General features: G+C 34.3%; 1 long non-coding RNA gene and 3 pseudogenes across 1 annotated transcript; 2 read left to right on the top strand and 2 right to left on the bottom strand.

The window, feature by feature from the left end:
• Window positions 1-18,556: 18,556 nt before the first annotated feature.
• On the bottom strand, window positions 18,557-20,552 carry LOC116584049 (annotated as a pseudogene).
• Window positions 20,553-37,511: 16,959 nt separating this feature from the next.
• LOC116584050 lies at window positions 37,512-90,549 on the top strand. Its single transcript, XR_004283038.1, has 3 exons — window positions 37,512-37,622; window positions 72,926-73,025; window positions 90,215-90,549. It is a non-coding gene; the product is annotated as an uncharacterized LOC116584050 (long non-coding RNA).
• A 15,216-nt stretch (window positions 90,550-105,765) lies between these two features.
• On the bottom strand, window positions 105,766-106,765 carry LOC116582692 (annotated as a pseudogene).
• A 7,419-nt stretch (window positions 106,766-114,184) lies between these two features.
• On the top strand, window positions 114,185-114,892 carry LOC116582699 (annotated as a pseudogene).
• Window positions 114,893-144,179: the final 29,287 nt, after the last annotated feature.

Below are 144,179 nucleotides of genomic sequence, written 5' to 3' on the forward strand. Positions count from 1 at the left end.
ATTCAGGGTAACTATTGAAAGATATGATTTTGGTTCCATTATATTGCCTATAAGGTAACTGTTACTGTATATTGTTTCTGTTCCTTTATGGTCTGTTACTTTTAGTCTCTCTCTTTGCTTAGAGGACCGCTTTCAATATTTCCTGTAGGGCTGGTTTGTTGTTTGCAAATTCCTTTAAATTTTGTTTGTCCTGGAAGTTTTTTATCTCTACATTTTCAATGACAGCCTAGCTGGATATGTATTCCTCGCTGCATATTATTCTCACTTAGTGCTTTGAATATATCTTGCCAGTCCTTGCTGGCCTGCCAGGTCTCTGTGGATGGGTATGCTGCCAGTGTAATATTTCTACCATTGTATGTTATATACCTCTTTCCCAAGCTGCTTTCAGGATTTTTTCTTTGTCGCTGAGACTTGTAAGTTTTACTATTAGATGACAGGGTGTAGACCTACTTTTATTGATTTTGAGGGTGGTTCTCTGTGTGGAAGCTATTGTTCTTCATTAAAAATAATCTCCAAGTAGAGCGCATTGAGAGTGAGAGAGCAGAAACCAGTGTAGAATCTCAGAACCCATGTAGAATATAATTTCTAATTCCCTGTTCAAATTGTTAATCACATCTTTTAGTTCTATGAATATATTTCACATATTTTAAAAGAATACTGTCTAATAAATTCATTATCTGAGTCATCTGTGGGACTGTTTTTATTGTCTGTTTTATCATTTTATGTGTTTGAAAGTTTGATTAATTAAAAACCAGTCATTATATATAAAAATTGGAGATATACTTGAGACAAAAATAATTACATTCTTCTACTGAAGATTTATGCTCACATCTGAGAAGTAAGTAGCCGGGGAAATATAATCGCTATTTTCTAATTTCAATGACTGGGATCATTTGAAGCTTGTCTCTTATTTCTAGATTAGTCTCTAGAAGGAACTATATCCATTTTTTTCTCACTCTTTTGTGTCTATACCTATTGAGGATGTGTATGTGGTGGGTAATTAGAAACCCCTGCAGATCATTAAGTCCCAAGTCAAATTTACTGCCAGCTTAATTATCCCATCCAAATAGCTACTCTAACTCTTGAAGATATCCTTTCTATAATTCAAATAAGCTCCTAGGGGGTAAATGGTGAAAAATGCTAGGTTGTCCTGTGCATTTCATTATTCTTCTGAATCTTAACCCTATAATTTTTCACTTAAAAAAAATACTCGTTAAAACTTTCAAGAAAAGAAATTTTCTTTTGTTCATATTTTCCAATTGTCTCATTAAGAGTGTTGTACAACTTACCTAGTCTGCCTTACTGAAGTAAAATCTTATTGTTTTAATCTGACTTTATCAATGGCTCACAATGTTTTATGAGTGCAATTCATACCAAATACCAGTATTACACTGGTAAATATTCATCTGAAATACTATTTTGAGCACTAATGCATTATAGCTTTTGGTTACAGAAACAATACAATTTTAAAAGGATTTTATTTATTTATTTGACAGAGAGTGAGGGAGAGAGTACAAGCAAGGGGAGCAGCAGGCAGAGGGAGAGGGAGAGGCAGCCTTCCCCAATGAATAGAAAGTCTGATGTAGGATTTGATCTCAGGGCTCTGGGATCATGACCTCAGCCAAATGCAGATTTTTAACCAACTGGGCTACCCAGCACTCTAAAAACAATAGAATTTGATGACAGATTGCGTGTATTTGTAGGACTTTGGTAAAGGTGATAAAAATGTATTATGGGACAATGGACAATTAACATGTACCTTTGGTTGACTACATTGTTTCCTATATCAAGAATAGCCTCGGGGCACCTGGGCGGCTCAGTGGGTTGGGCCTCTGCCTTCGGCTCAGGTATGATCTCAGTGTCCTGGCATCAAGCCCCGTATCGGGCTCTCTGCTCAGCAGGGAGCCTGCTTCCCCCTCTCTCTTTGTCTACTTGTGGTCTCTGTCAAATAAATAAATAAAATCTTAAAAAAAAAAAAGAATAGCCTCCACCTTTTGTGTCTTATGAACATCAAATTTTATCTCACCTAATACTTACTTAAATAAGAGTCCTCAAACATATTGTGCAGAAATTGTCACTTCATTATTTATTTCACAATACTTTGTTTTAAACTCTTCTTTTATTTTGAAGCATTTATCTCACTCTATTATAATTAGATAACAAATTATCTTAAAACAAGGAAATATATCTTATTCATCTTTATGTTCAAATCATTGCTTACCAAAGCTCTGTTCTTAAGTTTGCTAAATGAAAAAAAGGAGTGATGAATTGATATATATATAAGAAGACAGAGATGGTGTGCTGGTTGCTTTAATCTCCTAATCAGACTTCTAAAATAAAAATAATACATACATTCTGCTCTGAATGTCTATGGGTTTTTTTGTTTGTTTAACAAAAATAGCTGTCATCTTCTTTTGGTTACACATACAAATAATAAACGTTTTGTTCAATAGTTTTATGAGAGGGGCTTTGTTCTCAATTATTTCTCACATTAGAAGTGGTTTTTTTTCAGCATCTCACAGAGTAATCAGAGATTTGTAATTCTTGCTCTTGTTTTGATAAGAAATCCTAGTAATAAAAGCAAAGTCTCACACAAGAAAAATGATAAATCAAACAATAACATATACACATGCTAATATATATTTTTGTGTAGTTGATAAATTGCATTTTGACATCAGACAGATATGGGTTCATATTTTAGCTTTGCAAATTTGTTTTTAAAATTTTTACATTTGAGTGTATTTGGCATAAAATGTTATATTAATTTCAGACATGCATTATAGGATATTACTTTCTATACTCACTACAAGTATAGCTACCATCTGTCACCATAGAATGCTACTACAATACTCTCAAGTTTATTTCTTATGCTGTGTCTTTTAGTCCCATGACCTATTCATTCCATAACTGGAAGCCTGTATCTCTGACTCCCCTTCACCCATTTTACTCATCCCCCTAGCCCTTTTCCCTCTGGCAACCACCAGCTTGTTCTCTGTATTTGTAGGTCTGATTCTGCTTTCTGAATGTTTGTTTGTTTTGTCTTTAGGTTCTTTTTATAAGTGGAATCATATAGTATTTGTCTCTCTTAGTTTGACTTGCTTCACTTAGTGTAATAAGCTCTAGATCTGTCCAAGTCATCAAAGAAAGCAAGATCTCATCTTTTTTTATGGCTATGTAACATTACATTTTATATATATATATATATATATATATATATATATATATATATATATGGAAGATGTGTTTTATATATATAAAACACATCTTCCTTATCGATCCACCTGTCAGTAGTCACTTAGCATTATTGCATATAACACTGCAATAAACATAGAAATGTTTGTACCTTTTTTTTTTCCCATTGGGTATATATTTAGTAGAACTATTGGATCATGTGGTATTTATATTTTTATTTTTTGGGGAATACTTCATACTGTTTTTTACAGTGGCTTTACAAATTTACATTCCCATCAAAACATCGTGAATTCCTTTGATGAAGTTGTATAACTGTGTGTATCTACTTTTTCTTAGCTGCAAAAAAAACATTAATAATAGTTCCTATCACATATGGGTGCTGTAAGAAATAAAGTCAATACATGGGTAACATTCTTAGTAGAGGTCCTGACATGATGTACATGTTAGTAGTTAAAAATTTAGCTTGCTTGATTTCCAAGTCTATTTCTTCTCAATAAACTCCCAGCTTGAGGTGCCTGGGTGGCTCAGTGGGTTAAGTCCTCTGCCTTCAGCTCAGGTCATGATCCCAGGGTCCTGGGATCAAGCCCCACATCGGGCTCTCTGATCAGTCCAGAGCCTGCTTCCCCCACTTTCTGTGCCTGCCTCTCTGCCTACTTGGGATCTCTGTCAAATAAATAAATAAAATCTTAAAAAAAAATAAACTCCCAGCCTGTGATTCAGTGAAATAAGTGAAAGGCTCAGACTGCTGTCTTGTCTTTATTATACTCTGAATTTACACTGATAATGAGCCAAGATCATGACATTCTTCAGTCTACTACAGTGAAATACTATGGTTAGAAAGTGTGTATCAAATTATATCAGCTCCCTATTAACACAAGATTATCAAAAGTTCTTCCAAGTTTGCAGTTTGAAAGCTCTTATGGGTTCAGAATAAATGCAAAAGTCTTATAAAGTATCAGATTTCAACTCAAGTGTTATAAAATGAAATATTACTTTATTCTTCCTTTCATGTATTTTTAAATAATTTTTTACAGATTTTTATTTAAGTTTTGTAATAAGCATTATTCCCACAAATATAAAGCAGCACCCTTGTATTCAATGGACTCCATTTTTTAAATGTATATTATGAATATATTGATAAACTTTTAGAAAAAAAGTGTATCCATATGCTATTACTAGCATGAACATGACATTATCTCATTCTGTATTAAAAATATGTTTTTTAATATCCTAAATCTGTGGTTTTTGAAATATCACTCGATCTTTTTAACTAGTACCAGAAAGTGCAGTTTGATGGCAACTATTGAAAAAAAGAAAACTTATTTAATTTGGAAGATGGCATCCAATTTTAAATGGAGAACAATAGAAGCCACCCCTTTGGTCAATTTACTAAATTAACTGTTGACACATTTTATGGCTGACTCACCCTAGCAATAACATTCAAAGGCACTACTATTCAAAATCATATATTTGATAGAAAAAGTCAGAGTGGACAATAGACAACATCTGCTCTAAAAATATTACTGGTTAAATCTTATCTTCCATGCTTTGTGGTGCAGAAAGCCAGAAATTCAATTATGTATTGGACATTTAAATAGGCCTAAATATTTTCCTATCTTTAGGGGGGAAAAAAGTAAACAAAACAAAACAAAACAAACAAAAAACCTCCCTACCTTGTCAGTGGGTAACCTTAGAGATAGATTGGTCCCTATTTTGGGAAAGAATGTAAGTTATATTTTTCAATTGTATAGCAAATTTTGCCTTGACCTGGTATGCAAATTATATTGATCTTTTTCAGTTGATTGTACATAATATATACATTCTCAAAGCTTCCCAAATAGTGTAATGTGAGTTGTCATTCATCTTCTCTCAAAACCTAACATTGTAATTGATGCTCATGAATAGATATGTGTAACAAGAACTGTAAAAAGAAATAGGATTGCAAGATAGAGTTTATTAAAAAATAAGATAAAAACTTTACAAGCACAAATGTGTAATTAAAACAAATGGAGCTATCTATGTATGGAAAGAAAGAGGAAAACCATAGAAACATATTTAATATGTCTTAATATAGATATATTTAAATGTTTAAATTAAAACTTTTAATGGCAAAAAATGATTTATAAGAAACAGAACGCAAAGTTATGACTAATAAAATCACTGTGTAAATATAATGGGAATTTATTCTAATGATGAGAAATAAATTGACCTAAGAGGAAAATAGATAATTGATAAAGATATAATTCACAATAAGTGAAATACATTTTACCAGTAAAATATATAGCATTTTGTTCAACCTCCCAAAATGTCAAGGAAATGAAAATTAAATTAATAATGTAATATAGTTTTAACCAATAAAGCTAGGGGATAAAAGAGTAATATCCATGGCTGATGATGCTGTGTGAAGGGTTAAGTATGTTAGTTAGTTACAGTCCTATTCCCTGGCTTTGGTCCTTGAGCTCTGTCATGAAAGAATTCAGTCAAAACTTGAAGCAAGCAAGCATCGAATAGTGGTCCCAGAGAAAGCATACTCTCTAAATGGGAAAGTAGGCAGGCCCAGAGGCTATAACTGAGGGCTTGGGTTGGAAGTAGGGTGTCAGTGTTGTCTTGTTTCTTATACTTGCATGGGTTATGGGTCATAGCTAGGTGGTCTCTGACTGAGGTTGCCTCCAACCATTTAAGACTACTCCTACCATTAAGAGAGTGAGTTTTGTCTCTATACGGTCCTTCTTGGAAATGTCATGGCAACCATCCCTCCCATGCCACTTCAAAGGAGAGTCAAAACCTCAGAGTACATGTATTATAATAAAGCTATAGGTTACTGCAGCACCAGGTTTTTAGGGAAGGCCCAAGAGTGTTCTCCTGGATTTTCCCGGGCTGTTTGCCTTGGGGAGGTAGTTGGAGATTTCCATCTTTTTTAACAGTTGGGCAGTCTCATTGCCTGCTCATCTTTAGCTAACTGCCTACTCTATCACGTACTTCCATACACCTCCACTGGGAGAGTAAATTGCTATAAACTTTCTGGAAAACAGTTTTCCAGGATTAAGATTCTAGATCTGATGACAAGATTTTGTCATTCCTCCCATAACCCCAGTGGTAAAGGTAGGCAGATTAAAAGTCTTTATATAGTTATTTATTTGTGCCATAGACTCTGGAATTTTTAGCAGCTTTACCCAATTTCAGCAGTGTATGCTATAAGTATTGTTTTAAAGATTTTATTTATGTATTTAACAGAGGGAACACAGTGTGAGAGGGAACACAAGCAGGGAGAGTGGGAGATGGAGAAGCGGCCTTCCCGCTGAGCAGGGAGCCAAATGCAGGGCTTGACTGGAGGACCCTGAGATCATGACCTGAGCTGAAAGCAGACACTTAATGACTGAGCCACCCAGGTGCCCCTCCTATAAATATTTTTTTTAATTCTAAATATATAACCACTTTTACCAGGAAATTTTTCCTGGTGGATGCAATTTCTAAAAATACTCATTAATTTTAAGGATGCATGATATATATCTATGTTTATAAATTCATATTCTAACACACATATATACAAAAATACTTTTTGCAAATTGTTTATGGAAGCAAAAATAAGAAAATGTGTATGTTATGTGATGTCTGTCAATTGAGAATTTATGTGTGTGTATATATATGTGTATATTTATAAATAATACAACACTTGTAGGAATGTCACAGATCAATTAAAAATATTGGATTTCTCTGTATTTAATTTATATACAGATTATGCTAACATCCACATTAAATTATGTATGTATACATATGCATGTTAGTAAATAAACATTATCTGATATCTCTCTTTTTATCAGGTGGATATACCTTTAAATATACCTTTTATGTCTTGCATATCATTTTTAAGTATTACATGCATTTATAACTTTAAATTATATATTTATATAACTTATAGGAAAAATATGTAGTGTAACTAGAAAGAATTAGATTTTTATTAGATACACACACATCTGAGATTGACAGTGACTTTTGGGAATGGACTGAAGTTGTTTCAGGAAAAATATTATTAATCTTTACTGTATGTCTATAACCAGTACTTTAAACAATAAAAATGTATTGTTGTATAGTTTTAAAGAAGTAAAGACAAAAAAAGGGAAATGAAAATTAAATCTTTAAATTTTTAATAGGTGTTTCAGTCGATGAGTTCGACCATAGATTTATCTCAGGTCCTACATTAAGGTCCGCAGAGTTCAAAGGCTTCTATAGTCATTACATAGATTTTCAATTATATCTAGAGACATAAGAGATGCTGAACATGAACAAATTTATTTGCATGCTTTGACCAGGACACATTTCTTCAACTTGGAAATAGTCAAGCATGAGCTTAACTAGAGGCTCAAGGCTGCTGCAGCTTAAGGAGAGAGGATGATGCCAGATCAGAGAAGTTCAGCCAGAAACTTCAGTGAACCTCTTTATTCCATGTGGACAAAACACATTTAAGTCAGGGATTCAAGGCAGCAACTATAAACTGCAGATGAGTTAATAATAATAATAGTAATAATACCAACATTTATTTAGTGCTTATCATGCAGTGAGGACTGCATTAAGAACTTTTCAATAATTAAACCATTTAATCTTTAGATGACCTTACAATGGAAATACTATAACTAATCTATTTTTGAATGTAAATATATTGAGAGAAGAATTTAGATGACTGCTGCAGGTCCCACAGCAAGTAGGTGTGGCTGAAATTCAAAGTCAGTGTGAATACTGGCTTTATTTCCTATGCACAGCAACTATGTTTCAGTGTTCTGTTCAGTATAATTAGATGGAGATTTTATTTTATTCATAAGTTTCCATACTGTGAAATATTGGTTTGAATTTTTCTTTCAGATTATTTTTTTCTAAAATGTACTTCAGAAATTACAATTAAAGTATGCATTGATATTTAAAACCATCAAAACATTAAAGAAATCTTTTGGTTTGCTTTTCTATCATTTTAAATGTAGTAATACAGTTATAGTAAGTAAATTTACTAATAGACAATGGAAATATTAATAATGTGAATAATGCTTCATAAGAAAATTATTACAAATAATTCTGTATATCTTGATATTTTCTTTCCAGTGTATCTAAAGTGTCTGTATGGACTTTTATTTTCAACTATTACTGTCTTCTGAACTATGATTACTTGGTTTTCATTGCAACCATTATATAATGGCTTTACTTTAATTACACAATTAAAAAATAATAGGCAGAAGTAAAACCTTTTGGTACTGTTTCTGTGCTCTTATCCAACTACTCGTCTGGAAAAATAAAGGACTATCTAATGCTTAAATATTTATAATTGGATGAAAAAATTAACTCTCATTAAATTCATGCTAATTATCTACTTCATAGTTATTTTTCTTTTTCTTGCAGAACGAATACTATCATTATATTTGTTGCTTTTTCTTGTTTTAATACATTTCTGCACTACGTATTTTTACTGATTCCCCATCTTCCAATAAAATATGCGTTCCATATTAACCTCAGCATAAACAAATTGTAGCTCTTTAAAGAACTTGTAACTGAATACATTATCCAACCCAACAGATTTTTGGTACCCTGTTAACAGACAAGAGCGGCCTTTCCCTTTTTTATATAGATAAGATAGAACATCTTCCCAGCCAATTCAATTGCATATGGATGGATTGACTAAAATTAAAAGTCATTCTGGTTTATTTTTATGTAAATTTAGTTGATACAAAGTAGAATCTGGTAATTGAAACATAATTTTGGATTAAGTTCTGGTTCTTCATATCTAAATGGGTTTCATATATCATATTCTTTTTAAAACATAGAAAAATATAAAAATGGCCACTTTATGTGATGCAAGGCCAAAGGTTGAGAGGTCAACATTAAATGATCATAACTGGATTACAGCCAATCCTTCAAAATGTAAAATTATAGCCTGAGGTTTATGAACAGTTTTCAAGTAGTCTTTCTTAGAAATTTTGCATATGTATAACTGTTAGCCTTTGAACAATCTTCCTTCATACTCAAATGGGAAAAACATCTTCACAGCTGTATTTTTAAAATACCTTAAATGCAGATTATAGACAATCTAATTTAATCTTGAAATATTTTTGGTTAGACTTTGAGACTGAAATTTTATATCACTTTTTTAAAAAGAAACTATGATAAAAAGCTATGTTGCTTAAGTAAGTTAGAGCTGAGTAAATATTATTAAATTCACTTCATATGCTAAATAATTTTTTAATAAAGAAGGATATAGGTCTAAGATGTTTTTGCTGCAATTAATATGATAAAAACCCTTGTGTCTTTGGAGTATCAATCTATTATAAAATCCTTACCTTTCAATAATATTTTTTGCCTTTTAAAATTATAGTCTTAAATTTAATATAATAACATATTTAACAATGAAATAAAAATAGATAAGAACTTTTGGACATTTTCCTTGTCCACAATGATATTATTTCATCTAGCTATCATTTTATATAAATACTCATACTAATGTTTTTCAAGAAAAATTTTGAAATAACAGTTTGAAAGAAGAATTATTGATAAAGATCTTTTGATCATTCTGTAGTTATTTCTTCAGAGTAGTCTCTGTTGATTAAAGGATACATCATATTTAATTTTGTAGTGTTTATAAAGGAAACCATTGACTCTAAATAAACTATTTTGCCATTCTAAAAACAAAATAATGTCCTAGAAAAAACAAGAATAAAATGGAAATTTTATTTTACTTGTTACTTATGCTCAAAAAGTAAGTTTTTAGTCATTAATTTAATTGACTTGTTTTAAGTAAATTAAAATAGATTTACTTGTATTCTTTTACTTGTAATAATTTATTTTCCAAATTGTTTAGAGATTGGGTAGATCTATGTCTTATGCTATGGGGATATCAGAATGGGACTTTAGTAGAGTTTTTATTTTATGTTTTTCCATTATTGAGTACTAAATTATGTGATCCAATTTCTTTTTAGAGAGAGAAACCAAAGCAAGAACATGGAAGTTGAGGGGAAATGAGGAGACCCTGATAATTAGAAGGTCAGCAGAAAGCCTGAAATGAAGCAATACAGTTGTAAACACAAGGAGGAATCAATTTAATACCATTTTTGAGCTCTACAACTTTTTTTTCTGACAAGTGAGATCAAGAAAGAAGAAGAAAATGAGGGAGTCCAGAATTCTAATATGAAGACTATACAGATAGTGATATTAATAACCAAGTTTCAAAATATAATCAGGACCAAACATAAGAATTACTAAGTTTATAAAGTACTGATGGAGATATATATTAACTGTATTTTAACAATAGGATGGAGTCATTAAAAGTTTCTTTCTTTCTTTTGTGTTTTTTTTTTTTTTTGGCATTCCTACTTTTATTTTTTAAATTAAATTAAATTAAATTAAATTTTATTTTTTCAGTGTTCCAAGATTGTTTATGCACCATGGAGTGTGTGTCCTCCTTAATACCCACCACCAGGCTCACCCATCCCCCATCCTCCTCCCCTCCAAAACCCTCAGTTTGTTTTTCAGAGTCCACAGTCTCTCGTGGTTCATCTCCCCCGCCAATTTTCCCCAATTCACTTTTCCTTTCCTTCTCCTAATGTCCTCCATTTTATTTCTTCTGCTCCACAAGTAAGTGAAACCATATGATAATTGTTTTTCTCTCCTTGACTTATTTCACTCAGCATAATCTCCTCCAGTCCTGTCCATGTTGACACAAAAGTTGGGTATTCATTCTTTCTGATGGAGGCGTAATACTCCATTGTAAATATGGACCGTATCTTTATCCGTTCGACTATTGAAGGGTATCTTGGCTCTTTCCACAGTTTGGTGACTGTGGCCATTGCTGCTATGAACATTGGGGTACAGATGGCCCTTCTGTTCACTACATCTGTATCTTTGAGGTAAATACCCAATATTGCAATTGCAGGGTCATAGGGTAGCTCTGTTTTTTAATTTTTTGAGGCATCTCCCCATTGTTTAATAATATTGTTTTCCTACTGCTGTTTCACCATTATTTGGGTGAGTCTCCTGAATGTGCTTTCTGTTTTTTGTTTTGTCTTATTTTGTATGTTTGTTCATGTGGGCTAAGTTTATGAGCACTTCCATTTCTGTTTGAGAACTTTCCTCTTCTCTATCAGATATATATCATAGGCAGTAACTGGAGGTTGTCATTTGATCCAGCCTAGATCAAAAGAGTGCTCCCATGATGAACTCTGAAGTTTGAATGTTAAACAGGCAGGCAAAATATTAAGGGTGTTTAGCATTCTGTATTATGGGTTATTCTTTCTGGCACTTGCGCTACATCGGTTCCTGAGGATCTACTTCATTGTCACTTGCTAAAGGTGTGAATTACCAATATTATTCCAAAAATTGTGTTCAACATGTAAAAACCTGCTTCTTTTATTGCATCCCAGATAACTCTAATTGATACAGTTTGTTTTCAAGCATCAGTACTCAAGATCAGGTACTTACATGAATGTCGGGTATAACTCACCAAAGGAATTCTAGCACTGGACTGTGGAGCTCTGAGGGATGTAGCAATGTGGCACTATAGACCCATTTAGAGAAATATAGGAGAATTTAAATATTGCTTTAAAACTGTTGGATATGTTCAACATTATTTTAAGCTATGAAATATTAACACTTGAAAGAGTACAATTAATTATACTATGGTAATAGTTTGACTGTGGAACCATTATATAATCACTCAAATTTAAACTGTGGGGAGATAATCTTCCATGGGTTTCTCATTTCTGCACATCTTATAGGAATGGTATTGACAGGCTTTGTGCTGGACTGTCCTTCAAAGCATGCTTTTATAACAAAAATTCCTGAAAGACTTCATTCTTCATCTCCATTTACTGTTTGTATTCTTAGCATTTCCATTTGATTCTTTCATATAGTTTCCATTTCTCTCTTGAAATTATCTATCTAGTATTGCATATTGTTAATCTTTTCCTTTATAGCCTTTAACATAATAAACATGGTTACTTCAAGTTTTGTCTGAAATAATTCCAGCATCTGTGGCATATTTGGATCTGGTAATAGATTTGTCTCTCATGGTTTTTTTTCTTTTTTTCCTTGCTCTTTCACAGTTCTCCTACATTTTTGTTGAAAACTAGATGGACATCATTTGTGAGACAATAAGAAGTGAAGTACATCAATGTTCTCCCTGGAAATGTTTTTCTTCTGTTTTGCCTCCAGTGCAAGATGTGAGACAATCTAATTTGAAGTTGGGTTATATTTGAGGTTTCTTGTTTCTGTAGTTATTCCAAATGCAACCCTGGCTTTAAATTCCTTTAAGGAGACCTTGTGTTAAGTGTGAGAAATGGTTTGCCAGGAGATTTTGTTTTCCGATGACAGATTGCTCTCCTTTCAACTTTAAATGTTCTCATTGTGCTATGTCTCAGAGAAAATATGTGTCTCACAAATTATTTTTTTTTCAACACTTGCTAAAAGAGGGAGAACTTGTGAGGCATTCTCTGTTGCTCTAATGAAGCCTCTTTGTGAGAGAGTCTGTATGTTAGAGTCTTTGGTGTGTGGCTTAGTGATTTTTATTCTCTCCAGGCAGAGTTCTGAACCTAGTATAAAACTCTTCCTCTCCAGCAGAGGAAGGAGTTTTTTTTCTCTCCTCTTCCACAGATGCAATTGTATTTCACTCATACACCATCACCAACAGTGTTTATCACCCCTCCTTCCACATATTAAGGCTTTTATTTTATGGAGGAGTTAGGGGAGAAATGTCCAAATGAGTTTCTTACTGTTTTTGCCAGTGCACTTTGATATTATAAACATCATAACATTTCCTTACATGCCCTTTGTTTGCATTTTTACCTAATGATTATTGAAAAAGAAGAAAATTGACAATTTGATAATGTTTATGATGAAAAGAGTAGACATAATTGTATCCAAAAGGAAAGCAGAGTGATATTGTTCCCCTTTAGGAGATAGATTCAATATCCCTTGTCTTTATTTCCCATTATTGTTTTTCATCCACAGGCACTCCTTCAGGGTCTGTTAAATCTTTGGTTTTACTCTTTACACATCGCATTTGTAATTTAGTCCTTTAATTTTTTTTCTCCTTATTCTATCCTCTCCTCTGTCATCATTTAATATGTCACCTTTCTCTTCTCATAATTCTAAGACAATTATGAATATTATGGTATTTTGAGAGAAAATAAGAATTGCTTCATCCACATTTTATTAATAAATCAGAGAATTCTAACTTGTGGATTCTTTCAAATCTGATTCATTTTTTCACCCATTGATACTGATGGCTTATTTATGTTACTATCATAGCTATTGAAGATATTGATATTAAAATGAGAAAGATCCTTGTCATTTCATCTGTCTTTGAGTGAGATAGAGTCTTTGAGTGAGACAGTGGAACCTAAACATACTTTAAAAGTATAATACATATGTACATGAAAAATACTTCCGTTCTATAAATAGTTAGTGCACCTGAGTGACCTGTAAAACTCCCATAAATAATGCTGAAGCTTGTCAGATGTCTGCTGACCTATGAGTTATTATCACACAGCTAACAGTTCTATCACATGTTTTCTCCTCTGCACAATAGAAAAACTCATATCTACCCTAAAAACTTCACAAGATATTATAAGGACAACATAAAATTACATATTCATGATAATAGAAAACAAAAAATCCTGCAAAACAGTCAGCAACTATTTTATAGTCTTTGAATTCAGTTTGTAAAATATTTTGTATAGTGTCATTTGCACTCTTTGATGTTGATGATGAAAAATACACCGTAAGGTAGCCAGTTGGAAGGGGGAGCATCGCCATTTTAGAGCTATTCAAATGCAATGGGGTCTGTTCAATATCTTGTTTTCCACTATTGAAGCTGAGCCAAATGCAAAGATCTTTCTGGAAGTCAATGGGAGTTCTGAACACAAGCCAGAGCAAGATGAGAAAAATGAAACAAAATAAGAAACTGGCCTGAACTCAACTGTTTACAAAAATGAAAATAAAACTTTCTGATATGTTTCCCTAATGGAAGATAACTATATATTATATTTTAGATGGTTTTCAAAGTACCATACTCATTGATTAGTCAGTGTACTTTATACCCTTTGAATAAGATTGAAGTATTGAAGGACTTATCTTTTGAATTCAATTAACTTTCATGGGGGTAATGCAGGTACCATTGAGAGAGTTACCCAACGGCCTTTCATGGAACTTAAAGGTGAGGGAAGAGGAGCATTAATCAAAGAAGCACATGATCCACATTTAAATTTCCTTTTACAATGGTAAAATATATTCCCTGATAGATATTAAGGAAAAAATTATCTCTTTCCATCGAGCATTCCCTTCCCCATCCTCATTTTAGTTTGTGAAATCTTGAAATCTTCCTATAAGTTTTTGAAAAAGGACCTAAATTCTACAGAACCAAACCTTAGTTTCAACAATTTTAGTGTTTAACATTATTATAAAGTAGAAATAATATAGGGAAGCAGCTAATTTCAGTTTTCACCTTATGTAATATCATAGAACTATTTAAGAGCTATTTCACACTTCCTATATACCTACTTATCAGGAAGGCATCATATACAAAACTGAGACCTCGATTGACTTATTCTAGTTGTTCTTTAGAATGAGAGTCATTCTATCACTATCCATGAGCTGCAGGACTAAAGATACTGTGAGGCTATCTTGTCTCTGGATCCTCCCAGGAGCTTGCAAATGTTGGCTACAACCCCTGGCTAATATTCAGGGAAGACACAGAGCTGAAGAAGCATGGCAAACTCTGGGGCAAAAAAATCCAGATTAAAAAAAATGATCACATGGAAAATTAAATAAAAGGAAGTGGAAATTTTAATATAATAGAAGGGGAAAGAATAATCTTGAGAAAACTTTTAAGAACTACATTGGATAGAAAATTTTTCTCTTTATTTTATAATTGTTGAGAGATATAGATGATATATTTGAGACATCCAAAGCTAAGGTTGTGAAAAGTTCAGTTTTAACTGTATCTTAATTTCTAAAGCAATTGTTATTAATGTGATAGAAAGTTTGCATTTTATATTCACTATTAATATAATATATAATATAATATAATTATAATTATAAAATATAATTCACTATTAATATAATATATTCACTATTAATGAATAAGTGAGAGAGAATTCTCAAGTCTTATCTTGATGTTTTTCTTATGAAACTAACAAATACTCAATATTTTAAAAAGTGGATAAAATTAAAGAAAGTAGCATTCACCCTAGTTGCCTTACCTAGAGAGACCTATAATTAACATTTTAGTATGTTTATCTTTTGGTATTTCTAAGCATTTTTTACATAGTTCCATATGCATGGCATGTGTCCATTTCTATCCTGTTTTTTACACTTAATAGATTTTGCTCTTAGTAAATAAATCTTAAGATTCTTTGATATACTTTTGTTGATACCAAGTGCCTACAAAACAAAAGCTTTATATTTTCTAGAGTACTTCTAATTTGAAAAAAATTATTTAGATTTTTATTTCATTTCCTATTAACAACCCCTTAAAATAAAGAAGGCAGGAATTATACCTTACTTTTCAGAACTGAGACCTAGGGAATCTGACTACTACAATGGTTGGAATCTGTTTCCTGAATCTTTGTTGTGTGCTTTTTCCTCAACATTATGAGACATTTCCCTAGTACTTTAATTATTAAAGCTCTCTGGATGGGATCCAGATGGAACATACCTCATCTCAAAAAATATATATAATGCCAGAGTTTCATGTATGGATTCATACATTTGAATAGAAATAGTATAATGAGAAGAGAATGGATTTTGGCTTCACATATAATTATTTGTTTCCAGAGTCTATAAATCCTGAGTGTATTTCAGTCTGTTTTAAAAACACCGATCAAATACTAATAAAATGTTTTGAACAACAGCAGCCAAAAAAGTTATTGACAGTTTTTTAGTGTTGACATCTTTCCAAGCAATTTACTCTCCTTGGCAGAACTCAGGAGGCAGTTCTATTCTTTGGTGACTAGCTAATGTTTTAAACGTACATCTCAACCTTTTTCTTAACCCAAATGAAAATGAAAATAACTGCAATTTTGAAAAAGGGACAAAGTGCGGAAGAGCTAATTAAACTTTGGACAGAAAGCTCATAAAATGGTTGTTTCAAAGAAAATAAGCAAGGGTGCCTGGGTGGCACAGTTGGTTAAGAGTCTGCTTTCAGCACAGGTCATGATCTCGGGATCCAGCCCGTATCAGGCTTCCTGCTCAGTGGGGAGCCTGCTTCTCTCTCTCCCTGTGGCTACTGCTCTGCCTACTTGCGCTCTTGTGCTCTCTGTGTCAAATAACAAGTGAAAAAAAAAAAAAAAAAGGAAAGAAAAGAAGCAGGTTATCCACATTTAGCACACATTCTCATATTAAAAGAGAACTCTTTAAAGAAACATACCATCTGCCATGATGCCACAGATATAGCTGAGAGGAACTTCAAGCGCTGAAAAAAACCCTGAGACTTGTGCAAAATGTTTTTGTATTATTTTAAAGTGATTAGTTAATAACATAATTGCAATGTGCTAAAATTATTGATAATCCTTTTTAAAAGAAATCTTAGTGATTTGTTGTTAAGATAATTCAGTTAAATTTATTACTGCTTTGTTTGACATATGATATGATATCAATGATAGCCTGTCCTGCTTATTCTAGACCATAGAGATACAAGAGTTTTAGTACAGAGTTGCATTAAGAAACCAGAATTTCTTATTTCAAAGGGAATAGTCAGTGTCAGGATAATGGGGGGAAAATACAATTTACAGTTTACTAAGTTACATAGGATTAGGTGTATGTTCTTTTCAGAGAGATATTGTATTATTTAATACATGTCTAATTCCCAATGAATATTGAGTGAATGAATGCAAGTTTTGATGAATCAATTCTGTATTCCAAGAATTTCTGAATTGGTAGTGCTTGCTCTTGCTTACTGTTTTCATCAGGCATTTTTGTTTGATGTTTAGGGAAGAAACTAATGTTAGAGAGTAACCTAAATGTATCAGGAGAAATTCTTTTGGTAAGGAAATAGGAAGGGAAGTTAGAGTCAGAAAGGGGAAATGATAAATGTGTTTGCAGTAAAGGAATAACTACTGTGAAAGCATGTAGACAAATGGCCAGACTAACCCACTTACTATGTTTATATTGTTCTGTTTCTCAAAATTAGTGTGGTTTACTGAAATTTATATATGCACTAAACCCTTGGCACAACTCAGGGAGTGATTTTTTTTTTTTTCTTAAATTGTCTAAAAACTATGCTATCATTTTTTACAGTAGGGAATTTGTATGTCTAAATAAAATTTATAGGTGTTGAATGCCAAAGATTTCTTTCAAGATACTGTTAAAATATAGATACACTGTGTAGTGTTGAGAGAGAGAGAGAAAAAAAATATTGCTCTTTCCTTGAATTTGAGTTGACTCTGTTTCTTGTTGGTGGTGACACTGACTCTTCCAAACATGCAAACCAAAAACACTGAATGTAAAAGATCAAGTGAGAATCAACCTTCCTGTCCATGATGTATTTTAATATAATAGTTCTTGAAAAAAATTCTGGTGTATGAATGCCATATTATCTTTTAAAAAATTGCCAGCTTTATTAGCTTTTCCAGTAATAATGTTTCCTAGAATGACTCTATGTGAAGCAGTTTATAGAATTTTATCAAGCCAAAGGAGTTTCTCACCTACAAGACTGGAAAGAGCAGATTATAATATATGATTCCAAGTAAAGCGTACCACCTAGTAGATACTTCTATTTCTCAGAATACAGGTGTCCTTCATACTACTCAAAGTTTTTGTATTTGCTGTATAACATAAATATTTTTCCAACATCTTAAGTAATTCTTAGCCATAATTTTGAGATAACCCAACAATAATCAATTGACCCATTTTATACTGTAAAGCTTTAAAAGTTAATTTAATTATTGTCTATTTCAAAACAAAATGTAATATTGGTGGATAAGAAGAGGAATGAAGAGCTGAGTAACAGAAGACAAGGTAGTTAGTTAGTTCTAACTAAGAATCCTTGCTTTATTTCATATTCTGGACATTTTTGAAATTTGGAACTAATCAAAGGGAGATGCAGCATTTTCAAGAAAAATGGTATTCTTTTTTTTTTTTTTTTGGCAAAACACTAAATATATTTATAAGTCATCTTTGTCTGGAACCAAATGAGGAAAAACAGTTGCAGAGAGAAGAGGGGGGGAGGGGAGGTTTAAAAGTTCCAATCATTCACAAAAGATAAAAGACATCTTCTGATAGCAGCATGGAAGCAGTCAGCTGTGCTGAGCAGACCCTCCTGGGCCCACTGCAGACCAACTGTGTCCCAACAGGAGTCTCAGAGCCCCACTCCTCGGTTAGTCTGAGGAAGTGGGTAGTAGTTTGATAGTTACTGTTGTTGCTCATCCTGGTATTGGCAGATATGTTAAATACCGCAACTTTAATGAGTCCTGGGCAAATATGAGGTCACTGTATGGTTATTTATCTGGAGATATAGGTGTATGTTCAAGAAGGGGAGCAGGGGGGTTCAGCTTGGGCAGCTGGATTGTTTAGGAAGTCCCAGATGAGGATTGTATCATCATGTGAACTACTGACAATCTGGAATTCATCAAACTGGAGTCAGAAAACTCTCCCAGAATGCTCCACAAGGGTCCATAGACAGAGTGTCCCTGCAGGAGATGGGGGTCCAGAGCAGCTACAAGATCCCACACTTGGGGCGCCTGGGTGGCTCAGTGAGTTAAGCCTCTGCCTTTGGCTCAGGTCATGATCCCAGGGGCCTGGGATCGAGTACCGCATGGGGCTCTCTGCTCAGCAGGGAGCCTGCTTCCTCCTCTCTCTCTGCCTGCCTCTCTGCCTATTTGTGATCTCTCTGTCAAATAAATAAATAAAATCTTTAAAAAAAAAAAAAAAAGATCCCACACTTTAAATTCTCCATCACAGGCCTCACCGACTATCCTCTTGTTATTGAATCGAATACAGCGCACCAGTTCCTCATGGCCTTCTAATACTCGTAAACATGCACCACATTCTATGTCCCATAATCTGATAGTGTTGTCAGATGAGCCACTCACGACCAGTCTGTCTCGGTACTGTCAACAGGCAAGGCTGCGTTGGTGTCCATTTAAGGTCCTCACAAATTCACAAGTGCTTGTGTTCCATACCTTTATAGCCCTATCTCCAGATGCAGAAACGATGTACTTGTCATCAAAATCTACAACATTGACAGCAGCTCGGTGTCCGACTAGCACCCTCCAGAGGGTGATGTCAGTTGGGGAGGCCATATCCCATACAGCAGTGGAACAGTCTTTGGAGCACGTCACCATCATGCCATTATTGAAACGCGAGTGCAGAACTGCTTCACAGTGGTGAGTCACCGTGTTTAGCATCTCACCTGTATTTACATCCCATTCTCTGACTGTGGAATCTGATGATCCAGTTATGATGACCCTCACATCATATGGGAGACACAGGACAGAACCCGTGTGGCCTGTGAGAATTTGCTTGCGTTCCAACGTGCTTTTATCCCAGATCTTGATTGTGTTGTTTTGAAGGCCGCTGACTATCTTTTGATCATCATACTGTAAACAGCAAACCCCTTTGCTTGTTTCACTTTGGCAGTGGATTCTCCGTAAATGTCTTCCACATCTCCAATTAAATTCTATTGTCTCAATGTCTTGTATAATTTTAGGATAAAGTGCTCTAGAAAAAGAATTGGGAAGAGCATTCCCATCAGGAGGATTGTTTTTGAGTAAATACTGTCCCCACCCTCTTTGTTCCGCCAGTCCTCGCCACAGAGAATCTGTCCTGACCATCCTCTCGATGAGCTTCTTCCGTAACATGCCATCAGATGTCACTCGGTACCATTCCTTAACATACAAGTTCAGCAGCACATAGTGATTTGGCATCCAAGTATGACAGAGTGTTCTCAGCAATGTGATCCAAACCCCAAGCTGGCAGAGCAGTTATGAAATCCCTCTGCAACATAGGTTTAAGATACGAGTTTATGTGCCCATGTTGGTAATGACACATTTGGGATATAAGATGTTCCACAAATTCCACTTGATCAGACTCTGACCGCTGCTCAAAATATTTGACACATGGTTCTTTTTCCTTCTCATAGCTTGCTGAGAGCTTTCGTTGCTTGGGCACAATCATACTGGAAATGCCATTGGCAAGTTTTGTTTTGGCCACACAATTTTCAGTCTTCATAGCAGTGCTTGCTAGACATACTCTATCTTGGTTTAAGCAGAGCCTGGCACAGCTGTTATAGGTCTGCCTAAGTGAATTCTTCTCTGGTATTATCTTCCTGGGGGGTTCGCCATTATTACAGTCTTCTCTCTCTGAGGAATTCTCCTCTGCTGGGCCTTACCCATAACCCTGACACCGAGAAGACCCTGCCAGCAACCTCACTGCATCGAAAAATGGTATTCTTGTGTTCAAATTCTAGCTTCACCACTAACTACATAAAATTTTGGATAAGTTACTTTACTCTGTGTGTTGGTGATACAGAATAAAGTAACTTATTTAAGTAAACAGTAATTGCCTAATTTATACTATTTATCTCTTTGTTTTCTGTGAATATTAAATGAGGTAATTTATATGAAGAAATAACTACAATGTTTGACCTGGAGTAAGAAATGAATACATAATAGCAACCATTATTGTTGAGGGTGGAAGGGAAAGGTATTAATTAGAAAACTTCCTAAAGTAGATTTCTTCTTGAAGAATATTTGATGTAGAACAACAAGGCTGTCCCATTGGAAGACCAAGGCTCTTGTGGTTATATTTCTGCAAGACCATGCCATACTGTGCAAGGTAGAAGCAGTAACCAATGTCAAAAATACATCATCAATTATTTTCTCTCTCGATGAAAGAAATTTGAATCAAGGCCCACATCATTGTACTTAATATGAATATATGTGGATGGCAGTCTTGCTAGTGGCTACAAAGTTTTCATGAGAAGCCTAATGTAGTTCTCAAAGACACATTGTTGGTTTTTTGTTGCTGTTGTTGAGCCACCTGGGTGGCTCAGTCTGTTGAGCCTCTGCCTTTGGCACAGGTCGTGATCTCAGGATCCTGGGATGGAGCCCCGTCGCAGGATCTCTGCTCAGCAGGGAGCCTCCTTCCCCCACCTCCCACTCTGCCTCTCTGCCTCCTTGTGATCTCTCTCTCTCTCTGTCAAATAAATAAATAAAATCTTTTAAAAAAAAAGACACATTGTTTTGACTCATACTTGAATTTGGGAGAGTACTGAAGCTGAAGGAATAAATGATATTTTAGCCTTTGCATCATTGTCCTTTACTGCGAGAGAAAACATAAACTACAACTGTTATTTCCCTGTAATTCAGTAGACTGAGTAAACAAAATGGCTCTGGAATTGTTCTAGATACTGGGACAATACCTATCCTGAAGAAAATTGGAATCAAGTGAGGGAGTCTGAGAGCTAAACACATTATTAACATATATTATGAAATATCAATTCAGTTTGTCTTTAGATAATCTAAGAATAGTCATTATTTTTTTATGTCTTAGTACTTCATTGGAAAACATTTGATATGCCTTAGTCAAAGGGTGTTCACTTCTCTAGTTATCAAAATGAATGACTGGCCAAATGTAAATCTGATGAACAGTAAGTGTCTTCCATGTATAAAACACTATGTTAAGCAAAATTCTTTCCTCTAAGCATCTTAGAGTCTGTTGAGGAAGGACACAAAAATATAACACTTGCATTTGTTACACAGAAGAATATTTTAAGTGTTATAATACAGATTAATATGCTATAGCAGTAGGTGGAGGGTGATTTCTTTTTTTGCTAGTAGATTAGATTATGCTTCATCAGATATAGGATTTTTAACTGTGCCTTTAAGGAAAAATAGGAGTTCAACTCCTCAGTAAGAGATTAGGTAGGAGAAAGGGAGATTTGTAAACAGGGAACAGCAGGAATAAATGGCCAGAGATATAAGAACACAGAGTGAGTTAAAAATTTCAGAATCTAATATCACTTTGCCCCCACTAAGATGGCTAAGCTAAAAAGGGATAAACAATACTAAGTTGTGGGGAGAAGGTGGAAATGTAACTCTTCTATGTTGTCGGTGGGATGGCAAAATGGTCATGCCACTTGCAAAAACAGTTTGAGGATTCCCCAAAATGTTAAGCATGGATTTATCATGCCCTGCAAGTCTATCCCTAGGTATATAGACCTCCACAATAGAAAAATAAATGTGCACATAAAAATTTGTACATTAGTTTATGACACCATTATATAGCTTAAACTGGAAAGAATCAAGATGTTTATCAACAGGTGAATGGATGGATAATTATTTGGCTATAAAAAGGGGATCTAGTATTGACACTTGCTAAGACATGGATAAACCTTGAAAACATTGTACTAAATGAAAGAAGCAGAAACAGAAGACCAGATCCTGCATTATCCTATTTATATAAAAATGCAAATATATTTATTATAATATTAATATTAAGTATTATTAATTATATTATAATGATTAGTATAATATAATATTGTAGTATATATCATATAAAAAGGCAAATCCAGAGAGACAGAGATTAGATTAATAGTTGCTAAGGACAGTTGGGGGTTAGTGAGTGGCGAATGGAATGACTACCAATGAGTATGGGACTTTTTTAATAGGATGATGGAATGTACTAAAATTCGGTCATTGTAGTGGTTACTCAAATTTGTCAATATCCTAAAAATTGCTACATTGGTACACTCTAAAGTGTCAGTTTGTGGTATGTGAATTCTGTTTCAATATAGTTATATAAAAAATAAAACATAAACCGGTATTAGAGTAAGAATACAATGTGCATAGTATGTATGTCTAGTATGTATAATCTGTGGTGAGATGTTTTGAAAACTTCATTAAGACCAATTTGTGGAGATTTTATCCAGAAAGCTCTGATTTACTGCTACATCCCATAGAGAAGAATTAAAGATTTTGCAAATATGGTACTAACACTAATAACTAACTTTTTTTTTTTTTTTTTGGAGTACCTAAAAGTTGCCTGGCTGTAATGAACTAACACTTAATCCCTTTTACTGTCTTATAGATTAGGCTATATTATTATTATTCTCAATTCATAGAGGGCTGAAATTAAGCCTTAGTTGGTTTAAAACGCATTGGTAATATGAGGAAACAACAAAACCTAAACTCCCAATCTAAATACTTATACTACAGTGACTTTTGACCTTATCGAATTGCATTTTATAAAGAACACTCTGGAGTGCTTGGGGTGAATTTAAGGAAGAAGAGACCAGAGGCCCAATAGCTATTACAAGAGTCCAAATGAAAAGGTATCAGGAGATCTGTGGCAATAATAGTAGAAAAACTCTATTCAAATAGTTGAATTTGGGTCCAGTCATCTGGTGAAGGGGAGACATTTATCTCAGACAGAAACACTGTTCTTAGAAGCAGATATGGCTCGAGATGTAAAAAGATATCCAGAGCAACCAAATGATTTAACTTAGTTTGTCTCACAAACAGCAAAAGAAATTATAAAGCCAAGACTTCTAAAGAATGGCAAACTTAAAAAAAACTCAGTACAGGTGGCTAACTATTAAAGAAAATATGTTTTGCTATTAAATATTCATAGATAAAGGACTGATCCTATTTTGTATGCTAAACCATAGCCCTCCTAGTAATTACAGATCCACCTATTTTTGTCCTACACTATCCTCTGTGGGTTGTTTTAAATGCTTTTCTTAGTAGGGTGGAAAGCTCATAAGCTTTAAACTATGGCTTTGTAATGACACAAATGTTTTTTCAGTCTTTAAAATGCTTTGGGGAACTCTTAAAATTGTATCACTGCCTGTTTGAAAAACCAACCTGGTGTTAATTGTGAATGTGCTATTTCACACAGCAGCCTCATATAAGACTGCTCTAAATAAACACCTCCCAATACTAATCAAGTTGGATTATGGAGTTATTATAACTTTTTTTTCTAAAGCATTGAGATATAAAATACTCAAAAGCTTCCAATATTGTAGGAATGTGTCCTCGTTTTCAGGCTGAGATGGTATCAATATCGAAGAACCTTCTGAGTAAGGTCATTGAAATGCCATTTTTTTTACTGAATTATTGGATTAGTTTCTGGTGTAAGGGAGATTTTAGAGAGGAGAATAAAGACATCATCTCCCTATTAACAGCTTATGGCTTTGACTTTTTTGTTTCTTGATATAATATCCTCTATTCTTAATACACAAGTCTAAAATCCTTCTTAATTGTATTAAAAAAAGCATTCTTTTAGTGAGATATTACAATAAATTACAATAACTACAATTACAGTTACAATATACAAATAAGGTATTTGGAAGTAAAAGAAAAAGAGTAATTTAAATGTTTTTACAGGATGATTACTAGTCCCAATCGAAGTGCAGTAACAATATTTTCCCCATTATATCCCAGGTGGCTGCCTAGTCTGGGGTGTGTCTGAGTGATTTTTAGTTTCTTTTTTTCCTCATAGAAATATTAAAAATATATTTGACTAGAGTATTATGAATTCACTGGTAATTATTATTTAAACGAAGTTAGTAAGATAAGTCGGAAATGAGGAACCAATTTCAAAGTAGCACACAGAAAAAGTGTATTTCATATTTATAACCATAGTTTAAATGTTGTAGCAATCTGTAATTCTCAATAGTTTCCTGTTTATTGGGTGGAAAACTTCAGAAAATGCTATCAATTTATTAAATTGTGTGGGCAAATTTCATGAAGATTTAAACTTTTAAAGAATTTATTTATTTGAGAGAGAAAGAGTATGAGTTGGGGGAAAGGCAGAGAGGTTAGCAGAATCCCTGCCCATTGGAGATTTCCAATGCAGGGCTCAATCCCAGGACCTTGAGGTCATGACCTAAACTGAAGTCAGATCCTTAACCAACTGAGAGGTGCAAGCACTCCTCATAAAGTTTATATTTTATGTAGCTATGTTCAATATCTCTTTTAGAAAAAATTACCCTTTAAATGTTTGTGTTTTAGTCACTTCAGTAATTAAGTACTTTACATTTGAAGTGTCTTTAGTGTCCCAACAGCCATTTTGTAAACTTCCAGCCAGCCACTTAACCTCTTTAAGGTTCATTTTCTTTATCTGAAGTACAACTGAAACCTTACAAGTCTATAGTAAAGATTAGAGACAATGTATGTGTATAATATAGCCTAATCCTTATCATGTAATAATTAGTACAATAAATATGTATGTGAAATACTATTATAAAAATATATATTATTGTTATTATAGCTTAAGAGAAAATAAAATAATATTATGTCTTGAAGGGCACCTTGGTGGCTCAGTCAGTTAAACATCCAACTCTATTTTTTTTTAAAGAATGGGCTAATCTAAGAGTTTTGGGGTCACTCAGTCAGTTAAATGTCTAGCACTTGATTTCAGCTCAAGTCATGATCTTGGGGTCATGAAACTGAGCCTTCCATCCAGCTATACTCTGAATATGGAATCTGCTTAAGATTCTCTCTTTCCCTCTCCCTCTGTCCCTCATTGGTCTAAAAAAATAATAAATAAATTATATGTTTTGAAAAGACTAGATAGGTATTGGTGAATAAGCAGCTTTGATTAGCTATCATAGCAAGCTTTGTTTTTCTACCCAAAGATGGCAAAAAACAACATAATGGTAAGTATAATAAAGAAAAACTTATTTCTTGACTTTTTTGTGATTTATTACTTACTTTTTAGTTGTTACTGTTGTTGTTTTCCTGAGTAAGATAAATTACTTAGCTGCCTGCCTGAATGTATCCAGTGACTTCAAACATATATTTCTAAGATAATAGACAAAAATGAGTCCTTTGTATATTAGGCATTGAAAAGAGAAAAGAAGATAAAAAGTTAGCTATGAGAAGGGACTCCCATTAGCACAACATAGAAGGCAGTAGTAGCTCAATAATATGGAAGATGATTGAGTTTATTAGTAGTCCTGTGATTTAACAAGGTTATTTTATGATAAAGTATTGTTATCTCTGCTGTATTTCACAGTCTTCCTTTAGCATGGCACATTCAAAGACAATCAGAGGGAAAAAATCCTGAGGCTCACAGCAATGTGTATGATTTTATTAGGGATGCCTCCATGTAGCCCAATTAAATATGGCACATCTGAGAGGTCTGACTGATAAATCCAAAATAAGTAGAGTTTCTGAAGCAGAAGAACCTCCAGGGGACATAACAAAAAGTAATAGCAGTTATTTCCCACTTTACATGAGCATAACATCCATCACAAGGAGAGAAAACAGCCGCCAAGGCCTTTTTAATGAACTGTCTCCAGGAAAAATGTCTTATACATAGTTACATAGTAAAAAAAGCTACAACAAAACATTCTGGATTCCTTTGTACTCCCATCACAAGATAATGTCACAAGTATGTGGTTTTGAGAATAATCCTTAGTCGATACATTGTCTCTTAAACATAAAAACCGAATTTGGGAATATTAAGAAAGATCATCTGTAAACAATGAGATATTTTTACATCATGTTTTAAAGTTATTCTATAGTTGCTCTCATAGCATGAAATACTACATTTTTTAAGAAAGCAAAATCAAGTAATGGAAAAATGAGAGCATATAACAAAGATACAAATGCCCAGAGAAACAAAAGAAAAATATACAAAATTACATTTAGTAGGATTATCAATTTTTATGGGTTTCCATATACTTTTATGTATAATCATATTAACAGATATTGACAGATCAATGGTACATTCATTGCATCATGTAGCTATAAAATATAGCACTAATTTCCCTGCATCTGTTTTCTTTTCAAAGTGTTCCAAATCACATGCTTTGTCCTTTGCAAGTGTTCTCTCATTAGGTTGGAGTTCATGCTTCCCAAGGGTTTTGATAAATCTGCTTGCTGTATGTGCTAAAATATTCATATTGTAGTGTTTACACTTCGTGGTATTTACTTAAATAAAGAGTAACCTCAGTTTTGCATTTCAAAAGTATCTTTGACAGATCTTAAGTATCTTTCTTTCACTTAAATATCTTTAAAAGGACGTGAAACATTTTTTTCTAAACAATTGGCTAAATCAGGTGTTAATCTACTTGTAGTGAGTTTACATTAAATTGTTTCCATGCAATATGTATCTTTAACATTCTACTTCTAGGAAATTGAAAAATTTTGTATATAAAGAAAATGGTTGATCACTAAATAAGGAATTTTAAAAGATAAATTATGTTGAGTGGTTCATCTTAGACTACATATTAATACGTTAAACACTTCGTTTATGTTAGTTTTGTTAAAAACAACACATATTCAGAATTTGTTATCTAGATATACAAAGCATAATATATCATGAGAGATTAATGGGACTTGTCAGTTTTCAATTAAAATCTATTTAAGCTCACTACTTGCTGTAATATATTTACATAGTGTTATTACAGAATTACAATTATTACAATGTTAACCTAATATTAGCTATTGTAGTCAACTTTCAAGAAAATAAAATATTAAAGTTTTAATTATATTCCTTTTAGAGTTTTTGCTCTTATCCAATTATCTTCCATTCACTTTCTGTGTGTGTGCATGCGTGTGCATCCATCTGTGTGTGTGACTGTGTGTGTATGGATTGGGGAGTTGTACTGAGTTCACAAATTCAAATATTTCTTTATAATTTTCCTGATGCTTGTATCCTTATATTATTTCTTTCTTGCAATGACTTAGGTTTATGTCAATCTCCTATCTCATCTCATTAGTACCTCCTTATCTCTCTCTCTCTTTTTAAAAATTTTGCTTATTTATTTTATTTCATTTTTTTGTTACATTCAGTTTGCCACTGCATAGTACACCATTAGTTTTTGATGTAGTGTTCAATGATTCATTAGTTATGCATAACACCCAGTGCTCATCATAACACAAACCCTCCTTAATACCCATCACCCTGATACCCTACCTCCCTGTCCTCTGAAACCTGGGGTCCATAGTCTCTCATGGTTCATCTCCCTTTCTGATTTCTCCCCTTTCAGATTTCCATTCCTTCTCCTGTGCTCCTCTGTGCTATTGCTTATTTTCTACATATGAGCGAAACAATATGATAATTGTCTTTCTCTGCTTGACTTCATTTAGCATAATCCCTTCTAGCTCCACCCATGCTGGTGCAAATAGTGGATACTCATCCTTTCTGATGGCTGAATAATATTCCATTGTATATATGAACCACATCTTCTTTATCCATTCATCTGTTGAAGGACATCTAGACTTCTTCCATAGTTTGGTTATTGTGGACATTGCCGCTATGAACACCGGGGTGCACATGCCCATTCTTTTCACTACATCTGTATCTTTAGGGTAAATCCCTAGTAATGCAATTTCTGGTCACAGGGTAGGTCTATTGTTAACATCTTGAGGAACCTCCTTACCATTTTCCAGAGTGGCTATATCAGTTTGCATTTCTATCAGGAATGTAAGATTGTTTCCCTTTCCCCACTTCCTCACCAATACTTGTTTGTTTTCTGTCTATATATGTAACAGAATAGAGACTCCAGAAATGGACCCTTAACTCTATGGTCAACTAATCTTTGACAAATCAGGAAAAAATATCCGGTAGAAAAAAGACAGTCTCTTCAATAAGTGGTGCTGGGAAAATTGGACAGCTACATATAGAAGAATGAAATGGACCATTCCGTTACACCATACACAAAGGTAAAGTCAAAATGGATGAAAGACTTCAATGTGAGACAGGAATCCATCAAAATCCTACAACATTGGCAATAACCTCTTTGACATCAGCCCCAGTAACTTCTTTCAAGATACATCTCCAAAAGCAAGGGAAACAAAAGCAAAAATGAAATTTTGGAACCTCAGCAAGATAAAAAACTTCTCCTTCTCTCTCTCTCTGCCTGCCTCTCTGTCTCCTTGTGATTTCTGTCTGCCAGATAAATAAATAAAATCTTTAAAAAAATAAAATAAAATGATATAAAAAAGCTTCTGTACAGCTAAGGAAACAGTCAACAAAACTAAGAGGCAGCTCACAAAATGAGAGGAGATAATTGCAAATGACATTACAGATAAAGGGCTGATATCCAAGATCTATAAAGAGCTTCTCAAACTCAACATTCAAAAATAATAACATTCAAAACAAACAAACAAACAAACAAAAAACCCCAATAAATAAGCAGAAGACATGGATAGACACTTCTCCAGGGAAGACATACAAATGGCTAACAGACACATGAGAAAATGTTCATCATCATTAGCCATCAGAGAAATACAAATCAAAACCACAATAAGATACCACTTTACACCAGTTAGAATCTTCTTAGCTCTTAGTATCCTATTCAAAGCCTCTCCCATCACTTTTATTTGCCCTCTCCCTTCACTCTTGATATACGTCAGCCACATTCTTCAAGTTGTACCCTTGCTTTTATCAGTGCTGATACCTTTCTTTCCACTCAGAGTCTGGATATGGTTCTGTTTACTCCTGTTGCTGTTGGCCTCCATTTGCTGGTGTTTAGCAGCACTGTCTTGCAAATATTTTATATTCAGTCTCTTAGAAATGGATTCTCCAGGCCTGAACTAGTAATCCATGTATCTGAGACACCTTTAAAAACAGAACGTGGTGGGAAGGAATCTACCAAGTCGACTTGAGAAATAACACAAATTCTGCCTCAATAGCTTCTAACTCTGCATTGTCCAGTAGGATAACCAATAGTTGCATATGGTTATTGAGCCCCTGAAATAAAAATTAGATGAAATGAAGAACTCGAAATACATTTTATTGGATATGACTATGTCCAATAAAAAATAGTATCTGAACTGAGATGTGCTAAAACTAGAAAATACACACTGGATTTTGAAGACTTAGTATGAGAAACAGAATGAGAATTTTCTCATTAGTAATTTTTATTAAGTATATGTTTAAATGGTAATAATTTTAGATATTTTGTATAAAATATGATTATTATTATTATTTCATTTTGCCTTTTGAAATGTAGTGGCTGGGAAATTTAAAATTACTTATCAGTATCAGGTGTGCTGTCCTGGCTATAAATAGTTTAGTCCTTATCTGTAAATAAAAGGAATTAATAGAGGATTATTTTTTACTAATAGTTTTCATAAACTATTTGGAACAATGAAAATGTTTAATAGGAATCATGCAATATTTTTAGTGTCATATACTTTGTATACTTCTATAGTTACTCTAAGTCTCAGAAGTCATTTTGCTCATATAGAACCCTTCTCTAATATAGAAAAATCTTCTGAGGGAAGGCATGCCCTTTGTTATGTGGCAATATTAGGTGAAATGGAAACAGAAGATCTAAACAATAAACAACAGAGTGATAATTACATTTGTGTAAGTTGAATTACAAAGCACTTTCTTTTGTACTGTGCCACATAATTTTTATAGTGACACTAAATATAAGTTAAACATGACAAAAGAACAAGGTATTTGTGTGCTGTGTGTGTATATGTGTTAAAGCCAGGTAACTGCTAATGTTTTTATTATTATATACTTTTTTTTTTTAAGGGAAAAGGTTATGTTGGGAGGTCACTCACATTCCTATATATTTTGTGAGCCAAGACACTGTCAGCTTTATGCCCAGACCATATTTTCAAGATGTTTGAGTAGCAAAAAACCTTGAAAGATAAAAGTAATATCTCCCTCTGGATCAGAGAATACGTTCATTTACTATGCAGAATAATAAAGATAATATCTCCCTCTGGGGAAAAGGTCAGGCATGTTTCCTTGCAGTTCATTACAGCATAATGTATCAGGGTTCCCAAAGTCTGAGGTGCCACAGTATTAACACAAATTCATTTAGTGTGCACCATTTACCTTGGTTGTTTCATGTCACCTCATGGATCTGAAGGATAAGAGAAACTGATGCAAATATGAAGCCAGTGGTGTCCGCTGTGCTGTGAGTAATAAAATACTATCTCCAGGTGTATCATGTCTTCTGGCACTATTCATGAGGTTGTGGAAGGCTCATTATTAGCTTGTAAGTAGGATAAGTTCTCAGACCCTCTGAAACTTTGGAGAAATTAATATGTTTAAGAATAAAAGTTGATTAGGAATAGTTTTTAGGCTCAGAAAAGAATAATAGAATGACAGAAAAACTAATTGGCAAAGGAATTATTGGGGAAAGGGAACAAAATGAGGAGGGGATATCCATATGATTTATGATCATATAAAGATACATATAGGGGCGCCTGGGTGGCTCAGTTGGTTAAGCAGCTGCCTTCGGCTCAGGTCATGATTCCAGGGTCCTGGATTGAGCCCCACATGGGGCTCTCTGCTGAGCAGAGAGCCTGCTTCTCTCTCTTTCCCTCTGCCTGCTGCTCTGTTTACTTGTGCTCTCTCTCTGTCAAATAAATAAATAAAATATTTAAAAAAAAGATACATATATAAAAATAGACAGTTTTATACTACCTGAATGCCACTTGATTTTTATACTTTGTATGAAAAAATAATTTGGCTTAGAGGGAAAATAAAATCTCCTTACCTCCTCAAATAGCAAGAAACTTATTGTTCCAACTCCAAGGATGTACTTGATAGTTCATTTAAAATATACTATACAAATAGAAAAAAAAGCTATTATTTTAAAGTTTCACCTGTGTAAAAAAGAACAGAAAATGTGATGTTGGTTACTATCTATCTATCTATCTAGATATATATACACACAATATATATACATGCACACATGTACATGTAAGTCTACATACCATATACGTATAGGTATGTGTGTATATAAATATATGTATATATACACACACATACATATATACATACATATATAATCTTGCTTTTAAAATAATTCAATATTCTAGTGACTGGCTCAATTTTATTTTTTCATAAGGGGAAATATCAGTTTTGTTTTCTGTAGAAAACATAGTTGTTAGGATTAAAAGAAGTTTTTTTTTTTCCTACAAATTGAATTTCTTACTGTCATTTTCTATGAAGAATTAAGCAAAATGCTTATGATTTGGTCTTCTGAAGGGAATGAAAATAACTTAAGAAACTGCAAATGTCTTAGTTTTATGTTGATAATTTTATTTAGGAATTACATTTATATATATTTTAGTAAAATTTTATATATATTTTAATATATTTTGTTTCATTCTCATATATATAAAATCTGTCCTATGTAACATATCTTTCTTGATTAAATGAAAGTTTATGAGTTTCAACTATATTAGTGAAACATAAGTATACCATCTTCATAAAAATAAAATAAATGACGAGAAATGAGATAATTTATTGGATGTTACAAGCAGAACCAGGCCTAGATATTTCACATAGAGAATCATAACTAAAACTTAGTAAAATTATGGAGAGAAATGTTTATGTTAGCACATGGCTCCTGAGTTTTAGATGTAATTATAAAAATATACAAAATATATGAAACTGAACATGTTCTGTGACTAACTTTTTTTCATTGTTCCAAGTATTGAATTTATGGGAAATTGGTGGTGGGAATTTAGAGTATACCCTACCTTGAATTGAGCCCCTGTACCTTTATTATTAATAAATACATACGTTCCTTTTACTTTGAATGACCAATATTTGGAGTCTTTGACCAACTGCAAATGTGATGCTGTATTTCTAAATGATTATTATTTACTATAATTACTATTATTGTTTACTATTATTACTTTATTTATTATTAAAATAAAATTTTATTTTTCTAAAATGTCTTGTATATGAATAATATGAATAAATACATCATTCTAGATATGATTAGTTAATATGTGAGTCAAATTCTAAGGCAACAGATCTAAGTTATATTTTGGAAATTAGAAAGAACAAGATAACCTTACCCAATAGAGAATAGGGAGAAAATTTATCCAAGGCAACAAGAAAACTGAATGTAGCCATGATAATAACTACTAACATATCATGAAGTCAGTTTCAGTTAAAAATTATGATTCTCTTTTCTATGACCTATTAAAAAATATGATCTTGCTGTTAATGCTTTTTAGTGTGAAACTTAGTGAGACATATATGTCTATCAGGCAGCAGATTAATACTTAGGAAATAACTACTATCTTGGTTAACTTGGGCTTCCATAACAAAATACCATACACCAAGGAGCTTAAATAACAGAAACTTATTTTCTCATGATTCTGAAGGCTAGAAGTCTCAGCTCAAGATGCCTGCTGATTGTTTTCCTGGTGAGTGCTCTCTTCCTGGCTTGTAGATGGCTGCCTTTTCACTGTGTCTTCACATGAGTGCACAGATATAGAGAGAATGATCTCTTTCCCTTCCTCTTCTTATGAGGTCATCAACCTTATTGGACTGGCCCCACCCTAATGGTCTCACTTAACTTTAATCACCTCCTAAAGACCCTTTCTGAAAATGCAGTCACACTGGGGAGTAGGGCTTCAACCTATGAAGTATGGGCAGGAGGCACAATTCAGTCCATAGGAAATATGATGATATCATATTCAATGACACGATTTATCAATAATTCCTTTCATTCAGCAAATACAGTCAGAGTAACTTTTCCAATTGCTAAGTTTCTGGAAGGCATCAGCATTTCATACCATAGTGCCTGCTTCACATTAATTTGAACAACTGAGCAGCTCTTAAAAGAGCTTATCCATTTTTTTTAGAGCTTTAAGTGTTAATATATCTGACCTTATTCTTTAAGCAGAAAACTTTCTGCTGGAGTGGTGGGACCACAGGTTCTTTCTGGAATTGTTTTACCAGTGGATTAAAAGTCTTTATCCTAGCCAATGTACTAAACCAGAAGTTTTCCATAAAACCATCCATTCATCAATGTGGGAACTATAATACCTGTGTAATCTCTTCCTTCTTCCCATCTTCCATTCTCCTAGAGACACAGATAATGCTGCCAGTAGCATTGCTGGCCACCTCAGAGACATGCCATGTTTTCTATGAAAATACTCAAATAAGCATTAATACTCAATGGTTTTATTATTTTATTTTATTTTATTTCTTTTCAGTGTCCCAGCATTCATTGTTTATGCACCACACCAGTGATCCATGTAATACGTGCCCTCCATAACACTCACCACCAAGCTCACCCAACGTCCCACCCCCTCCCCACCAAAACCCTGTTTGTTTAGGATCAGAAAGACCAACTTGTGTTGCAGATTATGTATAGTGTTCCCAGCATTGCAGAGAAGATTGAAAGCAGGGGAACAATGCTAACGTTTATTTAGTTCCTCGATGTTTCCCTGTTTTGTAAAACAATGTAAAATTTTCGATTAAATGTAATAAAATTAGCATTCTATTTAGAAAAAATTTCTCTGGTTAAAAAAAAGAAAATGTACTTTTTCCTACATGCACAGAAGCAGGACCTTATATGAAAATGGAAGCTTCTGAAGAATTTACTGAAAATCTCGTATAGGACTTTGGACAACCACAATGAGAGGAAATGACTTAGATATGGTTTATGGAATAAGTCAGCTCTACCTGGATTTTGAGTGTCCGGCTCCTGGAATGCATTCATTTCATATAACCAGGTACCTAGTAATGTCTACCAATTGTATAATGGAAGTATAATGCATTAAAAATAAAGACAAACTGTGCTTGTAATGTTCTTTTCAGTTAACATTACAGGTATAAAAACTTATCCTAGGTTAAAAAACAGGCAGCTTCTTTTGCCTAGAATGCTGTTATCTGCTATCACAAGTCAGTAATGTGAAAGAACAGTCAATTTATCCATTTGTATTCAGACCTCATAAACGTTCTCTTGTATTTTTAAAAACCACTTTCTCATTATGCAATTAATTAACACACTCTGTATAATACTGGTCTTCAATACTGTTTTATCTCCCCACCTAAACATGAATGAGGTATATAACACATTTATGAGAGTGATTTTAAAGATTTGGAACTTAATCCCAGAGGCAGGAAGAGGAGTGTTGAAGGTATATACCTGACTTTCTGAGACTTGGGGAAAAGATTATGTTTTCTTGAAAAATCCTCCCTTTCCAAAATTTGCAGTTCTTCAGGTTGACTAAGCATTAATCATTAATTACCAGACTGAAAATACGCCTGGCAAGCTCAGGCAGAAGAGCCTGTTACTCTTGAGCTTGGGCTTATGAGCTAGAGCCCCACATTGGGTGCAGCGATACACTTGAAAAAAATAAAATGGAGAAGGAGGCGGGGGAGGAGGATGTTTACAGGTACTAGTAAACATCCCTTTCACAGTCTTTATTCTTGTAATCCTTCTCTTTCAGTTGTGATACATTTTATAAAATAGTGTCAGATTATTCATTTTAAACAAATTAATAATATGACCACAAAACCCATGGGATAAAACAAAATGCTGTTTTCTCTTAATCAAAATTATCTTTTTTTTTTTTTTTTTTACTCTAATATTAATTTTGCCTATTACTATTCACTACAACCAAAGTCTGTTTGGTCACCCTTCCACTATTTGTATTATTGCTCCTTCTTGAGTCTCTATAAACTAAGATGTTTCAAATTTTCTTATAGTATAAGCACCAGTGACAAATTCTTTTACCTTTTTATTTTCTGAAAATGACTTGACTTTGCTTTCATTTTTTGAAGAGTATTTTCACTAGGTATAGAATTCCAGATTTTTTTTCCCCTCTCCACTCTTTAAATATGTTCCGTTGACTTTGACTAGCTTTGTTTTATAGAAGTAGAAATTGCTTGTTTTTATTTTTTCCTTCTCTGATGAAATGTGTCTTTATCTCTGCCTCAAATATTTTCTCTTTATCCTTAGTTTTCAAAATTTTGAACATGAGATGTTTAGGTGTAACTTTCTTTGGGTTTACACAAAGATTTTCAAATTTTTTTGAGCTTCCTTAGTACTGTGGGTTTAAGATTTTTGATAAATCTGGAGGATGTTTGACGATTATTTTTTCAAATATTTTTTCTTCATCCTCCATCTCCTAGGACTTAAATTACATATTCTCTAGATTGCTTGATATGGTCCCAGAGATCACTCTGGCTTTGTTCAAATTTTTGGCCTCCTTTGTTCATATTTATTTTTGTCTGTCTTGTCTATCAGGCTAAGTCCATCATCTGAATTATTTTGCTTTACATTTTCATTACATTTTTTAATACTTCAATAGATGATTGATAGATTTGTTGGATAATTTCATGATTTCTGTTACTACTGAGTCTATTTTTAATTTTTATTCTGTTAGACTTATTTTCCTGTTTTTTTGTATGTCTAATAATTTTTTGATTGGGAACCAAGTGGTATGAATTTTATGAATGTAGAATTATTCAGTAGTTCATGACTATTTCTAAATTATGAGTTTTCTGAGTTCTCTATTGAAAGTTTTAAAAAATTTAACATGATCTTCCTATTCATTCCTGTCTCAACCCAACTTTTTTTTTTTTTTAAAGATTTTATTTATTTCTTTGACAGATGAAGATTACATGTAGGCAGAGAGGCAGACAGAGGGGGGGGGAAGCAGGGTCCCTGCTGAGCAGAGAGCCCGATTTGGGGCTCGATCCCAGGACCTTGAGATCATGACCTGAGCCGAAGGCAGAGGCTTAACCCACTGAGCCACCCAGGCGCCCCTCAACCCAACTTTAGTGCACAGAGTGAACACAATCATTTTTACACAAGGAATGAAAAAGTGAACTATAATCTTTTTATTCTTCCAAAACAATGTTAAGGTCACACATAAGATTCCAGTTCTATTGATACAAGTATTTCAAGGTTTATAATGAAAAAATAATACATTGATTTGCTTTTCGAGGATTATAGTAGGAGAAAATAACATTTATAGGAAACAAGGAAAATCAGAGAATTTTCTATAAAGAAATGTGAAACACTCCTTCAAAATTAATGAAAGCTTACTTTTTCAAAAATCTTTTATTTACTTAGAGTAAAATTTAGTACTCAGTGTATAATTATATGAAATTTAAAAAACATGTACTGACAATTATAAACACAATCAAGGTACAGAACAGTTCTGTCACCTCCAAAATAATCTTCTTACACACATACAAACACACACCACACACACACTCCACAAGTTCACCCAAATGGATCAGTCTCACAGAGCTAAAATCTGGATGCTGGCAGGGTTGTTTCCCTTCTGGAAGCACGAAGAGAAAACCTTTTATCTTGCCTTCTTTACAGTTTTTAGAGGCCAGTTGCATTTCCTTGGCTCTTGGCCCCATTCCATTACCTTTAAAACTAGCACACTGAGCTTTTTCACGTTACCATTTCTGATTCTGTCTCCTCTTCTCCTCAGTCCTGTAAGGGACCTGGTGATTACATGGAGCCTACATTTATAATTCAGAATAATCTTTCTATTTTAATACCCTCAATTCAATTACATCACAAAATGCCTTTTATGATGCAACATACACATTCCTAGGTTCCAAGGGGGTATCATTCTGCCTATCATGGCATAGTTTACAGGCACTGACTTTGTGGAAGTATAATATATTTTGTGTCGTCTTTGATGTTTTCCTGGCCTACGATTCTGAAGAATGGTAACACCTGTAACTACGCTGATTGGAAGGTACAAACTGAATGCTTAACTTGAAAGTTTATAACTTTTTTATGTAATTTTTTTTTAGTGGAGGTCAAGATTTAAGGAAAATTATTTGATCCAAAGTTTATTTCAATACATGTAATAATGAACTCAGCTATGATGGAATGCTAATATATTTATGAAGCTTATAATTGTGTTTCAAAGCCATTTCAAAGAAGCACTGTAGCATAGTAGAAATGATCTGGCACCAGAGTTCAAAGCTATTAGTTACTTGTAATACTAAGAAGGTTAAAATTATTGATGCTGAATCCCCCCTTAAAATTTATTTTTATTTAATATCAAGATGCTTTCCTCTCATTTCCATTTTGTCTAATTTTGTGAAAAATCCACAGAGCCAGGGACCTAGTTCATGTTATTTTAAACACTGCCAACTTTTATTTCCTGCAATGATATCCTTAGAGTTCCTTTTGTATGGTTGTGTTCAGAAAAGAAATGTCTCTGTGATCCTTGAACAATTTGTATCCAGATTTAAAAAAAAAAACAAGGGAAACCAAAATTTGTGCTTGGTGCACATGACCACTGAGAAAATTATGTGAATTTATTTAGTTATCTGCCTACTTAATTTTACATCTTTTTACAGAAATTACATTGTGGCAGAGTAGGAATTGTATTGTAATTCCAACTTTTAGCCCATTCAAATTATTGTTTTGGCTATGTGCACCAACTTGTAGCACTGCTGAATATAGTATGAGTTGGTAAAATTGAGGTCACACAATCACATATCAGTCTTTGAAGAAAAATGCCAGTTTATTTCAGGTTAACATTGAAGAAACAATAGGATACATATACTCACCATTTGATATTTTCTTTTATTTAAATATAAGCATTCATATGTACAGCACATATTTTATTGGACCTCGTAAATTAGCTGAGTGAGACAAAAAAGAAAAAGAATAAAAAACATCTTATGCTGGCAAGTCATTCCAAATGTCAGCTATTTTTGTCTAAAGGAGAAGTACTTTACTTGGATTGGTTTTTGAAATTTCTTTTAACAGTTTTTTAAGTATGAACTTGACTTAAAATACATAATGATATATATGAGCATTAGTTCTGGGCAACTGACTTTGCTTAGCATGTCTTTGAGATGTTTTGAGATAAATTCAACTTACATCTGCATTGCCTGACAGATCTCTTTGAAAACTTTTCTGAAAGAGCTTTATGTCTACCACAGAAAGACTGTTTTTTTTATTATTATGACTTATTTTTCTGAATCTTGTTTGAGATCAAAATCTTGAGTAACCTGGAGCTTAAATTTAAAATATTCTCCTTGAAGTATTTGGATCATAAAGGCTAAAATAAGAGTATTGTTTTCAGCTATATTTCATATTTGTAGGTTTATTCTTTTAACTCATAGAAAACCTATAACACTTTAAAAGTAATATTTTATTTCAAAAAATGGGATTTATAAGAAAAGATTGCATTAGTTATATCTAATTATATAGTTACAGTTATTGGTAATCTGTCTAAGTATAGGGATGTGAATGGTCTCTATTTCCACAAAATATATTATGACAGGTACAGAGGATGTTTCATGTTCATTGTAATTTAATTTATGATTTTAATTACTTAATTCAATTACTTTGGTTGAAATGTGACAGACTCTGATAACTCTTGTTTGCACAAATTGTAACTGTAAATTTTACCACCATGTTATTTTAAAAGTCTATCTGTAGAAATAATAAATGCATTCTGAATCACTTTATTATCCCACAAATAGGGAGACATTTAATCACTTTATAATAAGGTGGGAACTTCTTATCTCCTATATGAAGCTCCTGGCCACCTGAGTCTAACATCAACAACTTTTTCTCTTCCAAAGGAAAATTAACCAAAGTTTAGGTTATTTTCCAAATAGTTGTTTGGTAATTAATAGCACACATACTTTCAAATAAAGTTTGAAATACAGATAATAAATAAACTACACTAGATTCTATTATTCATGGTAGTTATGTTCTGTAATGTCCCCCCAAAATACTGAATTAGCAAACACTGGATTATCGCTCCTAGGGAAAATTTTCCATATCTATCTATCTATCTATCTATCATCTATCTATCTACCATAATCTTAAAACAACTCACCTTGGTAGATTTATTTCATTTTATGAAAAAGAAAACAAAGATTCAAAAGTAAGTGACTTTTCTGAGGTCCCCCACTAACAGGTGTCAGAGTCGTGATTCTTGAGTTGAACCCTATACAACCAACCCCAGAGCAGGAGCTTCTTGCACTACACTACACCGCCCCTACCCTCTCCATCATTTGGTGATATCTGTGTGAGAAAGAAACAAGAAGGCAGTGTTGCTTCACCTGACCTCAAGTGGGAACCTGGCATTAGGCAACTCAAACCCCAACCCCTGCCCTTCTCTCTCTGTATGTCAGTGAATTGCCCTAAAGCACTGCAAATATTGATTTAGGGGTTACAAATAAACTTTAGCTATTTTGGCAAATTGATGTAAACAGGATTTGAGAATAATGAAGGTTGGTTTATTCTTTTTTTTTAGTATTCCTCCTCAGGTTATAAATAAAAATACATGTGTATAGGGACAATTAAAGCAAGAAACAGTAAAGGGAAATAATAAAATTAATTTCCTTAGAATAGCATTGCACAGGCAAAAAATCAAGTTATTCACAATAACTGATTTGTTTGTTTGTTTGTTTCTTTCTTTTTTTTTTAAAGATTTTATTTACTTATTTGAGAGAGAGAGTGCACTTGTGTGTGCTTGCATGTATGTGAACACTGGGGGGGAAGGGGGTGTAGAGGGAGAGGAAGAACCAGACTTCCCATTGATCAGGGAGCCAGGTGCAGGCTACATCCCAGGACCCTGGGATCATAACCTGAGCCAAAGGCAGATGCTTAACCAACTGAGTCATCCAGGCACTCCTGGCCCACAGGATTTCTCTGAGAATAATTTAAATAAATTCAGGACTTCATTAATTTCTACCTCCATTATTGAAATTTTAGAATAATAAGTATAAAATATCAAATACCTGCATGGTTCCACGTGAGATGTCCTTTTTGTTCACTGTTTCATTTAATATTTGAGGCGAAACGTTGAAGCTAGCATATCTGTCGTTCAGTTAGGGAAACGGTTTCATACAGGTTAAATAACTTTTCTAAGATAACAAAACTAGAATGTGTCCGAGTGAGAATCCTGAAAGAAATTATCTACAACTCTAAGGTTCATGGTCTCTCCAGTATACCACACAGCTCCCTAGAGAAAATACTTTATGGGAGAGATCATTCTTAATGAGATTTGTGTGTTTAACCAAATACATAATTTGCTTGGGTGATCGTTCTGTGAAAGCATGACCAACGCTCTCTGGCCCAGTAGAGGTTCTGGCTCACACTAACAAGCTGTAAATATTTGTTGATGTTATACGTGAAAATAAATGGATTAATGATATCCTAGTTATAAAGATTTTTTTTTAAGATTTTATTTATTTATTTGACAGATTGAGAGTGAGAGATCACAAGCAGGCAGGCAGAGAGAGAATCAGGGGGAATCAGGATCCCTGCCAAGCCGAGAGGCCAGCACAAGGCTTGATCCCAGCACTCTGAGATCATGACCTGAGCCAAAGGCAGAGGCGTAACCCTCTGAGCCACCCAGGTGCCCCCAAAAGCTTTTTGATAATTATATTATTCTGCCTTTTTTTTTTTTTTGGCTAGGTACACTCTGACCAAATTGAAAACCTAAATTTTATAATTAGTGATCACTTGCGTTACTTTCAGGTTTTTAGGATATTTCTGTATGCAACACAGGGTTCTCTTTGGAACCATTTCCTGCCATTACTATGCTCATTGATGACTCTTTATTCTACCTTCTAAGTCTACATTGTTTGCAAACCTCAGGCTGAACACTGTGCCCATTCTTAAACAGCCATCTGCATGTGCCAAGGAAAAATCGCAAAGAACAGAAAAAACCCTGTCAAGCTCTTATTCTTTGCCAATTTCTTCTTTCAATTTTACTGTGTCCTATGAGTGCTAATATAAAGTGGCTATTCTGATAGCTTCACTTCTTCTCAATGGTTTGTGTTTTAAAGAAGCAGGAAGAACAGAAGCACAGAAAAAAGAAAACAGCTAGAACTGTCATTGCAAAACACTGGATTGATATATATTATTATGTGATGTATGAGGGCAAGAAAGTATTCCACAAAACATAATATCTAAACATATATCTTCATACTCAGGTTTAAATTTTGTTATGAATACTTAGATATACGTAGAAATATAATAGGGAATTATTACAATTGCTTTAATTTGGAGAAATTGGCACCAGAAAACTCTAAAAGAAGGAAAATCTGCTAAACAGCTTCTTATGTGAAAGTACTTTACTAAAACACTACACAAGAAAAATAATTATGTTTAAAGCAAAACCAATGTTTTATGTATATGGTATTATCGTTATAATTAATAACTTTTTCTTGTAATTCATATAAACACATGGCTACTAAGACATTCTTAGAAACATGTAGATTGTTTTTGGTTACGTTTTAAAGAAAAGCATGTTTTGGGGGAGGTAATTCTTTTTTTTTTTTAAAGATTATTTATTTATTTATTTATTAGAGAGAGAGAGAGAGAGAGCGAGCACAGGCAGACAGAGTGGCAGGCAGAGGCAGAGGGAGAAGCAGGCTCCCTGCCGAGCAAGGAGCCCGATGTGGGACTCGATCCCTGGACGCTGGGATCATGACCTGAGCCGAAGGCAGCTGCTTAACCAACTGAGCCACCCAGGTGTCCCGGGGGAGGTAATTCTGCTAGAAGTGTCTTTTCATTTAGGATTTTAGGCTTTAGGTATTAAAGATAAATATTCTTCGAACACACACTTTAATAATTGGGAAAAATCCTTGTTGCTCCTAGGTGCAGTGTCTTCAAATATGTCCCTTGGAGATGTAAGTTCTTCAGGAGTACCTCAGGTCAAGCCGAGGGTGATAAAGGAGAGACCAGGAAGACACTCTTTTTCTGGTTTACATTTGGAAGTTTAAAACAAGAGCTTATGCTCTTAAAGAAATCTGTTCAAGCAAAAGATTTGAGGATCATTTATCTAGTCCAGCTTCCTCAGCACTAGATCAAATACCTATAGAATGCTTATGTACATATTCTGGTAGATTACAAATAAATTATGTTGGACACTATAACATATTTTGGGGGAAATATTATTACCTGTATTTTGTGGAGCATCTGACATTCTGCAGAGATTCTAAACAGGATTCTCTACTAATTTGCCTAATACGACCTAAAATCCATACACCACTGAATCTATTAATCTTAGCTTTTTTTTTTTTTTAAGATTTTATTTATTTATTTATTTGAAAAAGAGACAGAGAGAGAGGGAACACAAGCAGAAGTGGGGAAGTGGGAGAGGGAAAGGCAGGCTTCCTGCTAATCAAGAAGCCCGATGTGGGCCTTGATTCCAGGACCCTGGGATCATGACCTGAGCTGAAGGCAGCCGCTTAACGACTGAGCCATCCAGGCACCCTTAGCTTTTTTTTTTTTTTTTTTTTAAATCTTTTTAAATCTTGTGCCTGTACAGTGCCTGGTATATAAGAGGATCTCAATCCATATTTGTTAAAATAACAAATAGAAAGCATTTTCTGCATAGTAGCTGTCCTAATCCATATGAAATCTCTGGTCAAAGAATGCTTGTTTCTTAACATGTTTTTGTTTTTCATTTATGTTTTTCACAAAGGAGAAGAAAGTTCAGCTCCTTTTATCAAGGGAAAAATGTCATAGTAAACACTTATGGACCATCTTTATACTCCTAACATTCCATCCTCCCATTTATGATGCTGTGTGACTTATCTGATTTCTGAGTTTCATAACTAGTGGTTCCCATTTTTGAAGTTGTGATGATGATCAGTGTGTTATTACTGTATTGTCCTTTCACCTTTGAAATATTCTCTCTGCTGTTTCTTATCCTCTGGCCAAAACCTCCAGGTTGGGTGGAAAGGTAAGTGTGCTATGAAGGAAGAGTGTATGTCATTCTTTGGCCTCTCTACCTGAGTTAAGTCAGTATTGTGTGGGTCTGGTGGCTTCAGTTCCAAGTAGGATAGAAAACTCTACCGTATCTTCTAATTTAGCTCTACAAGTGAGAATTGACAACTGCATATGAATTCCCATGTGCATGCTTATGTCACCTATCATTTGATTAGAACTCGAAAGGGAGAAAGAATGATTAATCAACGTGTTTCGACTAAAAACAATATTTAATACTATCTCATACTTGGGTAAGCTTCCAACTCTTGATTTCAGCTCAGGTCATGATCTCAGAGCTGTGAGATTGAGCCCCACATCCAGCTGCGTGCTGGGCAAGGAGCCTGCTTAAGATTCTGTCTCTCCTTCTTCCTGCCCTCCCCAGACCCACTCATGATACTCTCTCACTCTAAAAAATAAATAAATCAATAAAATTTAAAAAAAAAAAACAATAAATACTATCTCATAGTTATTCAGTATATGTCAGATTCCTCTAGTACTTTACATGAATTACTACATTTAGTCCCCATAGTGGTCATTGGAAGTATATAGGATTGAGATGAGAAAAGAGACTTGGAACAGTTACGTAACTTTTCTAAGGTCACAGGGCTAGTACGTGGCAGAACAAAGAGTCATATCCAGGTATTCCAGATTCAAAGTACCTTAAACATCATGTTATACTGCTTCTCTAACATTATTTGATCTTAACGGAATTAGCTAGAAATATCTTGAATTAGAATTCTGAAGACCCTGTCTCTCGTTTCTTTGAATCTACTCTCAACTTGAAGTGTTATTGTCTACTTGTTTTTTATCTATTGTAATACTATACTTTTCTATAGGTTGAAAAAAAAAGTACTCATTTGGTGGGCAAGAAATGATGAATTTGGCTTGGGATATATTTAATATAATGACATCATGGAAAAATTCAACTGAACTACAAAACTTACATTGGAGACATGGGCTAGAATTCTGTTTTTGAAATAGGGCTTTTGGAGTCATCTTTCTAAACATGAAAACAGATCTAAATTCCTCCATTTATTAAAAAAAATAATTTGAGAGACTTTTTTTTTTCACATCTGTTTTCACATTTACCAATGATGCCAATTTCTATTTAATGGAATTTAGAAAACAAGCTCAAAAAGGTTAAATCTGAGGTATGAGTCCACAAGTTTGTGCAAACTCACTTTAATTAAGGTCAAAGAAAGAAAATGTTCCAAAAGCTTGGGTGATATTATATTTTAATTTAATATAATTTGATATATTTTATTACGTGTAAACTGAAAAATGCTGTGACATAAAAATGGAGTGGGAGCTATATATGGTAGAACATATAAAGAAGAATTTTACTTCTTCTTTAGCCATTCACTTGCATAAATACTTTCTTTGAATCACGAATTTAGCTTTTAAATTAGGTTTTCTCTTATATAGGGAAAAAATAGATGTAAGTGCTTTCTGCATAACAAAGCTGTCAGATTCCAGTGAACTCTTTATTTCAACAATATCATATTAGTGGAAACAGCTAAGACTGATTGTAGTTTATGTGATAGGCTCTATGGTTATTATTTTCCATGCATACTTGAACTCATCTTTAGACAGATTTAATAAAGTAGTTTCCAGGCTGGTCTGGAGGAGGCAGAATTGCTGAGAATTTGAAGAAACTAAGAGCCAAAATACATGGTCCTGCTCCATCAGTAAATTTTAGGTGATCTTTGGTAATCGATGTCACCTTTCTGGTCCCCATTCTCTGAGGGGAAATGAATAATTGAGCTTATAAGGTTGATTGTTTTGAGTATTTGAACAATGCCTAGGAAAAACAATCCTTCAGTGACTATAAGCTGCAAACATCACTTTAAATATGAAGGAATTGAGGTTTAGGAGAGAGGAAGGTCCAAAGCTAGCTACTGAAAGTAACCCATATTTGAGACATTCCTTAAAATAAATGTCCTTTCCATCCTTCTAGACCTTGACACTTAAAGCTCCTTTGGATGTTTACATTTTCATCCTCTCTAATAAGGTCTGGTGCCCCTGTTTTTTTTATCGGTTCATTTTCCATCTGTAGTAAAGACTATTCGCCTCTCCTCGGGGCTTTGAAACTCCTTGCCTTCACCCCACAGACCATGGATAACCAAGACAACAATCACAGCATTAATTGTGTGATTCTTCTGGTCAAGGTAATGTATTAAATGCTTTATATATTTTAATTTCATTGACTCTTAAAAATAGCACAATAGGTTGATATTATTATTATTTTATCCATTTTGAAGATGTGAAATTGGAGAAACAAAGTCTTAGTATCTTGCCATAGATCACACAGCTTGTAAATTCCACCTAGGATTTGAACTCAGATCTTCTGAGTCCTGAGACAAATATGTTAGCCTTTGTGTGAAAGAACTGTTCTGGAACACTACATTGATAGGGAAGATCTTTGAGAACTCGCAAGTCTATAGTACTTGGTTTTTGACCGCTTGTTTGGTTCATACCGCTTATGTAACATGGTCATCAGTGTCGAAATGGAGAGCTTGCCGTTAGGAAGCAAGGAACATCAGCATTCCTTAGAAGTACTGAAAAGCACAGCACAAACAGATATGCTAAATCTGCACAACACTAAAGTAATAACTCAGCTAATGGGAAACATGAAGCCATAAGCTAATATAATAATGGGTTTCAGGGAAAGTTAGAAAAGTGCCTTCTGAGGGATTTTTGTGAATTTTGGTTAGATCTGAAGGGTTGATACGATATTCAGCAGAATATTCCTTCTTTGCTATTTAGTATGCAGCAGTTTGCAAATTATTAGTTTTCTTTGCTGATGCTTCTAATTTAGTTGCATTTCTTAGCTTGTTATGTTAAAGCACCTTTCTAGAGAATAACTCTTTGTGAAAGCACTAACTTAATTAAAATAACTGGGTTCTACTCCTGGCTTTGATATGTTCCAGGGTTTGACCTTGGACCAAATACACATTCTTTGGACCATTAGTATATTCGCTCCTAAAATAATGGAATTGTAAGTAATTATCAAGGCACCTGGGTTTTTTAATCTATATCTGGTTACTTTAGAATTCTTTAAAAGAGACCTTTTTTTAATGGGTATGTGTAGAAGGCATCTTTTTTTTTTTTTCTCTTCAGTACTCCTCAAGTTTCTTTGGATAATATGTTGATTTCTCCCTGATGGGCCCTCTCTGCCTCTACCCTACAGTAAGCTCATTTACTTTCAATAGAGCTAGGATAATGCTATAGCTCAAACTGGGCCCTTTAAACATTATGTTACTTGAACCACAATGACTCATTTTTTTTTTTTTTTACTTTTGTATGTGATAATGATGGTAATGGAAAGGCTATAGCAATGGCCAGAGGAGCAAACACTTCTGGCCATGGGGAGTTGGACTTGGGATTCATCATGTAATTGACTTGGTATTTTCTTGCAATTTAGTCATTATAAAGCCCAGTATTTTTCTGTTCATTCCAGAAGTAAGAAAATTTGAATGTGCTGTGTTTCTAATAGAGCCACTTCACCAATGCTGGAGGTGAGAAAACTGAAGTTAAGCTAATAATAATATAAAAAATAGGTATTATTTATTGAGCATTTACATGTGGTAGTCCATGTTCTCAACACATTTCATGTATCATCTTACTCTATTTAAAAGTAATAAAGTAAGATGGCTCTCCTGGTTCCACCAAGTGGACATAATTACCCTGCTTATTAACCTTGGCTTTTTTGGGCCAGAAGAAGAAATAGACTATACTGAATAATGGATTTGCCATAAAGGCACATGATTTAATGAGGAAATGGAGAGTCATATTGTGTCTTAAAAAGGAATATTAAATATGATACATGAAAAAGAAATAAAGATTGAAAAAGTAGGTTGCATTCAATATGTGAAAGTCTAAATTAAGGAGCTTAGATTTCATTTTGTAAGAAGAAAGTAATCAACATAACTTTTTAAGCAGTATCCTAACATTACAGGATTTGGGGAGGGAGTGAACTCATTTTAAGAAGTGTGCAGAAATGGACTGGGTGGGCTGCATCCCATGTGTCTTCGGAATAATGGAGTTAGTAGCTTGTTCTATCTTACTGTTTGCTTTATAAGTTAGGTAAAAGAAAAAAATAAATTCGTATAGTGTTGGGTCCCCCCAAAAATGGGTACCCCAATAATGGGTCCGTGATTAAAGGAGCGAGACTGATACAAAGCAAAAGTCAAGCAAAGCTTTAGTTCATGCCAAGCATCAAGAATCAAACCTACTGGCCGGGTCCACCCCTTACAGAGAAGACGACCCCTCCCTGCTTTCCAGACTAATTTTTATAGAGCAAAGGCCATGTGGTTGGGCCTGGCCACACACGGGGGGCTAACTGACTTACAATTCACCCCACAGTAGTCATGGAAACTAGCCCATCACCTTGGTAGCTAGGAGACAGTATGCGCCCCCACTGATTGAATACCTCCACCTGGCCTGATCCACCCTTGTACTGGAATTTTGTTCCCTGGGACTGGATTCCAGGACTAGTTTTTAAGCAAGTTCCCCTGGCGGGGGCGGGAGTGGGGGAGGAGCAGAGTCAGTTTAACTTTTACAGCAAAATGGCAGTTCAACCGGAGTGAGGCCACTCTGGCTAAATAGGCCCTTACAGTAGTACTAGAAAGTATGTATTATTAGTATTTAAATGAAGGATTTAGAAAGTCTTGACACTTCCTTCAGTCTTGTGGTTGTCAGTAGTAATAAAATAAACTTTGCTCAAGATTGAAAAATGTATAATAAAGGTAAAGCTTTACTATCTTTAGTTAACCATAGTGGGGGAAACTAAACAAGAGTTTAAAAAAAAAAATGATGCAAAGAGTGCCTGAATGACTCAGTGGTTTAATTGTCTGCCTTCAGCTCAGGTTGTGATTCCAGGACCCTGGGATCAAGCCCTTGTCAGGCTCCCTGCTCAGCTGGGCACCTGCTTCTCCCTCTCCTTCTGCCCTTACCTCCCCTCCCCACTCATGCTCTTTTTCTGGCTCTCAGCTTCTCTCAACTAAAATAATAAAATCTTTTTTAAAAAGATACAAGAGTTTATAGTTGATAGTTTTTATATTCTGTCAATAAAGGAAAACAAAAAAATGGAATTGGTGTTACCAATCTAGTTAGGAGAAGAGCTAAAAGAGACATACTCATTGATAAGATAAATAACTATGACATGGATCAATTTATTGCCTCTCAGCTGTGCTATTTCTCCTTTGGCAGCTGAACTAATGTTATGCTTTAGCTGTAGAGCACTTTGCCAGAAGAGATGTTGGAGGAGGTAGGGGCTTTTTCTTCCTGGTTCTGACGTGTTCCTCAGCTTGTAGTTCCTGGCTCTGCAGTTCAAGGCAGCCACCAGCACTCAACAACAAGCAGTTTTCTCTGCCATCCTTTTGGTTTGGTTCACAGCAGATTCTGAGGAGTAGCAGCTCCCTGTGAGTGGCTTTGCCAGACACCCAGAGGACAGGTTCCTAGCAAGTTCCAGAGGGAGGATTTTCAAGTTCATAGTACCCAGCACCAGCAAAACGACTCTGTCATTTGCTGAGTCATGGCCGTGCCTTCTCCAAGAAAGTCAGGATCCTGGCCCAGGACTGTGGGTGAGGGCAAGTAAGAAGGGAACACTAGCCTAGGTGCTTTCTCTCAAGTAGTGACTGTCTTAGTCAGTCCAGGCTGCTTTGATGGACTATCATAGACTGGGTGGCTTAGTCAAGAGAAACTTTGTTTCTCACAATGCTGGAAGCTGGAAGTTTAAAGTCAGAGCCAACATGGCCAAGTTATGGCAAGGGCCTTCTTGGCCAATTGATGACTTCTTATACCCTCGCATGGCAGAGAGGAGAGAGGAGAAGCAAGCTTTTTCATGATTCTTGTAGGGCACAAATTCCACTCATAAAGTTTTGCCCTCATGACCTCATCTAATTTTAACTTCCTCCCAAACTCTCCACCTCCTAATACCATCACATTGTGTGTGGGGTTTTCAAAATATGAAATTTGGAGGGAGGGGGACATTTAGTCCATTACAGTAGTTATTATATATTATCTTTGCAATTATGTTATTCATTATATCTGTGAGTCCTGTGTTACTCAGAATTCTCTTTAGGTCCTGGGATTCCTGGTTGGTTTAGTGGGTTAATAACGTGTCTCTGCCTTCAGGTTTCTGTTATTGAGGCCCACATTGGTCTCCCTGTGAAGTGGGGAGTCTGCTTCTCCCTCTCCCTCTGATGCTAATCCTGCTTGCTCTCGTGCTCTCTCTCTCTCTGTAGAATAAGTAAATGAAATTTTAAAAAATTGAAAAAAAATAAGAATTCTCTTTAGGGCCTATTAGCCAATCCCTTGTTATTCTAATCTCTCGCTATAATTAAGAATTCTTTATGTTAATTTTTTCTGTTCAAATTATTGTATTTTTATTTCCTTACTGAACTCTAATAAAGTAAATAAGTGGAAGAAGACATTTGTTTGATTTAGAGATATAACTAGCATATAGCTCTTTATAGTTTCTGATAGTTTTTCCTGATTTTTTTAAAAGATAAAGCTGAGATTTAAAATATGTTATTTTTCACTTTGTTCAACTTATTTTAATTTGTATTGCAGATTTTAAATCTATTTTATAGAGTAACTAGAAAACTGATATAACTAAATTACATGGAATAAAAAAAGTAAGAACTAAGCAATCGTACTCAAGCCTTACAGATTTGATCTTATTATGTAAGCAACTAGCACTGCTCCAAATGTTTCTGATGGACTTTAAAATGAATTGTTAAAGATAAGTTACTCTACTGTGGTTTCAGAGTACACTCAGTACTAATTCAAGTTATCTGAATAAAGCTCCATATATTCCATTCAAAAAGTGACTGGTTGGATTTCTCATTACCCTTTTTTTATACCATAATGAAGAGGAAAATTACCCAGAGCAAGCCCGGGCCAGCAGACCCCAGTAGATAGAGCAAGAGATAACCAGAAGCCCCACTAGTGAGCAAAAGATAACCAGCTGCTTCTGCTTTTGTAAACAGGTTCCTTCTATAAGCCCACTGCACTGCCCTAACAGCCTAAAGCAATACCCACCAGGTCCCCCAATTTAAAACCACCTACCAGCAACCAGCATAGCCCTTAGAACCTGACCCACAGCACCCCCCATAAAAACCCTATAATTCCACGTTCTGGGGCCCAGAACCTCGAGCATGAGCTCATCTGGGTCCATCGGAGTAAAATAAATCTGAGTTCTCCTACTTCTCTGAGTGTCACTTGGTCTCTTGCAGGTCTGATTATTTTTACACAGTGATAGCACTTTATTTCATTTACTGTTTTGTTTTATTTTAAGTGTTTCTTTTTGTTCTGGTATGATAAATGGAGGAGGAGTAAAACCTAGTAGAAGTTTTCTTTAATTAGAAAAGGAACCACAAATTGGACCATTCTAAAAACTTTTGGGATGAGGGAAGGAGAATGATGCACGATGAGTCCAAAGTGGACCGTGTCATGATGGACTCTGTCATAGGTGAACAACTTAATTTTTTTTTAAGATTTTATTTATTTATTGAGAGAGAGAGAGACAGAGTACACAAGCCAGGGAGAGAGGCAGCAGGAAAGGGAGAAGCAGACTCCCTGCTGAGCAGAGATCCTGATATGGGGCTGTTCCTAGCACTCTGGGATCATGACCTGAGCTGAGGCAGATGCTCAACTGAGACACCCAGGTGCCCTAAAAAGTTTTCTTTACAAATATGGAAATCATGTGAAAATTAAATATTCAATAGCAGCAATAATTTGAAATAACTTATATTTCGATATGAGAAGTCAGGGATAGTACAGAAAATTTCTATGTAAAATTAAAAAATTGATTTGATTACTTTGGGTTCTTTCTAATACTAAGTACTTTGTCTATAATGCCTTTTGTTCTTATTTATAATATTATTATTTTTAATTTATTAGCAAGAGTTCGGAAATGCTATGCAGTTGCATATGAAGTTATTCATAAGTATACGTTATAGTAATTCTAATATGTAATGTAAAAATAGAAAGCCATTACATATTTTTAGAATTCTAAGTATAGAATATTTAAACATACTAACTTATAAAATCTGAATAATATATTTACATTCTAGAATGATTTTTTTCTGTTTAAAATGTGACTTTAAAAGTCATTATAATACTTTTCTGGTGAAATCAAAATAGTTTAATATATGTGGACATGTTAATACAGAAGTGCTGAAAATTGCAGTGGAATAAATGAGTTTGAATTCATTGTCATCTGCCAAGCAAATTCTTCACACCTAACCTAATATAAAGAGAGCACAAAATGTAATATTCTTTAACTCTCCATATTTCAGTTTTAGCTGAAATATGGGGAAAGAAATATCTAATATTAACTTTTCTATTTACTGTGTATTTGGTTGCTGTTTTTTAAAATAAGAATTGTACCTGATTTTTTTTTGCTTCAATTGAAAAACTATGAAATGTTTTCATAAGCTGCCATTTAAAAGTATTTTCTTATTGAGTAATTGCAAAATAATGGCCTGCAATTGCATTAAGCATTTGGAATGAATAGGAAAGAACTGAGTGAAAGCAAAATGCATCCATTAAGTCTCTGTGGAATAGAGACAGTTCAATGGAGAGAAGCCCTAACTGAAAACATGTATTTATGTAACTATACAACATGTTTATTCCTAAACTTTTTAGGTAAGGTCAAAACTTTATACAACCTAAAAGATTATCTCCAGATTTCATTGGGAGATGAATGTTTGTGTCACAGTAGTCCCCTAGAGGCAGGTTACAGTATCCCAGTCCAGTGTGACTCTGCTGGTATAATAGTCTGGAAGGAGAGGAGAAAAAAGTCGTGGAGATACTTATGAACCCGGAGATCGACCTTGTCATTGGAGATCAATCCGTATAACCCTTGATCAGATATGATCTAGTTAGAGTATGTCATTCACCTAGGGGAGAGGGAATGAAAGTGACTAGGGGAAATTTTACTTATGTCTTAGGGGAAAAACAAGAAAGAAATATTTTTGAATTCTATATATTTTTTTTAATTAAAATGGTAAAAACAATACTACCTTGTAATGTTTAAAATATATTAAATACCTTATCTCCATTTCAGCATAGATGAAGTGTCTTCATTTAATCCTTTATCCCCCGAAGCACAATATTTTAATTTTTCATTAAACATTTTGGTTAGATTCTGGGCTTCATTGGATTCTAGTACCACAATCTCTCCTGGAATTGTCTATATTTTAGTGTTTAGACAACCCTAGATTGTTGACCTAAAACAAATGTGTTTACCACTCTACATGCAACCACTTCAAATATATGTCATTTCCCATTTCCAAATGGTTTGGTGACCTTGGTAATGGTAACCAGTTACTTAAGTATTTAGTGAATGATATACTTGAGTAAATGAATATACTGACCACATCCAAGTTGTTTACCTTGTGAAAGAGTGATATAGAACTTCTTACATCTTATATTTTCTAGAATCAGGTAGATATTATAAAACCTAGCAAGGATATACTCATAACTTTTCTTTTTTGATCTCTCACATTAGAAGTATGACCTTTGTCACTAGTCTGTATTTTCATTTTTAGTCTTTTGCACAGAAAATACAAGATTGAATATGTCCAGACATTTAGGGTTATTTCATGTTACAGCATACACTTTTGGGTGGTTTTTAAATTTCTTTAGACCTTCTCCAAATCTCTCATTTTTGTTTTCAAATGTTAGTAGACAATTTTTAATTCAAGAAACATTTATTGGTAGGCACAATATGGTGTGTCTTACGGGAATAAAATGTTGAATAAGATATAGTCTTCATCCTTACAAACATTGGATATAAAGATAAATGTATTTTTAATTTTTATTTTTTAAAAGATTTTATTTATTTATTTTAGAGAGAGAGACAGAGCACATGCACTAGCTGGGAGGGGGCAGAGGGAGAGGGAGAAGTAGACTCCTCACTGAGCTGGGAGCCTGATATCCTGGGGCTAGGACATTGAGATCATGACCTGAGTGGAAGACAGACACTTAAGTGACTGGGCCACCTAGGTGAACCTATTTTGACCTTTTTAATTTTGCAAGACATTATTCAAACATCAAGAATTAAAATAATGCTTTTGTAAATTTGTGAAATTTAATAAAACCTCTCAAGCTCTTTTTAAGTTGTGGGCAGTTAAAAATACAGACTCTTCTTACTCTGACATAGTCATACGGCATTTTCTCTCATCCAGATGGTAATATTAAAGTTATTTTTAGTATAAATTACCATACTTTTATTTTTCATATGCTCCTTGCTTAGTTGGGCTTCAACTCTACCAAAATATTCAATAGAATACACAGGATCAGTGTTTCCCTTAGCTCTTCCAAATTCTTTAGTTATTACATGCATAGTAATAACCACCTTGAAGCGGCTCATTCACTGGAGCCAGCTGCTAGGGTCATGTCCTAAATACAGCTTAAACAGCAGGCTCCAATCTGATGAAACCTGACCGGAAATCGTGGAGCAAACAGAAGCCCAGCAGTTGTTCATATTTAAGATTCAGCAGGCACACAAAGCTGAAAGCACCTCTTCTGCTTTGACATTATCTATAGGTCCAATCCACAATATGCTGATTCTATCGTAATACAGAAAATTGGTTAATTCCCTCTGGAAATTAGCAATAAAAAAAAGTCTCTCCTTGAATTGCTCTTGCTTCTTCTTTTGATTGGCTGATGCTATCTTTCTTTTACCTGAGGATAAAAGAAACATTTTTTTTAAAGCGTGTCCATTTATAAAACATCTGCACAGTTTCTGTATGTTTTCAAGGCACAGCCTGAGAACTGACATGTGTAAGTGAAGTAAGGTAGGTCTTCTCCAAACCTAACTAGGAGAATCTCAAAGAATTCATGACTTCATGATAATTTTTGATTAATTCTTGTAGACATAGCCCTTTTTATGATATGTAGGGTTTGGCATTTGACTTAGAGATATGTTTAAATTCAGGGCACAGTCTTTTGAATGCTCTGAATAATTACCTGAATAAATACCTCCTGCTTCTTGGGTGCATTGATGTATATCATCCCTCTCTATGCAATATAGGAGATGTACGCATGCACACATAAGATATAGTATCCTGATTATGTTAAATGTTAGTTAAAATATGACATAATATAGGCAACCACTGGCATGAGAACTCATTATGGAAAAACAGAGAGCATGATCTTACTATCATGATAGTCCTGAAAGTGACAATTTTGAGATTTGTCGGTTGCTTAGTGTACCCTATGTTGGCTAATTTCTCTGGCTTTTGCAAATGGGCTCAGATGGTATCATTAAATGTACCACAATGCATGTAGTTACTGAAACCTTTAAAATTGGGATTAAATCAGTCTTGTGATGTAAGTGCACTGATGAATCTATTTAAAGGAATAACGAAAGAGCTATTTTACATATAAAATCATTTAAAAATATGAATCCTCTTTTTTCTTGTTTTAATGCATATATTTTTCTTATTAATGTATTTTGTTAATGCTATTCTGTTTGTCTTTCACACCAGATATAAAGTTGTGGGTTTTTTTTTTTTTTTTTTTGTCTTCTTCCCTTCCCCAAGGGAAGAATCACTACATCTTAAGCTGCCTTGCTCACAATGCCCAACACTGCACCACCAGCCAATTTAAATGTGGGTTTAATGACTGCTTTTGATTAAGATAATGATACTTCTCTAGTTACTATTTACAGGCCATTTAGCAACAGTGATCACTTTTCAATTCTCCAGCATACCTTGTGGGTTGTATGCAAATTTCAGAGTCAAGTGCAAATTTTTAAAAACTATTTTGATCTTAACCTTTATGACTTGACTGCCCTATTTTCCAGTCTTGGATGTCACCTGAAGTTTATATTAGATGAGTTTACACAGTTTTGAACTCAATTTCTTTCTTGCTGAGCAATTCCTTCTTCCTTTAATCTCACTGGTTTTGAATTAGAAACTCATGACCTTAAGATAATGAAAATAGAAGTTTCTATTCAATGGCTTAGGCATGAATTTTGTCTATTGTCACCATTTCAAGTAGTTAGGCTTAGTACATTAGTGTTCACTGAGGTTAGATTTACTTTTTTTTTTCTATTAAGTAATTGGTTTCTTGTGAACTTGTTTCAGGCTTTGGTAGTTCTATAACTATCTTCCTCTTCTAAGCAAATTTATACATATCACTCTTATAAGAATGAGAATGTAAAGTCTAGAATGAGCTATTGTTAGTCCAATGGATCATAATTCGGCTATGATAGAAATAAATCATCAAAGCAATAAAATCCTACAATTACTACTTCTATCACCACTGCTATCACAACAGTATTCACTATTATCTGTCAAATGTTTACTCTGAGCTTTATATACATCATTCCAGTTAAGGCAATCCTTCTATTTACTTATGAGGTAGGTATTTTCTGTCCTAATTTTACAGATAAGAAAATAGAGGTTTAAATGTTTGTGTAATTTGGCAAATTACATCTGTTAAATGACAGCGCTGGCATTTAAGTCCAGGTCAGTAGAAATCCAAATGTAATTCTCCTAGCCTCTACATTTTACCCTGTATTTGAACATGGGGCAAAAGTTTGAACAGAAAAAAGTTTCACATGTCTGGTAGCTAAGCTTTAAAATGCAGTTTTAGAGAGCCCTAATTATCTAATGTCATTCTTTCTGGCCGGCTATTGCTTGAGGGTGACTAGAGGCAACTGTGAAATGTGGGAAGTAAAAAAATTCTGTCCACACATTTCTTAAACTCAACAGTGAGAACTTATTGTCAGAAACAGTAATGTCTGGCTAGACAATACGAATTCTTCAAGTAACTGATGAGGATTTGGCATTGTAGAGATAGGAGTTTGAGAGAGAACATGGAAAAACTTCCAGTCTATTAGAATTGTAGCTTTCCTTAAGCAAGGTAAGTTTTGCTCTAATAAAAATACAAAATTAGTATGGGTTCTTAATTAAGCGTGAAAAATAAAAATTATGTGTAATAGCTTAGCATATAATTATAACTTTTTGAACATCAGAATCAATTTTATGGCATCATACCTAGATTTTTGTCAATACTTTTCCATAAAAATCCCTACACATATCCTAAATAACAGAGGACCAACTTCTGATCTTACTGAAATGTATTATTCACAAACAAAGTATAGATAACTTAAAATTTATAGTTTCTATGCTATAGTTAAGGGAATTTCACTCTTCACAGATGATGTCCTAAACTTTCCCCCAACATGTAAGAAATTATTTTCAGAAAAAAAATATTGAGCAAATTTTTAATTTTCATTTCATTCATGAAGTTCTATATCTCCCTAGTGCTGCTCTATTTCTATCCCACGGATATAAGCCTTCCTTTTATTTTATCCACCATCGACATTTTTTGCCATTATCCTGATGTGAATTTTGTCAAGAAGGTACAGCTCTTAAATGTTACCTAAAAGCTAAGATAAAATAAGGTAAGACAGATAAAAATAATACAATATGGATCATTTAAAAAAACAGATTCCTGAATAAATATGATCAGTGAGCAAAATTTATAAAATATACAAAAATAAAAATTATTAGTTTAAAACCCACCCAAAATCCCTTCAAAAAAAGATAAAATTGACATTATTGGCCATAATGTGTTGGATCTGGATTCAGATCTGGGCTGTCTGATCCTCTAGTCTAGTCTTCTGACTATTGTCTGGCTACCACTATTAATTTTCTGTATGATATGAACTCTTTCAATCACTCTAAGATTCATTTTTTCTAATCCTTGATTGATAATTTCAAATTGGTTTTGCTCACGTGTGCAAATACTTTGCTCAGAAGAACCAAGCTACCATTTTGTTCTACTTCTTTAATAGAGATTTTTAATGAAATGTTCATACTGAAGATATTAATACTTGTATAAATGTTTATTGGAAAAAAATGTATATTTTCTTGTTTTTAAATTTTGTTTAAGAAGCTTTGTAATAGGTAGACATTTAAATTTTATCATCATGCGGTGCCTGGGTGGCTCAGTGGGTTAAGCCTCTGCCTTTGGCCCAGATCATGATCTCAGTTCCTGGGATTGAGCCCTGCATTGGGCTCTTTGCTAGGCAGGGAGCCTGCTTCCCCCTCTCTCTCTGCCTGCCTCTCTGCCTGCTTGTGATCTCTGTCTGTCAAATAAATAAAGAAAATCTTAAAAAAAAAATAAATTTCATGATCACATGTATAATTTCCTTCGCAATGTTTTAATTTCTTTAAAAATGAAACACCTCATTTCCAATGATTAGATGTTTATAGTCATTATATCATAGTTTTCTCTTTATTTTGATTTTTTTCTATTACATCTTTTATTTCATTATTTTATTTGTAATATTGTGTAGTAAATAATTTAAGCTGAGGAAGCAAAATTTACTTTTTGTTCAAATAGAAATTGATTTAATATCTTCTATGATATCCTGTTCTTCTGAAGTTAGATTTTGTTTATTTATATATTTATTTATTTATTTAAAAAGATTTTATTTATTTATTTGACAGACAGAGATCACGAGTAGGGAGAGAGGCAGGCAGAGAGAGAGGAGGAAGCAGGCTCCCCGCAGAACAGAGAGCCCGATGCAGGGCTCAATTTCAGGACCCTGGGATCATGACCCGAGCCGAAGGCTGAGGCTTTAACCCACTCAGCCACCCAGGAGCCCCAAGTTAGATTTTAATAATATGGGAATATGTTATAGAAAACTTTATAATATTTAAGTCATTTTTTTATTCCTTTTTTTTTTTTTTTGCTTATTACAGCTTATTGATATGTTTTAATATCTCATAAGTAAAATGATTTCCTTAGTCTAACTAGTCTAACTTTTAGATTTTCCATAGGCTTTTTTTTTTTTTAAATACATATATATGGTCCTCTATTAAAGGGAGACACTATCCCTTGACAGTTCAGGTCCTCTGGGTAAAGGCACCAAGATGGAATCAATCACACACAATATTTATTTGGGGACATGCTTGTGAATGATAGAGAGGGAACAGCAGTGGGAGAGAGTCTGCAGACTGCAGTGCCAGTCTGGTGCTGGTGAAAGGAGAGAGAAATTCAGGAAGCCTTCGGGAAGAACTGCAGGTTACAGTGCCTCTCTGACCAAGTTTTGGTCAGACCACTAGGGAGATTCAGCGCCACGCTGTCCCACTACAGGAGGCCTCACTGACCTGGAATGGCCTGGGTCTAGTACCCTAGCTGTGCAGGAAGCAGTCCAGGCAGTGAGGGACTTCAAAGTAAATACCGTGGCAGGTTATGAAGGGGCAGTGGCTGGAAGGTGGGAGGTAACTAACTACACTCTTCCTAGCAGTTTCTCTCTTGAAGAAAGACCTGACTGGTGTATTCCAATGCCTAGAGCATCGCCCTTTTGAAATTCCTTCGAGTTTCCATCATTTCCCACAACAAATGGCTGTACATGGATCCATGTTTTTCTCTTTCTTTACCCTGATACTCAAAAGGATATATATATATATATTTTTTTACTGTGGAATGGCACTTATTCCACTTGTGTTCTGTAGAAACCCCATGTATCCCACCATGGATGTGGCTCTTTAAGATATTGCTTTCCCTTTATTTTCCACAGATCTTTCACTTTTCTCCCTTTACCTACTCTTTCTGATAAGTACAAAAATACTCCAAGGATTAACAATGACAGCAAAATAAAAACAAAACATCATGTCCTTTCAAAACCCCACTCTAACCACATTTTGTTGATTTTCACATCCTACTTTTCTTTTACCGGGGACTTATCTCCAAATTTCTTGCAAGAATTATGTTCATCCTTTCTACTTTTTCTACTTCATGTTATTCTTTCTCCCAGTGTACTGTTTCTGCCCGGGCTAACCCCTGAAAGCTTTTCTTCCAAAATCATCTATGACATTGAATTGCATTTACCAACTTTCCTCTCTATATGTTTTTTGATTTGTCAAGTCGGTCTTTCTAATCTATTGAATATATTCAAGATAAATATATATGTATTTCTCTACTTGTTTATATGTGTGTCAGTGCACACACACACACACACACACACACACATCCCTTCAACCCCATTGCTATTTCCAAATTATTTTTGCCTTCTGCGTGGATTATTGCAAAAGCCACTAACAGGATCATCTTGAATTGGTGTTAAAGTTGTTGAAAGACATAATTGAGACAATATTTGAATAAGCAAAAATGAGAGGGATAAATACATTATAAAATATTTTCAGTGAAATTGTGGAGTTGAGAAACAGGATTGCTTCAGAGAAGGAAGAAATTATCTAACATAAAAGAAGGATGCAGACTTTGGTATCATGAAGATTATAGGGTTCTGATGTGATGGATTTTATTTTATTCAGAGTCACTGTTTTGGGATTGTTGATAGGTTTCAAATTGCTACTGTGCAATAAGAGTGAGAGTGTTCATGGGGGTTCATAACCTAGAGTATGTTTGTTCTCCATTGTTTACATGTGACTTTTCTAAGAAAATTGGCTTCTTGGCACAGATGAGAAGAAATCAAATGGTTGACTTTTTTGAGTTTATTTTTTTAACCTTTTCTCGGCACATTTATGTTTCTAGCCTTCTGATACAGAATACAGGCTTTATCAATGGATTATATCAATAATCCTTTAACTGGTCCTTCTTTTCTGTTCATCTTCTTCTAATGCATAAACAAAGTAGACACAGATTGTATAGAGCCCTATAAACCAAACTACGATTCTGTTTTAAATTTTCAAATGCCTTTGTTTCACTTATTAATGATCAGACTCTTTAACAAGACTCATAAGACCCCACAAAAAACTGGTGTCTGATTACTTTCCAACAACATATTCCGACTTCTCTCTTATATCAACTAAGCAATATATTCCTTCTTTCTCTTCTTTTCCAAAGTCTACATATATGTAGTTCTTTATTAGCCCTTTCAAATGTCATCTACTCAGGAAGGTCATCCCAGACCATCTTGTTCTACCCATTCTTTATGACCTTGTCCTGTTTATTATTTTGTAAAACTTATCATAAATAATTATAACTCATGTTTTAATTATCTGACTGTTTATTATAATGCAAATTTCAAAAGAACAAGATTTTTGTATTTCTGAAACCTAAATTTGAAAATGTTGAATGAATTATGACAATATTATCAGGATCTCACGTGCATCTCTATAAATAAGAAAAGATTATTTACAGACATTTTTATCTCACAAACTTTATAGTTAATGTTTTAGTTAGTTGTTATAATAGTTTTGTAAGAAAGGTACTATTATCTACAGTTTCTAAGTTAAGAAAATAACATTTAGAAAAACTGTAATTTCTTTTGCCTCACATAGCTAGCCAGTCACAAAGAAAGGATATAATCCCAAATCTAACCACAAATTTAGCACTTTTTGAACCATATTGACTTGGATCTAAGCATCCAGTTATTATGAAATTAACACTGTCTCAATTACTAGATGGCAAAGCAGAAAGGGGTGAGAAGACTTCTGTTTGAGCCATTAATGACCATTAGCTACTTTCCTTTTATCCAAAGGATGGAAAACACTGAAATTTAGTTTTTATTGTTTATCCAGTGACTTATAACATCATAATTAAAATGACAATTCGGTCTAACTTGTTTGGCTGGTCATACTCTCTGTAAGAAACTAGTGAGAGCACTTCAACAAATAATTTTGTTTAATATAGATGCTTTTCATTTTGTTTTTTTAATAGTGTTCTAAAACAAGTTTGTTCACAAACACACACAGAGACACACACACATATAAATGCCATCCCTAATACCTTCCTTAAATGTGGTGTTTTGTTTTGATTTCTAAAAATAGTAGGGCTTTGTAGTTTTAAATGTACAAAAAATGCAAATAATGGGTTTTTTTACTATAATTTTGCTCCTGTGACATGCACATTATTCTATAACCTTTGTGCTATGTTTATAGTTAGCATTATACACAGTCATTAAGATTGCTTGTTAACTAAAAATTGCATCTAAATTATAAGTCACTTTAAGGGGGTGCTTTTTATACACGGTAATGAAAGGCTTGTGAAGACAATTCAGGGATAACGATTCTGTATAAACACTTAGTGTTGGTAAAAACTTCCATCATAATATAATGGTCTGCCGAAGTGTAAATCTAGAATTAAAATGACATTATTGGTCAATGAGGACAAATAGTTACACCTTTAACTCCACTTTATTCTATTTATAAGCATGCAACTTATATCATTTAAAAATTTTTCTTTGATTTGGATCTGTATCTCCAATTAGGTATAAAGACAACCAGTTAACCAAAATACCCTAATACCTAAAATCTAAATTTCTTGATATCAGAGTAGGCTTTATCCCATAATAAATAGTTTTACCTTGGAAAAATTTGCATTACTTTTCTTTTCTAACACTCATGCACACACACACAAACCAAAACATCCTAGATAAAATTATGATGTAGATAGTGTGTTGTTAAAAACAAAAGGAATAATATATATATATGATATTACTTAAATTCCAAGTTTCCAAGAGATAGAATCAAGATGTCCCAGTTTCAGTGATTTTTCCACCTGTATTTAGATCTGCCTCCAGGGAAGTAAAAATATAGTAAGAAAAAAAAAATCAATACAAGGCACGAAATTTGTGGGTGGGGAACTCTTGATAAAGAAGTCTAGACTGCGGGGCACCTGGGTGGCTCAGTGGGTTAAGCCTCTGCCTTCAGCTCAGGTCGTGATCCCAGGGTTTTGGGATCGAGCCCCGCATCAGACTCTATGCTTAGCAGGGAGCCTGCTTCCTCCTCTCTCTCTGCCTGCCTCTCTGCCTCTCTGCCTACTTGTGATCTCTCTGTGTCAAATAAATAAATAAAATCTTTAAAAAAAAAAAAAAGTCTAGACTGACTCTCAAATTGGTGCCCACTACAATTTCCTGCTGTATGCTGTTACGTATTAGCTAGCAAGTTTGGATTTTCTGAGATAACTTGACTCCCATCTTCTGCTCTACACGCAGTTTCAGAGAACAGAAGTGATATTCTAGGAAGTAGTAAAATTTTTTATTTTATTATATGTGAATTATGTCATAAAAACAAGTATTTCCAACCCCAATATACATTTATTTTGTATGTCCATTTATTATTCTTTTTCTTTGTTATTAATATTTTCTAGAACCATAATGTTCTACCTCCCCCATGTATTTATTTATTTTTAAAGATTCATGTATTTATTTGAGAGAGAGTGTGAATGCATGTGTGCTCAGTGGAGAGGGGCAGAGGGAGAGAAAGAGAATCTCAAGCCGACTATGAGCTGAGGGCAAAGCCCATCAGTCACAGGGCTGGATCCTCTCGCTCTGACATCACTGCCCTAGTGAGCCAAAATTGAGAGTTTGTGGCTCAACTAACTGTGCCACCCAGGTGACCCTATCTCCTACATTTAAATACACAATTTACATATAATTACTTTTGTGTGTGTTTGTAGTATGAGTTATATATCAATTGATATATATTCCATATTATCGTGAAACTTTTCCTACTGTTTTGAAATGCCATTTTTGACAAATTAAATGTTGTGCTCCGTTAATTTACATAGGTTGTCCTTGCACCAACGGAACACATTCTTAATTACCAAAGCTTTAAAAAAAACTTGGTATTCTAATTTTATCCAATATACTGCAAACAATTGCTTTTAAAAACTACCTTGAAGATAAATTTGTCCAAGATTTGATTGGTAGGATCACCTTTTTGCTTGTTTCAGTGTCTTTTGAACATTTTTATTCATTCTTTAGGCAAAATGATGTTTTGGGATCATCTTGTTTTTTCCCTTTCCTAGTTTTGAAATTAGACAATTCTCCAAGGAATTCTAGTACCTTTTAGTAAAGAATTGTTTTTAAACACCAAGGTCTAGGTGCCAGATATGTTCATGATGTTGGTCACCACATGAAGACTAGACCCTATCCCTGTGAGCTCTTAACTCTAATTACTTTCCTTTTCGGACTGAAACAAATGACAGTTTTATTGAGCTTCTTAACCACTCAGCCACCACTTTTTTTCAGTTTCAGGCTTTCAGTTCTTATTTATGAATAAGTCAAGAATGGGTTTCTCCAAGTACTATTTGAGAGGAAAGGAGATGCTATAGTTACTGTTATGTGACTTTTACTGCCCTTTGGAAAGAACAATAATACTTCCTCTCTAGGATTGTGCATGTGCGTGTCCATCGACTACTTACTAGTAGAAGTTTATGGATACTAAGAGATGGGAAGTGGTGAGGGACTGACTTGTAAATCTTTGCTCTGTGTTTTTGATAACATAAGGAATTCCTTTACCAGAACAAAAACTGCCAATGCTTCAGTTCGAGTTAAATGCCTCAAAGAGACCTGAGTTCAAATGTTTGCTTTGCTGATGATCTGCTATATTTCCTTGACAACTACTTTCTTATGAGAATGGTAATAATATCAACTTCCCAGAACAACATCTACGTATTAAGTTAAAATACCCTTATTTTCAAGTTGACTTAATTTCATTCAAAGTCATTGATTAGGAGGAGGAAGGGAATAATCCAAGAATGTTTGTAACTGCAGTTAGTTTTAAGTTGTGAAACCAATTGCATGGGAGGAAAATTTAAAGTACTCTGAAAATTAATACTTCTTGCTTGAATATTTTTTCCAAGAGTCAGCTTGGATTATCTGTGGGTTATATGAATACTAATAAACAGAAAGTTTTGAGTAAACAGAAAAGTTTTTCAAGTCTTCAAAAAAAAAAATGTAAGAGTAAGGAGGATAAAATGCACATTTTACATGTCTAATTCGGACAAATGGGATGAGTTAAATCAGAATACAAGGTAACCAACTCTTCATTTACTTTTAAGCTTATTCTACAAACAGCAATGTCTCAGCATTTTGAACTTTTTGGACTATGACTTATATCTAAGTCTTTGTCTAAGAAAGGCCTTTAATGCTCTTATGTAGACATAAATTTATTATAGTGTGTCCTTTTTAAAATCCACATAAAAAGTGATCTATGATTAAAATAATTCTGACTCACAAAGAATAATAGAAAATATTGTAAATGTTTAACTATTAAATATTTATTCTCTAATGAATTTCATTGATTTGACTTCTCTCTCTTTTTATGGAGTAATAATTACCATATGACATTATATTAGTTTCAGATATATAGCATAACAATTCAATATTTATAAATATTGAAGATGTTCATCACAGTACATCTAATTACCATTCATTACCATAAGTCTAGTTATAGATTTTTTTTGTGATGAGAATTTTGAGATTTATTATTATAGCAACACTTGAATATGAAATACAGTATTATTAACTATAATTGCCATGTATATTATATCCCCATGATTCATTTATTTTATAACTGGAAGTTATCTTTTGGCTCTCTTCATTCATTTTGCCCATTTGCTCATTTTTCTTTCTTTCTTTTTTTTTTGTGGGGGGGGGAGAACATTCCATATTTAAATGAGATAATATGGTATTTGGTTTTCTCTGACTTACTTCACTTGGCATAATGCCATGAAGGTCCATCCATGTTGTCACAAATTGCGTTTTCATTCTTTTGGTATGGCTGAATAATGTTCTATTGCATATATATATATATATATATATATATATACATTTTCTTTATCCATTCATCTATTGTTGGATCCTCAGGTCGTTTCCATATCTTGGCTATATAAGTAAGTTTGAAATGAATGGGGGGGTACATATATATTTTCAAGGTAGTGTTTTCATTTCTTTGGATAAATACCCAGAAATGGAATTGCTGGATCATATGGTAAGTCTATTTTTTTAGTTTTTTAAGGAAACTCCACAGTGTTTTTCACAGGGGCTGTACCAACTTAAATTCCCGTCAACAGTGCATGTGCACTCCCTTTTCTCCAAATCCTCATCAACACTTGCTATTTGTAGGCTTTTTGATAATAACCATTTTAATAGCTATGAGGTAATAGCTCATTATGGCTTTAATTTTCTTTTCCCTGAAGAGTGATGTTAAGGATTTTTTTCGTGTACCTGTTAGCCATCTGAATGATTGCTTTGGAAAAATGTCTGTCCAGATTGTCCATTTTTTTCAATCAGATTGTTTGTTTGTTTTGCTATTGAATTACATGAGTTTTTAATAATTTATTTTGGGGTGCCTGGGTGGCTCAGGGGGTTACATGTCTGCCTTCCACTCGGGTCATGATCCAGAAGGCCTAGGATTGAGCCTGGGGTCAGGCTCCCTGGTCAGCAGGGAGCTCTGTCCTCACCCAGCTCATGTTCTCTCTCTCACTCTCATGAATAAATATAATCTTAAAAAGAAATAGATAAAAATTTATTTTGGATATTAGCCGCTTATCCAAACTAAGATTGGTAAATACTTTCTCTAATTTAGCAGATTGCTTTTTCACATTTTTGATAGTTTTCTTTGCTGTGCAATAGGTTTTTAGTTTCAAGTAGTCCCACCTCTTGATCATAGCAAGACCGATGTCACAGAACTTACTGTCTATGTTTTCTTCTAGGAGTATTATGGTTTCAGGAGCAATATTTAAACCTTCAATCTAATTTAAGGTAATTTTTGTGTAATATGTAAGATAGCAGTCCAGTTTCATTCTTTCACCTGTGGTCGTCCAGTTTTCCCAATACCATTTATTGAAGAGATTGTCTCCCCCAGCACATTGTATATCCTTGGTTCCTTTGTTGTAATTTAGTTGACCATAACATGTATGGATTTATCTGTGGGCTGTCTGTTCTATTCCATTGATCTATGTGTCTATTTTTCTGTCCCTTTATTTCATGTGGTTTTGATTACTATACTTTTGTAATATAGTTTGAAGTCAGGCAGTGTTGACGTTTTTAGGTTTGTTCTTCTTTCTCAAGATTGCTTTGGCTCCTCCAGGTCTTTTGTGGTTCCATATAATTTTAGGATTTTTCTATTTCTGTGAAAAATGCTGCTGGAGGGGCACCTGGGTGGCTCAGTGGGTTGAAGGCTTTGCCTTCGGCTCCGGTCATGGTCTCGGGGTCCTGGGATCGAGCCCCACATCGGGCTCTCTGCTCGGCAGGGACCCTGCTTTCTCTTCTCTCTCTCTCTCTGCCTGCCTCTCTGCCTACTTGTGATCTGTCTGTCAAATAAATAAATAAATGAAAATCTTTAAAAAAAAAATGCTGCTGCAATTTTGATAAGAATTTTACTGAATCTGTAGGTTGCTTTGGGTAATATAGACATTTAAACATGATTAATTCTTCTAATCTATGAGCATAGAATATTTTTATTTTTGTGTCTTTTTCAGTTTATCTACTCACTGACATAATTCGTAGTATACACTTATTTCATCTCCTTGGTTAAATTTATTCCTGGTATTTCATTTTCTTTTATGCAATTGTAAATGAGATTGTTTCCTTAAATTCTCTTTCTCATAGTTTATTATTTTTTTAAAGATTTTATTTATTTATTTGAGAGAGGGAGTGAGCAAGAGAGAGAGAGAGAGCACAAGCACAGGGAGGGGCAGAGGGAGAGGGAGAAGCATGCCCCTTGCTGAGCAGGAGCCCAACCCAGAGCTCCATCCCAGGACCCCAGAACCATGACCTGCGCTGAAGGCAGACACTTAACTGACTGAGCCACCCTGGTGCCCCTTTCATAGTTTATTAATAATTAATGTATAGAAACAATAGATTTTTATACATTGATTCATCATCCTGTAACTTTAGGGAATTTATTTATTAGTTCCAACAGTTTTTTGGTGGGGTCTTTAGGGTTTTCTGTATATAATACTCTGTTATCTGTGAAGAATTACAGTTTAACTTATTCCTTACCAACCTGGATGACTTTAGCTCTTTTACTTGCCTAATCACACTGGCTAGAGCTTCCAATACTATGTTGAATAAAAGTGGCAAGAGTGAGGCATTCCTGTGTTGTACCTGATCTTAGAAGAAAAGCTTTCAGCTTTTCATTATTGAATGATGTTAGTTCCATCATATATGACCTTTATGATAATGAGGTACATTGTCTGTATACCCACTTCATTGAGAGTTTTTATCATAAATGAAGGTTGAATTTTGTGAAATGCTCTGTCAGTATTTACTGAGATGATCATAGGATTTTTATCCTTCATTTTGTTAATATAATGTATCACATCATTTGATTTGTAGAGGTTGAATCATTCTTGCATCCCTGGAATAAGTGTCACTTGATCATAGTATATGATTCTTTTAATGTATTGTTGAATTTGGCTTACCAATATTTTGTTAAAGATTTTGTGTCTAAGTTATTCAGAGATATTGGCCTGTAATGCTCTTTTCTTTTGGTGTTCTTGTGTGATTTTGTTATCAAGATGGTGCTGGCCTTATACAATATACTTGGAAATGTTCCCACCTCTCTTATTTCTGGAAGAATTTGACAAGAATTGGTGTTAATTCTTTGACTGTTTGGTAGAATACACCAAACCTAGTCCTAGGTGGGGTGTTTTGATTGCTGATTTAATCTCCTTACTAGTCATCACTCTTCAGATTTTCTATCTCTTCATGATTCAGTCTTGAAAGTTTGACTATTTCTGGAAGTTTATCTGTTTCTTTTAGGTTGTCCAATTTGTTGGCATATAATTTTTTCATAGTAGTCTCTTAAGATCCTTTGTATTTCTGTGGTATCAGATGGAATATCTCCTCTTTCATTTCTGATTTTATTTAAGTCATCTCTCTTTCTTTCTTGGTAAGTCTAGCTAAAGAGTCATCATTTTGTTTATCTTTTCAAAGAACTAGCTCTTGATTTCATGGGTCTTTTCCACTGTCATTTTAGTCTCTATTTCTGCTGTGATCTTTATTATTTTCTCCTTTCTACTAATTTGGGGCTTCATTTTTTTTCTTTTTCTGGGTTGTTGTGGTGTAAAGCTAGGTTGTTTATTTGAGATTTTCAATGTTCATCATTTTACATAAAGAAAAACTGAAGTCTGATAGTTTCAAGTTCCGAGGAAGAAAATTAAGTGGAACCTGTAACTGATTACTAGCCACTCTCTTAAAATGCACTACTTTTTGCATGTTAAATATGTAAAATCCATTTAGAATGACAATATACTTCCCTCTGAAACAGATGAATAAGATGATATTTCTGTATTTTTATTGTCTTTCATATCTAATGGTTAACTGTCCTTGAGCAACCAAGGAAGATACAATGGTTATAATTTAAAAAAAAAAAAGATTAGCCATATAAATACAAAGAAAAATATGTCAACCTAATCAGAATTTCATGAAAAAATTAAAATAAAATAGTCATATAATGGATTTTAATGAACTCTAGGATTTGTTGTCTTGCCAGCGGCAAGTATTATTACTCATTAAGTATATCTCTTAACACAATGAGCTATGGCAAGAGATGGCTAAGATCAAATTAAGTCCTGTTTTCTATGTCTTATAATTAACCTAATGTGTTGAACTGTCATCAGTAACTAAGTTATTCAAACTTACAAATATTATCCTGTAAAAGAACGACATTAATGAATTCCTCTTAGTCTGCTTCTATTTGGAAATACATAATGATAAGAGACGTTCTTCTGGGCAATAATAGAAACAAAAAAAGGAAAAGGCAATTAATCAAAATGTGAATTTATTGAAAGACAGGACTGGAAGCAGTGTGACACTATTGGTTCCCTAATTACTAATTATTTCCAGTATCTGCCTAATGAGCAAAAAGAGTTCCAACTTCCAAGCAATATGAGTAATCATTAGATTATACAATGTGTGATGCCATTTCTACATTTGTGAAAATTTCATAAAAAAGGCAACACTTTTTTACAAAAAGCAACAATTTTATGATCTTTGAAGCGCTCAATAATATATAAGGCTTTAATGTCTCTTTCAAATGTCTTTAAATCCTATTTTAAGTATGTTAATGCTACATTTTTTTTTTAATTTTTTTTTTATTTCCAGCATAACAGTATTCATTATTTTTGCACCACACCCCGTGCTCCATGCAATCCATGCCCTCTATAATACCCACCACCTGGTACCCCAACCTCCCACCCCCCGTCCCTTCAAAACCCTCAGATTGTTTTCAGAGTCCATAGTCTCTCATGGTTCACCTCCCCTTCCAATTTCCCCCAACTCCCTTCTCCACTCTAAGTCCCCATGTCCTCCATGCTATTTGTTATGCTCCACAAATAAGTGAAACCATATGATAATTGACTCTCTCTGCTTGACTTATTTCACTCAGCATAATCTCTTCCAGTCCCGTCCATGTTGCTACAAAAGTTGGGTATTCATCCTTTCTGATGGAGGCATAATACTCTATCCCCAGGGGTACAGGTCTGTGAATCACCAGGTTTACACACTTCACAGCACTCACCAAAGCACATACCCTCCCCAATGTCCATAATCCCACCCCCTTCTCCCAAACCCCCTCCCAATGCTACATTTTTTAATTTAATTTTTCTTAATGCTGCATCTTTATGCTAGTTCTATAGTTGATGATGTAACTGAAAGTGAGATTGCACTGTGGAAGTGTTAAACACTTTTAGTAGCTCTTTTTCTTTGTGTTTTGTTTCAAATTAAAGTTTTAGTAAGTTTATTAGTCTGTACTCATTGTTCTGCCTATGTCAGTCTTTTCACCTAATATTTGATCTAAATTTTATTGGTTTCATAACTCAGTATGTACTGTGAGAGTGAGTATATTATTTCCATTCTGAGTTTAAAATAAAAAATGACAAATGGGCTATATTTACTAGCATTGCTACCACCAAGAATTTGTAAATCTAAACAGCCTAATATTGATTCCTGCAAGCACTTCATTCCTCAGTAACCTTTCCATGCCTGTATGTACAAGAGGTAGAAGATGAATGGTATTATTTGTTTGGTGCCCTTAGGAGGGAATTAAATATTTATTAAAAGCGTGTTTTTTATTTTGATAACAAAGCCAATAAATAAGTGCTTTGATTAAGGAATATTAACGTTTCTTATTGTAAGATATATGGATTACATATAGCTTGAAGGCAATTCTAAGTGCAGCTTTATGGAAGAGGAAGTGGCATTTTTTCTAGATTTGAAGATTTTAAGAAAAATGTTTCTGGAACAGGAGTGAAAATGTTTGATTCTTGATTCAGCACTGACATCTTTTGGCTAAGTGACCTTGGATAAGTCACTCAATGGCCTTAAACTCAGTTTCCTTATTTTATTATTGGGATGAAAATAATACTTAAAATAATAATACTTAACAAATTGTGGCATTGTAAAATGTCAGGAAAAACATCCCTACACTACATGCAACATGTCATTATTATGTTTCAGATGCAAAAGAAACAATTTTGGTTAAATAGTTTGCTTGTGAACTGTTCTTTGACTTTAGTAGTGTGTATTTTCCCCTCTCCTTTGATTTTATGTTTTACTTAAGGACATATAACTTAATATCTTTTGTAAACATTTTGAATTGTTTTTAAGTGTTTAGGTGGAACACTGTCTCTTAGTATTGTAAGAGTTTTGGGAAAAGAGGGACTTCTATTTTATCTTTATCATCATCATCATCTACTCCTCAATTTTGGAATTCTAGGGGTGCCTGGGTAGCTCCTTGTGTTAAGCATCTCCCTTAGGCTCAGGTCATGATCTCAGGGTTCTGGGATCAAACCTCACATCAGGCTCTCTGCTCAGTGGGGAGTGTGCTTTCCCTCTCCCTCTGTCCTTCTCCATGCCCAGGTGTCATCTCTCTTTCTCTCAAATAAATAAAATCTTTTTAAAAAATCTGGACTTCTAAAAGAAGGCCAATTCCAATCTTATTTCTACCATTTACTGAAAATTCTACTTCGACCACATTATTTGTCAATTCTTTGCTCCACTGTTTGTTTTATAAAACAAGGGTGATGCCAATTTTTTTAGGGTGGGTGTAAGAGTGAGACGGGAAAATTTACCTTGTATAATTCCCTCCAGATTATCCTGAATTAATATAAGGGTACTTTCTTTACACAAACATCAGAAGTTTAAATCCATATCTTAAATGAGAAGTTAAGAAAAAGTATATTTTCTTTAATAAATCAGCTAGACTAAAAACTTTCTAATTTATTGGCCTTGCTTGTTGTAGGGAATACGGAGATGAACTGAGAAAGGATGAGATAAAAGTAGGTTAACAATGTCATTTCGTTCTTAGAATGAGGTATAGATTATAAGTGGAGATTTTTTTTTTTCTGCAAAAATTCTTTTTGATATTTAAGAGTTTTTTTTTGTTAGTCTGTTTTAAAATCTGGAGCCCGGGCTCCTGGGTGGCTCAGTAGGTTAAAGCCTCTGCCTTCGGCTCGGGCCATGATCCCAGGGTCCTGGGATCAAGCCTCACATCGGGCTCTCTGCTCAGCAGGGAGCCTGCTTCCTCCTCTCTCTGCCTCCTTCTCTGCCTACTTGTGATCTCTGTCTGTCAGGTGAATAAATGAAATCTTAAAAAAAAAAAAAAAATCTGGAGCCCCAAGTCTCTTGTCAATAATATATTAGGAGGATTCAATTTCAGAGGCGATTCATGAAACAAGTATCTTCATACATGCTGCTTTCACTGTGGGTTCCTTAGATAAGCTATTTTCCATCATACAAGGCTTTATTAAAGTGATATAATTTGGGTCTCAAAGATGCACACTGTTTAGTGAAAATATCCTAAGTAGAACTAATTCTGTAATGGATGTATAAAACTGGAGACAGCTCAATTCTATCTGGGATGCATAGTATCCAGTGGAATTTTTAATAGAATATATGCATTTACATCTGCAAATCATTTAGCTAAATCTCAAATGTCAAACACAATTTTATTTCCCATAATTTATTAATACTAATTTTGCTTTAGTAAACAAATTATACATATTTTACTAGCAGAGTTATTCAAGTCAGGGAATAATTCTTAAAGAATATAAAGTATAAAATCCATATTATATAAAGCATAACTGGGTTTTGTCTTAGCTTGAGCTGCCATAGCAAAATCCCAGAGACAAGCTTAAGTAAGAGAAATTTACTTTCTCTCTGTTCTGGTGGGTGGGAAATCTAAGATCAAGTTGCTGCCCAATTTAATTCCTGGTGAGAATTCTCTTCCTGACTTGTAGAGAGGACCTCTTTTTCACTGTGCCCTTACATGGTAGAGGGTAAGTGTGGGTGTCTTTTCCTCTTCCTACAGGACATCAGCTCTATCCAATTAGACCAGCACCTTTATGTTCTCATTTAACCCTTATCACTTTCTCCCCAAATACAGTCCAATAACACCAGGGCTACATCCTCAACATATGAAATTGACGCAGATGGAGCACAAACATTCAGTCCGGAATAGATTTCAAAAGTCCTCTGTGACCCTACACACTGGTAAAATGTATCAGCAGGTACCTATGTATTTTAATTTGAACACTTTGGTTTTTATTTTTATCTCCTCATTTATTTAGTGCTAAATACTCAGGCTCTATCCTAGAGAAGAGGACAAGAATGGGGAAATAAGCTGCATCTCAAGGAACTCCAGATCAGCATTGTTCTGCAGATAGAAAGGTGGGTGGTTCTTTGAGAATGCAGATGGATGTGTACATCGTACATTGAGCAGAGTGGGTTTCAAACAGCTGAAGAAGAGTCGAAAAAGAGTGGCATGGAGAGGAAACAGCATTTTCAGAGATACAGACAGTGATGGTACAATTAAAATATTATGGCTGCAAAAGAATGATAGAAAATGTTGATAAAAAATAGGGCAGGGCCATTTGATTAGAGTTATCTGCTAAGTTTTTAGAAGCAAAGTGGAAACCGCTTATTTTGAAATTTAGAAATAAGTGCACCCAAACAAAAATGTTGTTATTTTACGTGACTTTTCATTTCATTTCATTTTTTTAGCATCTTAATTTAATTTTATTTTTTTCAGTGTTCCAAGATTCTAAAAACTACCATTATAAAAATTAAAAAATGATGCAGTATAATGTGTCTGATTAATCAACAAATAGTAAAATTGTTAATTAAATAACCATCACAATTTTCTGGTGTGAAGGAGGTAGTAAGATGGAGACCGATGTGGGTAAAAAGACAATTTTATTAATTCTGAGAAAATCTAAAACTTATTGAGCTGTGTTTCTATGTGTAAGACACTATGTTCAATGAATTATACATATTATCTAATTCCAGGCTTCCCATAACTCTATAAGAGAGATATTGTTATCTCCATTTTTACAGATGAGGAATTTAAGCTTCAGTAAGATTCAAGAATTTAACCAGATTCCCTCAGCTAATAAGTGGGATTCCAGTCACATCTATCTGACTTTTAAGTCCACTCACTTTCCATTACTTTATCCTGCTCCTCCTGAGAAAGGGACTTAGGTTATATTAACCTGCATCATCTAATTGATTGAGGATTTTAGCTCAGTCACCCTCCATGGAGACACGTGGCACCAGTCTGGAACTCTAGAAGAGTGTCAGTGGAAAGAAAATTGGTAAAATGAATAGGGTATCAACTGCAGTGTTTCCTTTAGTCTTCTAAAGAAACAAGTAACAGTGAATCACTAATAATCGTTCAGGTCCTTTCTTGCTTTTATACTGTGATTTCTATTTAAGTGAATGCAAAAGAATTAATTTTTTCCCGAACATTATAACTTTTGATCATGTTCAATATAAGATATTTACTCTAAATCAATATACTATTATCATCGTGAATGCTATCTTTAAAAAACGTTCACTAAAATTCCATTTCCTTAAATATTAAAATTCACATTATATATTCTTTATGAAAATTATATAAAAATTTAAATTTATTGACAACTTACCAACATTGCTAAACATTCTTGTATGTTTTAGAATATCTGCAAAGTTCTGGTCTCAGTGTTTGGGGACTATTGTAGACACATTCTAAGGAGACTCCCAATGACTCCCAATGAGTACCAGTGAAACACCTGATTTGCATTTTAACAAATCAAAATTGACACCCACGAAATCATCATTCTATTAGGAATCTTGACCCAGGATTTAATCTAATCTGTTTTATTGTTTCTTTGCCTTCCTGAGCATAATTTCCATGAGAGAAGAGATGTGTCTGTTTTGCTCACTTCTATACTTCCTGCTTCTATAGCAATGCCCAGAATGTTGTTGGTGCTCAATTAATCTTTGTTGACTGAATTATTGATTTATATATTATTTGCTTGTTTTGTTTTCCATCTAAACTTAGTAGACGTCTTAATGGGAGACTCTATGATAGCAAGATAATTATTTGTCTTTTTCTCTTCTATGTTAAATATATCTAGAATATATCTAGAATACTATTAAACTATTATATATATTAAAACTATTAAACTATTATATATAAGAAATGACAATTAAAAATTATTCAATGAATACATGTGTTCAATAAATAATAATATTTATACATCATTTTACATATTACTATATTGTAACATTAAAATTTGCCAATATATTATGTAAAGGGCTATTCCACATAATCTGACCATACCAGGTTTATTTCTATCTGATTATTTCTCACAGTAACACAATAAGGTAAGAATTACTATTTTGAGAAAACTGTAGACTATTAGAGCTTTAAGAAATAGAAGAGCAGACTTTAATTGATCTTAGAAAATGAAGACTTTTAAATGGAGAAAGATATAGTTACTTCTTTTTTCTTTGTAGTCTTGTGTAAAATCTGGACTTAATTTTCATCATCATAATCCTGAAATGATTCTTACATCTTTTCATGAAACCATATTATATATAGGGTGTGACCTTAACTATATGTACCCAAATTTACTTCTGCTCCTCAGTTAATGATGTACCATAGTCACCTACTTTCTTTTTTAAGGCTCTGGAATCATCTTCAGTTTGTCTTTCTCCCTTTTACCCCTCCTATCTGTCCTATTAGTGAATGCTGACAGCTCTACCTCCAGGTTCACCATCTCCTTTGTTACCACTTAGGACAAACCACCACGAATTTTCACATGGACACTTGTGATATCTCCCTGGCTAGTTGCCCTCTTCCATAATTCTCATTTATCAACTGCTAAATCAACTGGTAAGCTTATATGTTTTAAACATGTAATTAAGACCCTATTTATTTTTAAACATCAACCAATAGATTCCCATTCTTAAGATGAAATCATAGTCTTTCTGAAGTCTTCTGCTATGACACTGTACATGAGCTGTTCATGCTTTAAATCTACAGTTGCTCCACTTTTATTCTCATAAAACTTGCTGTATATTCATTGGCTTTCATTCCATTGCTGTAACACCACTAGCTCTTCTTCAGCTCTTTGTATTGGTTCTTTTTCTGACTCCAACCCTTTGAGTGACGACTTCCTTCCTTTCATTCTGGTCTCAAATCTGACATTACTCTTCATTTATTGTGCTATTTAATGTTGCCAACTGTTGATCACACCCATCAATCACATGGTATCACTTAATTATACTTATTCTTTTCATGATATTAGCACTGCCTAAAATCTTATTTATTTATTTACTTGTTTATTGCAAAATTGTCCTGCTAGATTGTCAGTTCCGTGAAAAAGACTTCTTTTTGTCCTGTTCAGCTTGCTATTCTGAACATCTATGAACAGTATCTGGCACATATAACAATGAATATTTGTCAGATAAATGAACATATAAACTTAACCTAGTAAATCCAAAATACCTTCTTTAAAATGCAATATCATGTCACTACCTGTTTAAAATCCTACAGTGGCTCTCTATTACTGGTGGAACCACTCTTTGGTTTGAGACACGCTATCTCTCTCAATTTGTCCTGTGCCTTCCATCCATCATAACTCTTGCCTTATTAAACTGTATGTAATTTTCTCAATATAAGTCCAACTACATATCTCTGAATACTTTTCCTTTGAAGACGGCCTGATTAAATTGCCAACTGAAAATTTACCAGGCCCTCCGTTTGTAGGAGTACAAAACCTAAGGAATTTATAAAAGGTTCAGGTGTGGCTGACATTTCTAAGTTGTTCTTATGTAAATTTTTTCATTGCCACTCCCAACTTTTTTTTGGGAGGAGTTGTTCTCAAATGTTTCTTCTATTACCACAATTAACTATTTTAGAAGTTGCTTCTTTTTATCAGGAATATTTGCTTATTGCAAGTAAATTTGAATAAAACCTGGAACAGACATTGTTCAAACTAAACTAACCCTTGTTTTCAAAGGGAAACACCATCTAGAAGCCAAAACTAATCAAAAGTAAAATCTAGCTCTTATTTTGTTCTTTAAAAAGAAATGCATATTCGCAAGTTAAATGTAGGGTCCAAGCACAGGCCTCCCCAACATGGGCCACTTTGATATAAAGGATTGTTTTGAGTTAAAAAGCAATTAAAACCCAGTAGAATCAGAAAAAGCTCTTTACTTTTTCCTCCTTAACTACCTAAAAAGAATTTAGATAGAGAAACAAATCCAGGAAGAAAGCTATCACCATAAATATCTACATTATAATATAAACTAGAAGAACCGAGAAAAACCCATCAGACGGAAGTCCTGTATGTCCCATTGCTTCTGAGTGGACCAGTAACCATTTGTTTATCAAATATTTACTTTTCATCTTCCTGTGATTTGCATTCCTTCCCTTTGAAGTTCCAGATTCTATCCCCGTCTTAGTTCAGAATGACATATATACCTCATTTTGCATCACCATCTTTAGAATTTCCATGTTTGTGTGGATTCCTCATATGTACAAAATTAAATTTTGATTTTCTCCTGTTAATTTGTCTCAAGTAAATTTGATTTAGTCCAGTTAGAAGGACCTTGAAAGGGAATCAGGAATTTTTGCTCCCTGACACAAGTAAATGTGTCTGATTAATATTTATTTTACTGTACTTCACAATGGTTGCAGCTGCTCTCTCTATAAAATGCTATGTATATAAAATGCTATGTATATAAAATATTACGTGCTGTACCTTGTTGTATTCTAATATCTTACATATATTAATCACTTAATTCTTGCAATTCCACGACATAATTATTTTTATAATTTTTTAAGTTAAGCAAGCATTTATCTAGTACTTTTTAAATGTCTTTTGGGTTGAAAACAAAATAGAAGCAAGAGTTCATGACTTCAAAGATTCTAAAACTTTAGCTGGAAATTTTATATAGCACACATATATCTATGTCCATCCTCTTACCACTCTAATTTATAGCCAAATATTGGATTTGATGTTATAGACTCAAAGGAATATGTTTGCTTTGCATAGTATGCACAGGTGGATATTTCTGTAATTGGGACAGTGCCAGACATCTAGTCTCTTAAGGCAGCAGGTGATAAACCTAATTCAGTCACAGAAGAAACCTGAGGCCGGCAAACTGACTCCTGTTCAGTTTCTGTCATGGACTTCTCAATTTAACTTAATTTCTTAAGACAATGGATACAAATTTCCAACATTTTTTAATGCTTAGGAATAGCTTAGATACAAAATTGGCTTCACTGATGTTAAAACCTAAGCACTCAGGACAATACCATATGGTAGGTAGGACATTCTCAGGTTTTTAAGAACATGGTTAGAAATGTGATATGTGGAAGAAGCAAGGTAGAGAGAGTAACAGAACTGGTTTGGACATTATAGATAAAGGCATTTGAAGTATCAATGACATATTAAATCGCTTTAAAGAAATCTTTGTTGGTGGGGCACCTGGGTGACTCAGTCTGTTAGACTGCTGCCTTTGGCTCAGGTCATGATCCCAGGGTCCTGTAATCGAACCCCACATAGGGCTCCTTGTTCCTTGCTCCTTGTTCAGCAGGGAGACTGTTTTTCCCTCTCGCTCTGCCTGCCTGCCCTTCCTCTGCTTGTGCTCTCTCTCGGTGCCAAATAAACGAATAAAATCTTTAAAAAATACTAGAGAAGAGAAAAATTTTGATCTCAAAAAAAGATAAATATTTGTGGGAAATAGTGAAAGTCTATATGGGCATTGTATCTACATCTTTCATTTTAATGTACATATAAAAATGCATTGTTTTGAAATAGACCAGTGTAAGAAATTGCATATTTAAAGATATAGTTTTATATTAAATGTTAATACATTCACAATAAATTCTTAATTATCTTTTAAATGGACTTAAATTTCATGTTAACCAAAGTTATAAATTTTTATTAAAATTCTTCAGCAAAATCAAGTGTAGATATACTCACATTGGAGTGGGTACCTTATGTTTTTCTCAAATATATGGATATTAAATCCTTCCAAAATCTGATTATATGTACAAAAAAAATCATAGAATTCTTCTAATTTTATCTTGACAACCATCAATATTGATAAGAAGAATAACTACATTAGACTTTAATAATATCTGCATCTGCAGTTATATTACTCACAAACACAATATCAAAAGACAAATATACTCTTGTCTTAAAATTAATTTGCAAATGCTAAACTAATACAAATAATTTAACAGTCTTACTTCCTTTCCTGCGAAATCATAATTATTTGTTAAGTTAAATTGTTAATGCATGAATTAAAATAATTTAGTTTTAGAATGTTCTGTTTAAGAGTTTACACATTCAAGACAGAGTGAATATAAGGGATATTGTTATGAAGAAATATGAGTGTTCTTATATTGACTTACAAGTTAAATGAAAGTCCAGATTCTATAAAAGTCTATGTGGAATGAAGACAGACCAAAGTTTTAATAATGATCTTAAATGCATAGTAGTTCAGGGAATAATGATTAATATAAAAATATGATGAATACATTGTGTAGTTTATATTGTTGATATCAGAAAGTGATCTGGAGAGGTCCTATAATATCTAAAGCAATAACAATCATAGCAAATAAGAGCGATAATGTAATATAATTAATTATTGTGTTCATTTAAACAGATTCCAAACATTGTGTTCAGTTGAATAAAAGTAACCTCATATAATGGTTACTTAGCTATTTTCAATTTCTTAGGACACATGAATTGCCGTCTTTACTGTTTTAAGTGTGGAGCTTAACGTTCTAATTACAGATGAAATGAAATAAAGTTGAAGAAAACTCTGAATTATAAATCAGTAATATACGTATTATGATAGGATTATATAGTTCACACTGTTTAAGAATATGTTTTATATTTGAAAAATACTTAAACAATGCTTATATTTTATTGCTTAATCTAAACATCTTACCATACCATTATTATGTCTACAGTAGAATTTTATTTATAAGAAGTCATATTCAATATTTTAATATATACAATAGGTCTTAAAATAGTGAAAATTAGTATTATTTATTCTTACATAAATATAAATATTAGAAACGTGAATATGTTATTAGAAATCATATTTTATTTATAATGCAAGCTTCTGTGATACGATAAGAAATATACATTTGGTCTTTGTCTTTTGTTCCTGATTCAGAGCTTCTAAAACATGATGCAGATAAGGATGGCAGGAACATCTTTTGTTATTCATAATCCCTTTTTAAGGCGATACTTGTGTCCATGCTAATAAGGTGATTCTTAGACTTTTTGAGGGCTCCTAGATAGTCCAGGATAGGTGCTGGTGTGTGGAAAGACCAAGTCATGATTAGAGGGTTGGAAGCTTTGGTCTCATCCCTGCCCTGTAGTGAGTGCAGAGGCACTGGAGATTGAGATTATACCAATGGCTAATGATCTAGTCAACCATGCCTATTTAATGAATCTCCATAAAAACCTCTAAATAATGAAGAAGTTTTGGTTTGGTGAATTCATTGAGATGCTGGGATGGTGATGTACTTAGAGTGAACATAAAAGCTTCATGCCCGTTCCCCCATGCCTTGTCCTATGCATCTCTTTCATTTGGCTCTGCCTGTGGATAAAAGCAGTTCATAGTCCTACACTAAATTTATGTAAATTTGGCACCTTCATCAAGAATGAGTTATAAAGAACTGTTCTTGCTCTTCTTCAAAAGAAAAAAAAAAGGTCTTGGAGTGGGGGGGAGTGAGAAGGATGGGGTGGCTGGGTGATGGACACTGGGGAGGGTATGTGTTGTGATGAGCTCTGTGTATTGCATAAGCCTGTTGAGTCATAGACCTGTACCCACGAAAAAAATAATACATTATATGTTAATGGAAAAAGAAAAAAGAAAAGAAAAAGAAGGACAGCCCACATACTGAGAGAAAATATTTGCAAAACACATATCTGATAAAGAACTTGTATCTAGAAAAAAATATCATATTGTCAGAAGATGTACCAGAAGACTAAAATCTAGTCCAAAAAGTCTTCATCTGTATTACCAAGAGAAATGTTTAGCTTGTCCAGCCTTACAATCTAAAAAAGGTCAAGCTATATAGACACAGTAATTGCAAAATTATTAAAACCATTATATCTTCTCCTTGCCAATATAAATTGTTTCATACCTAGATCATCATATGACTGTTAGCTTCCAGGTCCAGGATAGCTGTTTTTCAATCTGTTGAGAAAGATAGTATTTTATAAATATTAAAGAAACTCACTGTGAATTATGTGAAATATGTATATATAATAGAAAAACAGTCATTTTAACATTTTTGAAGGAGAATTTTAATCTTCTTTAGCTTAATTCAGTTGCATTATAATTTGAGAAATAACATCTCATGTAATCAAATTTGTTTTTAAAATAAGCTTATGAATGCTATTGATATCATTTGACGATAGTGATAGAAGTTTTATGAAAATAAAATGAAGCATAAACAATAAAACAAAAAATAAATATTTATTCAAAACCCCAAAAAAGATTTTTGGAGTTTTTAACTGAAGCAGTATTTCAAATCAGTGGGACACAGATAAACTCTTTAATAAATGGTCTGGAAAATTGGCTAAATTTGAGAAAAAGAGTTTTAATTCCCTCTTATATGCCCTACACAAAATTGAATTTTAGAAGAACTGAAGAGAAAAATATAACAGTCTAAACTATAAAAATAGTCACAAAAAATAAATGCAAATAGCTTGAAAATTTTTGAGTGGAAAATGTTTTCTTCAGTAAGATACAAGTTAGAATTCATAAAGAAAGAAACTAATAGAGATAATTAGCAATTTTTAGCTTATATTCATAAAAGATTGTATAAGCAATGCTAATAGACAAATGAGAGGCTAGAAAAAATATTTGGAGTGGCTATATTAACAAAAAGTAAGAATGCATGATAAAAAATTGTTTATAGGGGCGCCTGGGTAGCTCAGTGGGTTTAACCCCTGCCTTTGGCTTAAGTCATGATCTCAGAGTCCTGGAATCGAGCCCCACATCGGGCTCTCTGCTCTACGGGGAGCCTGCTTTCCCCCCCTCTCTTTGCCTGCCTCTCTGCCTACTTGTGATCTGTCAAATAAATATATAAAATCTTTAAAAAAATGTTTATGATGCTATGCAAAAAAAAAAAAATTAACCTAGAATGAAAATATGTTGGTATAAATGTGCAATTCTTAAAAAGCCTATAAATTCCAATAAAATATAAAAGAATCCACAATTTCACATATGCTTATCAATGAAAACAGTAGAGACATAGCATCGCACCATTTAGATATGTGAAAAATTTTAAAAAAGTAAGGTAAAAAAGAATTAAAGAAAAAATTCATAGTGGTTTTTGTTTTTTTTTGTTGTTTTTTTCTTCCAAGAACAAGGGTTGGAATTCCCATAAACAGCTCTCCTAGTATATAATCAGAGAGAAGGCAAAATTAGATTAAAGGTATGAAAACTCATTCCTTTCACTTCAACAATTTTACTTTTAAAATCCATCTAATAGAAATACACATATGCACAGAGATATATGTAAAAGGATGTTTATTGCAACACTGTTTTACTGTTTTCCATGAAGGAAAAAAAAAAAAAACACCCTAACAATTCAATTAGAAAAATGGTTAAAGAATTTATGACATATCCATGCTATAGAGTATCTGCTGCTTTAAGTTTGATTAGACTTTCAAGTTGACACAGATGTTTAAGATCTGCTCTTAACTGAAAAAGCAAGTTGTCAAACAATAAGCATTGTATGATCCTATTAGTATAAAACAGGAAATGGTATATATGTGTAAAAATGTACTTCATGAATATAAAAAAACCCAAAACACTGGATAGATAACACCAAATTTACCCCTAGTTATGGAGTGTAAGTGGTAGTGTGGAGGCAGGATGCTAGCAAAGGAGGACATTCACATGCTAATGCAATTCTTTACCTGGAAATTGAAAAAATGCACAGTAGTTACACATCATTGATAAGAGAAAAGCGAAAAGCACTTGCCTACAAAAATGCATTTAATTGTTTTGTTAAAAACTTAGCAAAAAACTCTCCTATATTTATCTGTTTTGAATACAAATATATTGGTATCAAATTTCCCAAAAAGGATGGCTCAATTTATTTCTTAATGACTCTGGGAAGATCTAGGTGAGTGAATTAAATAACTTCAATATTGTGTTTGAATTATTACATCACTGATTAAAAAACCAAGTTGTAGAAAATGTGGTGCTAGTTTGGAATTCACTGGCTATGCAAATTTGTGACTTGTTTAATGTTTTCCTCCAACAAATATCCTCAGTCATCAACATGAGGGAAAATGCTTCCTTATCAAATGTTTTTATTTCCTTCCAGTCTGTCATAAGGCTTTCTCATGAAATGTTACCTAGCTGGAGCAACATGGTTGACATTTCTTTGCTAATAGGCCAATTTGCACCAGACATTTGTGTGAGTAGAATATCAGAAGGACCAGCAAAATAATATCTCATAACACTTGATATCAAAATTGCAAAAATGAACTGAAAGTAGAAAAACCTATATTCATGCTGAATATATATATATTTTTTCTGTTAGTATATAGCGCCACCCAGTGTTGTAGAATTCTCTATGGAGCCCTCTACAAAGTAGGCTACAGAGCCAAGATGGAAAGGGACACAAATGACACTACCTGAGCTCCTTAACTCTGCTCTTTATGGAACTTTATTGGTTGGGGAAAAAAAAAAATCCAGGAAAACTGTTACAGTTTTATTAATTCACTGTGTATTTCAAAGTACTTAAGATATTCCAAAGAGAAATTCCAGAGGCCATTGATTCAGGCATACTTTACACTTCTGCATATCTAAAATGATAACTTTATTTTAAAATTAAATTACAGATGAAAATGAGAATGCATTTACAGAAAGAAGCAGGGAAATTTTCAGTTTTCTGTAGTAGCTTTTACCATAGGGCTCTGATGATGTAGAGATATGCTGTGTAGAGATATGGCAATTAAGCAACACAACTAAAGCATAAATATTCTTATTAAGGAAAATCTAATCTTTTTTAAAGTAGTAGAAAAGCCATTTCTTCACTACTTAACTGTTGAAGTGACAAGAAAAATGTAAAATTCCATCTTAAGTACCCAGAACTTAGATAGATTTGATGAAAGTAACTAAATCTAAGATGAATTACACTTTATTTCCCATTTTATACATTTTCTTGAATGTTCTTCAAGGCTACACTCCCCCTTGTCTTATTGTCTTTAAAAGTTGTGTCTAAAGGCTTCTCCTTTAAGATGGCATTCAGTCACATCAAACTTGGAACTCCTATAACTTAGTTTTTCTCATTAAAATTGCTCTTATTGTTCTGTCTCTGGTGCTAACATTGTTCTATTTTCCTCTGCTTGAAATACTTCCGTCAGCACTTTGCAAACACAACCTGTTGTTGTCGTTTTCTGCCAGTGTTTTCCTTGTTATTATGATCATCATATTTTATTCCTCTTTCTTGTATTTCTTCTTGTATTTCTTTCTTGCATTTCTTCAGGTCTATTCTCCTGGTATCCTGACTCCTTTTTGCTTTGGTTCTTGGTGTGCTCTTTTCAGTTCTATGCCATCATTATGATTTAGAACTTTCTTTTTTTTTTTTTAAATTAATTTATTTATTTTCAGCATAACAGTATTCATTATTTTTGCACCGCACCCAGTGCTCCATGCAATTCGTGCCCTCTCTAATACCCACCACCTGGTACCCCAACCTCCCACCCCCTCCCCCGCCACTTCAAACCCCTCAGATTGTTTTTCAGAGTCCATAGTCTCTCATGATTCACCTCCCCTTCCAATTTCCCCCAACTCCCTTCTCTCTAACAATTTAGACCTTTCTTATCTCATACTGTCGTGACAATTTTCCAGGACCTAATCTGTCCGTTCCTCACATTTTTTTCTTTCACTGTAACCTGCATGGAACAAAATAAATGTATTGAAAAATTTTCTCTCCGCCTTTCCAAATAGATGGCATCTTCTTAAATATAGGAATTATGCCTTGCATTATGTACTCTCAGTATTTGACTTACGATATGCTGCCATGAAGTAGCTAAGTAGTAATGCAGCGCAAACTACTGATCTTGAGAGAAACTGAGTTACTTGGAAAGGTTCATGATGTTTCCTTGTTTCCTTGGAGAGCACTCCTTAGATGAAAACACATGTCAATTTTTCCCCCACCAAAGTTAGTCTAGTAAGTCTTTTCTTTATCCTGCATACTTACAAGAATGCAAGCTCAACGAAAGAAATTCACTTCGAGGAATCTAGCCAGAAAGAAAACGAGAGAAATATTCTATAGCAATTGCCAACATTAGGAAAGAAAAGAATGATGACTACCTGTGATTAACAATGAAAGATTCAATGCAAAACATATGTCAGAGAAACCAGGGATACACAACAGGATCAAATGTAGAGAAAATGAAGACAAATCAGAGTTCATAGCACACTCTTCATTCAACTAGTTTAGATCTACCCCCTGTTTCTGGATATGCAGGAAACAGAACTGATTATTAAAGTATATTTAATTCTTATGATTCATTTTATCTATTTATATGGTGAACTTAACATGTTTCAAGAACTATGTTTATTTCTATTTTATCTTTTTATAAAGATTTTTTAAAAAGATTTTATTTATTTATTTGACAGAGATCACAACTAGTCAGAGAGGCAGGCAGAGAGAGGGGTGCAGGGGAAATAGGCTCCTCGCTGAGCAGAGAGCCCCATGTGGGGCTCGGTCCCAGGACCCTGGAATCATGACCTGAGCTGAAGGCAGAGGCTTTAACCCATTGAGCCACCCAGGCGCCCCTTTATAAAGACTTTTTATTTATTTGATAGAAAGAGAGAGAGAGAGAGAGCAAGAAAGAGCACAAGTGGGGAAGAAAGGGAAAAACAGGCTCCCACTGAGAGCAGGGAGCCTGACTTGGGTTTGATTCCAATATCCTGGGATCATGACCCAAGTTGAAGGCAAGACGTTTAACCATCTGAGCCACCTAGGCCCCCCACCCACCAAGAACTATGTTTAAACTCCTCTTTTAGTGGATATTTTTATTGTCTTTATACATTCCTCGATTAAGATCCTTTATAGCATATAGATATCTGGAAAAATATTGCCTGATGTTTAGAGTGAAGGCTTTGTTGTCTTGATGAGAATAGGGAACATACACTAATGGGAAACAAGTAATAATGAGTTCTCGGGAGATTTCTGGTCAAGATAACTCTGTGAATACTTCAAGCTGCCCCTTTTCTTCCAACCATAACCAAACTAAAATTTAAAAATACATATTGTTTTTCCACAAATTTTTACTAATCCCATGGGTATACTGGTGTAAAGGACTCTAAGTAAGCAAAGGCATCATATATCAACTCCTATGGGGCAAATTATTGAATGGCAAAACTGCTCTATAGGACAAGATCCAGTCATTCCACACGAAAATGAGAGCTGGAATAAGACTCCTTATTTGTGTAAGAAAAGAGACTTAAAAAGTTATAGCCATATCTAGGAGCTATGTTTTGTTTTTTTGTTTTTGTTTTCATTTTTTTTTATAAAGCTGCTTGAAAGAAGGAAGAAAATGAACAAGTTATCCCTATACCTTGTCTACCCATTAACTCAATAACTAGATCTAGAATGGCCATGAGTCATTACAGTATGAGAGTTGGTATAATTCCTGATTCCAGAATGGGGTCTGGGAATCCAAATAGGGGCAAGTGTAAAACCCCTGGATGAAGATGGGAGAAGAGTTAAGTACGGGGTATGGAGGAGGGGCTGGTTTCCCATGTGAGATTTGTGCAGATATTCCAAGTATGTAAGGAAAGCTAATGCTAAAAAACAAAACAAAACAAAACGAGACCAAAAAAACAAAAAAACTGATCAGCAAAATCAACAGCAGTGAAAAATAGAAGCGATTAAATAAAGTGCACACATTAGGGCAATTTCAACATGACTTCATGTTGAAGATACTAAAAGAGAAAATGGAAAGACATAACACACCTAAAATCATAAATTATGAAACAAAGACAGACATATACAAGAACTGATGGATATTAAATTCAAATTATAGTTTGTGAGTATTAAAATACAGCAACTTATATAAAAATAAAACTCCCTACAGCACCATAATCTTCAGACTGAGCACAAAGATATATTGAGCAGGAAGGTATACCAAGTAATTCACCTGGAATGCAGCATAGACTGATAAAGAAATTAAAAGTTAGAAGAGAAATTGAAAGTTATAGAGAATATACTTATGACTCAACCATAACTAATATGAGAGCACAGTGAAGAAAAAGCTTATCTAAAGTGAAAATGCCTAAAAATATTTCTGAATTGAGAATTACCTTAGCTTTCAGATTGAAAGTACACACAGACTTCTAGACAGGATAAATGCAGTTAATCCTAGACCACATAGTAATGCTGTAGAACATAGTAAAGAGAAAAAAAAAAATCTTTAAAACTATCAGAGAGAGAAAAGAAAAATTGACTACATAGGAATGATAGTCTGAAAACAAAGTTCTCTTCAACAAAAAAATAGATGCCAATGCCTTACTATAGTCAAAGAACTGAGAGAAAACATATACAGACATAGATACAGGCACACATGATCATTTTTGGATATATCAACTGTTAGACTTCATATTTGATTTGGTTTCCCTTAAAAGAAAGCATAAACAAAGAAAAACAACATTTTAAGAAAAATTAATCCTTACATATATAGGATAGTCCTGACCTATATCCCTATGGCTTTTGGGGCACCATCCCATTAAACAGAGGTAGATTCCTTTGACTGGTGAATATGGAAAAAAAAAAAGAAAAAAAAAGAAAAAAAAAAAAGAACTGTTTATTTTTGCCCATTGACTCTGGATTCTCTCGCCTTCTATGTGCTATAAGTTTTAAAGATTTATTTATTTGAGAAAGAGAGAGAGAGGGAGTAATATATTATTGAGAAAATACAATTCTAAAAATCCAATTATCCAGCTGTTTAAATCTGATCCTATTTATAGTTTAGAAATTTCTAAGACCTTAAATGGCGCATTTAGAACCAGTATTATAACTTATTTTCTGTAATTAAAAAAATTAATGGAGTAATCTATTTAAATTATAGTCACATAGGGAAATCAGTCATTAGGTTCCAGTTATTTATTGCTTTATAACAAAACCACTCCAAACTTAGTGGCTTAAAATAACAATTTATTTTGCTCATAATTTAAGGCATAGGAATTTGAAAGATGAGTAGTTGGATGAATTGTATCAGAATGTGGTGTCTGTCAGGGCTAATAAAGCTGAAAGTTCTACTTTCGAGATAGCTTTTCACTTAACCTACCAGATTTCTTGGAGCTACTTGGCCTTGATCCCTCTCCTCTCAAGTCATTTCATTCTCCAGGGCCTCTCCAAGTCTCGGGTTTCTTACAGCTTTGTTAAAGCCAGTTAGCTCATTAAGCTTCCTGCCTGGGTGTCTTCTGTGGGTCAGTCAGTTCATTAAAAACAGTATCTATTTTCCATGTTATTAGAGACACTAGTTTCACTCAACTTTGCACAAGTACATAGTACAATCAATTTTGTCTAGTCTAAATATGGTTTTCTCACTGTCTTTCCAATCTTCCATTTCAGTGTTCTTTTCACTGTCTTGTAATGGCAGGATCCTATTTCTAGTTAGCAAGCTCCACAAGGGTCAATTAATAACAAACCACACTGGACTATAATTGTGTAAAAATCATTTCATTTTGCCCAAATTTTTATGGCAGAGATTCTGGGATAGTTTATTTAAGTGGCTTATTTTTTATCTATGTGGTATTGGTTGAGATGGTTGGGGATGGAAGTTTTACTTTCAAGATGGCTTTTTAAAATTATTTTTATTTTTTTAATTTTATTAACATATAATGTATTATTTGCTTCAGGGGCACAGGTCTGTGAATCATCAGTTTTACACAATTCACAGCACTCACCATAGCATGTACCCTCCCCAATGTTCATCACTCAAGATGGTTTTCTATACTCAAATGTCTGGGACCTTGATGATACTGATTTCTCCATTTCTCTGTCTCTGCACCACCTCTTCTTGCTCTATGTGATAGTTCACCTTCCCTGAGCCTGAACCTGAAATTTTTCCCAGCATTGTCATGCCAGGGTAACTGCATTTCATAAAACCAAATGGCTTCCTAGTGACAAGCTGTAGATTTCAGGCTAGTTACTGTTGACCTATGGAATTGGTACAACACCTCTGTTGTATTCTATTGGTCAGTGCAGTTACTAGTTCTACCAGGTTGAAAGGGGTTGGGAGATAGACCACCTTTTAATGAGAGAGCTATAACATTAAATTACAAATAAGCATGTCTGATAGGAATAATGTGATCTTTCTTGGAAAATACAGTCTGTCACAATTATCATCCTTTAATATAAACTCAAACATGAAAATAATGAAACATTCAGGGAGGCAATTTTCTTAGTCTACTAGGGCTACGTTTTTTTTTTTTTTTTTTAAGATTTTATTTATTTATTTGACAGACAGAGATCACAAGTAGTCAGAGAGGCAGGCAGAGAGAGAGGGGGAAGCAGGCTCCCTGCTGAACAGAGAGCTCAATCCCAGGATCCTGAGATCATGACCTGAGTTGAAGGCAGAGGCTTAACCCACTGAGCCACCCAGGTGTATTAGGGCTACTTAACAAAATACTACACATGGGGTGGCTTATAAAACAGAAATTTGCTTCTCACAGTTTTGGAGCCTGGAAGTCCGAGGTTGGACTTGATTAAATTCTGGTGAGGCAGAAGCAGGCTCCATACTAAGCAGGGATTCAGATGTGGGACTTGATCCCAGCACCCCGAGGTCATGACCTGAATGGGTGGCAGATGTTTAACAAACTGAGCCACCCAGGCACCCCACAAAGCACTATTATTTTTCTTTGCATTGTATGATTCAGTTAAATTTAAAAAGAATTATAGATGAAGCAATATGGAGAGTTTAAAAGCAAAATTGATAATCCATTTCACATCATTATTAAGATAATTCTGTGGATGAGATTTTACATTATTATTGGAATAACAATTCATTAAGTTTACCCAATTTAAAAGGATAGCAACAGCTTTAATAGTTAGAAGATGCTCTTTATGGAATAAATGTTTATCAACATTAAGATGTGGCATTAATGGCAGATACAAGATTTCTTTTCTTGGAGTTAAGTTTTCTACATTTGACCTTTTTCTTTCAATTTTATAATAAATGAATATTATTTCAGCACTGTGGTTTGGTTTTACTTTATCATTGATCATAGCCATAATAGATCATAATATTATGAAGTCACAGCATCCAATCAATGCTACAGGCTACTTTCTTATGTGCCCTTTAAAACTTTTTCTTAATTTTCAGTGTTTTATCAATGCAGTTATTTAATTATCATTCCACTTACGATTTATTCATTTTATTTATTATATGCCATTATTGGAAAAAATACACCTTATGAAATATTAGAATAAGCAAACAAGCACCAAAAATCCTCTAAAATCTCAATTGAAATAGTTCTAATAAAATGGATAAAAACAAGATATATTCGATTTAATTTTCTAGGCACTGCTGTGTTCCAGGTAACTCACCAAGGGAATGTGGTGATTTAATTGTCTGGATGGCACAGCAAGGGATCCTCTGAAGTTAGAATGAAGTTGGCTCTGTAGTATCCTGCTTCTGTTTCAGAAAAATACACACTTTCTTTGGATACTCAGCATGATATTCAGTAAGCATAGATGTGAGAGTCTAACAAAGAAGAAATGCTGTTATTTTTTATTCACTACTCTCCTGGGGTCCCTTGACACTTGGAGTTAACATACTTCCTTAGAAATATTTAACTGTTAATGGTTCTTTCTAGGTAAAACCAAATCAGACAATGTACATGTCGAGAAAAACATCATTAAGAGCTTGAATTTTTACCAATTTCAATCCTTTTTTGTTGCTGTTGTTGTTTAATAACTAAGCAAAGAATTTATGAGTAATTCAAATGTTTGTTGAAAAGATTTTAGAATTTATCTCCCCAAATCTGTACGCTCAATTCTTACATTTCCATATGCATATTATTCACATTATCAAAATTTCCTTAGTAAATCAAATGTTCTCAATTGCAACTTAATGGTTTGCTTTGTTAATACTTTTTCACTCTTTATTTATAAGCACTTTGAAAAGATTCTGAGATCAAGCAGAAAGAGATACACTTACTTAACCCCATGATCTGCAAAAGATGAGAAGAAATCAGTGTTATATGGGTATGAGCATAAGAGAACATTTTTTGGTCCTCCCATGGGTATTCTGTACCTATATATATATATATTTTTTTTTTTTCTTGAGGGGGAGTCTGTGATCAGATATAAAATTTTAATTTTCACTATCATTACTGAAAAGAAAATATATTTTTATGTTGGCTGCTGCACTAGTTTTTTTCTTGTGATATACCAAATTATCACAAATTTAGTGGATTAGAAAATACACTAATTATCATGGATCAGAAGTCCAGGCAAAGTTTAGCTGTGTTAAAGAGAAACCATAGCTGGATAGTAGTTAAAGCAGAAAAAACAGATTCTACTCAGGACTATTGAATAAGGGAGAAGATAATTCAGTGTAGAACTTTATTCAATTCCAAATGCAGCTTGAAAAAGTGCAGATTTATACCAAGAAGCAGGTGGAGGTAAGTGGATGGAAAATTACTAAGAGGAACATCAAGAGTAAGGAGAAAATTCTGGCTAAAACAACTTGACAGGCTTCTTACTGTAGGCAGGCTAGGGTGGTCAGATATTAAGTGTCAGAGGATAAAAAATTTGATCAGATAATTGATGATGATCAGATATCTAGAGTAAGGAATCTTGCTGGGGTGCCTGGGTGGCTCAGTTGGTTAAGCATCTGACTCTTAATTTTGGCTCAGGTCATGATCTCAGGGTTGTAAGATTAAGCCCCACATCAGGCTCAGTACTGGGCATAAAGCCTGCTTAATATTCTCTCCCTCTCCCTGTCCCTCTGCTTCTGCAAACCCTGCTACCCCCCACACACTCCCTCTCTTAAAAAAAAAAAAGAAGAAGAAGAAGAAGAAGAAGAAGAATGGGGCACTCGGGTGGCTCAGTGGGTTAAAGCCTCTGCCTTCGGCTTGGGTCATGATCTCAGAGTCCTGGGATCAAGCCCTGAATCGGGCTCTCTGCTCCACGGGGAGCCTGCTTCCTCCCCTCTCTCTGCCTGCCTCTCTGCCTACTTGTGATCTCTGTCAAATAAATAAAATCTTTAAAAAAAAAAAAAAGTGAGGAATCTTGCCAAACTAATTTAGGATTTTTGCTGAAATTAAGCTGTGCAAAAATGGACATGGAAATCTAATGGTCAAGACCTAGATGAGATGAGGTTTGAGAAGAGTCTGACTAAAGTTTGGTCAAGGAGGGCATCTTGTCAGCAGGATCCTCTATTTATACTCTTATTTTGAGGCTGGAATAAAAATTTCAGCTGGACTGAATTTTCATCAGAGTTTCCATTAGGAAGAAAAATCATTTCCAAGCTCCCTCAGATTACTAGTAGAATTTACTTCCTTGTGGCTATTGAACTCACAGTGGTTCCCTTGTTTGAGGCCAGGAACAAAGGGAGTCTCAACTTCAAGGAAGATACTAGTCCCTCTTTTAAGGGCTTTAGCCTGATTAAGTCAGGACCAATCAGGATAATCTCTTTTTTGAGAAACTCATAATCAAGTGATTTGAGACCTTAATTGTATCTGCAAAATTGCTTCATCTTTGCCATATATTCTGTTGGCTTGCAGCAAGTCATGACGGCTATAATCCCACTCATGAGGAAGGGATTATACAAGACCATGAGTTACTGGGAATTGGGAGTTACTGTAGGCTGTGTCCACCAGAGCTATTTTAAGACAAACTGTATCATAGGCAGAAGGAATCCTGACTGTGAATGTTCATAAGAGCCATTTTCTTCTATGGAAAACCCGTAAGTTTTATTACTATCAAAAATTGTAAGGATAAGGTAAGGAAATAGTCATGATAGGTGGTATCATACGTGTCCATCTTTGCTTATAACTGCACACTTAACAAATATGTACAGGTATAACTGAAGAATAAAAGGCATTGACTGTGCTTTCACCTGATTTTTTTTTTTTTTTTTTTTAGTAATAAGAGTGTTAATGATAATACTTTCTACATCAGGACATGGATTACAAAATAACAGCATTGATCAAAATGACATTGATAAAAATCAAGAGATTTAGTTCCATGACTCACACATTATTATAGAATATGGCAAATGTGCAGCACCCTAGTTTTTCTTTTCTCCCACTACTTCCCACCACCCACGCATACTATATGTTTACTATATTCCTTGCTATACGCCGGTTGATTGCCTCTTTCTTCATCTGTGTCCCTTGTTTGGTGATTTCTGTATTTTTACTAACAATATTGCATCCATATGGAATGCTATATTATTCTTGTCATTTATTGAAACCCTACCTCTTCTTCAAGCCCAGCCTTTGAAGCAAGTTACCATAGGATACTATTTTTGGAGAACTGTCGGCCAATAGAAATGTCTCCCTTTTCCGAAATGTAATTATTCTCTTTTAGAGTATCACCTTAATGCTTACGACTTTAATTTCTTTTTTAAGTTTTATTTTTTATTTGTTAGAGAGAGAGGGAGATAAAGGAAAGAGAGAGCACTAACAGGGGAAGCAGCCAGTAGAGGGAGAAGACTGCAGAGGGAGAAGCAGGCTCCCGGCGGAGCAGAGTCTGATATGGAACTTGATCTCAGGACCTTGAGGTCATGACCTGAGTCAAAGGCAGGCACTTAACTAACTGAGCCACCCAGGTGCCCCCAACTTCACTTTTAATAGAGATGTTTGCATTTGCATGAGAGAATGTAACATGTTTCATAGCATTCCTAAGACATATTAAGCATTCAGTGACTTATAAATTTATAAATATATATAAATATACATATTATATATATTTCTGTATATATTTACATATATTTATATACACATTTATATTTATATAAATATATTTATATAATCTATAATTATAAATCATATATTATTTACAATATATATTATAATATAATATATTATGATACATGTTAATATGATATATATTACATATCCTATGATATATATGTTATAAAATGTGTGCATATATAATATGATATATTATAACATATGATACATTATATACAATTATGATATATACATTGGATATGTATATCGTATATATAATATATGATATATAGCATGATATATTACACATTATATGATATATACATTATTATATACAATTATATGTATATATATACACAATGTAGGATTTATAATATATACTTAATATATATAATTTATATACTTATGTATATTTATATACACACTTATAGATATATATTTAATATATAAATACACACTTTTTTCCTTTTATACCACTGAGCCTTTTTTTCCCCTATTTTATGGCATCTCTCACATTGTCTTATGCAACTATAAATAAGAGATAAAAAATGCTTGTTTTGTGATGTACAATATTTTAAATTAGGTCATTTCATTAATATGTAAATATATTATAAAATAAGTTTTGTAATAGGGTGAACATAGACAAACTATATTACTAATGGTTCTTCAAAATAATAAAGGTATAATGTTACTTTGGATGTCAATCAAAAAAGTCCATAATATTTTCTCCCATTTCTGGCTCACATTAATTGATGATTGTGTTTTTAAAGTCTGTAATAACATTCAAATTTAATTATTTTTTAAGATTTAACTTGGGCTTTTTTGAATTATTTTATTTAAGGTACCTTGTCCTATTGTTTTCCTAACAGTATGTGTGTATGAAGAGTGTGATGGCTCCAATGTATGTGTCTTCTTATTAGGTTTTGCTCAATATTTGTATGTTAATTTTTGACTTTTATTAAAATGTTCCTTTATACTTTTAATGGGAGAATTGCCTTTTGATATTTTAGGCTGTTATAATCTGGTACTTTCTTCAGCATCATCTGGATATTGGCTTTCTTTCAAAGGCCAAAATTCAGTAGGTAAAAATATATAGATATGGCAATCCTCTGTGTATATGTGTGTGTGTGTGTGTGTGTGTGTGTGGGTGGGTGTAAAATCTGTGTTGACCTTTCTCACTTTCATATCAGCCGATAGCACTTCCAGGCACAGCTATCCATACAGTCACATTCCAAGTGGCAAAGTTTACTTTTCTTATCTTCCTTTAGACCTTTCCCAAGCCATATGATGTTAACCTCAATAGCACTTTAAAATCACCGTTTTTAGATGATTTCTCTCTGATATATATTTTGACCATTTGACTTTTATATTACTCTTCCCCAAAGCACAGATTTCAGATTTCTGTCTATAACCTGCCACCTAAGGGAATTTTCTGCTGTTGTTTCTGTGGTTGCTTTTCTTACCTATCACTCCAAAGGGAGGAGAGGGACAGATTTTTTTTTCCCTGCCTGCATACCCAGTGTTTGTTTACTCTCGGTTTCAACTCTTTTTTTTTTTTTTTCTAACACTAACACATATATATATTTTTTTACCTAAACGTGCCATCGAATAAAAAAATATTTATCCCCCTTTAAATTCACTTTTCCTGGTTCACAATTTATTCCATTCCCCTTAACCTTTAACTGTTATTCATTATGTAATTCTCATATCTCCCAGTACTTTCTCATAATTTAACATACTTTTGCGGATCTCCATACATCATTCCAGTCATTTTCTTCAGGGTTTGACTATCTTTGCCTCTTATTCTCAGTTTCCTCTTATTCTTGTATTTTCTTTTGCTCATATTAAATCTGGAACAGACAACCAACTGTCAATTAGCAAGATGTTGATTTTCTTCATCAGGCAATATCTGCCAACTTTCCTTATATCTAAAAAACTGCTAGCAATTTTTTTTTGCGTATATGGCATTCATTTTGTATTCAAAATACAGTCTTTTCTAGGTGAATACCTGGAATTGTAATCTAGCAAACCCTGAGATACCATATTTCTGTGGTACAGTAACACAATCACGCCAGGATAAGTTTTTTTTTTTCTCACAGAACCAGGGGTTTATTTTTAATAATACTTTTTTAAATGCAAGTCTGGATTCAGACTACTAATATTTAAATGCAAGTCTAGATACAGAATACTAATAATTAAATCCACCCTGTAATAAATAAAATGAGGCATTGAGTATAAAGTAATTTCATGTAAAAACACTTCTTCGAAGAAAATAGTCACAGAAGTTGTACAGACTTGAAAGTAAATGCAGGATGATCATCAAATTTACATCCATCATAAGGAAAGTCCTTTGAAGGCATGAGAAAGTTATGTAATATAAATATTCATTCAATTAATTTATTTGCTGATTTAATAGAAATCCTCTGCTCTCATGGAGCTAATATTTCTCTACAGATGGTTAAAATAAACAAACCAAAAAAAAAAAAAAAAACTGAGTACATAAATGTATAAAAGTGTAGTGAGCTAAATGGTCATAGGAAATATGGAGAAATTTAAAGAAAGGGAGGGGGTGTGAGGTTTCAACAATTAGAATGAGGCATATAGTACTTTACACTTTTAAATAGGTTGTTCACTGAGAGCGAGAAGTTTCAGCAAAGACCTAGAGCAAGTGTGAAGGAAGGCACGAGGATATCTTTGGATATCATTTCCTAGACAGAGGAATAAACAAGTGAAAAAGCCCTGAAGTGGGGTTAGATGTTCAAAAAACTGCAAAGAGCCCAGTGTGTGGACGGCAGAATGAGCAAGAGAGAGTAAGTAGGTGATGAGCTCCAACAGATCAAGCTGGCCAGATAAGCGAAGTCCTTGTATGTTGTTACAAGTACTTTGGGCTTCACTCAAAGTGGCCCTTGAAGTCATTGCAGCTTTCAGTAGGGAAAAGACATCATTTAACTTCATTTGTTTCAAAATTTTTGTTGTAGAAGGCAATATACTATAGAAGACTATTCAAAACAGTAAGAAATACATGTAATAGCTGTATTGTACTGTGAACACCTATGTAAACAGAAATTTGCCCAATTCCCCAGAGCCTTTGACTGCTTTTTGAATTAAAATCTCCTTCTTGCACTTTGCATAATCGTTATCTTGACTTTTATGGTAATCATCTCCTTGCTTTATAGGTACACTAAATAGATGTGTGTCTCCAAGCATTATAATGAACTTGTTTTGAAATTTGTGCAAGTGGGAACTAAACACTCTTCATTGTTTTATGCCAATTTCTTTAACTCAACATTTTAAAGAAATTCTCCCATCTCATGCAGAAATACATAGATGTAATTGGCTCATTGGCATTGCTCTATAAATTAGAACTCATAATTAACTTTTCTAATTTTGATAGATATTTTTAAGTCTTCCAGTTTGGGAATAGTATGAACAATGCTGCTATCCAGAATTATGCACATGTGTCTTGGATTATATAGCGTGTATTTTCACTAGCAAATACCTAGGGGTGGAATTGAGGGGCCACAGAAGATGTAGATTTATCTTTACAGTTAATGACAAACTGCTACAAAGTGATTTTCGATTCATTCTCACATTTATTTGGCATGTCTCTTGCAAAATTTTCTTCCAATGTGCCTTGTCTTCTCAAGAAGAATTTTTATCATATATATCATATATATACATATCAATATATCATATATACATATATACATATATTATATATATAGTACTTCTAATATCTTGTTTATGGTTTTTACATCTATGCTCATGAGATATACTGGTTTGTAGTTTTCTTTTTTCTTCTTTTCTTTTAATGTCTGTGACTGGTTTGGGTAACACGGTGACCCTGGCTTCATAGAATAAGTTAGAAAATATTCCCTTTATTTTTGTCCTCAGAAAGAGATGCAGAGATCTGGTGTAATTTCTTCCTTAAATGTTTGCTAAAATATTCATCAGAAATCAATCTTCCTTAAATGTTTGCTAACATATTTATCAGAAAGCAATCAACTTCTGTTTTGGAAGTTTTAAAATAATTGATTTCATCTATTTAATAGGTATAGGTTTATTCAGTGTGTCTATTTCTTTTTGTGTGAGTTTTGACAAAATTGTGTGTTTCAAAGAATTCTAAGTTAACAAATTTCAAAGAATTCTAAGTTAACAAAATATAGAGTTGTTGATACTTTTTAAAATTATTATTCTTTAAATATTTGTGATCTGTAGTTGTAGACCTGCTGTCATTTATGATTTTAATCATTTGTATCCTATCTCCTTTTTCTTAGTTTGGCTAGAGGCTTTCTGGTTTTGTTGATCTTTAAAAAAAAGAATTGAAGGGTTTTTTGTTTTATTAATTTTTTTTCTATTAGATCCTTCCTTGGAATTTAATTGATTTCTGCTCCAATTTTTTTTTTCCCCCCTTCTCTTTTCTTCTGCTTGCTTTGGATTTGTTGGGTTTGTCCTTGTTTTTTTTTTTTTTTTTTTTTTTTAAATGGGAACTTCTAGTATTGATTTTGGATATTATTTTTTATTTTTATTTTTTAGAGAGGGGGCGGGGCAGAGGGAGAAGGAGAGAGAAAGAGAGAGAATCTTAAGAAGGCTTCACACCCAGTGCTGAGCTGAAATCAAGAGTCCGACACTCAACCGACTGAACCACCCAGGCACCCTGATCTTTTGTTCCTAATAATGAATTCAGTGCCATAAATTTCCCTTTAAGTGCTGTTTTCATTGCGTTGTATGAATTTTGATAAGCTGTATTTTCTTTTGTTAGTTCAAAATTTTTTTAATTTCTATTGAGATTACTTCCTTGCTGTATTGTTTATTTATTTATTTACTTATTTTAAAGTTTTTAATTGATTTTTAAAATTTTAATTCTACTACAGCTTAACATACAGTGTTATATATGCTTCAGGAATGGAATAGAGTGGTTCAACACATCTATACACTACTCAGTGCTCATCATGATAAGTGCACCCTTAATCCCTATCACTTATTTCACCCATTTACCCACCCAGCTCCCCTCTGGTAACTATACCCTGTTCTCTATGGTTAAGAATACATTTCTTGCTTTTTTGCTCTTTTTTCCTTTCTCTTTGTTATGCTTTTTGTTTTGTTTTGTTTTTAAATTCCACATGTGAGTACTATCATATGGTATTTGTCTTTCTCTGACTGACTTATTTTACTGATTTCATTATACTCCCTAGCTTCATGCATGTTTTTGCAAATGGCAAGATTTCATTCCTTTTTATGGCTGAATAATATTCTGTTGTATTACATACAACACATTTTCTTTATCCATTCCTCTACTGATGGACATGGACTGTTAACATAATTTATTTATTTTATTTATTTTTTATTGTGTTATGTCATGTTTCCATAATTTAGCTATTGTAATAATACTGCTATGAACACAAGGGTGCAGGTTTGAATTAGTGTTTTTGTATTTTTTTGTATTTTTTGTATTTTGGGGGTAAATATTCAATAACATGATTGCTGGATCCTGGGGTAATTATATTTTTAAATTTTTAAAAAGATTTCATTTATTCATTTGAGAGAGACAGAGAGGGAGTGTGTGCAAGCACAAGTAGGGGAGGGATGGGCGGAGAGGGACAGAGCAAGAAGCAGATGCTGCACTGAGCAGAAAGCCCTATGCAGGTTTCCATCCCAGGACCCTGGGATCATGACCTGAACCAAAGGCAGATGCTTAACTGACTGGGCCACCGAGGAACCTCTCTATTTTTAACTTCTTGAGGAAAGTTTATAATTTTTTCTACAGTGGGTGCACGAGTTTCATTTCCACAAACTGTGTAAACCAGTTCCTTTTCGTCCACATCCTCCCCAACACTTGTTTCTTGGTTTTAGATACTCTGACAGGTGTGAGGTGATATCTCATTGTAGTTTTGATTTGCGTTTCCCTCAGGATTAGTGATGTTAAGCATCTTTTCATGTGCTTGATGGCCATCTGTATGTCTCTTTTGGAGAAATGTCTGTTCATGCCTTCTGCCATTTTTTAATTAGAGTTTTTGGTTTTGGGGAATACTGAGTTTTATAAGTTCTTTGTGTATCTTGGATATTAACCCTTTATTGGATATGTCATGGGCAAATATCTTCTCCCATTCTGTAGGTTGCCTTTCAGTTTTGATGATTGTTTCCCTTGCTGTGAAGAAGGTTTTGGTTTTGATGTAGTCCCAATTGTTTATTTTCGCTTTTATTTCCCTTGCCTCAGGAGATATATCTAGAAAAATGTTGCTGCAACTTATGTCAAAGAGGTTACTGCCTGTGTTTCCTTCTGGGATTTTTATGGTTTCAGATCTCACATTTAGGTCTTTAATCTATTTTGTAATTTTGCATATGGTGCTTAAAAGGTGGTCCAGTGCCATTCTTTTGCAATGTAGCTATCAGTTTTCCTAACACCATTTGTTGAAGAGTCTCTCTTTTACTCATTTTATCATTTTCCTCCTTTTATCAAAAATTAACTGACCATATAATTGTGGATTTATTTTGGGATTTTCTATTCTGTTCTATTGATCTATGTGTCTATTCTTGTGCCAGTACCAAACTGTTCTGATTACTTCAGTTTTGTAATGTAACTTGGATTCTGGAATTGTGATACTTTGTTTTGTTTTTCTTTTTCAAGATTGCTTTGGCTATTTGAGGTCTTTTGTGGTTTCATAAAATTTTTAGGATTGTTTGTTCTAGTTCTATCAAAAATGCTGTTGGTATTTTGACAGGGAATGCATTAAGTACTTAGATTGCTTTGGGTAGTATGGACATTTTAATAATATTTATTCTTTCAACCCATGAGCATGAAATTTCTTTCATTTTTTTGTGTCAACTTCAATTTCTTTTATCAATGTTTTATAACTCTAAGAACACATGTCTTTCACCTCTTTGGTTAAGTTGATTCCTAAACATTTTTTTTTTTTTGGTGCAGTTTTAAATGGCATTGTTTTCTTAATTTCCCTTTCTGTTGATTCTTTATTAGTGTATGGAAATACTATAGATTCCCGTACATTGATTTTATATCCTGTGACTTTATTGAATTCATTTATCAGTTCCAGTATTTTTTGGTGGAGCTTTTAAGGTTTTTTTTTAAATATAGAATGGATGTATGATTTTTATTTTTAAAAATGATCTGAGATGTGTTTTAGGTTATTACTGATTTTTGTTTGCTAAATCTCTCCATTTCTGAGAGAAGGCTGTGGTACTCACCAACAATGACGGTGGATTCATCTATTTCTCCTTGAAGTTATATCAGTTTTTACCTTACATAGTTTGACTTTTTTTTAAACACATAAACTTCAAATATTCTTAAATCATCTTGGATTATTCACTTCCTTATTATTATGTAATTTCCTTGTTTATTACTGATAATTTATCTTGTGTTGAAGTCTGTTCTGTCTGAAGAGCTGCTCCTACTCCGACCAGTGTTAGTATAGTGTATTATTTGTCCATCCATTAACTTTTGATCAAGATGGTCCATGTATTTAAAGTGAGTTTTTTGGAGACAAACTACACTTTAATTTTTTTTTTCTATCCACTTTGACAAACTCTGTTGTTTAATAATCGTTGTGTTTAGATTATAAAAAAAGCAACAACCATTGCTCTTTTCTATTTGTTTTTGCTGTTTTTCTGTGTTCCATGTTTTAGTCATGGTTTTAACTGAGCATTTTATGTAATTCCATTTTCTTACTTTCTTAGCATATCAATTATACTTCCTTTTTTATTTTTTTAAATTGTCCTAGAATTTGCTGTATACCTGTACAACTAATTCAAGTCCACTTTCAAATAACACTGTACCAATTTACAGGTAGTGTAATTTATAATGAAATAATCCCAATTCCTCCCTCTTATCTCTCATACCATTGCTGTTATTCATCTTACTTTTATATATGCATACATAACCAAATATACATACATAAGATGTATGCATAAACATACATAGTCAACTACATCATTAATATTGCTTTGAACAAACTCTTATCTGTTAGTTCAATAAAGAATAAGAAAAATAAAACTTTTTATTTTATCTTTGCTTATTCCCTTTTTGATTTTCTTCCTTATTGTACGTAGATCCCAGTTTCTGATCTATATTATTCTCTTCTAACTTACTGAAAATGAATTCCTTCAATTTTTGTCTGAGAATCTCTCTCTCTCTCTCTTTTTTTTTTTTTTTTTCCTGGAGACATAAATTGAATGGCCATTTAATTTATCATTCAAATCAGGATTTTTAAAAAATTAATATATAATGTATTATTAGCCCTAGGAGTACAGGTCTGTGAATTGCCAGGTTTACACACTTCACAGCACTCACCAAAGCACATACCCTCCCCAATGTCCATAACCAAACCATTCTCTCCCTACCACCCCACCCCCACCCCGGCAACCCTTAGTTTGTTTTGCAAGATTAAAAGTCTCTTATGCACTTTAGGTATTTCATTCCATTGCCTTCTTGTATGCATGATTTCTGACACATCAGATGAATTCTTATCTATATTCCTCCATAAATAATACTGTTTGTTTTTTTTTTTTACCACCTTTGGCTTATTTCAGAACTTTTTTCTTTATCTTTGATTTTCTGTAGTTTGAAGTTGATGTGCTTAAATATAGTTTTTGTTTGTTTGTTTTTTGCTTTTTTTGTTTTGTTTTGTTTTGGTGAGGGAGCATTCTTCCTACTTAGTGATCTCTGGGCTTCCTGAATCTGTGGTTTGGTGTCTGACATTAATTTGGGAGAAATGTTCAGTAATTATTATTTCAAATATTTCTTTTGTTCCTTCTCCTTCTGGTATTTCCATTATCTGCATACCTTTTGTAGTTGTTATCCCACATTTTTTGAATTTTTCTCAGCCTTTCTTCTCTTTCTTTTTTTTTCTTTTTTTGGTTTTCACAGTTATTACTGATATGTCCTTTAGCTCATAGATTCTTTCTTCAATTGTGTCCAGACTAATAAGCCCATCAAAGGCCTTATTTTATTTCTGTTACAGTTTTTTGTTTGTTTTTTTGTTTTTGTTTTTTAATTTCTAGCACTTCTTTTGGTTCTTTCTAGGATTTCCATCTTTCTGCTTACATTGCCCATCTGCTCTTGTATGTTATCTACTTTATCCTTTAGAGCACTTACAATTTTAATCATAGTTGTTTTTAGTTGTTTTAAATTCTTGGTCTGATAATTCCAACATCTCTGATTATGTTGCTTGCTCTGTGCCTTTAACGTGTAGCAGGGGTTTTTTGTTGTTGTTGTTTTGTTTTATTTGTTTGTTTGTTTCTGCTTTTGGTTATGTGTTGTGATTTTTTTCTTGATAGCTGGACATGATTTCCAGGGCGAAAGTAACTGTTATAAATAGGTCTTTAGTAATACAGTGGTGAGGAGTGGGGGCAAAGAATCATTCCAATGATTAAGTCTCAGTCTTTAGTGAGCCTATTTCTTTGGATAGTGAATTTTACAAGAGTTCCTCAGATTTTTCTTCCCACTTAGGCGGGGAAGGAAGGCTAGAAGGGGCTGAAGTTGGATATTCCCATTCCTCCATGTGGAAGGTTAGGGCCAGCTGGAGTTGAATAATTCCCCACTCCCAGTCAGTTAGGTTCTGATAATATCTCTCTCGATGTTAGGCTTTGGTTAACTAGTTTCATGTGAGGGCAGGCCTTGTTAAGAACAGAGTGTTCTGGGGCACCTGGGTGGCTCAGTGGGTTAAGCCTCTGCCTTCGGCTCGGGTCGTGGTCTCGGGGTCCTGGGATTGAGCCCCGCATCGGGCTATCTGCTCAGTGGAGAGCCTGCTTCCCTTCCTCTCTCTGCCTACCTCTCTGTCTACTTGTGATCTATGTCTGTCAAATGAATAAATAAAATCTTTAAAAAAAGAAAAAGAACAGAGTGTTCTGGTATATTTTAAAATGGTTCCTCTTTCCCTTTTCTTGTTGGAAGCAAGAGGGAATTTCTCTCTAATATTTACAATAAGAACCTCATCAAGCTGCTGAGGTAAAAATTAGGAAATGTGCCACCCACATTCCTCCTATAACTGGGTCCTCCTGGAGTTTTTAACTCTCAGAATTATCTGTACCAAGGCTTCAGCAGTTAGTGAATTACAGTTCAAGTTTTCCTACCTAGGTACTGTTCCCAAAGGCAGTTTCTACTCACAAGTCCCTACTCTGATAAGTCCTGGTTCCCTGTATTCATCTGTGTGCCACTGCAATCCTGGTTGTAACAGTTTGCCCCGTGTCCTCCACTTTCTTACAGAGTCAAGAAAACTTTTTGATATTTAATTCTGTTTAGCATTTACTTGTTAGGACAGTCTAGTGACTTCTAAGCTCCTTCCATGCATAATTGGATACCAGTCTTTTTTCTTCTCCTCCTCCTCTTCCCATAAATGAAATGGCTGTATTCTTTTACAGTTCTATAGGTCATACATATGATATTGGTCTTATTAGGCAAATTCAAAGTGTTGCAGGACTGCATTCCTTTCTGGGGTATCTAGAGGAGACTCTGTTTTCTGGTTTATTTAGCTTGATGGCAGAATTCATTTTTCTTTTGATTATAGGACTGAGAGTTGTTCTTAGCTTCTAGGTGCTACCTGCAATCCTTGGTTCCATCTATAAAGATGTATCTCTAGCTCTTTATAGATCTATAGATCTATAAAAAGGTAGCAATCTATAGATAAAAGGTAGAAATATTGGGTTGAGTCTATCTCAGACTAACTTCTCATATCCTTCTTTTATGGTCACATTTACCTCACGTTTTTGTCTTTCTTTCTTTCTTTTTTCCTTTTTGTATGAGTCATTGATTAGATTTGGCCCACCCAGAGAATTCAGGATCACCTCCTTATTTTGGGGGGCAACCCAGATAATCCAGGATAATTTTCCTGTTTTAAGGTGCTTAAACTTAATCACAACTATGAAATACCTTTTACCATATAAAATAACATATTCGCCATCCCTGGGAGTTAAAGCATGGAAATCTTTAGGGGAACATTGTTCTGCCTACTGCATTGCCTAAATTACTATAACATTATAGTAAGTCTGGAAATCTGGTAGAGTTAGTTCTTCTATTTTTTATTCTTAGAATGACCTTTCCTATTCTTAAATCTTAGAATAAGCTTGTTTAGTTCCACAAAAAAATTATGCTGGTCTTTCAATTGGGATTATATTGAATCTATAGATCAATTTTAGAATTGATATTTTACACTTTAAGACATAATCATAAGCATAGTTTTTTTCTTCACAATTATTTGTCTCTTCCAGTTTTTTGCTTGTTTTAGAGTTTCTTTAATCACTCTGAACAAAGTTTCTACTTGTCCTTAAGGATTATGTTTTGCTTGACTTAGTCCTAAGGATTTCATGTGTTTTTTATTTTATCGTACAAGATATTTTTCAATAAATGAGTTTTAACTCTGATTTCATACTGCAGATCTGTAAACTGTCATTAAAAATTACCACCATTACCACCATTCCAGTTGAGGGTAGCTCAGTGGGTTAAGCCTCTGCCTTCAGCTTAGGTCATGATCTCAGGGTCCTGGGATCAAGCCCTGTGTCAGGCTCTCTGCTCAGCAGGGAGGCCACTTCCCTTTCTCTCTGCCTCCCTCTCTGCCTACTTGTGATCTCTGTTTGCCAAATAAGTAAATAAACTATTTTTAAAAAATTACCATCATTCCAGTTGAAAAACTCTGTTTCATGTACAGCTTTACCTAAAATAAGGTAGGTAATGGCTTTCTTTAGCACTAGGTTAGTGGCTCTATGTCATTTCCTTGCATGAGTATTTATCTAAATTATGGCTCTAGTTTCCTGAAATCAAGAATATAGTATCTTCAGAGTGATTTCAGTGACCAGTTTATGAACCAAGAATATCACTCAAAGATTGAGTGATAAGTTAGAGTGTCAATGATGAAAAATGTGACATCATCATCACTATCAGTACCTTGATGTAGGTAATGATGTAATCATGTAATCCATTTAAAATTCTATTTATTTTTTTTTTAGGATGGATGCAGTATACTTTATTGATGGTATGAAATAAGGGAGGGCTCCCTGAGTCCTGACCCTTCTTCAGGGGGGTCTGAGATAGAAACTGCTTTGAGGTTGGGAGATTTTCAGTGTGTTAGGGGATGAGTTGGGGTAAGGACTCCCTAGCAGCTGAGGGCCTCTCTGTTTCTCTTCCTCTTGCTCTTGCTGGAGCTGGTGGTCCAGGGAACTCTTATTCCTTGGAGGCCATTTGGACCATAAGGTCCACCACCCAGTTGTTATAGATAAATTCATTGTCAAACTGGCAAGTGATCTTGACAAAGTAGTCATCAAGAGCAGTGCTAGCCCCAGCATAGAAAATAGAAGAGTGGGGGTCACTGTTAAAGTCACAAGAGACAACCTGGTCCTCAGTATAGCCTAGCATGCCCTTGAGGAGGTCCTCCAATGCCTGCTTCACCACTTTCTTGATGTCATCATATTTAGCAGCTTTCTCTAGGCAGCAGGTCAGATGCATGACTGACACATTGGGGAAAGGGGCACAGAAGGCCATGCCAGTAAACTTACCATTCAGCTCAGGGATCATCTTTCCTATAGCCCTGCTGGTGCCAATAGGAGCAGAATAGATGTTCTGTGTGGCCCCTTAGCCATCACAGCACAGCTTTCCAGAGGGTCCATTCATGGTCTTCTGGCTGGTAATGATAGCATGGACTGTGGTCATGAGTCCTGTCCACAATTCCAAACTTGTCATGGATGACCTTGGCTGGAGGGTCCATACAGGTCATGGTGCAGGAAGCATTGTTGACAATATTGAGGGTGTTATCATATTCTCATGGTTTCACACTCATCATAAACATGGGGGCATCAGCAGAAAGGACAGAGATGATGACCCCCTGGTCCCACCCTTCTAGTGAGCCATAGACTTCTCCATGTTGATGAAGACTCCTGTGGATTCCACATCGTATTCAGTACCAGTACCGGGCCATTTGATCTGACTGGATCTTGCTCCTGGAGGATGCAGAGGGTTTTCTACTGATGACAGATTTCCCTTTTTCAGTCTTCATTGTGTGGTTGAATTTGCCATGGATGGAATCATACTGGAATTTGTGGACCATGTAATGCAGGTCAATGAAGGAATCACTGATGGCAACAATGCCTACTTCACCAGAGTTAAAAGCAGTTCTGGTGACTAAGAGCCTAGTACAGCCAAATTTGTTTACTCCGACCTTCATCATTATGTCTTGAGTATGTGGCTGGCACTGCACCAGAAGATACAGCTGTCTGTTACACAGGGAGGAGCAGAAAGCCCCATTTTAAGTTTTAATTAATATTCCAGTCTCTAATTATTACATTTCTGTCTAAAATAATTAAAATTCTTTTAAACAATGACACTTCAAATGCTTTCAAAATTTTCATTGCAAATATAGTAAAATCTATTTTCTTAAATTTGTCATTTAAGATTAAGAAAATTTATGGCTTTAAACAATTCTCTCACTTTTCTTTTACCAACTTTTTCTTACCTACAGTGTCTCATGACACTAAAGTTCCATTCAAAACAATCTCCCGTGAAATCCTCTAATAATCTGAACAACTTCATGCCTGTATGCCTTTTTTATGTTGTTTACTCTAGCTAGAAACACTTTATGTCACTCAGCAAAAGGACAAAGATTCTTCAATGTCTTATCAAGTGCAACCTGTACAGTCAGTATTAGGCAATTCCGTTTTGTACTCCCTATAAACCTAAATTTGTTTTAATTTGTTAAAACTGTAAACTTTTTGAGGATCAGGATTGTTTCTTACTCAACTTTTCATTCTCTGGGAACAACAGATCCACCTTTTGTGTAGTAGACATTCACTGTTTTTTTGTTTTGTTTTGTTTTTAAATCAAGCTTTTGTGTGTAAAATATATTAATTTGTAAACTTGTTTATATTTAGCTGAACTCAAGAAATTAAAATGTCTAAATGGTTATTTTAGATTTTAATGATCATAGTTATCATATATAAACTAGACAGATAAACTTTTTTGTTATTCTCAATAAAACAATCTGTGCCTTGTATTCTCATGTCTTTGAACTTGAATTCTGTCAGATTTCAGAGAATAAAGAGATTCAGATCTGTCAGTTCTGGGACCTCTATGAAACATTTGTGTCTCTAAAAAATATGTCTGTGGTTTAGCTAAAGCTAATCTTTTTCCAGGCCTAAAAAGTACACTAAACCAGTGTGAGAGGGTCAGGGATAAGAAATGTAACCATCCTAAATGCAATATTTGAAGAAGAGTCCTAAACAGAGATTCCCCAACAATTTTAAGTGTTCCTCTTCCCTGCATTATGTAAATGCAAAGCACATCCCAGAGTGGTATCCTTTCAAAGTGAGGAGGATGCATATCTGAGATATATCACTATGCTAAAAAGAAATAAAATAAATTCCATGGAATCCAAGGAGACTACAGGTCTTACACCCTACAGATGAGTTGGAAAAGCAGAGAAATATGAATTTCTACATTTGAATATCTAAAGCCTTTTATAACATTGTATCTTATTCTCAAACACCCAGTTCTTGTCTTGAAAATACTTCTAATATTCTCTTTAACAAAAATGTATTCTGAACAACTATATGGATAAGAGAGATTGACATGTTAAATGAAATCTCCAAATATAATGATGTAGAGAGAAATAGATTTCAAAAGGCAATTCAGTGAGTTAGGTAAAATGCTTAGAATTACCTAGTAATGTTGCATAAGTGACTATTGGATAGGTAACAATTCCAAAGTAGATTAGTATGCCTTATTCCCCATTCCCGCTGACTCCAGGAGATTTTATCATTCTGGTGTTTGCTTGTTTATAAATGTTGGAATAGGAACTTTTTTTCCTTTTTCCTCTATTTTAGGTAATATTCATGGAAAAATATTTTTTTCCTTAGAATCAAGAACTATCTAATTTATTATGTCCCTTCATATTATTCATATTCATTTCCTGTTGTCTACAGTCTAAGAAGGAAATGCAGATAAAAAATAATAAATATAGGGATGCCTGGGTGACTTAATTGGTTAAGTGGTTGGCTTTTGATCCAGATCATGATCTCAGCGTCCTGGGATCAAGCCTCATGTCAGACTCTATCTTAAAATATATATATATATATATATATATATATAAAATGAACAGATATATTGTATGTTAAGAGAAGATTACTGCTCTGTAATAAAGAAAAACAATAGACCAACTTAAGAGGCATGAGGGACACTGAGGGTGGAAAAGTATAATATTAGGTTGGAAAGTATAATACACTGGTACAATAATTATGAAAGTGAGTTTTACAATTCAGAATAAACATTGACAAGGTAAGTTTTGAGCAAAATCTTGAAGAATGTGATTAATTTGTTCATGTGGTTTTATGGGGAAAACTTGATAGAGAAAGGAAATGTCAGGGGATCACACAACTTGCTCATTACAAACTGTTTGAAGGGAAGTGTGTTTTCTATGACAGAACAAGACTCTACAGTGAAGCACCTACATTTTCTGTCTGTTTTGAGAGTGTTTATGTATGAGGAGATTTGGTTGATATTATACTTACCAATCTAATAACTACTATTCAATATCTATATTATTGTTATTCCTATTTAACAGATGAGAAAATTAATCAGAGAAATATAGGATAGTTTAATCACTCATTAATAGTAAGTATTGGGACTGGGACTCCAATAGATTCAATTATGTATGTGAGTTTCTTTAAAAATTTGCACTTTTTATTATGCAGACTTTTCTTTATATAAAAATCCCATGAATATAGCTTCTTTTTCTGACCACTGGTGATAAGTTTTTGTATGAAAAATTTGAATTCTGTTTTCAGTAGTTTTAAAATTTAATGGGAAGCTAGTCAATAAAATTTTCAGAGTCCTTGTTATATATGTAAATGAATATTTATATATATAAATGAAAATATACCATAGCTTTGAAATAAAATAATATTTTCATCTTTGTGTATTATAACTTGGTAAGATAGAAAACATTAATACGTTTGATCATGTTAGTCATTTTTGCAATAGACTTGAAACCAATTACCACGTTACTTTTTCTAATTGCCTATATCTATAGAAAATCTGAGTTGTTTTTAAGTTGTACAATTAGTCATCCTTATAACACATTGGGCCATAGATTCCTTCAGGATAGGCCCTTGTGGGACATTCCCCTCCCCTTAATTTATTTCTTATACACTATAAAGTGTAATATTCATGGTTATGTTTTGTTTCTACTTCAAGTTCTTCATATTTTAACTTTACTAGAGAGAGAGCTTATTCCTCCTACAATAGATAGCTAATGGTATCCTTTAAGTAAAATTTATGTTAACCAGTTAAAGTCTCAGAATACAATCATATTTTTATCTTTGAGAGAATTACATTTTACCATGTAAAAAGCTAACTATAAAGTATTCAGTATATTATTGTCTAGGCAGCAAAAATTTCAGTTGTATGATATTCTTTTTATGTATAGTTGAACCCAAATGCATCTTATATAAATTGGATCGTTTAGGGTTCTGGAGTATGGAAAATGAAAAGGAAATTTAATCTGTCTTAATTGGTGTCATGAAGGATCTAATAACTCCTGTTTTTTTCAATTTTTTACTGGGCATCTTAGTGACAATAATAGATGGCTACTTTACCGTACTCTCAGTGTTCAATGTTGCAAATTGAAATACTTGTTTATGGTAAAGGAAGTCCCATCCACTGTTTTTCATTTGTCATACATTAGCCCCAGCTGATTATAATCTACCAATGGAAGTAGGGAAATATGATTCATATTTTCTTAATGTCTAATTATATTTCTTTTTAACAAACACATTCCTATAAAAAGGATCCTAAACAACTGATCCCATTCCATTGTGTCCTATTCAGAATTAATGATATTATTGATATATTTTATTTTTTATTTTTAATATTTTTATTTTAATAATTCTTATTTTATAAATGCTATTTATTAATGATAACTTTAGATAAAATATGGTTAACTTTAAATTTGCAAGTGGTTTTGGCACTTGAGGAACCTAGGTGAAATTCTTCCCTTTTTCCCTGTCTTTAAAAGAAAAACAACACAAAATTCCAGAAACTGGTTGATTTTCAGATTTGCAATTATTTTTATTAAATCCATTCTTTCAGTAATCATTTTCTTCTTATTTCAGGCTCTCATTAGGGTTTTGTGTTTCACTGTACCCTATGCCCTTCAAACTCAGAATGGTCAGATGCCATGAAACAACTTTCCTTTAACATCCTCCCTTAAGACTTGTATTTTATCATCCATTTGTGTTTTGTCGGATGGTACCTTTATCCACTATTTTCTCTATAAATATTCTGGAAGTACTCATTGTTTCTATATTTAGTTGTTATATGTTATATAAATCTGCCATTTTGTGTGTTTCATAACTATTTAATCTCTCTCTCCTCTCTTGTTTATTTTTAAAAGACCTTCTGATATGTCGTTTGCAAATATCTTCTCCCAAGGACTAGTGTCCAAAATCTATAAAGAACTTAGCAAACTCAACACCCAAAGAACAAATAATCCAATCAAGAAATGGGCAGGGGACATGAACAGACATTTCTGCAAAAAAGACATCCAGATGGCCAACAGACACATGAAAAAGTGCTCCATATCACTCAGCATCAGGGAAATACAAATCAAAACCACAATGAGATATCACCTCACACCAGTCAGAATGGCTAAAATCAACAAGTCAGGAAATGACAGATGCTGGTGAGGATGAGGAGAAAGGGGAACCCTCCTACACTGTTGGTGGGAATGCAAGTTCATGCAACCACTCTGGAAAACAGCAGGGAGGTTCCTCAAAATGTTGAAAATAGAACTGCCCTATGACCCAGCAATTGCACTACTGGGTATTTACCCTAAAGATACAAACGTAGTGATCCAAAGGGGCACGTGCACCCGAATGTTCATAGCAGCAATGTCCACAATAGCCAAACTATAGAAAGAACCTAGATGTCCATCAACAGATGAATGGATCAAGAAGATGTGGTATATATACACAATGGAATACTATGCAGCCATCAAAAGAAATGAAATCTTGCCATTTGTGACAACATGGATGGAACTAGAGTGTATCATGCTTAGTGAAATAAGTCAAGCGGAGAAAGACAACTATCATATGATCTCCCTGATATGAGGAAGTGGTGATGCAACATGGGGGCTTAAGTGGGTAGGAGAAGAATCAATGAAACAAGATGGGATTGAGAGGGAGACAAACCATAAGTGACTCTTAATCTCACAAAACAAACTGAGGGTTGCTGGGGGGAGGGGAGTTGGGAGAAGGGGGGTAGGGTTATGGACATTGGGGAGGTATGTGCTTTGGTGAGTGCTATGAAGTGTGTAAACCTGGCGATTCACAGACCTGTACCCCTGGGGATAAAAATATATGTTTATAAAAAATAAAAAATTTTAAAAAAAGAGCTTCTGAATTCTCTCATATGCCCCCAATTTATTCTTTATATTACTGACTGCTGATATGAAATTTCAAAATACAAGTCATTTTATTATTATCTTTCTTATATTTCATTTGTATTTATTACCTGTAAGAAAAAAAAAAAAAACGAAACACAACTAAACAAATCATCTATTCCTTGTATTGGCATTTAAGGATTTCCATGATCTAAGATCTGGTTATACATCAATCTTCATCTCCTGCTACTATGAGACATTCTATATAGCGCTATTTTATTAAATATGTTGTATTATAATTATTTCTTAAAATATAATTTCCCTTCTATTAGATTTTAAAGTTAGTGAGAACTTGACTTTTATCTCACTCATCTTTGGTTCCAGGTGTTTCATTCGGTGCCTGACAAGTTCTTGTTTTGACATATTGCATTTTCTCATTCTTTTGAATATTATATATTTTGATTTAAGAAGTATTTTTAAAGGTCACTGGAGTTTAACAGATTATTTGATAAAGGAAAATGAGCAGTGATATGAGAATATCAGAGAGGCTGGATTATTATTTCAGCACTGCCCACTAGCCACATGACTGTATAAATCCCAGGTTCATTATCCACAGATAAAGAATAATCCAACACTGCCTACTTCCTAGTTTTTGTGAGAATCACAAATAATGACATTTACAAAGATACGTTATGCATAATAAAGTACAATAAAAAAAATGTGCACTACTGCTGTTAAAACTAGGTGAAAATACTGAAATCTATTTTACCTTCTCAGTAAACACAGCAATATGAATGACAATAAGGTCTATTAAACCAGACTGTTACTCAAATATATTCCATCTGTGAAAAGAAACTCTCTGCTTCACGACACTTTTGAAAACCTTCTGCTGTGGTCTCATGGCTGTGTGTATGTTCGTCCATATGTGTATGCACGTGTATGGCTCTTATTGACTGATAGGGCACAGTTAAGAAATTCTCCTGTGTACCACTTAGGGATTTGATAAAACTACGCTCATTTGATTTATTATTTACATAAGTAGAAGAGAAACTTAATCATTTTTGTGATTCCCTTATTTCTTCTATAGAAACAGATAAAATAGTATAAAATAGTAAATTAAATAGCAAATAGTATTAAATAGTAAATTAAAATTACATGAAGTGGAAATTTCAGGATCACAGTGCCGATTCATTTAAAAATTTCAATGACAATGAAATCAGGGGAAAAGGACTAAAATGATTTTCTGTGAAATATGTACGTTTCTAAATATCAAAGATTCAAAAGTTCCTGCCTCTCAGATACTTTTTTTTTTTTTTAAATGGGAGACATTGGGGAGGACGGTTAAGACATTGATGGATGTCTTAATCCAGAAAGCAGGTTTCTGAGTCTTGACTATATCTTGCCAATTATCAACAGTAGCTTTGCTTCACCTTCAGTTCGTTGCTGTAAGTGCGGAAAGACAACCAACAAGTAGTGTTAGGGCTGCTTGGAGACACGGACATGACCGAAGAAGAGTTGTCTGTGGGAAAGCGACCGTGGTACCTCCTGTAACAGGAATGATTAATGGCTGTGAGGGAGGAGTGAAAGCATTTATCAGAACATCATTTAATGCTTTTAAACCATGGAGATCAATTTTGGGGGCAGAAGAAGATACTGAGTTATGATAATCACTTACTAGCTTGTCCCATATTGCTTCTACTTTATGGTTCACTGCCGGAAAATTCCTTTTACATGTGTTAATAAAAAGCAGGAAATAGTTCTTCTTATGCATTATTTTGAAAATATCACACTTAGTCAATCTTTCTCTTCTTACTAATTTTCAAAACAATGTCCTTAACATTCACAGAAGCGGTAAGATTTATAACATTTGATTACAATTTGATTTAGTGGCTTTGTTTTCATTTTAGTCGCAGTGTATTGTTTGTTTCAGGGTGATACAGAGCTGGTTAGTTCTATATCCTTCCTCATTTCCTTATTCTTTCCTTTTTTGAGCCCCTCAGTTTATAAATTAAGCAGAAAACAAAAATATATAAAACAGGCTCCAGCACTGTGCTGGGAAATGACCTCGGCGGTGGCAAGGTGAGCCGGTGGCACCAGCAGCCAGAGCCCGGAAAGCAGGACACATGCACCTGCCCAGCAAGCCGGGCGCGACGATCCTGCAGGAGCTGTCATTAGTGTCCCACGTCAGTCAAGAGCTGCCGGGGCTGGATGGTCATGGGAGAGCCTGGCAGAGGGGACTGTAAAATCCAATCTTTTGATGCAGAGACTCGGTAGCTGTTGGAGACAGCACTCAAAGAGCCAGGTGCCATAGACTTGGAGAAAGTGGCTAATGTGATTGTGGACGGTTCTCTGCAGGGCTGTGCATTCAGCAAAGAAATGGAACATCATTTAAGCCGAGAGCAAGCACGTAGGTCAGAGTGGCTTCTGGCGGGGACTGAACTCACTGCAGCAGTACCAGGCCTGGGAGCAGCTGTGAGCCCTGTCCCTGCAGGGATGTGTCGGCTATGTCCCCTTTATCTGCAACCTCTTTGACAGCCTGAGGGTGAACAAAACCCCCTGATGGCCCAGGTGACCCCCGTCTAACTCTGCCTCTTCTAAAGGGCCCAGCCTGACAGTGTGAGCAAGGAGAAGGAGGTGGACCACTGGGGCGGAGCTGCACCACCTAAGGGAGAAGCTGGAGAAGCAGAGCAGACCGTGCACGGATGAGCGCTTGGTCCTGATCTGGGATGGCTTCCTCTCCCATGTGCCTATCGGTTCCCCGGCCAACGAACTGCTCCTGGAAAATCACAGAATTTCAGACAGCAACCCTGGGAGGCAACCCCGGCTGCCCATGAGGATCACCACAGTGAAGTCTCCCAGGAGGCCTGCAGATCAGGCTGCCACGCCAGAAGCACTGGCCCTTCACCTAACCTAACCTCCTAGGTTCGTGGTGGAGTTGGTCTCTCCCAAAGACCGTCCCTTCCAGACTGTCAGGAGCTCCTGAGATGTTTCCCATTTACACTGTAGTCCTTCCCTGAGCACCTTCCTTAGGGATTCAGGGGTTGGGGAAGATACCAAACAGTCCTGCCTCCACCGTCCCATCAGCCTCTCCACCATAATTTCCCACCTGGGCCAGGCAGAGAAAGGCAGCTTCAACAATCACTGCTCTATATACTCACTGATGCAACAGCCATCTTGGTGCCTCAGTTTCCCATCTGTAAAACGGGTACTATGGTTAGTTACTGGTGGGATACTTCGGCATGCCAAGGGGTGGAACACAAATCACACCAGAAGTTGCTTTTTATATATTTTGTGCAAGGACCACATTGGAAACAAATCTATTTCTAGTGGGTTTTAATAAAGGAAAGTACCACATCACATGGTATATCAGGTCACGGTGAGAATTTTCTTTTTCCTTTTTTAAAGATTTTTATTTGTTTATTTGACAGAAAGAAAGAGATCGCAAGTAGGCAGAGAGGCAGGCAGAGGGAGAGAGAGGGAAGCAGACTCCCCGCTGAGCAGAGAGCCTGATGCGGGGCTCGATCCCAGGACCCTGAGATCATGACCTGAGCTGAAGGCAGAGGCTTAACCCACTGAGCCACCCAGGCGCCCCAGGGTGAGAATCCTCTGATAAAACTTCTCTAATATTAAAAATATGCATTAAAAAAACAAAGAATTCCTTAGTGAAAGATCATCAAAGTCAAACCCATGTCTGAAAGTATTATTGTTGACTCATTTGCAAGTTGCTTTTGGGAAAGAAACCAATATTGACATTTTTTTTCTCTTCGATTCTTATTCTGGCTCACCTTTCAGCAGTAACAACAGTATTAACCTGTTAATGAGCACTCTTTACCTGAGTCTGCACTCGAAGATTTATTGTCAATTTCATATTTAATCTCACAACTATGTTATAAAGGATAACACTGAAGCCCAGAATGACTAGTTTTCCCTAATTCACACAGTTCATCTGACTAATGGAACAGTAAATTTTATTAAGATCTGATTCTAAAACCAGTGCCCTTGGACTCTAAAACCAGAACCTCTCCAGTGTTATCCTCTAAAATTCATTTCTATATCAGTATTCTCTATGTACTTTGTGAGATTTTCAAATGACTTTCCTCTTCCATTTTTCTCCAAAGAAACTTAGTGTAGGGAATGTTAGGGCAGATTAGGCTGCTAGGCAAAATAGAAAGAGGTCTGGGATCTCAGACTTGGGTTCTAGTCATGACTCAACCAATTTCAGACTGTGAAGCCCCCCGCATAGTACCATCACTCTGAGCCCTAGTTTTTAGGAGGATTCAATGAGATAATATGTAAAATATTAACACAGCATGTAACATGGTACTTCACAAACTGGTGTACTTAATGTGTTATTATGTTTCATTTGATATAATATTTAGATTTATTTTTACATAAATGTAATTTTTGGGAGGAGCTACTAAATATAAGATGTGTATACTGTAGAAATCAACAGTCATTTTGCCATCAACTACCCAGAAACTCTCATACATGTGCATTGGGTAACATCTTCAAAAAATTTAGCATAGTTAGTGATGGGGAAATAGTGGAATCAACCTGAAGGTCCACCAATAGGAAAGTGAATAACTAAATGGTGAAATAACTAGGATAAATCTTGTAGCATGTGAGTGAAAAAGTCAAATTGCCAAAGGAAGCATAGCTGTGGTACAATTTATATAAAGCTTAAAAAGTATGAAATGCAATGCCAAATATTGTTTGCAGATACATACTTATATAGTTTAGGTATTAAAACATTTGTATGAATGTTGGACACCAAAATATATATGTGTCATTTTGTAGGTGACTTTTAAATTACTGACATTTTTTCCTCCTTGATAAGACTTTTTTTTTTTATGCAGAGATTTATGAAAGTGATTGTGACATAGGAGAACCTCTGGGAAAAAATAGAAACTTGTTCCCAGTATTGAGACATAAGTGACAGGATTAGAGTAGAGGTCCCTGGGTGGAGTAGCATGACGGCAAATAATTTCTGTCCTTGTTGAATGCAGTAATTTTGGTAGAGAAAGCAACTACTTTACAGATTATACATAGAAGCCCTTTCAATTTTATAACTTATGTGTATTTTAGTTTAAGCTAGGAGGTGCATGTTCTTGGCTGATTTCAATTAGTCACTTAATTTGATACTGCATGTACACAGTTTTATGAGGCATGGAGAGATTTTTCTGAATAATATCACACTGTCTATTTTTACTTCTGAAAGTTTATGAAGATTATAGTAATACAGTGTTTGAATGTCACCAGTGGAATACAGCTTGTCATGTGCTGGTGATTGTTCAACAATGAATTCTTTAGAAACACACACACAGAAAACACCAACATAGAAAACACCAGGGCCTTATTTTTATTTTTCTGTTTTAGCAGTCTTCCTGCTTTCTCTTTTCTTCATTCAAATTCACAGCTTATAAAGCCACAAGGTATCTTTCTCAGATGCAATTTAAAAGCACTCAATGATTTTCCAGGACTTTTCTACCTCTTATAGGGCACTTTACATAATAACATTCAAAGGTGGCCATGATATGCTCTCTGACTATTTCTCAGACCTGTCTTTAGTCATGTGGTACCTTGCATTTTATGTTTCTGAAGTTCCTTATTAGTTTGGTTTCCCCCAGATATAACATGCTACTTTTTTTGTCTTTTTAGCATTTGCTATCTTTTTAAGTTTTGTTTTGTTTTTTATTTATTTGACAGAGATCACAAGTAGGCAGAGAGGCAGGCAGAGACAGAGAGAGAGGGAAGCAGGCTCCCTGCTGAGCAGAGAGTCCGATTCCGGGTTCAATCCTAGGAACTTGGGATCATGACCTGAGCCAAAGGCGAGGCTTTAACCCACTGAGCCACCCAGGTGCCCCCTCTTTTAAGTTTTTATTTAAATTCCAGTTAGTTAACATTATAATACTAATTTCAGGTGTACAAATCAGATGAATCACTGTAGTGATTCAGTACTTCCATACAACGTTACTATCTTTTACTTCTGGAATATCTTCTTCTCCTCTCTAGTCTAAATAAATAATCCTTGTTCACCTACTGAAATTCAGTCTGACATTTCCTTTAGGAAGCTGTATTTAAACCAGTTTCAGTTTGGAATCACTGTCCTCTCTTTCTGTTCACATACTCTGCACACATTTGTGGTCATTGCATTGATCTCTTCCACTAGGATTGGTCCTCCTTGAAAACAGGTCATGAGACTTACTTCAGAATTAAGGCCTGTAAGTGAGTTACCTTCAACAGTCAATTGATATTTATTTAAAAGATACGTAATGAAAAAATCAAGTATACCAGAGAAAGGTTTTCTGATATTTCCCTCTGGAGCAAGATGTCTACATACATTTAAATGTTTTGAAATTTTGAGTAGGAAAATGGGAACACTACGCTCACCATTTTCATATTGTACACTTTAATCTTCTCTTCAGAACGGAGAAAAACTAAAGTATTTGCCTCAACCATAAATTACTTTAGTAAATGTCAACACATAGACACATAGAGCACCTTCAGAAAGACTTCTTACACACTTAGTAATATTTCTAGGGATATTCTTTTGTCAGACAGGCACATTCAGTGTTGAGAGGTGAAGAAATTAAGACCAAGATTTTAGCCCTCAGATCCTGAGCAGTAAATCCACTAAAGATCCATTTTATAGTCATCAATGATTCAAGAAACCCAGAAGCAACTGCTCATGCTGAAGAAATCATTTTTTTTTTCTGATCAAATAAACATTTTGATAACCTTTGACTAGGAGAGTCCTGAATTAGAACTACCAATTATGTGTGTGTGTATGTATATATTCATGGCTGTGTGTGTATGCGTTTCATCAACACAGTGGGTGTGTTGAGGCCCTATTGAGGCCAAATATTCCATTCCTATTCATTCATATGTTTCTGCTTTTCAAAACATTAATTGCTGACCTTAGAAATAATAATGCAATGGGAAATAATAATAATAATAGTCAATAAAATGTACCATTTAATAAAAAATTATGAGACAACAGAATTTTAAAAATAGTATTATCATTATACATATTATATATTATATATAATTATATAATTAGAACGATACTAATTGTGTTATATATATTATATAAATATAAATTTATATAATCTATAATCATATTACAGATTATATTACATCTATAATTTATATACTATAAATATATAATGTAACAAATAAAACATAAACATAAATATAAATTACATAAATATATATTATATGCCTAATATAATTATGATTTATTTATATATAATTGTGTAATTATAAATGTGTCAATCATAAATATATATTATATGATAGATATTATTTTATATATTATATAAATATAAATTTATATGATTTATATAAAATTATATAACATGTTATATAATATATAATGCATGTAATAGATACAATTTATACTATATATAAACAGACATAAATAATATGAAAATAAATACACTGTTTATATGAATAAAATATGAATATGAAAATAATATGAATATAAATATATTTATAATATATTTATATGTAATTATATGATTGTAAGTATATGAATTATAAATATATTATATATTATATATTTATATAATATATATTGCATATATATATATCACATCTTCTTTATCCCAATGGGTTTCTTAAGCAATTCTCTAAATTCAGTACTCGTCAGTGAAGCATTTTGTAACAACTCAATTTAAAATCTACAGTAGTAGTGGTGCCTGGGTGGTTCAGTGGGTTCAGCCTCTGCCTTCGGCTCAGGTCATGATTCCAGAGTCATGGGATCGAGCCCTGCATTGGGTTCTCTGCTCAGTAGGGAGCCTGCTTCCTCCTCTCTCTCTCTGCCTCCCTCTCTGCCTACTTGTAATCTCTGTCTGTCAAATAAATAAATAAAATCTTTAAAAGAAAAAAAAATCTACAGTAGTGCTTTCAATGTCTGCTGTTAATCTAATGTACTTTCCATCAACAGATAACATGAGATTTTAATAAAGAAATATTTATTATAATAAAAAAGTTACACATCAGAAAAAATACCCTAAAGCTAGTATATTCCTTTGTGTTATCTGGAATTGTCCACCATTAACTCTGACATGTAGGGTTCACATCAAATAAAAGCATAAGCCATTTTCACTTCTCTAATTTAATTGAAAAAACTTATTATTTAAAAAAAGAGACGTAGCTGAATGTTTATTAAGTGGCTTTAAAAAATACATTATTATCTTCCAAGATTTTGTAAGTAGGTATGTGGAATGTCAAGTTCAGCGTTTATTTATTTTATGTGTTTGGATAACTAGTAAAATTGGACATTGAACCTATCAATGCTTAGTAATTATGGTACAAGATGTTTCCCTCATTATGTGTATAAATACTATATTTAAGTATTTCCTTCTGTAATGAAATATTTTTATACATTTTTCCTTTATGATCTTACATTATTATAAAAGTATTCATAATTTCTTATGTTAACTATAATTCATCTAGGAAAATAATCACAATTTTAAATTATAAAAGCAATATTAACATTATACAAAATAATTATATATATAATAATTTAGAAAAACATAAATAATATGGGAAGAACGTTTAATATTGTTTCTGATGCTGAATTGATAGAAAGCTAAGAAATTGACAAGTTATTCCTTATTTATAGCTGAATCAGTGATATTAGAGTATAAACATGAGCAAGGCATGATCCTTCCCTTTAATGTAGTTGAGAAAGAACTCATTCCCATTGTCAAGTGGGTACCCACTGTGTTGATGAAACGCATACACACACAGCCATGAATATATACATACACACACACATAATTGGTAGTTCTAATTCAGGAGGATATAAATGAGGAAAAGAATCATGATGTGGTGGGTTTGAAGGAAGTAGGGTTTGTAGAAGCAGTAATTATTGTAAGAGAAAGACAGAAGGAATTAAAATAGCACAAGTCTTAAGGTGGGGAAACAGGCCAAATCCAGTTAAAAGTTTCTCGATATAACCAATGCATATAATTCATTTTTCTGGGGAAGATTACGTAGAGAGGATGATTCAGATATGAAAATAGGAGACATGATTGCCATGGTGAGTCATCTGCACATTATCTGTAGCCAAGGGGAAGCACGTGAAGACTTTTGAGCACCGACCTAATGAGATTTACTCTCCCTGGTAATGGCATATAGGCCGAATTCTAACAGCAATCAAAAAGGTATAGACTGGGGGCGCCTGGGTGGCTCAGTGGGTTAAAGCCTCTGCCTTCGGCTCGGGTCATGATCCCAGAGTCCTCGGATCGAGCCCCACATCGGGCTCTCTGCTCGGCGGAGAGCCTGCTTCTTCCTCTCTCTCTGCCTGCCTCTCTGCCTACTTGTGATCTCTGTCTGTCAAATAAATAAATAAATAAATAAATAAATAAATAACAAAAAGACACTGAGTTCTCTATAAAATAAGAGTGAATAGGAGAACCCTTCAGATTAAAAAAAATAGGTATAGACTGTTGGCAGAATATGGTTGTGTACACAATGGCAAACATATACATCAGTGTGATTATTATGTTTTGTGTAAGTACAGGAAGAAATACTAGATTGCCTTTTTTTTTTTTTTTTTTTTTTTTTACCTAAATCATGGCAGCATTTAGTTTTTGCAATTTAATATATGTCTTACATTGGAACTCTCACTCATTTTGCAGAGCATGTGTTCTCAGGGAGGCAAAGGCTTTGTAACTTTGTTTTCACTGGCATATGCCTTCAACTTCTTCAATATACTATATTTGAATACCACATATCCCAAATATGGTTAGTGTTATAATAAAACCCATTTGAATTGTAGAATTGTATTGTGTTTTTTGTTAAGATTTCATAAAAACTTATATATCCCAACATTTTACTAGTTACCTCCATGTAGTCCCTAAAAGAAAGGTTGTCAAAGTTAAAGATGACTTATCTATTTTTCTATTACAAAAAATTTTTGCTCAGTTTGTTGACATTTTGTTGAATGACAAGAGACTATTAGTAATAACCTATTGATGTACTGTTATAAAATTGAAAATAAATATAAAAGTTCTGTTCTTTCAACATAAAAGTAACTTTTTTATAATGAGTGGAAAGTTAATGCTTTTCAAAAGAAACCTGTGCCATGGACAGTGTCATTTTAAAAACAGGTGTTTGGAGTTGTGCCTGTTACATGATTTTTATAGTTATAATAAGATTTTTTGTAATACCTTTACAATCTCTTATATCATGCAAATAAAAATAAAAGGATTATCGAAAATATAACTGTCTTCTCTCTTTAAAAATCTAAATGAAAAGATTCAGGAGAGATTTAAGTCAATTTACTAACAACTTAAAAACAAATAAACAAACATTCCATTAGTTCCCAAGTATTTATTAGCAACTTTTCAATAAAAATCTGTGAACATGTGGTAGTCTGAGTTAAATATGCTGACCAGCATAACATCATCACATCCACCAAAGTCCTTCTTCCTTTTAGATCTGTGCCTATTTCATGGTATTTTTTTCAGGTATGTAAGTTATTAAACACAGTTATGAAATACATTAAAGAAACCTCATAAATTGCTAAGCCACAAATTTCTAAATAAAACTGATAAAAAGAGATGCAGAATCAATCACATTTCTTTCATTAAAATATTATTAATATTGATTTTAATGAGACATATCACCTTCTTTAATAATTGAAAGTGAAATAGGTCATATATCCTTTAAAAATATCTGATATACATGCATTATAATGCATATAATATTTATAATGACATGACAATTATAACCAAATCTTTATTAATATTTGAAGAAACCACCAATCTAGCTCAATAATGTCTAGATTTTTATAGCTATGGACTGTTTCCTTCAAGTAAAATTCTTCATGGAAGTCCACCCACATACATTAATAAAAAACAAAATTATTTGGATCAAGATGGATTTGCTTTGGGCTTTGAAGCATATATGAGAAATCCCAATCACTCAGCACCCTGTTCCTTGCCTCCTCTTAACAGCTGAAGAGCCCTGGACACTGGTAGCAGGTGGGAAAACATTGGTCAAAACGACAAGTAAAGGTTGTTTTCAATAGGGTAATGCATAAATGTCATGTTCTGTAAGTTATATCTTCTTATCTTCGACTCCTAGACTGCTTTTTTATTCCTTTCTATCATAAGAATTCACTCTTTCTCTCTCTAATATCATCGTAATAGCATACAGCCCCATTTATGAGCTACTAACCACCAACAAAAACTTCATCTTTGATACTCACTGGTATTCCTAAAATTTGAGTTTGATCAAAACTGTCACATTCTTGAAACAGGAAACCCATGTGTAGGTTACGGGGACAAATTCAGACATGCCACCTTTTGTTTCTTAACCTCCCTTCATTTGAAAGATATTTCTGGAAATTCTCTGGCACATAGGTCTCCTTGATGTGGAAAACAGTGAATGCAACCCAATTACTAATTGGACTGGGCTCAGAAGCCTGGTCCACATTGGACTTTATAGTTCTGTATCCAGGGGAGATATTGAGAATAGTGATAGTCCATATCCCAGTAAGTTTTGTTCTATCCGAAGACCTTCATTTCAGCTATTATCTCTCCTGTGCTTGATGTTGGTGCTGATGGGTAATGGTTGACAGGGAGTGATTTTTAACCTTCCAGTGACAGACTATTTTAAGGCTGACCTAGAAAAAATGTCAGTAGTTGGTCTGGTTGCCTGGGCTAATGCTCAAATGGGGGAGATACTTCCTTCTACTCTGTGATTCTTTGTTCTTATAATTTAATTCTCTGTGCATATTTAACAAGATACAATGGTATTTTGAAAATTATTGCTCTATGTAAAATCTTGAGATATATTTCTCTGGCATATGTTCAAGTCACAGTTATTGTTATTTAAACTGCAATAAGTACTGTTAATTTTCTCATATTTAAAATAACTATAAGTCTACTTAATAGCAGGTATTAATTAAGAATACAAATAATACAAATAAAAAACATATGCAGATGGTAAAATAGCCTTTATTTTTGATGATATTACAACACCTATAGTCCTTTTAAAGTATGTGAACAGGGGTGCCTGGGTGGCTCAGTGGGTTAAAGCCTCTGCCTTCGGCTCAGGTCATGGTCCCAAAGGTCCTGAAATCGAGCCCCACGTCCAGCCCTCTCCTCAGCGGGGAGCCTGCTTCCTCCTCTCTCTCTCTCTACCTGCCTCTCTGCCTGCTTGTGATCTCTGTCTAAATAAATAAAATATTAAAAAAAATAGAAATAAAGTACGTGAACACAAATTTTTATAGTAACTAATGTCTAATGCATCCTTTTGAGAAATATACTTCTCCCATGTAATGAAACTGGCAATCGAGTTAGATGGTCCCATTTCTCTAGCCACAGGGGTGGTTATGTGGTTCAGGCTGGCTAACTGGACACCCCTTTTTCCAAGCTACAATGTTGTTATAGGTATGGTCTTATAACAAAGTCTCTCCATTTGAGTTATTCCATGGTGAAGGAGAGAGAATATTGTTTGAACGCTATATCTAGCTTTGCCTGAAAACTAACTGGATGTTTCAGTTAAATTAGCCACTATAGGTACTGCTTCTTTTTAACCTTCTCTATCAATCTGACAATTTATTGTATACTGTTAATTTTTTTTTTAGAGTTTTATTTTTATTCCTTCACCTATGTTGAGTTTCATTTTGATTGAAAGATATCTGGCCATTTAATCAAGTACTCAAATAGATATATAAATAACTGTTATGACAGGTTAAAAATGGTCAGGGATTCTTTGACATCCCTTCCTTTGATGGATGGGGCTATATCCCATCCCCGTGAATCCAAGCTTTGAATATGACAGAACTGATGCTTGCCAGTTTGAGACCTAACCTTTAAGAGGCTTGTCAGTTTCTTTTTCTTTTCTTTTTTTGAGTGGGGAAGTGGATGGGGGAGGAATCCCTGAACTTTCATTTAAAAACCCAGATCACTCTGTGTGTAGGCCATACAAAACCTCAAAGTAGCGCATGGACAGACCATGAGGGGTGTGGGGGAGAGACCAACAGAGACAGAGAAAAGCTTCAGCACCACAGTCATTCACACTATTGCTGCAGAGGCCCAGGTGTTATAGAGGTAAGATAAGCCTGTGGATCCTGCTCGTATTTTTGACCCACATAATACTGAGATAAAATATTGATAAATCATTGTTTTAAGTCACTTTGTTTGAAGTGGTATGACAAAAATGAGAGGAAATTTGGCGAAATGATTATAAATGACATTTTTATTCTTATTTTTCAAGTTCTCTAGTCTTTGAAAATATTATTTCTGCAAAATAAACAGAAAAACAAGCTGGTACATGTTATCAATAAATCATTTATTAGCTTTTGGTTAGTTTTAGTACTGTTCTTAAGTACTATAATTGAGAACACAACTCATTATTAGCTGCATCTGGTGTAAACCATTTCTGTCACCCCTACATTTTTTTATTTCACTTCCCAGGAGTACCTAGACTCTCCACACTCATCTCTTTCTTCCTTATATATTTACAAAATGGAATTATCTTTGTGAATATTTTCTACATTTAGAACTTTTGCAATATGATGTGATTGTTTCCTTGCCAAAAATATTCTCATATAAATGATATGCATCTGCCTAGTATTTCATTATTTTGCCTAGAATCTATTTAATATTTATTTTTTATAAATTTGGTTATTATTATCTTATGATTTCAAGATGGCTGCTGTAGTTCCAGCCATCATATTCATGTTCAATGCCAGAAGAAGAAGGAGGGTGAGGAGGAGGAGAAAGAAGACAGAAGGAGGAGAAGGACAGGATGAGGAGGAGGAAAAGCAATGCATACATTTGTCAACTTTTAACAAATAAAAATTTAGAAAAATACCCAACATACTCTGCTACATGTCACTATCCAGATTATGTCACATTCCTCATTCCTTCAATCTCTCTGCCCCTGGAACACAGTGGCTTGGAAAAATGAATTTTCAGTTAGTTCAGTTTCTATCTCCGCATATTCAAGATAGTTTTAACAGGAAAAATGGGGGAACTGATAATGGCTTTGTCACTCTCCACACTCAATCCAACTTAAAGGATATGTTTGAGGAGATAGGTTTTAGGTAAGTAAGTAGAGAGAGAAACTGATAGATGATAGATGATAGATAGAAAAATAGATGATACATTATAAAAAATAAAATTGATGGGACGCCTGGGTAGCTAAGTTGGTTAAGCATCTGCCTTCGACTCAGGTCATGATCCCAGGGTCCTGGAATTGAGTCCCATGTTGGATTTCTTGTTCAGCGGGGAGCCTGCTTCTCCCTCTGCCTGCCACTCCCTCTGCTTGTGCTCTCTCTCTCTCTCTCTGACAAAGAATTAAAATCTTGAAAGAAAGAAAGAAAGAAAGAAGGAAAGAAAGAAAGAAAGAAAGAAAGAAAGAAAGAAAGAAAGAGAAAGAAAGAAAGGAAGGAAGGAAGGAGGGAAGAAAGAAAATAAAATTCATAGTATTCATGCAAGTTAGATTTCTGGGAGATGAAAAGTAGGGTTTTTGCAATTTTTTTTTTTTATAATTCTGAAGTTCTCTAAATATGAAGTTATGGTTGATGAGTTAATCATATAAATTGACTTAATTTTTTTCCTGAATAATGAAAATTGAAAAGAACTTCTCTTAAGTAAATAAACATGTTGCATTTTTTAGAAGGAATTTTGGATTTTTAAACTGAGCAGAAGGAAAAGGGTTGACTTGAAATTTCCTTTAGAAACTCTAGATACAGAATAAGCAACTACTTTTTGGGCTAAAATATAAAACCACACTTTAAAAAAAAAGTCCTCTCCAAACAGATATCCGTAAGTTCCTGAAGACGTAGCATACTAAGCTCAATATTATTTCAATTGCTTAGTACCCATAGTATATTTTTTGTTTATTTACCTTGAGTCTTTGAAATTGATGTACATAAAGCAATTATAACACTTTTACTTCATTCCTGAAAACTTGGATGCTTTCAGTGTGGCACTTTTAAGCTCTAAAATGCAATATGCTATATACCATTCCTTGATATTTATGGAGATCATCCCATATGTTTATCTCAGTTCAGAAATTGTCTACATTTGAAGGAGAAGGAATATTTTCTTCAGTTGTTAAAAAAAGTGCTAACTTTCAAATATTAACTGAGATTACATTTCTCATTATCCTAAACTTTAACAGATTTTCTGTCCCAAATATAAAGTATGGAAAAAATATGGGATACTGTGAACTTTGTAGTAGTGGGAGAAACATTTGACCCAAATTATGGCTATAGCAGTTACTGTCAGAGATGACCCTCACCAAAATTGAAAAAGAAGAAACAGGGCTTTTTCCCCTTCAAAAAGTGGAAAAGGAGGATCCTTTGTATCCTCCATAGGAGTTCTGTCCATTCCTTACCTCACTATATTGCCTCAGTACTGGGTCTCTTCTGGATGACGTAATTTCATTCACATCATGTGTCAATGAGAAATGCTAATAATTCATAACTCTCTTGTTGGTTTTAAGCATAAAATGAAATATTGCATGTGATGCTTTTAACACACAATTATAGAGAAATGAATTGGAGGTTGAAATTTAACTAATTAAACAATCAGTGTGGATTAATTTTGGTCGTATACCATACACTTAACATTATTTAGGTTCCTCCTCTCTTATCTGCCCTTCAATTCCAAAATAGTGGGAAGTTTGATTTCTAGCAGCTGATTTATTCAGAAATGCATTTATTTGTTTCTTACCTTATATAAAATATTCTATACCTCATTTCATAGAGATTTGGGGCTGACATAGATGTAATACAAAATATGAGAACAACATATTACTGAATTAACATTGATTACAGTTCTTGAGGTGTTCTTTTGGTCTGGGGCATATTTCCAATAATTTTTTGTTCTTTCCAGTTGCCAAGAACTCTGTCACTGTATTAGTTCAGAGAGTTGGAAAGTATTAGTTATCAGTTGGTTTTAGCACTTTTAGGGTATTTGGTAAGAAAAGGAAATTAATAATACACTTAATTAAAAAGGACTAATATTTTATGGATAACATTAATAAAAACAAAAAAAATACTTCACTGATTTGCATGGGATAAGGAGAATTTTATGCTTTCCTGCATAGCTCCATTCTGCGACTTGACTCACATCATTGAAGAGGTCAACCTTCACCTCCTAACATTGTTTAGAGAAAGACACAGATCTGAGCCAGAGCAGCATTATGGGTACACTGCTTCTAATTATAATTTCATATTCTGGCCATAACAGTTTTCTTAGAGGCTTTAAATATGTTCTTGAAAATTAGACGAGTTTTATTTATTGTAAGAACTATTTGAGGAATAATATGAACTATCATAGAGAGCAGTATGGTAAAATGGGTTAAGAGTACAGACTTCTGCATGAGACTGTATGGGTTTAAAACCTTGTTTTATGAGGTAATGCCTAGATGAACTTCAGCAAATTTCCTAATCATGTGCCTCTGTGTCCTCATCTGTAAAATGGAGATACTAATGGTACTTATCACAGGGTAAAATGTAAGATTTACAAGGTTTAATACTTATACTCACAACTATGTCTGAGCATATTAGTGATGATATGGTTGTCATTATTATGATTATAATCATTACCAACTTTATCCCCTCTACCCAATCCTGTTATTTTTTAAAAGATTTTATTTATTTATTTGACAAAGAGAGAGAGACAAAGAGAGCGAGCAAGCACAAGTAGGCAGAGAGGCAGGCAGAGAGAAAGGAAGGGAAGCAGGCTCCCCACTGAGCAGAGAGCCCCATGTGGGGCTCGATCCCAGGATCCTGAGATCATGACCTGAGCCAAAGGCAGAGGCTTAAGCCACTGAGCCACTCAGGTGCTCCATGTTATTTTATTAAAAGATTTATTTATTTGAGAGAATGAGAGTGCACACAATGGAGGGAGGGGCAGAGAGAAAGAGAGAGGGAGAGACTCTCAAGCAGATTCTTCTCTGAGTGCAGAACTGATATGGAGCTTGATCCCACGATCATGATCTGAGAAAAAATCCGGAGTCAGATACCGAACCACTGAGCCACCCAGAGGCCCCAAATCCTGTTCTGATTTATTTTTTCTGTTAGTGGTGTCAGTAAAAACACACAGAATACAAATTATTTATTTCATTTTTAAATTTTCAACCAAGTAATGGGTTATTATTTATTTTCCCTTTTTGGTAGCTCCATCATTTGTAAGTAATTTATATTTCCATCATCACTGACATAAAGTTCTGAACTTTATTGTTTTCCACTAGTACAATTATATGAGCCTCTTAATTGAACTTGTGCCTGCCTTTCTTCATTCAGCATTTTTTAAGTGCCTTCTCTAAACTTTCCAAACCAAATTGCATACCACTGTCAAAGTAATTATTCCAAAGTGTGACTGTAGTCAAAAGAAAATCCTGTTAAAAGCAAAAACAGTTTCTTATTAGTCACAGAATAAAACATAAATTACTTGGAAAGCATGAAAGGCCCTCCAGGAGCTGACTGTAATATAATTTCTATATTCATTTTTTACTATTCCCCTTCATAGAGGATGTATTCCCAGCCAAACAAAATTAATCAGTATTTCCAGAACACAGAATCTAACATGTTGTTAGATTTTTGGAATCAGTTGTGAAGATTCCACTTACAAGAATTTAAACACAAACTGGAAAATAAATAGAACAAAGAGGTAAATTAAAATATTATTACAGGAGCGCCTGGGTGGCTCAGTGGGTTAAAACCTCTGCCTTCAGCTCAGGTCGTGATCCCAGGGTCCTGGATTGAGCTCCGTAACGGGCTCTCTGCTCTGCAGGGAGTCTGCTTCTTCCTCTCTCTCTCTGCCTGCCTCTGCCTACTTGTGATCTCTGTCTGTCAAATAAATAAATAAAATCTTAAAAAAATACATTATTACATAAGTAATTGTAGAAAAACTAATGGTGAGACTTCCAAGAGATGACTTCAAGTATTTGAAAGATTATTCCATGAATGAGGAATTAAATATAAGTCTTTAAGATCTCAATAAATGAACATGGATGATGGGACATACAGAGAGATCAATTTCAGTTCAAGTGAAGGAAAAACTTTTTGACAGTAGAAGTCTGCAGAAAGACTACACCTTAAGAAGTAATTTATATTCCTTTAACTGAAAGTGCGTTTTTTTTTTAATGTTTTCTGTTCACATTATATCATTTGAAGAAAAGAAAAATTTGAGTCAAATTGCCTGGATAATTTGCCTAAAGTGTGCTTAAAATAGTATGCATTCCATGTAAGTTCATAATAAGATATTTTAGGCAATGTTATATGTGTCTGTATACATGCATTTTCTTTTTTATAGAGAGGAAGGTAGTAGTTTTCAGTACTTTCAAAGGGCTCACCAAGTACATCCATGCATTTCTTTCTTTTTTTTTCCCTATCTTTTTAAAGACTTATTTATTTATTTGAGAGAGAGGGGGTGGGGCAAAGGGAGAGAATCTTCAAGCAGACTGACACCCAAGCAGGGAGCCCAAGTCAAGGCTTCATCCCACAACTGATAAGGTCATGACCTGAGCTGAAACCAGGAGTTGGACGCTTAACGGACTGAGCCACGGAGGTACCCCCATCCACACATTTCTAATCACTTTTATTATCTAGAAATAAAGGAAATGAAATTGGCATATATAAATAATGGGTGAATTTTCACACTAATATTATTTATAGAATGATTTGTATGGCTTCCTTCTAATATCTTTTTATAAAAATTGAAGAAAATGGGAGCAAGTGAGTGAAATTAATTTTTATTTTTTTAAAGCTTTTGTTTAAATTCCAGTTCATTAACATGCAGTGTAATATTAGTTTCAGGTATACAGTATAGTGATTCAACACTTCCATACAACATCTGCTGCTCCTCACAAGGGCTCTCCTTAGTGATTAAGTCTGTTTCTTGGTTTGCTTCTCTCTCTTTTCTTTTTTTCCCTTTGTGCATTTGTTATTTAAATTTCACATATGAGTGAAATCATATGGTATTTGTCTTTCTCTGACTTATTTTATTTAGCATAATACTCTCTAGTTCCATTCATGTCGTTGCAAATGCCAAGATCTCATTCTTTTTATGGCTGAGAAATATTCCATTGTATCTATCTATCTATCTATCTATCTATCTATCTATGGATCAATCAACACTTGGATTTTTTCCATAATTTGGCTATTGCAGATGATGGTATTATAAACATCAGGGTGAATGTGTCCCTTTGAATTCATATTGTTGTGTTCTTTGGATAAATATATAGTAGTGTGATTGCTGGATCATAGGTTAGTTCTATCTTTAACTTTTTGAGGTAACTCCATACTGGATGCTCCAGTTTGCATTCCACCAACAGTGCAAGATGGTTCCCTTTTCTTCACACCCTTACCAACACCTGTTATTTCTTGGGTTGTTAATTTTAGCTTTGACCGGTGTAAGGTGATATCTCATTGCAGTTTGAATTTGCATTTACCTCATGATCTGTGATGTTAAGCATCTTTTCATGTGTCTGTTTGCCAGCTGTATGCCTTCGGAGAAATGTCTATTCATGTCTTCTTTAACTGGATTATTTGTTTTTCGGGGGATATTCAGTTTTATAAGTTCTTTGTATATTTAGGATACTGTCATTACTGGATATGTCATTTGCAAATACCTTCCCCCATTCAGTAGGTTGCCTTAATTTTTGTTGATTGTTTGCTTTGCTGTGCAAAGCCTTTTTTCTTTAATGAAGTCTTAATAGTTTATTTTTGCTTTTGTTTCCCTTGCCTCAGAAGGCCTATCTAGAAAAGAAGTTATTACAACCAATGTCAGAGAAATTATTTCCTGGGCTTTCTTCAAGGACTTTTATGGTTTTAGGTCTCACATTAGGTCTTTAATCCTCTTTGAGTTTATTTTTTATGTATGGTGAAAGAGAATGGCCCAGTTCTCTTTTGCTTGTAGCTGTCCAGTTTTCTTAAAACAATTGTTGAAGAAAATAAATAAAATAAAATAAAATATCATTTTATTACCATATATCCTTTCCTCCTTTGTCAAAGATTAATTAGCCATATAATTGTGGGTTCTTTTCTGGGTTTTCTATTCTGTTGCATTGTTCTATGCGTCTTTTTTTTTTTTTTCTAGTACCTTAATGTTTTGAATATAACATTTTGTAATGTAAGTTGAAGTCTGGAATTGTAACACTGTCAGGTTTGTCTTTCTTCTTCTAGATTGCTTTGACTATTTCAGATTTTATATGATTCCAAAAATATTTTAGGAGTGCTTTTCCTAGCTATGTGAAAAGTGCTGTGGTATTTTAGGTTTTTCATATATAATACAATGTTATCTGCAAATAGCAAGAGTTTTACTTCTTCCTTTACAATTTAAATGTCTTTTATTTCTTTCTGTTGTCTGATTGCTGTGGCTGGGACTTCCATTTCTATGTTAAATAAAAGTGGTAAGATTGAACATCCATGTCTTGTTCTTGACCACAGAAGAAAAGTTCTGCTTTACTGCATTGAGGATGATAGTAGATATGGGTTTTTGTATGTGGCCTTTGCTGTATGTATGTATGGCCTTTTGTATGTGTGTTGAGGTATGTTTCCTCTGAACCTGCTTTGCTGAGTTTTTTTTTTTTTTTATCATAAATAGATACTATAATGTGTCAAATGCTTTCTGCATCTATTGAAATGATCATGTGGTTCTTACCTTTTCTTTAATTAATATGATATACCACATTGATATGCAAATATTGAACCACCTTTGCATCCCAGGAATAAAACCAATAGATCATTGTGAAAATATTTTTTAATGTATTATTGGATTTGGTTTGCTAATATTTGTTGAGTAGTTTTGTATCTATGGTTCATCAAAGATATTGGCCTTTAGTTCCCTTTTCTTTTAGAGTCTATCTAGTTTCAGTATCAGTATAATATTTATCTCATAGAATGAATTTGGAAGTTTCCCCTCCTCTTGCATTTTTTGGAAAACTTTGAAATAATAGGTACTATCTTCATTAAATGTTTGATAGAATTCACCTATAAAGCCATCTGGCCCTGGACTTTTGTTTATTGGGAGTTTTTTGATCTTTGATTTAATTTCTTTGCTTGTTATCAGTCTGTTCAAATTATCTATTTCTTCCTGTTTCAGTTTTGGTAGATTATATATTTCTAGAGATTTATCCATTTCCTTGACATACAGTTTTCATAATATTCTCTTATAATTGTTCATATTTCTGTGGTGTTGGTTGTTATTTCTCTCTCGTTTGTGATTTTATTTTGGTCCTTTCTCTTTTCCTTTTGATAAATTGGGCTGGGGGGTTATCAATTTTATTATTGTATTAAAAGAACCAGTTCCTGGTTTCATTGATGTGTTCTATTGTTTTTCATTTGTTTTGTTTGTTTTTTAGTTTTCATATGATTAATTTTTACTCCAATATTTATTATTTTCTTCTTTCTGCTGGGCTTAGACTTCATTTGTTTTTCTTTTTCTAGGTCCATTAGGCTGTTTATTTAGGATTTCTCTTTTTGGCTTCTTGAGTTAGGCCTGTATTGCTAAATGTATCCTTTTTAGAATCAATTTAGTAGTATCCCCCAATTTTTTCCCACCATTGTGTTTTCATTTTCATGTCATTTTTTATTTCTTCTTTCATTTCCTGGTTTACCCATTCATTGTTTAGTAGCATGCTACTTGACTTCTGTGTATTTGGGTTCTTTCTAGATTTTTTTCTTGTGGTTAACTTCTAGTTTCATAGCATTGTGGTTAGAAAAAGTGCATGATATGAATGTGATCTTCTTGAATTTGTTGAGGCCTGTATTGTGGCTTAATATGTGATCTATTCTAGAGAATGTTCCATGTGCACTTAAAAAGAAAGTGTGTTTTGCTGTTTTAGGATGGAATCTTCTGAATGTTGTCTATTAAGTCCACCTTGTCCAGTGTGTCATTCAAAACCATTGTTTTCTTCTTGATTTTCTGTTTAAATGATTTGTCCATTGATGTCAGTGGGATGTTAAAGTCTCCTACTATTATTATATTGCTATTCATTATTCTTTTATGTTTGTTATTGTTTTATGTATTTGGGTACTCCCATTCTGGGCTCACATATATTTACAGTTGTGAAATCTTCTTGTTGGATTGTCTCTTTTATTATTATATAGTGCCCTTGTCTTTTGTTACAGTCTTTGTTCTAATATCTCATTTTTCCAATGTAAATATTGTTACTCTGGCTTTCTTTTGACATCCATTTGTGTGAAAAATGTTTCTCCATCCTCTCACTTTCAATCTGCAGATGTCTTTAGGTATAAAACAGCATGTAGATTTTTATTATTATTATTGTTGTTGTTGTTGCTTTGTTGTTTTAATCCTTTTTGTCACCTCATGTCTTTGGACTAAAGTGTTTAGTCCATTTACATTCAAAGTAACTATTGATAGATATGTATTTATTGCTATTTTATTACTTGTTTTTTCATTGTTTCTGGAGATTTTCTCTGATTCTTTCTTGTCCTCGTGTTTTGCTGATTTTCTTTAGTGATATATTTGGATTTCATTCTCTTTATTTTTTGCAGGTTCATTAGTGGTTTTTGGTATATGGTTACCACTAGGTTTTTATATAACCTCTTCTGAATTAGCAGTCTAGATTAGATTTATGGTCATTTAAGTTTGAACTCATTCTTTTTTCTACTTGTCCCCACATTTTAGGTATATGTTATTGTACTTTATATCATTTTTTTTGAAGTTACTTGACTAATTTTTTTACAGAAATATTTATTTTTACTGCTTTTATGTTTCCTATGTCTATACTGTCACTTTCCGTCTCTCCTTTCTACTCAAAAGAACCCCCTTTAATATTTTTTCCAGGTCTGGTATAGCAGCCACAAACTCCTTTAGTTTTTGTTTGTCTAAGAAACTCCTTTTCTCTCTTCTTCTTAGTGACAGCCTTGATGGATAGAATATTCTTGGTTGCACTTTTTTCTTATGCAGCACTTTGAATATATTATGCCACACTCTTATGGCTTACCAAGTCTCTGTTAAAAATCTTCAGGTAACCTTATGGGTTTTCCTTTGCAAGTTAATTATTTCTTTTGTCTTACTGTTTTTAAGATTTTTTCTTTATTGCTATATTTTTCAAATTTATGTATGTCTTGGTTTAGCCTGTTTTTGTGGATTTTCATGGGAGTTCTCTGTGCCTCCTGGATGTTCCTTTCCTTCCCTATATAGGGAAGTTTTCTGATATTATTCTTTGAAATAAATTTTCTGCCCCATTTCTTTCTCTTCTAGGACTCTCAGAATATAAATGTTACTATGCTATGTTTGATGGAGTCACTGAGTTCTCTAAGTCTATTCTCATTTGCATAATTCTTTCTCTTTCTCTATTTTGTTTAATCACTGCTTTCCATTACTTTGTCTTCTATGTCATTAATTCATTCTTCTGCTTCTTCCAGACTGCTGCTTTGCATCAAGGTTGTTTCTAATCTTTTCATTGCATTTTTCATTCTTGATTCCTTTTTAACTATCTCTGTAGTAAGGTCTCATCAATGCCTTCTATTTGTTCTCAAGTCCAGTGAGTATCCTTATGACCATTGCTTTAAACTCTCCCTCAAGCACATTACTTATATCTGTTTTGCTTAGTTATCTGGCCATGGCCTTACCTTGTTCTTCCATTTGGGGTAAATCCCTCTGTCTTCACATTTTGCCTTAGTCTCTGCCTTCTTCTCTGTGGTAGAAAAACCAATTATAGTTCCTGCTCCTGAAAGTAATGCCTTTATGAAGGAGACGTCATATTGTGCCCAGGACTGGCACTTCAGGGGGTGTTTCTGCTGTGTGCTATGTCCACATTGCTCTTGTGTTCTGCCTGCTCTATCATTCAGGCCATTTGTTTGCAGAGAACCTCCTTGCCCTCTGTGGGTAAATTTTTGGTCCCTGGCCTAACTGTGGTGAGTTTTAACTAAGTGTGTTCTGGTCTTCTTGTGAAATGAGACCTGTCACCACCTCCACCAGAACAAGGCCCTACAAAACCCCCCGGTCAGAAGACAAGTTTTGGGCATGCATTTGTGCTGGTGTTCTGGGGAGAGGAGTCTGCCACATTGGGACTGAAGTAAGTGTGACTGAGAAGGACAATCCACTGGATACATGGGCGCTCTGTGTAAACAATTTTAATAGTCACTGTCCGTACTGTTTATCAGCAGTTATGTTTGTGCTGAATGGTAGGGGAGGGAAATGGCACTGGTCAGCATTTTTGTCCCCGGAGAGGTGCCTTCATGAATGCTGCCTCTCAGGGGTGTGCTCTGAGAAGAGCAAATAATCTCCCCACTGTGTGCCGCAAGCAATTTTCAGATGGCTGTTTCCACACTGCATGCTCCCAGGTTGTTTGCCTAACTTCTCTTCAAGAATAGCATAGTGTCATTGAGGCTTTATCCCAGCCAAGGTCACTGATCTTTAAAACCACAGGTTTTAAGCCCCCCTGTTTGCCAGAGCTCATGAAATTCAGCCTTTTTATTTTCCAAGCCAATGGCTATGTGCATTCCCTTCTGTATTCCTTTGTGCTCCATTCTATCTTCTCCATGACCATGGCTCTCTCTTCTCTGTAGCAGCCAGGATCTTAAATCATAATTCTGCACTTCCCACATTTTTGATGTAGCTTCTTCTCTACTTTTAGTTGTGATGTTCTGCTAGTCATCAGGTCACTTTTTGGGGTGTTTAGGACGATTTGATAGTTATGTAGTTGTATTCATGGGACAAGATGTGTCTAGGATTCTCCTACTCCACCATCTTTACCCTTTCGAAATAGAATCTTTAAATATTATTAAATTACAGAGGTGTATGTTTTTTCATTTAGTATTTTACATAAAATAAAAAGTAAGCAGAACATAGTAGTATTTCGAGGTGAGGAAGCAGAAATGGTGACTAAAATGGTTAAAATTTGTGGAACAGCATATTGTAGAGAAGGGAACTATAAAGCAGACGACCTCAGATGGTGTGTGAGGTATACCCTCTATTTTCACAAAAGTTTGGAACATTATGCACAGTATCTCCAATGCTTAGGAGAAGAAGTTATTATAGAACTGAGAGATAAGTGAAGACACCCAAGTTTGCACAGTGATGAGATATGCTGCATTTCTCACAAAGTGGAGTAGAAAGCATAATTATATGTATCCTAAGCATTTTGTTGAGATTCCAAAAAGGCCATATATTAGGAGAAATAATCATGGCAGCTAAGACTAAAGGCAAGCAGCTGTATGCCTAAATAAATTATAAATAAATAAATAAATAAATACATGGGAATGCTGAAAGAATCCACCAGTAACTTAATGCTTGCAAGAATATAAGTCAATATCCTTCAAAGGAAGGTCACACAATTCAGGCTTTTCCCAATGTGTCACACAATGTTCAGCATGTAATCACAAATCTTTATACATGTGAAGAAAAGGAAAATAGGTCCATAATCAAAATCTCAATGTGACCTTACTGTCAGAATTAGTACACAGACTTTAAACATCCACCTTAAATATATTCTAGGAAAAAAGGGAATAAGATGATATAATGAGATAATGAATAAGAAATGTCAGCAGAGAAATGAAACTGTCAAAAAGAACAGAAAAGGGGCACCTGAGTGGCTCAGTCTGTTAAGTGTCTACATTTGGCTCAGGTCATGATCCCAGGGTCCTGGGATAGAACCCCCACATTGGGTTCCCTGCTCAGCAGGGAGTCTGTTTCTCGCTCTCCCTCAGCTCTTTCTCCTACTTGTATGTGCTTCCTCTCTCTCTCTCTCTCTCTCTCTCTCCCTCTGTCACTAAGTAAATAAAAATTAAAAAAAAAAAAGAACAGAAAAGAAGTTCTAGAGTAGAATATTATATGAGCTAAAATTAAAAGAAAAATTCACTTGATAGACTTAACCAAAGATTTCAGACTGTAGATAGAAAAACTATGAACTTGGGCTTAGATCAACATGAATTATACTACTGGAGACTAGGGGAAAAAAAAAAAAGTAAATGCGAATAGACCCTCAGTAACCTTTAGGACAATTCATAAGCTATAAATAGAATTCTAGAATTAAAGGAAATATTGAAGAGGGGGACTTTAGAACAAAATAATGGCTTAAAATTTCCCAATTTTTTTTTTTATTTCCAGCATAACAGTATTCATTATTTTTGCACCACACCCCGTGCTCCATGCAATCCGTGCCCTCTATAATACCCACCACCTGGTACCCCAACCTCCCACCCCCCGTCCCTTCAAAACCCTCAGATTGTTTTTCAGAGTCCATAGTCTCTCATGGTTCACCTCCCCTTCCAATTTCCCCCAACTCCCTTCTCCACTCTAAGTCCCCATGTCCTCCACGCTATTTGTTATGCTCCACAAATAAGTGAAAGCATATGATAATTGACTCTCTCTGCTTGACTTATTTCACTCAGCATAATCTCTTCCAGTCCCGTCCATGTTGCTACAAAAGTTGGGTATTCATCCTTTCTGATGGAGGCATAATACTCTATCCCCAGGGGTGCAGGTCTGTGAATCACCAGGTTTACACACTTCACAGCACTCACCAAAGCACATACCCTCCCCAATGTTCATAATCCCACCCCCTTCTCCCAAACCCCCTCCCCCCAGCAACCCTCAGTTTGTTTTGTGAGATTAAAAGTCACTTATGGTTTGTCTCCCTCCCAATACCATCTTGTTTCATTTATTCTTCTCCTACCCACTTAAGCCCCCATGTTGCATCACCACTTCCTCATATCAGGGAGATCATATGATAGTTGTCTTTCTCTGCTTGACTTATTTCGCTAAGCATGATACGCTCTAGTTCTATCCATGTTGTCGCAAATGGCAAGATTTCATTTCTTTTGATGGCTGCATAGTATTCCATTGTGTATATATACCACATCTTCTTGATCCATTCATCTGTTGATGGACATCTAGGTTCTTTCCATAGTTTGGCTATTGTGGACATTGCTGCTATAAACATTTGGGTGCACATGCCCATTCAGATCACTATGGTTGTATCTTTAGCGTAAATACCCAGTAGTGCAATTGCTGGGTCATAGGGCAGTTCTATTTTCAACATTTTGAGGAACCTCCATGCTGTTTTCCAGAGTGGCTGCACCAGCTTGCATTCCCACCAACAGTGTAGGAGGATTCCCCTTTCTCCGCATCCTCGCCAGCATCTGTCGTTTCCTGACTTGTTGATTTTAGCCATTCTGACTGGTGTGAGGTGATATCTCATTGTGGTTTTGATTTGTATTTCCCTGATGCCTAGTGATATGGAGCACTTTTTCATGTGTCTGTTGGCCATCTGGATGTCTTCTTTGCAGAAATTTCTGTTCATGTCCTCTGCCCATTTCTTGATTGGATTATTTGTTCTTTGGGTGTTGAGTTTGCTAAGTTCTTTATAGATTCTGGACACTAGTCCTTTATCTGATATGTCATTTGCAAATATCTTCTCCCATTCTGTCAGTTGTCTTTTGATTTTGTTAACTGTTTCCTTTGCTGTGCAAAAGCTTTTGATCTTGATGAAATCCCAATAGTTCATTTTTGCCCTTGCTTCCCTTGCCTTTTGCGTTGTTCCTAGGAAGATGTTGCTGCGGTTGAGGTCAAAGAGGTTGCTGCCTGTGTTCTCCTCAAGGATTTTGATGGATTCCTTTCGCACATTGAGGTCCTTCATCCATTTTGAGTCTATTTTTGTGTGTGGTGTAAGGAAATGGTCCAATTTCATTTTTCTGCATGTGGCTGTCCAATTTTCCCAGCACCATTTATTGAAGAGGCTGTCTTTTTTCCATTGGACATTCTTTCCTGCTTTGTCGAAGATTAGTTGACCATAGAGTTGAGGGTCTATTTCTGGGTTCTCTATTCTGTTCCATTGATCTATGTGTCTGTTTTTGTGCCAGTACCATGCTGTCTTGATGACGACAGCTTTGTAATAGAGCTTGAAGTCCGGAATTGTGATGCCACCAACGTTGGCTTTCTTTTTCAATATCCATTTGGCTATTCGAGGTCTTTTCTGGTTCCATATAAATTTTAGCATTATTTGTTCCATTTCTTTGAAAAAGATGGATGGTACTTTGATAGGAATTGCATTAAATGTGTAGATTGCTTTAGGTAGCATAGACATTTTCACAATATTTATTCTTCCAATCCAGGAGCATGGAACATTTTTCCATTTCTTTGTGTCTTCCTCAATTTCTTTCATGAGTACTTTATAGTTTTCTGAGTATAGATTCTGTGTCTCTTTGGTTAGGTTTATTCCTAGGTATCTTATGGTTTTGGGTGCAATTGTAAATGGGATTGACTCCTTAATTTCTCTTTCTTCTGTCTTGCTGTTGGTGTAGAGAAATGCAACTGATTTCTGTGCATTGATTTTATATCCTGACACTTTACTGAATTCCTGTATAAGTTCTAGCAGTTTTCGAGTGGAGTCTTTTGGGTTTTCCACATATAGTATCATATCATCTGTGAAGAGTGATAATTTGACTTCTTCTTTGCTGATTTGGATGCCTTTAATTTCCTTTTGTTGTCTGATTGCTGAGGCTAGGACCTCTAGTACTATGTTGAATAGCAGTGGTGATAATGGACATCCCTGCCGTGTTCCTGACCTTAGCGGAAAAGCTTTCAGGTTTTCTCCATTGAGAATGATATTTGCGGTGGGTTTTTCATAGATGGCTTTGATGATATTGAGGTATGTGCCCTCTATCCCTACACTTTGAAGAGTTTTGATCAGGAAGGGATGCTGTACTTTGTCAAATGCTTTTTCAGCATCTATTGAGAGTATCATATGGTTCTTGTTCTTTCTTTTATTGATGTGTTGTATCACATTGACTGATTTGCGGATGTTGAACCAACCTTGCAGCCCTGGAATAAATCCCACTTGGTCGTGGTGAATAATCTTTTTAATGTACTGTTGAATCCTATTGGCTAGTATTTTGTTGAGTATTTTCGCATCTGTGTTCATCAAGGATATCGGTCTATAGCTCTCTTTTTTGGTGGGATCCTTGTCTGGTTTGGGGATCAAGGTGATGCTGGCCTCATAAAATGAGTTTGGAAGTTTTCCTTCCATTTCTATTTTTTGGAACAGTTTCAGGAGAATAGGAATTAGTTCTTCTTTAAATGTTTGGTAGAATTCCCCCGGGAAGCCGTCTGGCCCTGGGCTTTTGTTTGTTTGGAGATTTTTAATGACTGTTTCAATCTCCTTACTGGTTATGGGTCTGTTCAGGCTTTCTATTTCTTCCTGGTTCAGTTGTGGTAGTTTATATGTTTCTAGGAATGCATCCATTTCTTCCAGATTGTCAAATTTATTGGCGTAGAGTTGCTCATAGTATGTTCTTATAATAGTTTGTATTTCTTTGGTGTTAGTTGTGATCTCTCCTCTTTCATTCATGATTTTATTTATTTGGGTCCTTTCTCTTTTCTTTTTGATAAGTCGGGCCAGGGGTTTATCAATTTTATTAATTCTTTCAAAGAACCAGCTCCTAGTTTCGTTGATTTGTTCTATTGTTTTTTTGGTTTCTATTTCATTGATTTCTGCTCTGATCTTTATGATTTCTCTTCTCCTGCTGGGCTTAGGGTTTCTTTCTTGTTCTTTCTCCAGCTCCTTTAGGTGTAGGGTTAGGTTGTGTACCTGAGACCTTTCTTGTTTCTTGAGAAAGGCTTGTACCGCTATATATTTTCCTCTCAGGACTGCCTTTGTTGTGTCCCACAGATTTTGAACCGTTGTATTTTCATTATCATTTGTTTCCATGATTTTTTTCAATTCTTCTTTAATTTCCCGGTTGACCCATTCATTCTTTAGAAGGATGCTGTTTAGTCTCCATGTATTTGGGTTCTGTCCAAACTTCCTTTTGTGGTTGAGTTCTAGCTTTAGAGCATTGTGGTCTGAAAATATGCAGGGAATGATCCCAATCTTTTGATACCGGTTGAGTCCTGATTTAGGACCGAGGATGTGATCTATTCTGGAGAATGTTCCATGTGCACTAGAGAAGAATGTGTATTCTGTTGCTTTGGGATGAAATGTTCTGAATATATCTGTGATGTCCATCTGGTCCAGTGTGTCGTTTAAGGCCTTTATTTCCTTGCTGATCTTTTGCTTGGATGATCTGTCCATTTCAGTGAGGGGAGTGTTAAAGTCCCCTACTATTATTGTATTATTGTTGATGTGTTTCTTTGATTTTGTTATTAATTGGTTTATATAGTTGGCTGCTCCCACGTTGGGGGCATAGACATTTAAAATTGTTAGATCTTCTTGTTGGACAGACCCTTTGAGTATGATATAGTGTCCTTCCTCATCTCTTATTATAGTCTTTGGCTTAAAATCTAATTGATCTGATATAAGGATTGCCACTCCTGCTTTCTTCTGATGTCCATTAGCATGGTAAATTCTTTTCCACCCCCTCACTTTAAATCTGGAGGTGTCTTCGGGCTTAAAATGAGTTTCTTGGAGGCAACATATAGATGGGTTTTGTTTTTTTATCCATTCTGATACCCTGTGTCTTTTGACAGGGGCATTTAGCCCATTAACATTCAGGGTAACTATTGAGAGATATGAATTTAGTGCCATTGTATTGCCTGTAAGTTGACTGTTACTGTATATGGTCTCTGTTCCTTTCTGATCTACCACTTGTAGGCTCTCTCTTTGCTTAGAGGACCCCTTTCAATATTTCCTGTAGAGCTGGTTTGGTATTTGCAAATTCTTTCAGTTTTTGTTTGTCCTGGAAGCTTTTAATCTCTCCTTCTATTTTCAATGATAGCCTAGCTGGATATAGTATTCTTGGCTGCATGTTTTTCTCGTTTAGTGCTCTGAAAATATCATGCCAGCTCTTTCTGGCCTGCCAGGTCTCTGTGGATAAGTCAGCTGCCAATCTAATATTTTTACCATTGTATGTTACAGACTTCTTTTCCCGGGCTGCTTTCAGGATTTTCTCTTTGTCACTGAGACTTGTAAATTTTACTATTAGGTGACGGGGTGTGGGCCTATTCCTATTGATTTTGAGGGGCGTTCCCTGAACCTCCTGAATTAAATTTCCCAATTTTTTTATGATACATTTACTAGGTAGCTTCTCATCAGGAATGATGAGGGTGGAAGACAACATAATGGCATCTTTAAAATGTTAAAACAAACAAAACTGTCTTACTGGATTCTATATTTAGTAGGTGTATTCTTCAGAATTAAGGACAAAATAAAGATATTTTCATATAAATTGAATGACAGGAAATTTGTTACCAATCAAATTGTATCATAAGACAAGACTAAGGAAGCTTCTTAGCCTAAAGGCAAATGATACCAAGTAAAAACTAAGATTTTCAAAAAGAATGAAAAGCACCAGAAAAGTATCTATGTGAGTATTTTTTTTAAAGTACAAATGACCTTTATTTGTTATTTCTTAGTTCTGAGAAGTGTGACTTCCTGTCAAAAATATACAGTTGTATTTTGTATTAATAATATAAGTAGAAATAAATATATATGACTGCATTAGATAAAAAGAAAGACTAGAAATAGAATTATGCTGATGAGTAGCTATTACATGATGTGGTAGACTATTCAATTTAAGCAGACAAAATAAACCAATTAAAATAAAAATGTATTAAGGCAAAAACTTTAAAATAATAGAAAAAAATGTAAAACTAAAAATAATGAAAAACAAAAGAGGGCACAGATAAGATGAAAGTAAAGGACTGGATAGAAAAAGTTATATCATGCTCAGGGCAACTACAGGAGAGCTGATATGTGTATACTACTATTAGTTGAAGTAGACTTCAAGGCAAGGAGTGTTATCAGAGGTAAAGATCAACATCTTATGATAAAAAGAAAAATCCTGACAGTTTCATAGGGGCCCGTCCCTAACATTAGAATGGCAAAGTATATGAAATGTTTTTTGACAGAACTAAAAAGAAGAACAACAAAACAAAACAATCGCTGATTTAAGCACAGCTCTCTCTCTGACAGAATATGTATAAAAATAATCAGTAAGGAATTCGTGTTCTGCTTCTTTTCTCATCCCCTTTGTTTCAAAAATAATTATTTATTATCTTTTATTCCCTTGTCTTCCAGTTTCTTTTCTTCTCTTGAGATTCCAGAGCTAGGAATCTGTGGGAAAGTACAAAAGAGGCCCCTGGAAAGGGCAGGATTGAGGTAGTGAGGACTGAGAAGACCAAAAAAATAAGTTTAGATGTTTGGGGGCTATGGAGGAGACTGGTGGAAAATGGCTTATTAGTATAGGTCTTTGGAATGCATTTTAAGGGATTTCTCTTACTATTACAAGAGAAGCAGAGGTAGGTCAAACATTTTA

Source organism: Mustela erminea, chromosome 2 (genome assembly GCF_009829155.1).
Source record: "Mustela erminea isolate mMusErm1 chromosome 2, mMusErm1.Pri, whole genome shotgun sequence".
Classification (NCBI taxonomy): Eukaryota; Metazoa; Chordata; class Mammalia; order Carnivora; family Mustelidae; genus Mustela; species Mustela erminea.